The sequence below is a fragment of the Capricornis sumatraensis genome, chromosome 6 (genome assembly GCF_032405125.1).
Source record: "Capricornis sumatraensis isolate serow.1 chromosome 6, serow.2, whole genome shotgun sequence".
In the NCBI taxonomy this organism is placed as follows: domain Eukaryota; kingdom Metazoa; phylum Chordata; class Mammalia; order Artiodactyla; family Bovidae; genus Capricornis; species Capricornis sumatraensis.
Window position 1 is genome coordinate 6,856,521 of NC_091074.1, and position 139,499 is coordinate 6,996,019.

Genomic DNA, 139,499 nt, shown 5'->3' on the forward strand with positions numbered 1-139,499 from the left:
CCAAAAAGCTCGTGTGGAGTCAGGGCCGGAACCGAGGATTCCTCTCAGGGGCTGACATGGATCTTTGGGTACTTCTGGAGTCTCCCCAGGGGAGTCAGGCCTCGTCTCGAGTGGGCGCATGCACGTGCGCTTTCCTTCCAGGCTGTAGCAGCAATGTCACGCTTCCCGTCGCGTGGATCAAAGGATCTGTGGTTTTCCCTTGAGGCTTTCCCACAGGGCTGTCCCACGTGCCACCGTGGTGTGAGTCGATCCTCGGCGTGAAAGATGAGCCAGTGCAGGGCAAAGAGGTTCCTCTGGAATGGACTGAGAAATCTGGGGGACTCTTGGAATGGTGGTACGACCATGGAGTTCCTCTCGCCTTTCCTGTTGAGAGTGCCTCCTCTTGAGATGCGACGGGAACGCCGGGAATTCTTTCCCGTTGAAAGCAGGGAAAGGATCCCTCATCTTGATCTACGAGGGGGAAACGGGGCTCCTCTGGATGTGGGCGGGACCATCGTGCTTCCTCTCGAGTGGAGACGGGTATGGCGGTGAACTTCTTGAGTTGCAGCAAGGGTGTGAAAGACCCTTTCGAAGTTCCAGAGGTTAGCTGTCATTAGTCTCCAGACGCCTCATCGGAAATAGGCCTCATCTCGCCTGGAAGGGAGAACTTCCTGGATTTTCTCGAGTTGCGGCAGGTGTTCTCGAGTTACGACGGTGACCTCAGGGACCCGACCTGGTGGCCTCAGGAGAGGCCAGTCCCCATGCGAGGTGCTAGGGGACCTCTTGGGGTTCCTCTCCCGTTAATTCCGGGGCCAAAAACCTTGTGTGTAGTCAGGGCCGGAACCGAGGATTCCTCTCAGGGGCTGACATGGATCTTTGGGTACTTCTGGAGTCTCCCAAGGGGAGTCAGGCCTCGTCTCGAGTGGGGGCATGCACGTGCGCTTTCCTTCCAGGCTGTAGCAGCAATGTCACGCTTCCCGTCGCGTGGATTAAAGGATCTGTGGTTTTCCCTCGAGGCTTTCCCTCGAGGCTTTCCCACAAGCCTCTCCCACGTGCCACCGTGGTGTGAGTCGATCCTCGGCGTGAAAGATGAGCCAGTGCAGGGCAAAGAGGTTCCTCTGGAATGGACTGAGACATCTGGGAGACTCTTGGAATGGTGGTACGACCATGGAGTTCCTCTCGCCTTTCCTGTTGAGAGTGCCTCCTCTTGAGATGCGACGGGATCGCCGGGAATTCTTTCCCGTTGAAAGCAGGGAAAGGATCCCTCATCTCGAGCTACGAGGGGGAAACGGGGCTCCTCTGGATTTGGGAGGGACCTTCGTGCTTCCTCGCGAGTGGAGACGGGTATGGCGGTGAACTTCTTGAGTTGCAGCAAGGGTGTGAAAGACCCTTTCGAAGTTCCAGAGGTTAAGTGTCATTAGTCTCCAGACGCCTCATCGGAAATAGGCCTCATCTCGCCTGCAAGGGAGAATTTCCTGGATTGTCTCGAGTTGCAGCCGGTGTTCTCGAGTTATGATGGGGACCTCAGGGACCCGCCCTGGTGGCCTCAGGAGAGGCCAGTCCCCAGGCGAGTTGCTAGGGGGCCTCTCGGGATTCCTCTCCCTTCGATACCGGGGCCAAAAACCTTGTGTGGAGTCAGGGCCGGAACCGAGGATTCCTCTCAGGGGCTGACATGGATCTTTGGGTACTTGTGGAGTCTCCACAGGGGAGTCAGGCCTCGTCTCGAGTGGGGGCATGCACGTGTGCTTTCCTTCCAGGCTGTAGCAGTAATGTCACGCTTCCCGTGGCCTGGATCAAAGGATCTGTGGTTTTCCCTCGAGGCTTTCCCTCGAGGCATTCCCACAGGGCTGTCCCACGTGCCACCGTGGTGTGAGTCGATCCTCGGCGTGAAAGATGAGCCAGTGCAGGGCAAAGAGGTTCCTCTGGAATGGACTGAGACTTCTGGGGGACTCTTAGAATGGTGGTACGACCATGGAGTTCCTCTCGCCTTTCCTGTTGAGAGTGCCTCCTCTTGAGATGCGACGGGAACGCCGGGAATTCTTTCCCGTTGAAAGCAGGGAAAGGATCCCTCATCTCGAGCTACGAGGGGGAAACGGGGATCCTCTGGATGTGGGCGGGACCATCGTGCTTCCTCTCCAGTGGAGACGGGTATGGCGGTGAACTTCTTGAGTCGCAGCAAGGGTGTGAAAGACCCTTTCGAAGTTCCAGAGGTTAGGTGTCATTAGTCTCCAGACGCCTCATCGGAAATACGCCTCATCTCGCCTGGAAGGGAGAACTTCCTGGATTTTCTCGAGTTGTGGCAGGTGTTCTCGAGTTACGACGGGGACCTCAGGGACCCGCCCTGGTGGCCTCAGGAGTGGCCAGTCCCCATGCGAGGTGCTAGGGGGCCTCTCGGGATTCCTCTCCCGTCGATACCGGGGCCAAAAACCTTGTGTGGAGTCAGGGCCGGAACCGAGGATTCCTCTCAAGGGCTGACATGGATCTTTGGGTACTTGTGGAGTCTCCCCAGGGGAGTCAGGCCTCGTCTCGAGTGGGGGCATGCATGTGCGCATTCCTTCCAGGCTGTAGCAGCAATGTCACGCTTCCCGTGGCCTGGATCAAAGGATCTGTGGTTTTCCCTCGAGGCTTTCCCTCGAGGCTTTCCCTCAGGGCTGTTCCACGTGCCACCGTGATGTGAGTCGATTCTCGGCGTGAAAGATGAGCCAGTGCAGGGCAAAGAGGTTCCTCTGGAATGGACTGAGACATCTGGGGGACTCTTGGAATGGTGGTACGAACATGGAGTTCCTCTCGCCTTTCCTGTTGAGAGTGCCTCCTCTTGATATGCGACGGGAACGCCGGGAATTCGTTCCCGTTGAAAGCAGGGAAAGGATCCCTCATCTCGAGCTACGAGGTGGAAACGGGGCTCCTCTGGATGTGGGCGGGACCATCGTGCTTCCTCTCGAGTGGAGACGGGTATGGCGGTGAACTTCTTGAGTTGCAGCAAGGGTGTGAAAGACCCTTTCGAAGTTCCAGAGGTTAGGTGTCATTAGTCTCCAGACGCCTCATCGGAAATAGGCCTCATCTCGCCTGGAAGGGAGAACTTCCTGGATTTTCTCGAGTTGCGGCAGGTGATCTCGAGTTACGACGCGGACCTCAGGGACCCGCCCTGGTGGACTCAGGAGAGGCCAGTCCCCATGCGAGGTGCTAGGGGGCCTCTCGGGATTCCTCTCCCGTCGATACCGGGGCCAAAAACCTTGTGCGGAGTCTGGGCCAGAACCGAGGATTCCTCTCAGGGGCTGACATGGATCTTTGTGTACTTGTGGAGTCTCCCCAGGGGAGTCAGGCCTCGTCTCGAGTGGGGGCATGCATGTGCGCTTTCCTTCCAGGCTGTAGCAGCAATGTCACGCTTCCCGTCACGTGGATCAAAGGATCTGTGGTTTTCCCTCGAGGCTTTCCCACAGGGCTGTCCCACGTGCCACCGTGGTGTGAGTCGATCCTCGGCGTGAAAGATGAGCCAGTGCAGGGCAAAGAGGTTCCTCTGGAATGGACTGAGACATCTGGGGGACTCTTGGAATGGTGGTACGACCATGGAGTTCCTCTCGCCTTTCCTGTTGAGAGTGCCTCCTCTTGAGATGCGACGGGAACGCCGGGAATTCGTTCCCGTTGAAAGCAGGGAAAGGATCCCTCATCTCGAGCTACGAGGGGGAAACGGGGCTCCTCTGGATGTGGGCGGGACCATCGTGCTTCCTCTCGTGTGGAGACGGGTATGGCGGTGAACTTCTTGAGTTGCAGCAAGGGTGTGAAAGACCCTTTCGAAGTTCCAGAGGTTAGGTGTCATTAGTCTCCAGACGCCTCATCGGAAATAGGCCTCATCTCGCCTGGAAGGGAGAACTTCCTGGATTTTCTCGAGTTGCGGCAGGTGTTCTCGAGTTACGACGGGGACCTCAGGGACCCGCCCTGGTGGACTCAGGAGTGGCCAGTCCCCATGCGAGGTGCTAGGGGGCCTCTCGGGATTCCTCTCCTGTCGATACCGGGGCCATAAACCTTGTGCGGAGTCAGGGCCAGAACCGAGGATTCCTCTCAGGGGCTGACATGGATCTTTGTGTACTTGTGGAGTCTCCCCAGGGGAGTCAGGCCTCGTCTCGAGTGGGGGCATGCATGTGCGCTTTCCTTCCAGGCTGTAGCAGCAATGTCACGCTTCCCGACGCGTGGATCAAAGGATCTGTGGTTTTCCCTCGAGGCTTTCCCTCGAGGCTTTCCCACAGGGCTGTCCCACGTGCCACCGTGGTGTGAGTCGATCCTCGGCGTGAAAGATGAGCCAGTGCAGGGCAAAGAGTTTCCTCTGGAATGGACTGAGACATCTGGGGGACTCTTGGAATGGTGGTACGACCATGGAGTTCCTCTCGCCTTTCCTGTTGAGAGTGCCTCCTCTTGAGATGCGACGGGAACGCAGGGAATTCGTTCCCGTTGAAAGCAGGGAAAGGATCCCTCATCTCGAGCTACGAGGGGGAAACGGGGCTCCTCTGGATGTGGGCGGGACCATCGTGCTTCCTCTCGTGTGGAGACGGGTATGGCGGTGAACTTCTTGAGTTGCAGCAAGGGTGTGAATGACCCTTTCGAAGTTCCAGAGGTTAGGTGTCATTAGTCTCCAGACGCCTCATCGGAAATAGGCTTCATCTCGCCTGGAAGGGAGAACTTCCTGGATTTTCTCGAGTTGCGGCAGGTGTTCTCGAGTTACGACGCGGACCTCAGGGACCCGCCCTGGTGGCCTCAGGAGAGGCCAGTCCCCATGCGAGGTGCTAGGGGGCCTCTCGGGATTCCTCTCCCGTCGATACCGGGGCCAAAACCTTGTGCGGAGTCAGGGCCAGAACCGAGGATTCCACTCAGGGGCTGTCATGGATCTTTGTGTACTTGTGGAGTCTCCCCAGGGGAGTCAGGCCTCGTCTCGAGTGGGGGCATGCATGTGCGCTTTCCTTCCAGGCTGTAGCAGGAATGTCACGCTTCCCGTCGCGTGGATCAAAGGATCTGTGGTTTTCCCTCGAGGCTTTCCCTCGAGGCTTTCCCACAGGGCTGTCCCACGTGCCACCGTGGTGTGAGTCGATCCTTGGCGTGAAAGATGAGCCAGTGCAGGGCAAAGAGGTTCCTCTGGAATGGACTGAGACATCTGGGGGACTCTTGGAATGGTGGTACGACCATGGAGTTCCTCTCGCCTTTCCTGTTGAGAGTGCCTCCTCTTGAGATGCGACGTGAACGCCGGGAATTCTTTCCCGTTGAAAGCAGGGAAAGGATCCCTCATCTCGAGCTACGAGGGGGAAACGGGGCTCCTCTTAATGTGGGCGGGACAATCGTGCTTCCTCTCGAGTGGAGACGGGTATGGCAGTGAACTTCTTGAGTTGCAGCAAGGGTGTGAAAGACCCTTTCGAAGTTCCAGAGGTTAGGTGTCATTAGTCTCCAGACGCCTCATCGGAAATAGGCCTCATCTCGCCTGGAAGGGAGAACTTCCTGGATTTTCTCGAGTTGCGGCAGGTGTTCTCGAGTTACGACGGGGACCTCAGGGACCCGCCCTGGTGGCCTCAGGAGAGGCCAGTCCCCATGCGAGTTGCTAGGGGGCCTCTCGAGATTCCTCTCCCGTCGATACCGGGGCCAAAAACCTTGTGTGGAGTCAGGGCCGGAACCGAGGATTCCTCTCAGGGGCTGACATGTATCTTTGGGTACTTCTGGAGTCTCCCCAGGGAAGTCAGGCCTCGTCTCGAGTGGGGGCATGCACGTGCGCTTTCCTTCCAGGCTGTAGCAGCAATGTCACGCTTCCCGTCGCGTGGATCAAAGGATCAGTGGTTTTCCCTCGAGGCTTTCCCTCGAGGCTTTCCCACAGGGCTGTCCCACGTGCCACCGTGGTGTGAGTCGATCCTCGGCGTGAAAGATGAGCCAGTGCAGGGCAAAGAGGTTCCTCTGGAATGGACTGAGACTTCTGGGGGACTCTTAGAATGGTGGTACGACCATGGAGTTCCTCTCGCCTTTCCTGTTGAGAGTGCCTCCTCTTGAGATGCGACGGGAACGCCGGGAATTCTTTCCCGTTGAAAGCAGGGAAAGGATCCCTCATCTCGAGCTACGAGGGGGAAACGGGGATCCTCTGGATGTGGGCGGGACCATCGTGCTTCCTCTCGAGTGGAGACGGGTATGGCGGTGAACTTCTTGAGTCGCAGCAAGGGTGTGAAAGACCCTTTCGAAGTTCCAGAGGTTAGGTGTCATTAGTCTCCAGACGCCTCATCGGAAATACGCCTCATCTCGCCTGGAAGGGAGAACTTCCTGGATTTTCTCGAGTTGCGGCAGGTGCTCTCGAGTTACGACGGGAACCTCAGGGACCCGCTCTGGTGGCCGCAGGAGAGGCCAGTCCCCATGCGAGTTGCTAGGGGGCCTCTCGGGATTCCTCTCCCGTCGATACCGGGGCCAAAACTTTGTGTGGAGTCAGGGCCGGAAACGAGGATTCCTCTCAGGGGCTGACATGGATCTTTGGGTACTTCTGGAGTCTCCCCAGGGGAGTCAGGCCTCGTCTCGAGTGGGGGCATGCACGTGTGCTTTCCTTCCAGGCTGTAGCAGCAATGTCACGCTTCCCGACGCGTGGATCAAAGGATCTGTGGTTTTCCCTCGAGGCTTTCCCTCGAGGCTTTCCCACAGGGCTGTCCCACGTGCCACCGTGGTGTGAGTCGATCCTCGGCGTGAAAGATGAGCCAGTGCAGGGCAAAGAGGTTCCTCTGGAATGGACTGAGACATCTGGGGGACTCTTGGAATGGTGGTACGACCATGGAGTTCCTCTCGCCTTTCCTGTTGAGAGTGCCTCCTCTTGAGATGCGACGGGAACGCAGGGAATTCGTTCCCGTTGAAAGCAGGGAAAGGATCCCTCATCTCGAGCTACGAGGGGGAAACGGGGCTCCTCTGGATGTGGGCGGGACCATCGTGCTTCCTCTCGTGTGGAGACGGGTATGGCGGTGAACTTCTTGAGTTGCAGCAAGGGTGTGAATGACCCTTTCGAAGTTCCAGAGGTTAGGTGTCATTAGTCTCCAGACGCCTCATCGGAAATAGGCCTCATCTCGCCTGGAAGGGAGAACTTCCTGGATTTTCTCGAGTTGCGGCAGGTGTTCTCGAGTTACGACGCGGACCTCAGGGACCCGCCCTGGTGGCCTCAGGAGAGGCCAGTCCCCATGCGAGGTGCTAGGGGGCCTCTCGGGATTCCTCTCCCGTCGATACCGGGGCCAAAACCTTGTGCGGAGTCAGGGCCAGAACCGAGGATTCCACTCAGGGGCTGTCATGGATCTTTGTGTACTTGTGGAGTCTCCCCAGGGGAGTCAGGCCTCGTCTCGAGTGGGGGCATGCATGTGCGCTTTCCTTCCAGGCTGTAGCAGGAATGTCACGCTTCCCGTCGCGTGGATCAAAGGATCTGTGGTTTTCCCTCGAGGCTTTCCCTCGAGGCTTTCCCACAGGGCTGTCCCACGTGCCACCGTGGTGTGAGTCGATCCTTGGCGTGAAAGATGAGCCAGTGCAGGGCAAAGAGGTTCCTCTGGAATGGACTGAGACATCTGGGGGACTCTTGGAATGGTGGTACGACCATGGAGTTCCTCTCGCCTTTCCTGTTGAGAGTGCCTCCTCTTGAGATGCGACGTGAACGCCGGGAATTCTTTCCCGTTGAAAGCAGGGAAAGGATCCCTCATCTCGAGCTACGAGGGGGAAACGGGGCTCCTCTTAATGTGGGCGGGACAATCGTGCTTCCTCTCGAGTGGAGACGGGTATGGCAGTGAACTTCTTGAGTTGCAGCAAGGGTGTGAAAGACCCTTTCGAAGTTCCAGAGGTTAGGTGTCATTAGTCTCCAGACGCCTCATCGGAAATAGGCCTCATCTCGCCTGGAAGGGAGAACTTCCTTGATTTTCTCGAGTTGCGGCAGGTGTTCTCGAGTTACGACGGGGACCTCAGGGACCCGCCCTGGTGGCCTCAGGAGAGGCCAGTCCCCATGCGAGTTGCTAGGGGGCCTCTCGAGATTCCTCTCCCGTCGATACCGGGGCCAAAAACCTTGTGTGGAGTCAGGGCCGGAACCGAGGATTCCTCTCAGGGGCTGACATGTATCTTTGGGTACTTCTGGAGTCTCCCCAGGGAAGTCAGGCCTCGTCTCGAGTGGGGGCATGCACGTGCGCTTTCCTTCCAGGCTGTAGCAGCAATGTCACGCTTCCCGTCGCGTGGATCAAAGGATCAGTGGTTTTCCCTCGAGGCTTTCCCTCGAGGCTTTCCCACAGGGCTGTCCCACGTGCCACCGTGGTGTGAGTCGATCCTCGGCGTGAAAGATGAGCCAGTGCAGGGCAAAGAGGTTCCTCTGGAATGGACTGAGACTTCTGGGGGACTCTTAGAATGGTGGTACGACCATGGAGTTCCTCTCGCCTTTCCTTTTGAGAGTGCCTCCTCTTGAGATGCGACGGGAACGCCGGGAATTCTTTCCCGTTGAAAGCAGGGAAAGGATCCCTCATCTCGAGCTACGAGGGGGAAACGGGGATCCTCTGGATGTGGGCGGGACCATCGTGCTTCCTCTCGAGTGGAGACGGGTATGGCGGTGAACTTCTTGAGTCGCAGCAAGGGTGTGAAAGACCCTTTCGAAGTTCCAGAGGTTAGGTGTCATTAGTCTCCAGACGGCTCATCGGAAATACGCCTCATCTCGCCTGGAAGGGAGAACTTCCTGGATTTTCTCGAGTTGCGGCAGGTGCTCTCGAGTTACGACGGGAACCTCAGGGACCCGCTCTGGTGGCCGCAGGAGAGGCCAGTCCCCATGCGAGTTGCTAGGGGGCCTCTCGGGATTCCTCTCCCGTCGATACCGGGGCCAAAAACTTTGTGTGGAGTCAGGGCCGGAAACGAGGATTCCTCTCAGGGGCTGACATGGATCTTTGGGTACTTCTGGAGTCTCCCCAGGGGAGTCAGGCCTCGTCTCGAGTGGGGGCATGCACGTGTGCTTTCCTTCCAGGCTGTAGCAGCAATGTCACGCTTCCCGTCGCGTGGATCAAAGGATCTGCGGTATTCCCTCGAGGCTTTCCCTCGAGGCTTTCCCACAGGGCTGTCCCACGTGCCACCGTGGTGTGAGTCGATCCTCGGCATGAAAGATGAGCCAGTGCAGGGCAAAGAGGTTCCTCTGGAATGGACTGAGACATCTGGGGGACTCTTGGAATGGTGGTACGACCATGGAGTTCCTCTCGCCTTTCCTGTTGAGAATGCCTCCTCTTGAGATGCGACGGGAACGCCGGGAATTCTTTCCCGTTGAAAGCAGGGAAAGGATCCCTCATCTCGAGCTACGAGGGGGAAACGGGGATCCTCTGGATGTGGGCGGGACCATCGTGCTTCCTCTCGAGTGGAGACGGGTATGGCGGTGAACTTCTTGAGTTGCAGCAAGGGTGTGAAAGACCCTTTCGAAGTTCCAGAGGTTAGGTGTCATTAATCTCCAGACGCCTCATCGGAAATAGGCCTCATCTCGCCTGGAAAGGAGAACTTCCTGGATTTTCTCGAGTTGCGGCAGGTGTTCTCGAGTTACGACGGGGACCTCAGGGACCCGCCCTGGTGGCCTCAGGAGAGGCCAGTCCCCATGCGAGTTGCTAGGGGGCCTCTCGGGATTCCTCTCCCGTCGATACCGGGGCCAAAAACCTTGTGTGGAGTCAGGGCCGGAACCGAGGATTACTCTCAGGGGCTGACATGGATCTTTGGGTACTTCTGGAGTCTCCCCAGGGGAGTCAGGCCTCGTCTCGAGTGGGGGCATGCACGTGCGCTTTCCTTCCAGGCTGTAGCAGCAATGTCACGCTTCCCGTCGCGTGGATCAAAGGATCTGTGGTTTTCCCTCGAGGCTTTCCCACAGGGCTGTCCCACGTGCCACCGTGGTGTGAGTCGATCGCCAGTGCAGGGCAAAGAGGTTCCTCTGGAATGGACTGAGAAATCTGGGGGACTCTTGGAATGGTGGTACGACCATGGAGTTCCTCTCGCCTTTCCTGTTGAGAGTGCCTCCTCTTGAGATGCGACGTGAACGCCGGGAATTCTTTCCCGTTGAAAGCAGGGAAAGGATCCCTCATCTTGATCTACGAGGGGGAAACGGGGCTCCTCTGGATGTGGGCGGGACCATCGTGCTTCCTCTCGAGTGGAGACGGGTATGGCGGTGAACTTCTTGAGTTGCAGCAAGGGTGTGAAAGACACTTTCGAAGTTCCAGAGGTTAGGTGTCATTAGTCTCCAGACGCCTCATCGGAAATAGGCCTCATCTCGCCTGGAAGGGAGAACTTCCTGGATTTTCTCGAGTTGCGGCAGGTGTTCTCGAGTTACGACGGTGACCTCAGGGACCCGACCTGGTGGCCTCAGGAGAGGCCAGTCCCCATGCGAGGTGCTAGGGGACCTCTTGGGGTTCCTCTCCCGTCAATTCCGGGGCCAAAAACCTTGTGTGTAGTCAGGGCCGGAACCGAGGATTCCTCTCAGGGGCTGACATGGATCTTTGGGTACTTCTGGTGTCTCCCCAGGGGAGTCAGGCCTCGTCTCGAGTGGGGGCATGCACGTGCGCTTTCCTTCCAGGCTGTAGCAGCAATGTCACGCTTCCCATCGCGTGGATTAAAGGATCTGTGGTTTTCCCTCGAGGCTTTCCCTCGAGGCTTTCCCACAAGCCTCTCCCACGTGCCACCGTGGTGTGAGTCGATCCTCGGCGTGAAAGATGAGCCAGTGCAGGGCAAAGAGGTTCCTCTGGAATGGACTGAGACATCTGGGGGACTCTTGGAATGGTGGTACGACCATGGAGTTCCTCTCGCCTTTCCTTTTGAGAGTGCCTCCTCTTGAGATGCGACGGGAACGCCGGGAATTCTTTCCCGTTGAAAGCAGGGAAAGGATCCCTCATCTCGAGCTACGAGGGGGAAACGGGGCTCCTCTGGATTTGGGAGGGACCTTCGTGCTTCCTCTCGAGTGGAGACGGGTATGGCGGTGAACTTCTTGAGTTGCAGCAAGGGTGTGAAAGACCCTTTCGAAGTTCCAGAGGTTAAGTGTCATTAGTCTCCAGACGCCTCATCGGAAATAGGCCTCATCTAGCCTGCAAGGGAGAATTTCCTGGATTTTCTCGAGTTGCAGCCGGTGTTCTCGAGTTATGATGGGGACCTCAGGGACCCGCCCTGGTGGCCTCAGGAGAGGCCAGTCCCCAGGCGAGATGCTAGGGGGCCTCTCGGGATTCCTCTCCCTTCGATACCGGGGCCAAAAACCTTGTGTGGAGTCAGGGCCGGAACCGAGGATTCCTCTCAGGGGCTGACATGGATCTTTGGGTACTTGTGGAGTCTCCACAGGGGAGTCAGGCCTCGTCTCGAGTGGGGGCATGCACGTGTGCTTTCCTTCCAGGCTGTAGCAGTAATGTCACGCTTCCCGTGGCCTGGATCAAAGGATCTGTGGTTTTCCCTCGAGGCTTTCCCTCGAGGCATTCCCACAGGGCTGTCCCACGTGCCACCGTGGTGTGAGTCGATCCTCGGCGTGAAAGATGAGCAAGTGCAGGGCAAAGAGGTTCCTCTGGAATGGACTGAGACTTCTGGGGGACTCTTAGAATGGTGGTACGACCATGGAGTTCCTCTCGCCTTTCCTGTTGAGAGTGCCTCCTCTTGAGATGCGACGGGAACGCCGGGAATTCTTTCCCGTTGAAAGCAGGGAAAGGATCCCTCATCTCGAGCTACGAGGGGGAAACGGGGATCCTCTGGATGTGGGCGGGACCATCGTGCTTCCTCTCCAGTGGAGACGGGTATGGCGGTGAACTTCTTGAGTCGCAGCAAGGGTGTGAAAGACCCTTTCGAAGTTCCAGAGGTTAGGTGTCATTAGTCTCCAGACGCCTCATCGGAAATACGCCTCATCTCGCCTGGAAGGGAGAACTTCCTGGATTTTCTCGAGTTGCGGCAGGTGCTCTCGAGTTACGACGGGAACCTCAGGGACCCGCTCTGGTGGCCTCAGGAGAGGCCAGTCCCCATGCGAGTTGCTAGGGGGCCTCTCGGGATTCCTCTCCCGTCGATACCGGGGCCAAAAACCTTGTGTGGAGTAAGGGCCGGAACCGAGGATTCCTCTCAGGGGCTGACATGGATCTTTGGGTACTTCTGGAGTCTCCCCAGGGGAGTCAGGCCTCGTCTCGAGTGGGGGCATGCACGTGCGCTTTCCTTCCAGGCTGTAGCAGCAATGTCACGCTTCCCGTCGCGTGGATCAAAGGATCTGTGGTTTTCCCTCGAGGCTTTCCCACAGGGCTGTCCCACGTGCCACCGTGGTGTGAGTCGATCCTCGGCGTGAAAGATGAGCCAGTGCAGGGCAAAGAGGTTCCTCTGGAATGGACTGAGAAATCTGGGGGACTCTTGGAATGGTGGTACGACCATGGAGTTCCTCTCGCCTTTCCTGTTGAGAGTGCCTCCTCTTGAGATGCGACGGGAACGCCGGGAATTCTTTCCCGTTGAAAGCAGGGAAAGGATCCCTCATCTTGATCTACGAGGGGGAAACGGGGCTCCTCTGGATGTGGGCGGGACCATCGTGCTTCCTCTCGAGTGGAGACGGGTATGGCGGTGAACTTCTTGAGTTGCAGCAAGGGTGTGAAAGACCCTTTCGAAGTTCCAGAGGTTAGCTGTCATTAGTCTCCAGACGCCTCATCGGAAATAGGCCTCATCTCGCCTGGAAGGGAGAACTTCCTGGATTTTCTCGAGTTGCGGCAGGTGTTCTCGAGTTACGACGGTGACCTCAGGGACCCGACCTGGTGGCCTCAGGAGAGGCCAGTCCCCATGCGAGGTGCTAGGGGACCTCTTGGGGTTCCTCTCCCGTCAATTCCGGGGCCAAAAACCTTCTGTGTAGTCAGAGCCGGAACCGAGGATTCCTCTCAGGGGCTGACATGGATCTTTGGGTACTTCTGGAGTCTCCCCAGGGGAGTCAGGCCTCGTCTCGAGTGGGGGCATGCACGTGCGCTTTCCTTCCAGGCTGTAGCAGCAATGTCACGCTTCCCGTCGCGTGGATTAAAGGATCTGTGGTTTTCCCTCGAGGCTTTCCCTCGAGGCTTTCCCACAAGCCTCTCCCACGTGCCACCGTGGTGTGAGTCGATCCTCGGCGTGAAAGATGAGCCAGTGCAGGGCAAAGAGGTTCCTCTGGAATGGACTGAGACATCTGGGGGACTCTTGGAATGGTGGTACGACCATGGAGTTCCTCTCGCCTTTCCTGTTGAGAGTGCCTCCTCTTGAGATGCGACGGGAACGCCGGGAATTCTTTCCCGTTGAAAGCAGGGAAAGGATCCCTCATCTCGAGCTACGAGGGGGAAACGGGGCTCCTCTGGATTTGGGAGGGACCATCGTGCTTCCTCGCGAGTGGAGACGGGTATGGCGGTGAACTTCTTGAGTTGCAGCAAGGGTGTGAAAGACCCTTTCGAAGTTCCAGAGGTTAAGTGTCATTAGTCTCCAGACGCCTCATCGGAAATAGGCCTCATCTAGCCTGCAAGGGAGAATTTCCTGGATTTTCTCGAGTTGCAGCCGGTGTTCTCGAGTTACGATGGGGACCTCAGGGACCCGCCCTGGTGGCCTCAGGAGAGGCCAGTCCCCAGGCGAGTTGCTAGGGGGCCTCTCGGGATTCCTCTCCCTTCGATACCGGGGCCAAAAACCTTGTGTGGAGTCAGGGCCGGAACCGAGGATTCCTCTCAGGGGCTGACATGGATCTTTGGGTACTTGTGGAGTCTCCACAGGGGAGTCAGGCCTCGTCTCGAGTGGGGGCATGCACGTGTGCTTTCCTTCCAGGCTGTAGCAGTAATGTCACGCTTCCCGTGGCCTGGATCAAAGGATCTGTGGTTTTCCCTCGAGGCTTTCCCTCGAGGCATTCCCACAGGGCTGTTCCACGTGCCACCGTGGTGTGAGTCGATCCTCGGCGTGAAAGATGAGCCAGTGCAGGGCAAAGAGGTTCCTCTGGAATGGACTGAGACTTCTGGGGGACTCTTAGAATGGTGGTACGACCATGGAGTTCCTCTCGCCTTTCCTGTTGAGAGTGCCTCCTCTTGAGATGCGACGGGAACGCCGGGAATTCTTTCCCGTTGAAAGCAGGGAAAGGATCCCTCATCTCGAGCTACGAGGGGGAAACGGGGATCCTCTGGATGTGGGCGGGACCATCGTGCTTCCTCTCCAGTGGAGACGGGTATGGCGGTGAACTTCTTGAGTCGCAGCAAGGGTGTGAAAGACCCTTTCGAAGTTCCAGAGGTTAGGTGTCGTTAGTCTCCAGACGCCTCATCGGAAATACGCCTCATCTCGCCTGGAAGGGAGAACTTCCTGGATTTTCTCGAGTTGCGGAAGGTGCTCTCGAGTTACGACGGGAACCTCAGGGACCCGCTCTGGTGGCCTCAGGAGAGGCCAGTCCCCATGCGAGTTGCTAGGGGGCCTCTCGGGATTCCTCTCCCGTCGATACCGGGGCCAAAAACTTTGTGTGGAGTCAGGGCCGGAAACGAGGATTCCTCTCAGGGGCTGACATGGATCTTTGGGTACTTCTGGAGTCTCCCCAGGGGAGTCAGGCCTCGTCTCGAGTGGGGGCATGCACGTGCGCTTTCCTTCCAGGCTGTAGCAGCAATGTCACGCTTCCCATCGCGTGGATCAAAGGATCTGCGGTATTCCCTCGAGGCTTTCCCTCGAGGCTTTCCCACAGGGATGTCCCACGTGCCACCGTGCTGTGAGTCGATCCTCGGCGTGAAAGATGAGCCAGTGCAGGGCAAAGAGGTTCCTCTGGAATGGACTGAGACATCTGGGGGACTCTTGGAATGGTGGTACGACCATGGAGTTCCTCTCGCCTTTCCTGTTGAGAGTGCCTCCTCTTGAGATGCGACGGGAACACCGGGAATTCTTTCCCGTTGAAAGCAGGGAAAGGATCCCTCATCTCGAGCTGCGAGGGGGAAACGGGGCTCCTCTGGATGTGGGCGGGACCATCGTGCTTCCTCTCGAGTGGAGACGGGTATGGCGGTGAATTTCTTGAGATTCAGCAAGGGTGTGAAAGACCCTTTCGAAGTTCCAGAGGTTAGGTGTCATTAATCTCCAGACGCCTCATCGGAAATAGGCCTCATCTCGCCTGGAAAGGAGAACTTCCTGGATTTTCTCGAGTTGCGGCAGGTGTTCTCGAGTTACGACGGGGACCTCAGGGACCCGCCCTGGTGGCCTCAGGAGAGGCCAGTCCCCATGCGAGTTGCTAGGGGGCCTCTCGGGATTCCTCTCCCGTCGATACCGGGGCCAAAAACCTTGTGTGGAATCAGGGCCGGAACCGAGGATTCCTCTCAGGGGCTGACATGGATCTTTGGGTACTTCTGGAGTCTCCCCAGGGGAGTCAGGCCTCGTCTCGAGTGGGGGCATGCACGTGCGCTTTCCTTCCAGGCTGTAGCAGCAATGTCACGCTTCCCGTCGCGTGGATCAAAGGATCTGTGGTTTTCTCTCGAGGCTTTCCCACAGGGCTGTCCCACGTGCCACCGTGGTGTGAGTCGATCCTCGGCGTGAAAGATGAGCCAGTGCAGGGCAAAGAGGTTCCTCTGGAATGGACTGAGACATCTGGGGGACTCTTGGAATTGTGGTACGACCATGGAGTTGCTCTCGCCTTTCCTGTTGAGAGTGCCTCCTCTTGAGATGCGACGGGAACGCCGGCAATTCTTTCCCGTGGAAAGCAGGGAAAGGATCCCTCATCTCGAGCTACGAGGGGGACACGGGGCTCCTCTGGATCTGGGCGGGACCATCGTGCTTCCCTTCGAGTGGAGACGGGTATGGCGGTGAACTTCTTGAGTTGCAGCAAGGGTGTGAAAGACCCTTTCGAAGTTCCAGAGGTTAGGTGTCATTAGTCTCCAGACGCCTCATCGGAAATAGGCCTAATCTCGCCTGGAAGGGAGAACTTCCTGGATTTTCTCGAGTTGCGGCAGGTGTTCTCGAGTTACGACGGGGACCTCAGGGACCCGCCCTGGTGGCCTAAGGAGAGGCCAGTCCCCATGCGAGTTGCTAGGGGGCCTCTTGGGGTTCCTCTCCCGTCAATTCCGGGGCCATAAACCTTGTGTGTAGTCAGGGCCGGAACCGAGGATTCCTCTCAGGGGCTGACATGCATCTTTGGGTTCTTCTGGAGTCTCCCCAGGGGAGTCAGGCCTCGTCTCGAGTGGGCGCATGCACGTGCGCTTTCCTTCGAGGCTGTAGCAGCAATGTCACGCTTCTTGTGGCGTGGATCAAAGGATCTGTGGTTTTCCCTCGAGGCTTTCCCTCGAGGCTTTCCCACAGGGCTGTCCCACGTGCCACCGTGGTGTGAGTCGATCCTCGGCATGAAAGATGAGCCAGTGCAGGGCAAAGAGGTTCCTCTGGAATGGACTGAGATATCTGGGGGACTCTTGGAATGGTGGTACGACCATGGAGTTCCTCTCGCCTTTCCTGTTGAGAGTGCCTCCTCTTGAGATGCGACGGGAACGCCGGGAATTCTTTCCCGTTGAAAGCAGGGAAAGGATCCCTCATCTCGAGCTCCGAGGGGGAAACGGGGCTCCTCTGGATGTGGGCGAGACCATCGTGCTTCCTCTCGAGTGGAGACGGTTATGGCGGTGAACTTCTTGAGTTGCAGCAAGGGTGTGAAAGACCCTTTCGAAGTTCCAGAGGTTAGGTGTCATTAGTCTCCAGACGCCTCATCGGAAATAGGCCTCATCTCGCCTGGAAGGGAGAACTTCCTGGATTTTCTCGAGTTGCGGCAGGAGTTCTCGAGTTACGACGGGGACCTCAGGGACCCGCCCTGGTGGCCTAAGGAGAGGCCAGTCCCCATGCGAGTTGCTAGGGGGCCTCTTGGGGTTCCTCTCCCGTCAATTCCGGGGCCATAAACCTTGTGTGTAGTCAGGGCCGAAACCGAGGATTCCTCTCAGGGGCTGACATGGATCTTTGGGTACTTCTGGAGTCTCCCCAGGGGAGTCAGGCCTCGTCTCGAGTGGGCGCATGCACGTGCGCTTTCCTTCGAGGCTGTAGCAGCAATGTCACGCTTCTTGTGGCGTGGATCAAAGGATCTGTGGTTTTCCCTCGAGGCTTTCCCTCGAGGCTTTCCCACAGGGCTGTCCCACGTGCCACCGTGGTGTGAGTCGATCCTCGGCATGAAAGATGAGCCAGTGCAGGGCAAAGAGGTTCCTCTGGAATGGACTGAGATATCTGGGGGACTCTTGGAATGGTGGTACGACCATGGAGTTCCTCTCGCCTTTCCTGTTGAGAGTGCCTCCTCTTGAGATGCGACGGGAACGCCGGGAATTCTTTCCCGTTGAAAGCAGGGAAAGGATCCCTCATCTCGAGCTCCGAGGGGGAAACGGGGCTCCTCTGGATGTGGGCGAGACCATCTTGCTTCCTCTCGAGTGGAGACGGTTATGGCGGTGAACTTCTTGAGTTGCAGCAAGGGTGTGAAAGACCCTTTCGAAGTTCCAGAGGTTAGGTGTCATTAATCTCCAGACGCCTCATCGGAAATAGGCCTCATCTCGCCTGGAAAGGAGAACTTCCTGGATTTTCTCGAGTTGCGGCAGGTGTTCTCGAGTTACGACGGGGACCTCAGGGACCCGCCCTGGTGGCCTCAGGAGAGGCCAGTCCCCATGCGAGTTGCTAGGGGGCCTCTCGGGATTCCTCTCCCGTCGATACCGGGGCCAAAAACCTTGTGTGGAGTCAGGGCCGGAACCGAGGATTCCTCTCAGGGGCTGACATGGATCTTTGGGTACTTGTGGAGTCTCCCCAGGGGAGTCAGGCCTCGTCTCGAGTGGGGGCATGCACGTGCGCTTTCCTTCCAGGCTGTAGCAGCAATGTCACGCTTCCCGTCGCGTGGATCAAAGGATCTGTGATTTTCCCTCGAGGCTTTCCCTCGAGGCTTTCCCACAGGGCTGTCCCACGTGCCACCGTGGTGTGAGTCGATCCTCGGCGTGAAAGATGAGCCAGTGCAGGGCAAAGAGGTTCCTCTGGAATGGACTGAGACATCTGGGGGACTCTTGGAATGGTGGTACGACCATGGAGTTCCTCTCGCCTTTCCTGTTGAGAGTGCCTCCTCTTGAGATGCGACGGGAACACCGGGAATTCTTTCCCGTTGAAAGCAGGGAAAGGATCCCTCATCTCGAGCTACGAGGGGGAAACGGGGCTCCTCTGGATGTGGGCGGGACCATCGTGCTTCCTCTCGAGTGGAGACGGGTATGGCGGTGAATTTCTTGAGTTTCAGCAAGGGTGTGAAAGACCCTTTCGAAGTTCCAGAGGTTAGGTGTCATTAATCTCCAGACGCCTCATCGGAAATAGGCCTCATCTCGCCTGGAAAGGAGAACTTCCTGGATTTTCTCGAGTTGCGGCAGGTGTTCTCGAGTTACGACGGGGACCTCAGGGACCCGCCCTGGTGGCTTCAGGAGAGGCCAGTCCCCATGCGAGTTGCTAGGGGGCCTCTCGGGATTCCTCTCCCGTCGATACTGGGGCCAAAAACCTTGTGTGGAGTCAGGGCCGGAACCGAGGATTCCTTTCAGTGGCTGACATGGATCTTTGGGTACTTCTGGAGTCTCCCCAGGGGAGTCAGGCCTCGTCTCGAATGGGGGCATGCACGTGCGCTTTCCTTCCAGGCTGTAGCAGCAATGTCACGCTTCCCGTCGCGTGGATCAAAGGATCTGTGGTTTTCTCTCGAGGCTTTCCCACAGGGCTGTCCCACGTGCCACCGTAGTGTGAGTCGATCCTCGGCATGAAAGATGAGCCAGTGCAGGGCAAAGAGGTTCCTCTGGAATGGACTGAGATATCTGGGGGACTCTTGGAATGGTGGTACGACCATGGAGTTCCTCTCGCCTTTCCTGTTGAGAGTGCCTCCTCTTGAGATGCGACGGGAACGCCGGGAATTCTTTCCCGTTGAAAGCAGGGAAAGGATCCCTCATCTCGAGCTCCGAGGGGGAAACGGGGCTCCTCTGGATGTGGGCGAGACCATCGTGCTTCCTCTCGAGTGGAGACGGTTATGGCGGTGAACTTCTTGAGTTGCAGCAAGGGTGTGAAAGACCCTTTCGAAGTTCCAGAGGTTAGGTGTCATTAGTCTCCAGACGCCTCATCGGAAATAGGCCTCATCTCGCCTGGAAGGGAGAACTTCCTGGATTTTCTCGAGTTGCGGCAGGAGTTCTCGAGTTACGACGGGGACCTCAGGGACCCGCCCTGGTGGCCTCGGGAACGGCCAGTCCCAATGCGAGTTGCTAGGGGGCCTCTCGGGATTCCTCTCCCATCAATACTGGGGCCAAAAACATTGTGTGGAGTCAGGGCCGGAACCGAGGATTCCTCTCAGGGGCTGACATGGATCTTTGGGTACTTCTGGAGTCTCCCCAGGGGAGTCAGGCCTCGTCTCGAGTGGGGGCATGCACGTGCGCTTTCCTTCCTGGCTGTAGCAGCAATGTCACGCTTTCCGTGGCGTGGATCAAAAGATCTGTGGTTTTCCCTCGAGGCTTTCCCTCGAGGCTTTCCCACAGGGCTGTCCCACGTGCCACCGTGGTGTGAGTCGATCCTCGGCGTGAAAGATGAGCCAGTGCAGGGCAAAGAGGTTCCTCTGGAATGGACTGAGACATCTGGGGGACTCTTGGAATGGTGGTACGACCATGGTGTTCCTCTCGCCTTTCCTGTTGAGAGTGCCTCCTCTTGACATGCGACGGGAACGCCAGGAATTCTTTTCCGTTGAAAGCAGGGAAAGGATCCCTCATCTCGAGCTCCGAGGGGGAAACGGGGCTCCTCTGGATGTGGGCGGGACCATCGTGCTTCCTCCCGAGTGGAGACGGGTATGGCGGTGAACTTCTTGAGTTGCAGCAAGGGTGTGAAAGACCCTTTCGAAGTTCCAGAGGTTAGGTGTCATTAGTCTCCAGACGCCTCATCGGAAATAGGCCTCATCTCGCCTGGAAGGGAGAACTTCCTGGATTTTCTCGAGTTGGGGCAGGTGTTCTCGAGTTACGACGGGGACCTCAGGGACCCGCCCTGGTGGCCTCAGGAGAGGCCAGTCCCCATGCTAGTTGCTAGGGGGCCCCTCGGGATTCCTCTCCCGTCGATACCGGGGCCAAAAACCTTGTGTGGAGTCAGGGCCGGAACCGAGGATTCCTCTCAGGGGCTGACATGGATCTTTGGGTACTTCTGGAGTCTCCCCAGGGGAGTCAGGCCTCGTCTCGAGTGGGGGCATGCACGTGCGCTTTCCTTCCAGGCTCTAGCAGCAATGTCACGCTTCCCGTCGCGTGCATCAAAGGATCTGTGGTTTTCCCTCGAGGCTTTCCCTCGAGGCTTTCCCACAGGGCTGTCCCACGTGCCACCGTGGTGTGAGTCGATCCTCGGCATGAAAGATGAGCCAGTGCAGGGCAAAGAGGTTCCTCTGGAATGGACTGAGACATCTGGGGGACTCTTGGAATGGTGGTACGACCATGGAGTTCCTCTCGCCTTTCCTGTTGAGAGTGCCTCCTCTTGAGATGCGACGGGAACGCCGGGAATTCTTTCCCGTTGAAAGCAGGGAAAGGATCCCTCATCTCGAGCTACGAGGGGGAAACGGGGCTCCTCTGGATGTGGGCGGGACCATCGTGCTTCCTCTCGAGTGGAGACGGGTATGGCGGTGAACTTCTTGAGTTGCAGCAAGGGTGTGAAAGACCCTTTCGAAGTTCCAGAGGTTAGGTGTCATTAGTCTCCAGACGCCTCATCGGAAATAGGCCTCATCTCGCCTGGAAGGGAGAACTTCCTGGATTTTCTCGAGTTGCGGCAGGTGTTCTCGAGTTACGACGGGGACCTCAGGGACCCGCCCTGGTGGCCTCAGGAGAGGCCAGTCCCCATGCGAGTTGCTAGGCGGCCTCTCGGGATTCCTCTCCCGTCGATACCGGGGCCAAAAACCTTGTGTGGAGTCAGGGCCGGGACCGAGGATTCCTCTCAGGGGCTGACATGGATCTTTGGGTACTTCTGGAGTCTCCCCACGGGAGTCAGGCCTCGTTTCGAGTGGGGGCATGCACGTGCGCTTTCCTTCCAGGCTGTAGCAGCAATGTCACGATTCCCGTCGCATTTATCAAAGTATCTGTGGCTTTCCCTCGAGGCTTTCCCTCGAGGCTTTCCCACAGGGCTGTCCCACGTGCCACCGTGTTGTTAGTCGATCCTCGGCGTGAAAGATGAGCCAGTGCAGGGCAAAGAGTTTCCTCTGGAATGGACTGAGACATCTGGGGGAGTCTTGGAATGGTGGTACGACCATGGAGTTCCTCTCGCCTTTCCTGTTGAGAGTGCCTCCTCTTGAGATGCGACGGGAACGCCGGGAATTCTTTCCCGTTGAAAGCAGGGAAAGGATCCCTCATCTCGAGCTACGAGGGGGAAACGGGGCTCCTCTGGATGTGGGTGGGACCATCGTGCTTCCTCTCGAGTGGAGCCGGGTATGGCGGTGAACTTCTTGAGTTGCAGCAAGGGTGTGAAAGACCCTTTCAAAGTTCCAGAGGTTAGGTGTCATTAGACTCCAGACGCCTCATCGGAAATAGGCCTCATCTCGCCTGGAAGGGAGAACTTCCTGGATTTTCTCGAGTTGCGGCAGGTGTTCTCGAGTTACGACGGGGACGTCAGGGACCCGCCCTGGTGGCCTCAGGAGAGGCCACTCCCCGTGCGAGTTGCTAGGCGGCCTCTCGGGATTCCTCTCCCGTCGATACCGGGGCCAAAAACCTTGTGTGGAGTCAGGGCCGGAACCGAGGATTCCTCTCAGGGGCTGACATGGATCTTTGGGTACTTCTGGAGTCTCCCCAGGGGAGTCAGGCCTCGTCTCGAGTGGTGGCATGAACTAGCGCTTTCCTTCCAGGCTGTAGCAGCAATGTCATGCTTCCCGTCGGGTGGATCAAAGGATCTGTGGTTTTCCCTCGAGGCTTTCCCTCGAGGCTTTCCCACAGGGCTGGCCCACGTGCCACCGTGGTGTGAGTCGATCCTCGGCGTGAAAGATGAGCCAGTGCAGGGCAAAGAGGTTCCTCTGGAATGGACTGAGACATCTGGGGGACTCTTGGAATGGTGGTACGACCATGGAGTTCCTCTCGCCTTTCCTGTTGAGAGTGCCTCCTCTTGAGATGCGACGGGAACGCCGGGAATTCTTTCCCGTTGAAAGCAGGGAAGGGATCCCTCATCTCGAGCTACGAGGGGGAAACGGGGATCCTCTGGATGTGGGCGGGACCATCGTGCTTCCTCTCGAGTGGAGACGGGTATGGCGGTGAACTTCTTGAGTTGCAGCAAGGGTGTGAAAGACCCTTTCGAAGTTCCAGAGGTTAGGTGTCATTAGTCTCCAGACGCCTCATCGGAAATAGGCCTCATCTCGCCTGCAAGGGAGAACTTCCTGGATTTTCTCGAGTTGCGGCAGGTGTTCTCGAGTTACGACGGGGACCTCAGGGACCCGCCCTGGTGGCCTCAGGAGAGGCCAGTCCCCATGCTAGTTGCTAGGGGGCCCCTCGGGATTCCTCTCCCGTCGATACCGGGGCCAAAAACCTTGTGTGGAGTCAGGGCCGGAACCGAGGATTCCTCTCAGGGGCTGACATGGATCTTTGGGTACTTCTGGAGTCTCCCCAGGGGAGTTAGGCCTCGTCTCGAGTGGGGGCATGCACGTGCGCTTTCCTTCCAGGCTCTAGCAGCAATGTCACGCTTCCCGTCCCGTGGATCAAAGAATCTGTGGTTTTTCCTCGAGGCTTTCCCATGAGGCTTTCCCACAGGGCTGTCCCACGTGCCACCGTGGTGTGAGTCGATCCTCGGCGTGAAAGATGAGCCAGTGCAGGGCAAAGAGGTTCCTCTGGAATGGACTGAGACATCTGGGGGACTCTTGGAATGGTGGTACGACCATGGAGTTCCTCTCGCCTTTCCTGTTGAGAGTGCCTCCTCTTGAGATGCGACGGGAACGCTGGGAATTCTTTCCCGTTGAAAGCAGGGAAAGGATCCCTCATCGCGAGCTACGAGGGGGAAACGGGGCTCTTCTGGATGTGGGCGGGACCATCGTGCTTCCTCTCGAGTGGAGACGGGTATGGCGGTGAACTTCTTGAGTTGCAGCAATTGTGTGAAAGACCCTTTCGAAGTTCCAGAGGTTAGGTGTCATTAGTCTCCAGACGCCTCATCGGAAATAGGCCTCATCTCGCCTGGAAGGGAGAACTTCCTGGATTTTCTCGAGTTGCGGCAGGTGTTCTCGAGTTACGACGGGGACGTTAGGGACCCGCCCTGGTGGCCTCAGGAGAGGCCACTCCCCATGCGAGTTGCTAGGCGTCCTCTCGGGATTCCTCTCCCGTTGATACTGGGGCCAAAAACCTTGTGTGGAGTCAGGGCCGGAACCGAGGATTCCTCTCAGGGGCTGACATGGATTTTGGGTACTTCTGGAGTCTCCCCAGGGGAGTCAGGCCTCGTCTCGAGTGGTGGCATGCACTTGCGCTTTCCTTCCAGGCTGTAGCAGCAATGTCACGCTTCCCGTCGCGTGGATCAAAGGATATGTGGTTTTCCCTCGAGGCTTTCCCTTGAGGCTTTCCCACAGGGCTGTCCCACGTGCGACCGTGGTGTGAGTCGATCCTCGGCGTGAAAGATGAGCCAGTGCAGGGCAAAGAGGTTCCTCTGGAATGGACTGAGACATCTGGGGGACTCTTGGAATGGTGGTACGACCATGGAGTTCCTCTCGCCTTTCCTGTTGAGAGTGCCTCCTCTTGAGATGCGACGGGAACGCCGGGAACTCTTTCCCGTTGAAAGTAGGGAAAGGATCCCTCATCTCGAGCTACGAGGGGGAAACGGGGCTCCTCTGGATGTGGGCGGGACCATCGTGCTTCCTCTGGAGTTAAGACGGGTATGGCGGTGAACTTCTTTAGTTGCAGCTAGGGTGTGAAAGACCTTTTCGAAGTTCCAGAGGTTAGGTGTCATTAGTCTCCAGACGCCTCATCGGAAATAGGCCTCATCTCGCCTGGAAGGGAGAACTTCCTGGATTTTCTCGAGTTGCGGCAGGTGTTCTCGAGTTACGACGGGGACCTCAGGGACCCGCCCTGGTGGCCTCAGGAGAGGCCATTCCCCATGCGAGTTGCTAGGGTGCCTCTCGGGATTCCTCTCCTGTCGATACCGGGGCCAAAAAACTTGTGTGGAGTCAGGGCCGGAAGCGAAGATTCCTCTCAAGGGTGACATGGATCTTTGGGTACTTCTGAAGTCTCCCTAGGGGAGTCAGGCCTCGTCTCGAGTGGGGGCATGCACGTGCGCTTTCCTTTCAGGCTGTAGCAGCAATGTCACGCTTCCCGTCGCATTTATCAAAGGATCTGTGGCTTTCCCTCGAGGCTTTCCCTCGAGGCTTTCCCACAGGGCTGTCCCACGTGCCACCGTGGAGTGAGTCGATCCTCGGCGTGAAAAATGAGCCAGTGCAGGTCAAAGAGGTTCCTCTGGAATGGACTGAGACATCTAGGGGACTCTAGGAATGGTGGTACGACCATTGAGTTCCTCTCGCCTTTCCTGTTGAGAGTGCCTCCTTTTGAGATGCGACGGGAATGATGGGAATTTTTTCCCGTTGAAAGCAGGGAAACGATCCCTCATCTCGAGCTACGAGGGGGAAACGGGGTTCCTCTGGATGTTGTCGGGACCATCGTGCTTCCTCCCGAGTGGAGACGGGTATGGCGGTGAACTTCTTGAGTTGCAGCAAGGGTGTGAAAGACCCTTTCGAAGTTCCAGAGATTAGGTGTCATTAGACTCCAGACGCCTCATCGGAAATAGGCCTCATCTCGCCTGGAAGGGAGAACTTCCTGGATTTTCTCGAGTTGCGGCAGGTGTTCTCGAGTTACGACGGGGACCTCAGGGACCCGCCCTGGTGGCCTCAGGAGAGGCCAGTAACCATGCGAGTTGCTAGGGGGCTTCTCGGGATTCCTTTCCCGTCGATACCGGGGCAAAAAACCTTGTGTGGAGTCAGGGCCGGAACCGAGGATTCCTCTCAGGGGCTGACATGGATCTTTGGGTACTTCTGGAGTCTCCCCAGGGGAGTCAGGCCTCGTCTCGAGTGGGGGCATGCACGTGCGCTTTCCTTCCAGGCTGCAGCAGCAATGTCACGCTTCCCGTCGCGTGGATGAAAGCATCTGTGGTTTTCCCTCGAGGCTTTCCCTCGAGGCTTTCCCACAAGGCTTTCCCACGTGCCACCGTGGTGTGAGTCGATCCTCGGCGTGAAAGATGAGCCAGTGCAGGGCAAAAGGTTCCTCTGGAATGGACTGAGACATCTGGGGGACTCTTGGAATGGTGGTACGACCATGGAGTTCCTCTCGCCTTTCCTGTTGAGAGTGCCTCCTCTTGAGATGCGACGGGAACGCCGGGAATTCTTTCCCGTTGAAAGCAGGGAAAGGATCCCTCATCTCGAGCTACGAGGGGGAAACGGGGCTCCTCTGGATGTGGGCGGGACCATCGTGCTTCCTCTCCAGTGGAGACGGGTATGGCGGTGAACTTCTTGAGTTGCAGCAAGGGTGTGAAAGACCCTTTCGAAGTTCCAGAGGTTAGGTGTCATTAGACTCCAGACGCCTCATCGGAAATAGGCCTCATCTCGCCTGGAAGGGAGAACTTCCTGGATTTTCTCGAGTTGCGGCAGCTGTTCTCGAGTTACGACGGGGACGTCAGGAACCCGCCCTGGTGGCCTCAGGAGAGGCCACTCCCCGTGCGAGTTGCTAGGCGGCCTCTCGGGATTCCTCTCCCGTCGATACCGGGGCCAAAAACCTTGTGTGGAGTCAGGGCCGGAACCGAGGATTCCTCTCAGGGGCTGACATGGATCTTTGGGTACTTCTGGAGTCTCCCCACGGGAGTCAGGCCTCGTCTCGAGTGGGGGCATGCACGTGCGCTTTCCTTCCAGGCTGTAGCAGCAATGTCACGATTCCCGTCGCATTTATCAAAGTATCTGTGGCTTTCCCTCGAGGCTTTCCCTCGAGGCTTTCCCACAGGGCTGTCCCACGTGCCACCGTGTTGTTAGTCGATCCTCGGCGTGAAAGATGAGCCAGTGCAGGGCAAAGAGTTTCCTCTGGAATGGACTGAGACATCTGGGGGAGTCTTGGAATGGTGGTACGACCATGGAGTTCCTCTCGCCTTTCCTGTTGAGAGTGCCTCCTCTTGAGATGCGACGGGAACGCCGGGAATTCTTTCCCGTTGAAAGCAGGGAAAGGATCCCTCATCTCGAGCTACGAGGGGGAAACGGGGCTCCTCTGGATGTGGGTGGGACCATCGTGCTTCCTCTCGAGTGGAGCCGGGTATGGCGGTGAACTTCTTGAGTTGCAGCAAGGGTGTGAAAGACCCTTTCAAAGTTCCAGAGGTTAGGTGTCATTAGACTCCAGACGCCTCATCGGAAATAGGCCTCATCTCGCCTGGAAGGGAGAACTTCCTGGATTTTCTCGAGTTGCGGCAGGTGTTCTCGAGTTACGACGGGGACGTCAGGGACCCGCCCTGGTGGCCTCAGGAGAGGCCACTCCCCGTGCGAGTTGCTAGGCGGCCTCTCGGGATTCCTCTCCCGTCGATACCGGGGCCAAAAACCTTGTGTGGAGTCAGGGCCGGAACCGAGGATTCCTCTCAGGGGCTGACATGGATCTTTGGGTACTTCTGGAGTCTCCCCAGGGGAGTCAGGCCTCGTCTCGAGTGGTGGCATGAACTAGCGCTTTCCTTCCAGGCTGTAGCAGCAATGTCATGCTTCCCGTCGGGTGGATCAAAGGATCTGTGGTTTTCCCTCGAGGCTTTCCCTCGAGGCTTTCCCACAGGGCTGGCCCACGTGCCACCGTGGTGTGAGTCGATCCTCGGCGTGAAAGATGAGCCAGTGCAGGGCAAAGAGGTTCCTCTGGAATGGACTGAGACATCTGGGGGACTCTTGGAATGGTGGTACGACCATGGAGTTCCTCTCGCCTTTCCTGTTGAGAGTGCCTCCTCTTGAGATGCGACGGGAACGCCGGGAATTCTTTCCCGTTGAAAGCAGGGAAGGGATCCCTCATCTCGAGCTACGAGGGGGAAACGGGGATCCTCTGGATGTGGGCGGGACCATCGTGCTTCCTCTCGAGTGGAGACGGGTATGGCGGTGAACTTCTTGAGTTGCAGCAAGGGTGTGAAAGACCCTTTCGAAGTTCCAGAGGTTAGGTGTCATTAGTCTCCAGACGCCTCATCGGAAATAGGCCTCATCTCGCCTGCAAGGGAGAACTTCCTGGATTTTCTCGAGTTGCGGCAGGTGTTCTCGAGTTACGACGGGGACCTCAGGGACCCGCCCTGGTGGCCTCAGGAGAGGCCAGTCCCCATGCTAGTTGCTAGGGGGCCCCTCGGGATTCCTCTCCCATCGATACCGGGGCCAAAAACCTTGTGTGGAGTCAGGGCCGGAACCGAGGATTCCTCTCAGGGGCTGACATGGATCTTTGGGTACTTCTGGAGTCTCCCCAGGGGAGTTCGGCCTCGTCTCGAGTGGGGGCATGCACGTGCGCTTTCCTTCCAGGCTCTAGCAGCAATGTCACGCTTCCCGTCCCGTGGATCAAAGAATCTGTGGTTTTTCCTCGAGGCTTTCCCATGAGGCTTTCCCACAGGGCTGTCCCACGTGCCACCGTGGTGTGAGTCGATCCTCGGCGTGAAAGATGAGCCAGTGCAGGGCAAAGAGGTTCCTCTGGAATGGACTGAGACATCTGGGGGACTCTTGGAATGGTGGTACGACCATGGAGTTCCTCTCGCCTTTCCTGTTGAGAGTGCCTCCTCTTGAGATGCGACGGGAACGCTGGGAATTCTTTCCCGTTGAAAGCAGGGAAAGGATCCCTCATCGCGAGCTACGAGGGGGAAACGGGGCTCTTCTGGATGTGGGCGGGACCATCGTGCTTCCTCTCGAGTGGAGACGGGTATGGCGGTGAACTTCTTGAGTTGCAGCAATTGTGTGAAAGACCCTTTCGAAGTTCCAGAGGTTAGGTGTCATTAGTCTCCAGACGCCTCATCGGAAATAGGCCTCATCTCGCCTGGAAGGGAGAACTTCCTGGATTTTCTCGAGTTGCGGCAGGTGTTCTCGAGTTACGACGGGGACGTTAGGGACCCGCCCTGGTGGCCTCAGGAGAGGCCACTCCCCATGCGAGTTGCTAGGCGTCCTCTCGGGATTCCTCTCCCGTTGATACTGGGGCCAAAAACCTTGTGTGGAGTCAGGGCCGGAACCGAGGATTCCTCTCAGGGGCTGACATGGATTTTGGGTACTTCTGGAGTCTCCCCAGGGGAGTCAGGCCTCGTCTCGAGTGGTGGCATGCACTTGCGCTTTCCTTCCAGGCTGTAGCAGCAATGTCACGCTTCCCGTCGCGTGGATCAAAGGATATGTGGTTTTCCCTCGAGGCTTTCCCTCGAGGCTTTCCCACAGGGCTGTCCCACGTGCGACCGTGGTGTGAGTCGATCCTCGGCGTGAAAGATGAGCCAGTGCAGGGCAAAGAGGTTCCTCTGGAATGGACTGAGACATCTGGGGGACTCTTGGAATGGTGGTACGACCATGGAGTTCCTCTCGCCTTTCCTGTTGAGAGTGCCTCCTCTTGAGATGCGACGGGAACGCCGGGAACTCTTTCCCGTTGAAAGTAGGGAAAGGATCCCTCATCTCGAGCTACGAGGGGGAAACGGGGCTCCTCTGGATGTGGGCGGGACCATCGTGCTTCCTCTGGAGTTAAGACGGGTATGGCGGTGAACTTCTTTAGTTGCAGCTAGGGTGTGAAAGACCTTTTCGAAGTTCCAGAGGTTAGGTGTCATTAGTCTCCAGACGCCTCATCGGAAATAGGCCTCATCTCGCCTGGAAGGGAGAACTTCCTGGATTTTCTCGAGTTGCGGCAGGTGTTCTCGAGTTACGACGGGGACCTCAGGGACCCGCCCTGGTGGCCTCAGGAGAGGCCATTCCCCATGCGAGTTGCTAGGGTGCCTCTCGGGATTCCTCTCCTGTCGATACCGGGGCCAAAAAACTTGTGTGGAGTCAGGGCCGGAAGCGAAGATTCCTCTCAAGGGTGACATGGATCTTTGGGTACTTCTGAAGTCTCCCTAGGGGAGTCAGGCCTCGTCTCGAGTGGGGGCATGCACGTGCGCTTTCCTTTCAGGCTGTAGCAGCAATGTCACGCTTCCCGTCGCATTTATCAAAGGATCTGTGGCTTTCCCTCGAGGCTTTCCCTCGAGGCTTTCCCACAGGGCTGTCCCACGTGCCACCGTGGAGTGAGTCGATCCTCGGCGTGAAAAATGAGCCAGTGCAGATCAAAGAGGTTCCTCTGGAATGGACTGAGACATCTAGGGGACTCTAGGAATGGTGGTACGACCATTGAGTTCCTCTCGCCTTTCCTGTTGAGAGTGCCTCCTTTTGAGATGCGACGGGAATGATGGGAATTTTTTCCCGTTGAAAGCAGGGAAACGATCCCTCATCTCGAGCTACGAGGGGGAAACGGGGTTCCTCTGGATGTTGTCGGGACCATCGTGCTTCCTCCCGAGTGGAGACGGGTATGGCGGTGAACTTCTTGAGTTGCAGCAAGGGTGTGAAAGACCCTTTCGAAGTTCCAGAGATTAGGTGTCATTAGACTCCAGACGCCTCATCGGAAATAGGCCTCATCTCGCCTGGAAGGGAGAACTTCCTGGATTTTCTCGAGTTGCGGCAGGTGTTCTCGAGTTACGACGGGGACCTCAGGGACCCGCCCTGGTGGCCTCAGGAGAGGCCAGTAACCATGCGAGTTGCTAGGGGGCTTCTCGGGATTCCTTTCCCGTCGATACCGGGGCAAAAAACCTTGTGTGGAGTCAGGGCCGGAACCGAGGATTCCTCTCAGGGGCTGACATGGATCTTTGGGTACTTCTGGAGTCTCCCCAGGGGAGTCAGGCCTCGTCTCGAGTGGGGGCATGCACGTGCGCTTTCCTTCCAGGCTGTAGCAGCAATATCACGCTTCCCGTCGCGTGGATCAAAGGATCTGTGGTTTTCCCTCGAGGCTTTCCCTCGAGGCTTTCCCACAGGGCTGTCCCACGTGCCACCATGGTGTGAGTCGATCCTCGGCGTGAAAGATGAGCCAGTGCAGGGCAAAGAGGTTCCTCTGGAATGGACTGAGACATCTGGGGGACTCTTGGAATGGTGGTACGACCATGGAGTTCCTCTCGCCTTTCCTGTTGAGAGTGCCTCCTCTTGAGATGCGACGGGAACGCCGGGAATTCTTTCCCGTTGAAAGCAGGGAAAGGATCCCTCATCTCGAGCTACGAGGGGGAAACGGGGCTCCTCTGGATGTGGGCGGGACCATCATGCTTCCTCTCGAGTGGAGACGGGTATGGCGGTGAACTTCTTGAGTTGCAGCAAGGGTGTGAAAGACCCTTTCGAAGTTCCAGAGGTTAGGTGTCATTAGTCTCCAGACGCCTCATCGGAAATAGGCCTCATCTCGCCTGGAAGGGAGAACTTCCTGGATTTTCTCGAGTTGCGGCAGGTGTTCTCGAGTTACGACGGGGACCTCAGGGACCCGCCCTGGTGGCCTCAGGAGAGGCCAGTCCCCATGCGAGTTGCTAGGCGGCCTCTCGGGATTCCTCTCCCGTCGATACCGGGGCCAAAAACCTTGTGTGGAGTCAGGGCCGGAACCGAGGATTACTCTCAGGGGTGACATGTATCTTTGGGTACTTCTGGAGTCTCCCCAGGGGAGTCAGGACTCGTCTCGAGTGGGGGCATGCACGTGCGCCTTCCTTCCAGGCTGCAGCAGCAATGTCACGCTTCCCGTCGCGTGGATGAAAGGATCTGTGGTTTTCCCTCGAGGCTTTCCCTCGAGGCTTTCCCACAAGGCTTTCCCACGTGCCACCGTGGTGTGAGTCGATCCTCGGCGTGAAAGATGAGCCAGTGCAGGGCAAAAGGTTCCTCTGGAATGGACTGAGACATCTGGGGGACTCTTGGAATGGTGGTACGACCATGGAGTTCCTCTCGCCTTTCCTGTTGAGAGTGCCTCCTCTTGAGATGCGACGGGAACGCCGGGAATTCTTTCCCGTTGAAAGCAGGGAAAGGATCCCTCATCTCGAGCTACGAGGGGGAAACGGGGCTCCTCTGGATGTGGGCGGGACCATCGTGCTTCCTCTCCAGTGGAGACGGGTATGGCGGTGAACTTCTTGAGTTGCAGCAAGGGTGTGAAAGACCCTTTCGAAGTTCCAGAGGTTAGGTGTCATTAGACTCCAGACGCCTCATCGGAAATAGGCCTCATCTCGCCTGGAAGGGAGAACTTCCTGGATTTTCTCGAGTTGCGGCAGGTGTTCTCGAGTTACGACGGGGACGTCAGGAACCCGCCCTGGTGGCCTCAGGAGAGGCCACTCCCCGTGCGAGTTGCTAGGCGGCCTCTCGGGATTCCTCTCCCGTCGATACCGGGGCCAAAAACCTTGTGTGGAGTCAGGGCCGGAACCGAGGATTCCTCTCAGGGGCTGACATGGATCTTTGGGTACTTCTGGAGTCTCCCCAGGGGAGTCAGGCCTCGTCTCGAGTGGTGGCATGAACTTGCGCTTTCCTTCCAGGCTGTAGCAGCAATGTCACGCTTCCCGTCGGGTGGATCAAAGGATCTGTGGTTTTCCCTCGAGGCTTTCCCTCGAGGCTTTCCCACAGGGCTGGCCCACGTGCCACCGTGGTGTGAGTCGATCCTCGGCGTGAAAGATGAGCCAGTGCAGGGCAAAGAGGTTCCTCTGGAATGGACTGAGACATCTGGGGGACTCTTGGAATGGTGGTACGACCATGGAGTTCCTCTCGCCTTTCCTGTTGAGAGTGCCTCCTCTTGAGTTGCGACGGGAACCTCGGGAATTCTTTCCCGTTGAAAGCAGGGAAGGGATCCCTCATCTCGAGCTACGAGGGGGAAACGGGGCTCCTCTGGATGTGGGCGGGACCATCGTGCTTCCTCTCGAGTGGAGACGGGTATGGCGGTGAACTTCTTGAGTTGCAGCAAGGGTGTGAAAGACCCTTTTGAAGTTCCAGAGGTTAGGTGTCATTAGTCTCCAGACGCCTCATCGGAAATAGGCCTCATCTCGCCTGCAAGGGAGAACTTCCTGGATTTTCTCGAGTTGCGGCAGGTGTTCTCGAGTTACGACGGGGACCTCAGGGACCCGCCCTGGTGGCCTCAGGAGAGGCCAGTCCCCATGCGAGTTGATAGGGGGCCTCTCGGGATTCCTCTCCCGTCGATACCGGGGACAAAAACCTTGTGTGGAGTCAGGGCCGGAACCGAGGATTCCTCTCAGGGGTGACATGTATCTTTGGGTACTTCTGGAGTCTCCAAAGGGGAGTCAGGCCTCGTCTCGAGTGGGGGCATGCACGTGCGCTTTCCTTCCAGGCTGTAGCAGCAATGTCACGATTCCCGTCGCATTTATCAAAGGATCTGTGGCTTTCCCTCGAGTCTTTCCCTCGAGGCTTTCCCACAGGGCTGTCCCACGTGCCACCGTGGTGTGAATCGATCCTCAGCGTGAAAGATGAGCCAGTGCAGGTCAAAGAGGTTCCTCTGGAATGGACTGAGACATCTAGGGGACTCTAGGAATGGTGGTACGACCATTGAGTTCCTCTCGCCTTTCCTGTTGAGAGTGCCTCTTCTTGAGATGCGACAGGAACGCCGGGAATTCTTTCCCGTTGAAAGCAGGGAAAGGATCCCTCATCTCGAGCTACGAGGGGGAAACGGGGCTCCTCTGGATGTGGGCGGGACCATCGTGCTTCCTCTCGAGTGGAGACGGGTATGCCGGTGAACTTCTTGAGTTGCAGCAAGGGTGTGAAAGACCCTTTCGAAGTTCCAGAGGTTAGGTGTCATTAGTCTCCAGACGCCTCATCGGAAATAGGCCTCATCTCGCCTGGAAGGGAGAACTTCCTGGATTTTCTCGAGTTGCGGCAGGTGTTCTCGAGTTACGACGGGGACCTCAGGGACCCGCCCTGGTGGCCTCAGGAGAGGCCAGTCCCCATGCGAGTTGATAGGGGGCCTCTCGGGATTCCTCTCCCGTCGATACCGGGGACAAAAACCTTGTGTGGAGTCAGGGCCGGAACCGAGGATTCCTCTCAGGGGTGACATGTATCTTTGGGTACTTCTGGAGTCTCCCCAGGGGAGTCAGGCCTCGTCTCGAGTGGGGGCATGCACGTGCGCTTTCCTTCCAGGCTGTAGCAGCAATATCACGATTCCCGTCGCATTTATCAAAGGGTCTGTGGCTTTCCCTCGAGTCTTTCCCTCGAGGCTTTCCCACAGGGCTGTCCCACGTGCCACCGTGGTGTGAATCGATCCTCGGCGTGAAAGATGAGCCAGTGCAGGGCAAAGAGGTTCCTCTGGAATGGACTGAGACATCTGGGCAATCCTGGAATGGTGGTACGACCATGGAGTTCCTCTCGCCTTTCCTGTTGAGAATGCCTCCTCTTGAGATGCGACGGGAACACTGGGAATTCTTTCCCGTTGAAAGCAGGGAAAGGATCCCTCATCTCGAGCTACGAGGGGGAAACGGGGCTCCTCTGGATGTGGGCGGGACCATCGTGCTTCCTCTCGAGTGGAGACGGGTATGGCGGTGAACTTCTTGAGTTGCAGCAAGGGTGTGAAAGACCCTTTAGAAATTCCAGAGGTTAGGTGTCATTAGTCTCCAGACGCCTCATCGGAAATAGGCCACATATCGCCTGGAAGGGAGAACTTCCTGGATTTTCTCGAGTTGCGGCAGGTGTTCTCGAGTTACGACGGGGACCTCAGGGAACCGCCCTGGTGGCCTCAGGAGAGGCCAGTCCCCATGCGAGTTGATAGGGGGCCTCTCGGGATTCCTCTCCCGTCGATACCGGGGCCAAAAACCTTGTGTGGAGTCAGGCCCGGAACCGAGGATTCCTCTCAGGGGCTGACATGGATCTTTGGGTACTTCTGGAGTCTCCCCAGGGGAGTCAGGCCTCGTCTCGAGTGGGGGCATGCACTTGCGCTTTCCTTCCAGGCTGTAGCAGCAATGTCACGCTTCCCGTCGCGTGGATCAAAGGATCTGTGGTTTTCCCTCGAGGCTTTCCCTCGAGGCTTTCCCACAGGGCTGTCCCACGTGCCACCGTGGTGTGAGTCGATCCTCGGCGTGAAAGATGAGCCAGTGCAGGGCAAAGAGGTTCCTCTGGAATGGACTGAGACATCTGGGGGACTCTTGGAATGGTGGTACGACCATGGAGTTCCTCTCGCCTTTCCTGTTGAGAGTGCCTCCTCTTGAGATGCGACGGGAACGCCGGGAATTCTTTCCCGTTGAAAGCAGGGAAAGGATCCCTCATCTCGAGCTATGAGGGGGAAACGGGGCTCCTCTGGATGTGGGCGGGACCATCGTGCTTCCTCTCGAGTGGAGACGGGTATGGCGGTGAACTTCTTGAGTTGCAGCAAGGGTGTGAAAGACCCTTTCGAAGTTCCAGAGGTTAGGTGTCATTAGTCTCCAGACGCCTCATCGGAAATAGGCCTCATCTCGCCTGGAAGGGAGAACTTCCTGGATTTTCTCGAGTTGCGGCAGGTGTTCTCGAGTTACGACGGGGACGTCAGGGACCCGCCATGGTGGCCTCAGGAGAGGCCACTCCCCGTGCGAGTTGCTAGGCGGCCTCTCGGGATTCCTCTCCCGTCGATACCGGGGCCAAAAACCTTGTGTGGAGTCAGGGCCGGAACCGAGGATTCCTCTCAGGGGCTGACATGGATCTTTGGGTACTTCTGGAGTCTCCCCAGGGGAGTCAGGCCTCGTCTCGAGTGGTGGCATGAACTTGCGCTTTCCTTCCAGGCTGTAGCAGCAATGTCACGCTTCCCGTCGGGTGGATCAAAGGATCTGTGGTTTTCCCTCGAGGCTTTCCCTCGAGGCTTTCCCACAGGGCAGGCCCACGTGCCACCGTGGTGTGAGTCGATCCTCGGCGTGAAAGATGAGCCAGTGCAGGGCAAAGAGGTTCCTCTGGAATGGACTGAGACATCTGGGGGACTCTTGGAATGGTGGTACGACCATGGAGTTCCTCTCGCCTTTCCTGTTGAGAGTGCCTCCTCTTGAGATGCGACGGGAACGCCGGGAATTCTTTCCCGTTGAAAGCAGGGAAGGGATCCCTCATCTCGAGCTACGAGGGGGAAACGGGGCTCCTCTGGATGTGGGCGGGACCATCGTGCTTCCTCTCGAGTGGAGACGGCTATGGCGGTGAACTTCTTGAGTTGCAGCAAGGGTGTGAAAGACCCTTTCGAAGTTCCAGAGTTTAGGTGTCATTAGTCTCCAGACGCCTCATCGGAAATAGGCCTCATCTCGCCTGCAAGGGAGAACTTCCTGGATTTTCTCGAGTTGCGGCAGGTGTTCTCGAGTTACGACGGGGACCTAAGGGACCCGCCCTGGTTGCCTCAGGAGAGGCCAGTCCCCATGCGAGTTGATAGGGGGCCTCTCGGGATTCCTCTCCCGTCGATACCGGGGACAAAAACCTTGTGTGGAGTCAGGGCCGGAACCGAGGATTCCTCTCAGGGGTGACATGTATCTTTGGGTACTTCTGGAGTCTCCAAAGGGGAGTCAGGCCTCGTCTCGAGTGGGGGCATGCACGTGCGCTTTCCTTCCAGGCTGTAGCAGCAATGTCACGATTCCCGTCGCATTTATCAAAGGGTCTGTGGCTTTCCCTCGAGGCTTTCCCTCGAGGCTTTCCCTCGAGGCTTTCCCACAGGGCTGTCCCACGTGCCACCGTGGTGTGAATCGATCTTCGGCGTGAAAGATGAGCCAGTGCAGGTCAAAGAGGTTCCTCTGGAATGGATTGAGACATCTAGGGGACTCTAGGAATGGTGGAACGACCATGGAGTTCCTCTCGCCTTTCCTGTTGAGAGTGCCTCTTCTTGAGATGCGACAGGAACGCCGGGAATTCTTTCCCGTTGAAAGCAGGGAAAGGATCCCTCATCTCGAGCTACGAGGGGGAAACGGGGCTCCTCTGGATGTGGGCGGGACCATCGTGCTTCCTCTCGAGTGGAGACTGGTATGCCGGTGAACTTCTTGAGTTGCAGCAAGGGTGTGAAAGACCCTTTCGAAGTTCCAGAGGTTAGGTTTCATTAGTCTCCAGACGCCTCATCGGAAATAGGCCTCATCTCGCCTGCAAGGGAGAACTTCCTGGATTTTCTCGAGTTGCAGCAGGTGTTCTCGAGTTACGACGGGGACCTCAGGGACCCGCCCTGGTGGCCTCAGGAGAGGCCAGTCCCCATGCGAGTTGATAGGGGGCCTCTCGGGATTCCTCTCCCGTCGATACCGGGGACAAAAACCTTGTGTGGAGTCAGGGCCGGAACCGAGGATTCCTCTCAGGGGTGACATGTATCTTTGGGTACTTCTGGAGTCTCCAAAGGGGAGTCAGGCCTCGTCTCGAGTGGGGGCATGCACGTGCGCTTTCCTTCCAGGCTGTAGCAGCAATGTCACGATTCCCGTCGCATTTATCAAAGGGTCTGTGGCTTTCCCTCGAGTCTTTCCCTCGAGGCTTTCCCACAGGGCTGTCCCACGTGCCACCGTGGTGTGAATCGATCCTCGGCGTGAAAGATGAGCCAGTGCAGGTCAAAGAGGTTCCTCTGGAATGGACTGAGACATCTAGGGGACTCTAGGAATGGTGGTACGACCATGGAGTTCCTCTCGCCTTTCCTGTTGAGAGTGCCTCTTCTTGAGATGCGACAGGAATGCCGGGAATTCTTTCCCGTTGAAAGCAGGGAAAGGATCCCTCATCTCGAGCTACGAGGGGGAAACGGGGCTCCTCTGGATGTGGGCGGGACCATCGTGCTTCCTCTCGAGTGGAGACGGGTATGCCGGTGAACTTCTTGAGTTGCAGCAAGGGTGTGAAAGACCCTTTCGAAGTTCCAGAGGTTAGGTGTCATTAGTCTCCAGACGCCTCATCGGAAATAGGCCTCATCTCGCCTGCAAGGGAGAACTTCCTGGATTTTCTCGAGTTGTGGCAGGTGTTCTAGAGTTACGACGGGGACCTCAGGGACCCGCCCTGGTGGCCTCAGGAGAGGCCAGTCCCCATGCGAGTTGATAGGGGGCCTCTCGGGATTCCTCTCCCGTCGATACCGGGGACAAAAACCTTGTGTGGAGTCAGGGCCGGAACCGAGGATTCCTCTCAGGGGTGACATGTATCTTTGGGTACTTCTGGAGTCTCCAAAGGGGAGTCAGGCCTCGTCTCGAGTGGGGGCATGCACGTGCGCTTTCCTTCCAGGCTGTAGCAGCAATGTCACGCTTCCCGTCGCGTGGATCAAAGGATCTGTGGTTTTCCCTCGAGGCTTTCATTCAAGGCTTTCCCACAGGGCTGTCCCACGTGCCACCGTGGTGTGAGTCGATCCTCGGCGTGAAAGATGAGCCAGTGCAGGGCAAAGAGGTTCCTCTGGAATGGACTGAGACATCTGGGCAATCCTGGAATGGTGGTACGACCATGGAGTTCCTCTCGCCTTTCCTGTTGAGAATGCCTCCTCTTGAGATGCGACGGGAACACTGGGAATTCTTTCCCGTTGAAAGCAGGGAAAGGATCCCTCATCTCGAGCTACGAGGGGGAAACGGGGCTCCTCTGGATGTGGGCGGGACCATCGTGCTTCCTCTCGAGTGGAGACGGGTATGGCGGTGAACTTCTTGAGTTGCAGCAAGGGTGTGAAAGACCCTTTCGAAGTTCCAGAGGTTAGGTGTCATTAGTCTCCAGACGCCTCATCGGAAATAGGCCACATGTCGCCTGGAAGGGAGAACTTCCTGGATTTTCTCGAGTTGCGGCAGGTGTTCTCGAGTTACGACGGGGACCTCAGGGACCCGCCCTGGTGGCCTCAGGAGAGGCCACTCCCCGTGCGAGTTGCTAGGCGGCCTCTCGGGATTCCTCTCCCGTCGATACCGGGGCCAAAAACCTTGTGTGGAGTCAGGGCCGGAACCGAGGATTCCTCTCAGGGGCTGACATGGATCTTTGGGTACTTCTGGAGTCTCCCCAGGGGAGTCAGGCCTCGTCTCGAGTGGTGGCATGAACTTGCGCTTTCCTTCCAGGCTGTAGCAGCAATGTCATGCTTCCCGTTGGGTGGATCAAAGGATCTGTGGTTTTCCCTCGAGGCTTTCCCTCGAGGCTTTCCCACAGGGCTGGCCCACGTGCCACCGTGGTGTGAGTCGATCCTCGGCGTGAAAGATGAGCCAGTGCAGGGCAAAGAGGTTCCTCTGGAATGGACTGAGACATCTGGGGGACTCTTGGAATGGTGGTACGACCATGGAGTTCCTCTCGCCTTTCCTGTTGAGAGTGCCTCCTCTTGAGTTGCGACGGGAACGCCGGGAATTCTTTCCCGTTGAAAGCAGGGAAGGGATCCCTCATCTCGAGCTACGAGGGGGAAACGGGGCTCCTCTGGATGTGGGCGGGACCATCGTGCTTCCTCTCGAGTGGAGACGGGTATGGCGGTGAACTTCTTGAGTTGCAGCAAGGGTGTGAAAGACCCTTTCGAAGTTCCAGAGGTTAGGTGTCATTAGTCTCCAGACGCCTCATCGGAAATAGGCCTCATCTCGCCTGCAAGGGAGAACTTCCTGGATTTTCTCGAGTTGCGGCAGGTGTTCTCGAGTTACGACGGGGACCTCAGGGACCCGCCCTGGTGGCCTCAGGAGAGGCCAGTCCCCATGCGAGTTGATAGGGGGCCTCTCGGGATTCCTCTCCCGTCGATACCGGGGACAAAAACCTTGTGTGGATTCAGGGCCGGAACCGAGGATTCCTCTCAGGGGTGACATGTATCTTTGGGTACTTCTGGAGTCTCCAAAGGGGAGTCAGGCCTCGTCTCGAGTGGGGGCATGCACGTGCGCTTTCCTTCCAGGCTGTAGCAGCAATGTCACGATTCCCGTCGCATTTATCAAAGGATCTGTGGCTTTCCCTCGAGTCTTTCCCTCGAGGCTTTCCCACAGGGCTGTCCCACGTGCCACCGTGGTGTGAATCGATCCTCAGCGTGAAAGATGAGCCAGTGCAGGTCAAAGAGGTTCCTCTGGAATGGACTGAGACATCTAGGGGACTCTAGGAATGGTGGTACGACCATTGAGTTCCTCTCGCCTTTCCTGTTGAGAGTGCCTCTTCTTGAGATGCGACAGGAACGCCGGGAATTCTTTCCCGTTGAAAGCAGGGAAAGGATCCCTCATCTCGAGCTACGAGGGGGAAACGGGGCTCCTCTGGATGTGGGCGGGACCATCGTGCTTCCTCTCGAGTGGAGACGGGTATGCCGGTGAACTTCTTGAGTTGCAGCAAGGGTGTGAAAGACCCTTTCGAAGTTCCAGAGGTTAGGTGTCATTAGTCTCCAGACGCCTCATCGGAAATAGGCCTCATCTCGCCTGGAAGGGAGAACTTCCTGGATTTTCTCGAGTTGCGGCAGGTGTTCTCGAGTTACGACGGGGACCTCAGGGACCCGCCCTGGTGGCCTCAGGAGAGGCCAGTCCCCATGCGAGTTGATAGGGGGCCTCTCGGGATTCCTCTCCCGTCGATACCGGGGACAAAAACCTTGTGTGGAGTCAGGGCCGGAACCGAGGATTCCTCTCAGGGGTGACATGTATCTTTGGGTACTTCTGGAGTCTCCAAAGGGGAGTCAGGCCTCGTCTCGAGTGGGGGCATGCACGTGCGCTTTCCTTCCAGGCTGTAGCAGCAATGTCACGATTCCCGTCGCATTTATCAAAGGGTCTGTGGCTTTCCCTCGAGTCTTTCCCTCGAGGCTTTCCCACAGGGCTGTCCCACGTGCCACCGTGGTGTGAATCGATCCTCGGCGTGAAAGATGAGCCAGTGCAGGGCAAAGAGGTTCCTCTGGAATGGACTGAGACATCTGGGCAATCCTGGAATGGTGGTACGACCATGGAGTTCCTCTCGCCTTTCCTGTTGAGAGTGCCTCCTCTTGAGATGCGACGGGAACGCCGGGAATTCTTTCCCGTTGAAAGCAGGGAAGGGATCCCTCATCTCGAGCTACGAGGGGGAAACGGGGCTCCTCTGGATGTGGGCGGGACCATCGTGCTTCCTCTCGAGTGGAGACGGCTATGGCGGTGAACTTCTTGAGTTGCAGCAAGGGTGTGAAAGACCCTTTCGAAGTTCCAGAGTTTAGGTGTCATTAGTCTCCAGACGCCTCATCGGAAATAGGCCTCATCTCGCCTGCAAGGGAGAACTTCCTGGATTTTCTCGAGTTGCGGCAGGTGTTCTCGAGTTACGACGGGGACCTCAGGGACCCGCCCTGGTTGCCTCAGGAGAGGCCAGTCCCCATGCGAGTTGATAGGGGGCCTCTCGGGATTCCTCTCCCGTCGATACCGGGGACAAAAACCTTGTGTGGAGTCAGGGCCGGAACCGAGGATTCCTCTCAGGGGTGACATGTATCTTTGGGTACTTCTGGAGTCTCCAAAGGGGAGTCAGGCCTCGTCTCGAGTGGGGGCATGCACGTGCGCTTTCCTTCCAGGCTGTAGCAGCAATGTCACGATTCCCGTCGCATTTATCAAAGGGTCTGTGGCTTTCCCTCGAGGCTTTCCCTCGAGGCTTTCCCACAGGGCTGTCCCACGTGCCACCGTGGTGTGAATCGATCTTCGGCGTGAAAGATGAGCCAGTGCAGGGCAAAGAGGTTCCTCTGGAATGGACTGAGACATCTAGGGGACTCTAGGAATGGTGGTACGACCATGGAGTTCCTCTCGCCTTTCCTGTTGAGAGTGCCTCTTCTTGAGATGCGACAGGAACGCCGGGAATTCTTTCCCGTTGAAAGCAGGGAAAGGATCCCTCATCTCGAGCTACGAGGGGGAAACGGGGCTCCTCTGGATGTGGGCGGGACGATCGTGCTTCCTCTCGAGTGGAGACGGGTATGCCGGTGAACTTCTTGAGTTGCAGCAAGGGTGTGAAAGACCCTTTCGAAGTTCCAGAGGTTAGGTGTCATTAGTCTCCAGACGCCTCATCGCAAATAGGCCTCATCTCGCCTGCAATGGAGAACTTCCTGGATTTTCTCGAGTTGCGGCAGGTGTTCTCGAGTTACGACGGGGACCTCAGGGACCCGCCCTGGTGGCCTCAGGAGAGGCCAGTCCACATGCGAGTTGATAGGGGGCCTCTCGGGATTCCTCTCCCGTCGATACCGGGGACAAAAACCTTGTGTGGAGTCAGGGCCGGAACCGAGGATTCCTCTCAGGGGTGACATGTATCTTTGGGTACTTCTGGAGTCTCCAAAGGGGAGTCAGGCCTCGTCTCGAGTGGGGGCATGCACGTGCGCTTTCCTTCCAGGCTGTAGCAGCAATGTCACGATTCCCGTCGCATTTATCAAAGGGTCTGTGGCTTTCCCTCGAGTCTTTCCCTCGAGGCTTTCCCACAGGGCTGTCCCACGTGCCACCGTGGTGTGAATCGATCCTCGGCGTGAAAGATGAGCCAGTGCAGGTCAAAGAGGTTCCTCTGGAATGGACTGAGACATCTAGGGGACTCTAGGAATGGTGGTACGACCATGGAGTTCCTCTCGCCTTTCCTGTTGAGAGTGCCTCTTCTTGAGATGGGACAGGAACGCCGGGAATTCTTTCCCGTTGAAAGCAGGGAAAGGATCCCTCATCTCGAGCTAAGAGGGGGAAACGGGGCTCCTCTGGATGTGGGCGGGACCATCGTGCTTCCTCTCGAGTGGAGACGGGTATGCCGGTGAACTTCTTGAGTTGCAGCAAGGGTGTGAAAGACCCTTTCGAAGTTCCAGAGGTTAGGTGTCATTAGTCTCCAGACGCCTCATCGGAAATAGGCCTCATCTCGCCTGCAAGGGAGAACTTCCTGGATTTTCTCGAGTTGTGGCAGGTGTTCTAGAGTTACGACGGGGACCTCAGGGACCCGCCCTGGTGGCCTCAGGAGAGGCCAGTCCCCATGCGAGTTGATAGGGGGCCTCTCGGGATTCCTCTCCCGTCGATACCGGGGACAAAAACCTTGTGTGGAGTCAGGGCCGGAACCGAGGATTCCTCTCAGGGGTGACATGTATCTTTGGGTACTTCTGGAGTCTCCAAAGGGGAGTCAGGCCTCGTCTCGAGTGGGGGCATGCACGTGCGCTTTCCTTCCAGGCTGTAGCAGCAATGTCACGCTTCCCGTCGCGTGGATCAAAGGATCTGTGGTTTTCCCTCGAGGCTTTCATTCGAGGCTTTCCCACAGGGCTGTCCCACGTGCCACCGTGGTGTGAGTCGATCCTCGGCGTGAAAGATGAGCCAGTGCAGGGCAAAGAGGTTCCTCTGGAATGGACTGAGACATCTGGGCAATCCTGGAATGGTGGTACGACCATGGAGTTCCTCTCGCCTTTCCTGTTGAGAATGCCTCCTCTTGAGATGCGACGGGAACACTGGGAATTCTTTCCCGTTGAAAGCAGGGAAAGGATCCCTCATCTCGAGCTACTAGGGGGAAACGGGGCTCCTCTGGATGTGGGCGGGACCATCGTGCTTCCTCTCGAGTGGAGACGGGTATGGCGGTGAACTTCTTGAGTTGCAGCAAGGGTGTGAAAGACCCTTTCGAAGTTCCAGAGGTTAGGTGTCATTAGTCTCCAGACGCCTCATCGGAAATAGGCCACATGTCGCCTGGAAGGGAGAACTTCCTGGATTTTCTCGAGTTGCGGCAGGTGTTCTCGAGTTACGACGGGGACCTCAGGGAACCGCCCTGGTGTCCTCAGGAGAGGCCAGTCCCCATGTGAGTTGATAGGGGGCCTCTCGGGATTCCTCTCCCGTCGATACCGGGGCCAAAAACCTTGTGTGGAGTCAGGCCCGGAACCGAGGATTCCTCTCAGGGGCTGACATGGATCTTTGGGTACTTCTGGAGTCTCCCCAGGGGAGTCAGGCCTCGTCTCGAGTGGGGGCATGCACGTGCGCTTTCCTTCCAGGCTGTAGCAGCAATGTCACGCTTCCCGTCGCGTGGATCAAAGGATCTGTGGTTTTCCCTCGAGGCTTTCCCTCGAGGCTTTCCCACAGGGCTGTCCCACGTGCCACCGTGGTGTGAGTCGATCCTCGGCGTGAAAGATGAGCCAGTGCAGGGCAAAGAGGTTCCTCTGGAATGGACTGAGACATCTGGGGGACTCTTGGAATGGTGGTACGACCATGGAGTTCCTCTCGCCTTTCCTGTTGAGAGTGCCTCCTCTTGATATGCGACGGGAACGCCGGGAATTCTTTCCCGTTGAAAGCAGGGAAAGGATCCCTCATCTCGAGCTATGAGGGGGAAACGGGGCTCCTCTGGATGTGGGCGGGACCATCGTGCTTCCTCTCGAGTGGAGACGGGTATGGCGGTGAACTTCTTGAGTTGCAGCAAGGGTGTGAAAGACCCTTTCGAAGTTCCAGAGGTTAGGTGTCATTAGTCTCCAGACGCCTCATCGGAAATAGGCCTCATCTCGCCTGGAAGGGAGAACTTCCTGGATTTTCTCGAGTTGCGGCAGGTGTTCTCGAGTTACGACGGGGACGTCAGGGACCCGCCCTGGTGGCCTCAGGAGAGGCCACTCCCCGTGCGAGTTGCTAGGCGGCCTCTCGGGATTCCTCTCCCGTCGATACCGGGGCCAAAAACCTTGTGTGGAGTCAGGGCCGGAACCGAGGATTCCTCTCAGGGGCTGACATGGATCTTTGGGTACTTCTGGAGTCTCCCCAGGGGAGTCAGGCCTCGTCTCGAGTGGTGGCATGAACTTGCGCTTTCCTTCCAGGCTGTAGCAGCAATGTCACGCTTCCCGTCGGGTGGATCAAAGGATCTGTGGTTTTCCCTCGAGGCTTTCCCTCGAGGCTTTCCCACAGGGCAGGCCCACGTGCCACCGTGGTGTGAGTCGATCCTCGGCGTGAAAGATGAGCCAGTGCAGGGCAAAGAGGTTCCTCTGGAATGGACTGAGACATCTGGGGGACTCTTGGAATGGTGGTACGACCATGGAGTTCCTCTCGCCTTTCCTGTTGAGAGTGCCTCCTCTTGAGATGCGACGGGAACGCCGGGAATTCTTTCCCGTTGAAAGCAGGGAAGGGATCCCTCATCTCGAGCTACGAGGGGGAAACGGGGCTCCTCTGGATGTGGGCGGGACCATCGTGCTTCCTCTCGAGTGGAGACGGCTATGGCGGTGAACTTCTTGAGTTGCAGCAAGGGTGTGAAAGACCCTTTCGAAGTTCCAGAGGTTAGGTGTCATTAGTCTCCAGACGCCTCATCGGAAATAGGCCTCATCTCGCCTGCAAGGGAGAACTTCCTGGATTTTCTCGAGTTGCGGCAGGTGTTCTCGAGTTACGACGGGGACCTCAGGGACCCGCCCTGGTTGCCTCAGGAGAGGCCAGTCCCCATGCGAGTTGATAGGGGGCCTCTCGGGATTCCTCTCCCGTCGATACCGGGGACAAAAACCTTGTGTGGAGTCAGGGCCGGAACCGAGGATTCCTCTCAGGGGTGACATGTATCTTTGGGTACTTCTGGAGTCTCCAAAGGGGAGTCAGGCCTCGTCTCGAGTGGGGGCATGCACGTGCGCTTTCCTTCCAGGCTGTAGCAGCAATGTCACGATTCCCGTCGCATTTATCAAAGGGTCTGTGGCTTTCCCTCGAGTCTTTCCCTCGAGGCTTTCCCACAGGGCTGTCCCACGTGCCACCGTGGTGTGAATCGATCTTCGGCGTGAAAGATGAGCCAGTGCAGGTCAAAGAGGTTCCTCTGGAATGGACTGAGACATCTAGGGGACTCTAGGAATGGTGGTACGACCATGGAGTTCCTCTCGCCTTTCCTGTTGAGAGTGCCTCTTCTTGAGATGCGACAGGAACGCCGGGAATTCTTTCCCGTTGAAAGCAGGGAAAGGATCCCTCATCTCGAGCTACGAGGGGGAAACGGGGCTCCTCTGGATGTGGGCGGGACCATCGTGCTTCCTCTCGAGTGGAGACGGGTATGCCGGTGAACTTCTTGAGTTGCAGCAAGGGTGTGAAAGACCCTTTCGAAGTTCCAGAGGTTAGGTGTCATTAGTCTCCAGACGCCTCATCGGAAATAGGCCTCATCTCGCCTGGAAGGGAGAACTTCCTGGATTTTCTCGAGTTGCGGCAGGTGTTCTCGAGTTACGACGGGGACCTCAGGGACCCGCCCTGGTGGCCTCAGGAGAGGCCAGTCCCCATGCGAGTTGATAGGGGGCCTCTCGGGATTCCTCTCCCATCGATACCGGGGACAAAAACCTTGTGTGGAGTCAGGGCCGGAACCGAGGATTCCTCTCAGGGGTGACATGTATCTTTGGGTACTTCTGGAGTCTCCAAAGGGGAGTCAGGCCTCGTCTCGAGTGGGGCCATGCACGTGCGCTTTCCTTCCAGGCTATAGCAGCAATGTCACGATTCCCGTCGCATTTATCAAAGGGTCTGTGGCTTTCCCTCGAGTCTTTCCCTCGAGGCTTTCCCACAGGGCTGTCCCACGTGCCTCCTTGGTGTGAATCGATCCTCGGCGTGAAAGATGAGCCAGTGCAGGGCAAAGAGGTTCCTCTGGAATGGACTGAGACATCTAGGGGACTCTAGGAATGGTGGTACGACCATGGAGTTCCTCTCGCCTTTCCTGTTGAGAGTGCCTCTTCTTGAGATGCGACAGGAACGCCGGGAATTCTTTCCCGTTGAAAGCAGGGAAAGGATCCCTCATCTCGAGCTACGAGGGGGAAACGGGGCTCCTCTGGATGTGGGCGGGACCATCGTGCTTCCTCTCGAGTGGAGACGGGTATGCCGGTGAACTTCTTGAGTTGCAGCAAGGGTGTGAAAGACCCTTTCGAAGTTCCAGAGGTTAGTTGTCATTAGTCTCCAGACGCCTCATTGGAAATAGGCCTCATCTCGCCTGCAAGGGAGAACTTCCTGGATTTTCTCGAGTTGCGGCAGGTGTTCTCGAGTTACGACGGGGACCTCAGGGACCCGCCCTGGTGGCCTCAGGAGAGGCCAGTCCCCATGCGAGTTGATAGGGGGCCTCTCGGGATTCCTCTCCCGTCGATACCGGGGACAAAAACCTTGTGTGGAGTCAGGGCCGGAACCGAGGATTCCTCTCAGGGGTGACATGTATCTTTGGGTACTTCTGGAGTCTCCAAAGGGGAGTCAGGCCTCGTCTCGAGTGGGGGCATGCACGTGCGCTTTCCTTCCAGGCTGTAGCAGCAATGTCACGCTTCCCGTCGCGTGGATCAAAGGATCTGTGGTTTTCCCTCGAGGCTTTCTTTCGAGGCTTTCCCACAGGGCTGTCCCACGTGCCACCGTGGTGTGAGTCGATCCTCGGCGTGAAAGATGAGCCAGTGCAGGGCAAAGAGGTTCCTCTGGAATGGACTGAGACATCTGGGCAATACTGGAATGGTGGTACGACCATGGAGTTCCTCTCGCCTTTCCTGTTGAGAATGCCTCCTCTTGAGATGCGACGGGAACACTGGGAATTCTTTCCCGTTGAAAGCAGGGAAAGGATCCCTCATCTCGAGCTACGAGGGGGAAACGGGGCTCCTCTGGATGTGGGCGGGACCATCGTGCTTCCTCTCGAGTGGAGACGGGTATGGCGTTGAACTTCTTGAGTTGCAGCAAGGGTGTGAAAGACCCTTTCGAAGTTCCAGAGGTTAGGTGTCATTAGTCTCCAGACGCCTCATCGGAAATAGGCCACATGTCGCCTGGAAGGGAGAACTTCCTGGATTTTCTCGAGTTGCGGCAGGTGTTCTCGAGTTACGACGGGGATCTCAGGGAACCGCCCTGGTGGCCTCAGGAGAGGCCAGTCCCCATGCGAGTTGATAGGGGGCCTTTCGGGATTCCTCTCCCGTCGATACCGGGGCCAAAAACCTTGTGTGGAGTCAGGCCCGGAACCGAGGATTCCTCTCAGGGGCTGACATGGATCTTTGGGTACTTCTGGAGTCTCCCCAGGGGAGTCAGGCCTCGTCTCGAGTGGGGGCATGCACGTGCGCTTTCCTTCCAGGCTGTAGCAGCAATGTCACGCTTCCCGTCGCGTGGATCAAAGGATCTGTGGTTTTCCCTCGAGGCTTTCCCTCGAGGCTTTCCCACAGGGCTGTCCCACGTGCCACCGTGGTGTGAGTCGATCCTCGGCGTGAAAGATGAGCCAGTGCAGGGCAAAGAGGTTCCTCTGGAATGGACTGAGACATCTGGCGGACTCTTGGAATGGTGGTACGACCATGGAGTTCCTCTCGCCTTTCCTGTTGAGAGTGCCTCCTCTTGAGATGCGACGGGAACGCCGGGAATTCTTTCCCGTTGAAAGCAGGGAAAGGATCCCTCATCTCGAGCTATGAGGGGGAAACGGGGCTCCTCTGGATGTGGGCGGGACCATCGTGCTTCCTCTCGAGTGGAGACGGGTATGGCGGTGAACTTCTTGAGTTGCAGCAAGGGTGTGAAAGACCCTTTCGAAGTTCCAGAGGTTAGGTGTCATTAGTCTCCAGACGCCTCATCGGAAATAGGCCTCATCTCGCCTGGAAGGGAGAACTTCCTGGATTTTCTCGAGTTGCGGCAGGTGTTCTTGAGTTACGACGGGGACCTCAGGGAACCGCCCTGGTTGCCTCAGGAGAGGCCAGTCCCCATGCGAGTTGCTAGGGGGCCTCTCGGGATTCCTCTCCCGTCGATACCGGGGCCAAAAACCTTGTGTGGAGTCAGGGCCGGAACCGAGGATTACTCTCAGGGGTGACATGTATCTTTGGGTACTTCTGGAGTCTCCCCAGGGGAGTCAGGACTCGTCTCGAGTGGGGGCATGCACGTGCGCTTTCCTTCCAGGCTGCAGCAGCAATGTCACGCTTCCCGTCGCGTGGATCAAAGTATCTGTGGTTTTCCCTCGAGGCTTTCCCTCGAGGCTTTCCCACAAGGCTTTCCCACGTGCCACCGTGGTGTGAGTCGATCCTCGGCGTGAAAGATGAGCCAGTGCAGGGCAAAAGGTTCCTCTGGAATGGACTGAGACATCTGGGGGACTCTTGGAATGGTGGTACGCCCATGGAGTTCCTCTCGCCTTTCCTGTTGAGAGTGCCTCCTCTTGAGATGCGACGGGAACGCTGGGAATTCTTTCCCGTTGAAAGCAGGGAAAGGATCCCTCATCTCAAGCTACGAGGGGGAAACGGGGCTCCTCTGGATGTGGGCGGGACCATCGTGCTTCCTCTCGAGTGGAGACGGGTATGGCGGTGAACTTCTTGAGTTGCAGCAAGGGTGTGAAAGACCCTTTCGAGGTTCCAGAGTTTAGGTGTCATTAGTCTCCAGACGCCTCATCGGAAATAGGCCTCATCTCGCCTGGAAGGGAGAACTTCCTGGATTTTCTCGAGTTGCGGCAGGTGTTCTCGAGTTACGACGGGGACCTCAGGGACCCGCCCTGGTGGCCTCAGGAGAGGCCAGTCCCCATGCGAATTGCTAGGGGGCCTCTCGGGATTCCTCTCCCGTCGATACCGGGGCCAAAAACCTTGTGTGGAGTCAGGGCCGGGACCGAGGATTCCTCTCAGGGGCTGACATGGATCTTAGGGTACTTCTGGAGTCTCCCCACGGGAGTCAGGCCTCGTCTCGAGTGGGGGCATGCACGTGCGCTTTCCTTCCAGGCTGTAGCAGCAATGTCACGATACCCGTCGCATTCATCAAAGGATCTGTGGCTTTCCCTCGAGGCTTTCCCTCGAGGCTTTCCCACAGGGCTGTCCCACGTGCCACCGTGTTGTGAGTCGATCCTCGGCGTGAAAGATGAGCCAGTGCAGGGCAAAGAGGTTCCTCTGGAATGGACTGAGACATCTGGGGGAGTCTTGGAATGGTGTTACGACCATGGAGTTCCTCTCGCCTTTCCTGTTGAGAGTGCCTCCTCTTGAGATGCGACGGGAACGCCGGGAATTCTTTCCCGTTGAAAGCAGGGAAAGGATCCCTCATCTCGAGCTACGAGGGGGAAACGGGGCTCCTCTGGATGTGGGCGGGACCATCGTGCTTCCTCTCGAGTGGACACGGGTATGGCGGTGAACTTCTTGAGTTGCAGCAAGGGTGTGAAAGACCCTTTCGAAGTTCCAGAGGTTAGGTGTCATTAGACTCCAGACGCCTCATCGGAAATAGGCCTCATCTCGCCTGGAAGGGAGAACTTCCTGGATTTTCTCGAGTTGCGGCAGGTGTTCTCGAGTTACGACGGGGACGTCAGGGACCCGCCCTGGTGGCCTCAGGAGAGGCCACTCCCCGTGCGAGTTGCTAGGCGGCCTCTCGGGATTCCTCTCCCGTCGATATCGGGGCCAAAAACCTTGTGTGGAGTCAGGGCCGGAACCGAGGATTCCTCTCAGGGGCTGACATGGATCTTTGGGTACTTCTGGAGTCTCCCCAGGGGAGTCAGGCCTCGTCTCGAGTGGTGGCATGAACTTGCGCTTTCCTTCCAGGCTGTAGCAGCAATGTCACGCTTCCCGTCGGGTGGATCAAAGGATCTGTGGTTTTCCCTCGAGGCTTTCCCTCGAGGCTTTCCCACAGGGCTGGCCCACGTGCCACCGTGGTGTGAGTCGATCCTCGGCGTGAAAGATGAGCCAGTGCAGGGCAAAGAGGTTCCTCTGGAATGGACTGAGACATCTGGGGGACTCTTGGAATGGTGGTACGACCATGGAGTTCCTCTCGCCTTTCCTGTTGAGAGTGCCTCCTCTTGAGATGCGACGGGAACGCCGGGAATTCTTTCCCGTTGAAAGCAGGGAAGGGATCCCTCATCTCGAGCTACGAGGGGGAAACGGGGCTCCTCTGGATGTGGGCGGGACCATCGTGCTTCCTCTCGAGTGGAGACGGGTATGGCGGTGAACTTCTTGAGTTGCAGCAAGGGTGTGAAAGACCCTTTCGAAGTTCCAGAGGTTAGGTGTCATTAGTCTCCAGACGCCTCATCGGAAATAGGCCTCATCTCGCCTGGAAGGGAGAACTTCCTGGATTTTCTCGAGTTGCGGCAGGTGTTCTCGAGTTACGACGGGGACCTCAGGGACCCGCCCTGGTTGCCTCAGGAGAGGCCAGTCCCCATGCGAGTTGATAGGGGGCCTCTCGGTATTCCTCTCCCGTCGATACCGGGGACAAAAACCTTGTGTAGAGTCAGGGCCGGAACCGAGGATTCCTCTCAGGGGTGACATGTATCTTTGGGTACTTCTGGAGTCTCCAAAGGGGAGTCAGGCCTCGTCTCGAGTGGGGGCATGCACGTGCGCTTTCCTTCCAGGCTGTAGCAGCAATGTCACGATTCCCGTCGCATTTATCAAAGGGTCTGTGGCTTTCCCTCGAGTCTTTCCCTCGAGGCTTTCCCACAGGGCTGGCCCACGTGCCACCGTGGTGTGAGTCGATCCTCGGCGTGAAAGATGAGCCAGTGCAGGGCAAAGAGGTTCCTCTGGAATGGACTGAGACATCTGGGCAATCCTGGAATGGTGGTACGACCATGGAGTTCCTCTCGCCTTTCCTGTTGAGAATGCCTCCTCTTGAGATGCGACGGGAACACTGGGAATTCTTTCCCGTTGAAAGCAGGGAAAGGATCCCTCATCTCGAGCTACGAGGGGGAAACGGGGCTCCTCTGGATGTGGGCGGGACCATCGTGCTTCCTCTCGAGTGGAGACGGGTATGGCGGTGAACTTCTTGAGTTGCAGCAAGGGTGTGAAAGACCCTTTCGAAGTTCCAGAGTTTAGGTGTCATTAGTCTCCAGACGCCTCATCGGAAATAGGCCACATGTCGCCTGGAAGGGAGAACTTCCTGGATTTTCTCGAGTTGCGGCAGGTGTTCTCGAGTTACGACGGGGACCTCAGGGAACCGCCCTGGTGGCCTCAGGAGAGGCCAGTCCCCATGCAATTTGCTAGGGGGCCTCTCGGGATTCCTCTCCCGTCGATACCGGGGCCAAAAACCTTGTGTGGAGTCAGGCCCGGAACCGAGGATTCCTCTCAGGGGCTGACATGCATCTTTGGGTACTTCTGGAGTCTCCCCAGGGGAGTCAGGCCTCGTCTCGAGTGGGGGCATGCACGTGCGCTTTCCTTCCAGGCTGTAGCAGCAATGTCACGCTTCCCGTCGCGTGGATCAAAGGATCTGTGGTTTTCCCTCGAGGCTTTCCCACAGGGCTGTCCCACGTGCCACCGTGGTGTGAGTCGATCCTCGGCGTGAAAGATGAGCCAGTGCAGGGCAAAGAGGTTCCTCTGGAATGGACTGAGACATCTGGGGGACTCTTGGAATGGTGGTACAACCATGGAGTTCCTCTCGCCTTTCCTGTTGAGAGTGCCTCCTCTTGAGATGCGACGGGAAGGCCGAGAATTCTTTCCCGTTGAAAGCAGGGAAAGGATCCCTCATCTCGAGCTACGAGGGGGAAACGGGGCTTCTCTGGATGTGGGCGGGACCATCGTGCTTCCTCTCGAGTGGAGACGGGTATGGCGGTGAACTTCTTGAGTTGCAGCAAGGGTGTGAAAGACCCTTTCGAAGTTCCAGAGGTTAGGTGTCATTAGTCTCCAGACGCCTCATCGGAAATAGGCCTCATCTCGCCTGCAAGGTAGAACTTCCTGGATTTTCTCGAGTTGCGGCAGGTGTTCTCGAGTTACGACGGGGACCTCAGGGACCCGCCCTGGTTGCCTCAGGAGAGGCCAGTCCCCATGCGAGTTGCTAGGGGGCCTCTCGGGATTCCTCTCCCGTCGATACCGGGGCCAAAAACCTTGTGTGGAGTCAGGGCCGGAACCGAGGATTACTCTCAGGGGTGACATGTATCTTTGGGTACTTCTGGAGTCTCCCCAGGGGAGTCAGGACTCTTCTCGAGTGGGGGCATGCACGTGCGCTTTCCTTCCAGGCTGCAGCAGCAATGTCACGCTTCCCGTCGCGTGGATCAAAGGATCTGTGGTTTTCCCTCGAGGCTTTCCCTCGAGGCTTTCCCACAAGGCTTTCCCACGTGCCACCGTGGTGTGAGTCGATCCTCGGCGTGAAAGATGAGCCAGTGCAGGTCAAAAGGTTCCTCTGGAATGGACTGAGACATCTGGGGGACTCTTGGAATGGTGGTACGACCATGGAGTTCCTCTCGCCTTTCCTGTTGAGAGTGCCTCCTCTTGAGATGCGACGGGAACGCCGGGAATTCTTTCCCGTTGAAAGCAGGGAAAGGATCCCTCATCTCGAGCTACGAGGGGGAAACGGGGCTCCTCTGGATGTGGGCAGGACCATCGTGCTTCCTCTCGAGTGAAGACGGGTATGGCGGTGAACTTCTTGAGTTGCAGCAAGGGTGTGAAAGACCCTTTCGAAGTTCCAGAGGTTAGGTGTCATTAGTCTCCAGACGCCTCATCGGAAATAGGCCTCATCTCGCCTGGAAGGGAGAACTTCCTGGATTTTCTCGAGTTGCGGCAGGTGTTCTCGAGTTACGACGGGGACCTCAGGGACCCGCCCTGGTGGCCTCAGGAGAGGCCAGTCCCCATGCGAGTTGCTAGGGGGCCTCTCGGGATTCCTCTCCGGTCGATACCGGGGCCAAAAACCTTGTGTGGAGTCAGGGCCGGGACCGAGGATTCCTCTCAGGGGCTGACATGGATCTTTGGGTACTTCTGGAGTCTCCCCACGGGAGTCAGGCCTCGTCTCGAGTGGGGGCATGCACGTGCGCTTTCCTTCCAGGCTGTAGCAGCAATGTCACGATTCCCGTCGCATTTATCAAAGGATCTGTGGCTTTCCCTCGAGGCTTTCCCTCGAGGCTTTCCCACAGGGCTGTCCCACGTGCCACCGTGTTGTGAGTCGATCCTCGGCGTGAAAGATGAGCCAGTGCAGGGCAAAGAGTTTCCTCTGGAATGGACTGAGACATCTGGGGGAGTCTTGGAATGGTGGTACGACCATGGAGTTCCTCTCGCCTTTCCTGTTGAGAGTGCCTCCTCTTGAGATGCGACGGGAACGCCGGGAATTCTTTCCCGTTGAAAGCAGGGAAAGGATCCCTCATCTCGAGCTACGAGGGGGAAACGGGGCTCCTCTGGATGTGGGGGGACCATCGTGCTTCCTCTAGAGTGGAGACGGGTATGGCGAAGAACTTCTTGAGTTGCAGCAAGGGTGTGAAAGACCCTTTCGAAGTTCCAGAGGTTAGGTGTCATTAGACTCCAGACGCCTCATCGGAAATAGGCCTCATCTCGCCTGGAAGGGAGAACTTCCTGGATTTTCTCGAGTTGCGGCAGGTGTTCTCGAGTTACGACGGGGACGTCAGGGACCCGCCCTTCTGGCCTCAGGAGAGGCCACTCCCCGTGCGAGTTGCTAGGCGGCCTCTCGGGATTCCTCTTCCGTCGATACCGGGGCCAAAAACCTTGTGTGGAGTCAGGGCCGGAACCGAGGATTCCTCTCAGGGGTGACATGTATCTTTGGGTACTTCTGGAGTCTCCCCAGGGGAGTCAGGCCTCGTCTCGAGTGGGGGCATGCACGTGCGCTTTCCTTCCAGGCTGTAGCAGCAATGTCACGCTTCCCGTCGAGTGGATCAAAGGATCGGTGGTTTTCCCTCGAGGCTTTCCCTCGAGGCTTTCCCACAAGGCTGTCCCACGTGCCACCGTGGTGTGAGTCGATCCTCGGCGTGAAAGATGAGCCAGTGCAGGGCAAAGAGGTTCCTCTGGAATGGACTGAGACATCTGGGGGACTCTTGGAATGGTGGTACGACCATGGAGTTCCTCTCGCCTTTCCTGTTGAGAGTGCCTCCTCTTGAGATGCGACGGGAACGCTGGGAATTCTTTCCCGTTGAAAGCAGGGAAAGGATCCCTCATCTCGAGCTACGAGGGGGAAACGGGGCTCCTCTGGATGTGGGCGGGACCATCGTGCTTCCTCTCGAGTGGAGACGGGTATGGCGGTGTACTTCTTGAGTTGCAGCAAGGGTGTGAAAGACCCTTTAGAAATTCCAGAGGTTAGGTGTCATTAGTCTCCAGACGCCTCATCGGAAATAGGCCTCATCTCACCTGGAAGGGAGAACTTCCTGGATTTTCTCGAGTTGCGGCAGGTGTTCTCGAGTTACGACGGGGACCTCAGGGACCCGCCCTGGTGGCCTCAGGAGAGGCCAGTCCCCATGCGAGTTGCTAGGGGGCCTCTCGGGATTCCTCTCCCGTCGATACCGGGGCCAATAACCTTGTGTGGAGTCAGGGCCCGAACCGAGGATTCCTCTCAGGGGCTGACATGGATCTTTGAGTACTTCTGGAGTCTCCCCAGGGGAGTCAGGCCTCGTCTCGAGTGGGGGCATGCACGTGCGCTTTCCTTCCAGACTGTAGCAGCAATGTCACACTTCCCGTCGCGTGGATCAAAGGATCTGTGGTTTTCCCTCGAGGCTTTCCCTCGAGGCTTTCCCACAGGGCTGTCCCACGTGCCACCGTGGTGTGAGTCGATCCTCGGCGTGAAAGATGAGCCAGTGCAGGGCAAAGAGGTTCCTCTGGAATGGACTGAGACATCTGGGGGACTCTTGGAATGGTGGTACGAACATGGAGTTCCTCTCGCCTTTCCTGTTGAGAGTGCCTCCTCTTGAGATGCGACGGGAACGCCGGGAATTCTTTCCCGTTGAAAGCAGGGAAAGGATCCCGCATCTCGAGCTCCGAGGGGGAAACGGGGCTCCTCTGGATGTGGGCGGGACCATCGTGCTTCCTCTCGAGTGGAGACGGGTATGCCGGTGAACTTCTTGAGTTGCAGCAAGGGTGTGAAAGACCCTTTCGAAATTCCAGAGGTTAGGTGTCATTAGTCTCCAGACGCCTCATCGGAAATAGGCTTCATCTCGCCTGGAAGGGAGAACTTCCTGGATTTTCTCGAGTTACGGCAGGTGTTCTCGAGTTACGACGGGGACCTCAGGGACCCGCTCTGGTGGCCTCAGGAGAGGCCAGTCCCCATGCGAGTTGCTAGGGGGCCTCTCGGGATTCCTCTCCCGTCGATACCGGGGCCAAGAACCTTGTGTGGAGTCAGGGCCCGAACCGAGGATTCCTCTCAGGGGCTGACATGGATCTTTGGGTCCTTCTGGAGTCTCCCCAGGGGAGTCAGGCCTCGTCTCGAGTGGGGGCATGCACGTGTGCTTTCCTTCCAGGCTGTAGCAGCAATGTCATGCTTCCCGTCGCGTGGATCAAAGGATCTGTGGTTTTCCCTCGAGGCTTTCCCTCGAGGCTTTCCCACAGGGCTGGCCCACGTGCCACCGTGGTGTGAGTCGATCCTCGGCGTGAAAGATGAGCCAGTGCAGGGCAAAGAGGTTCCTCTGGAATGGACTGAGACATCTGGGGGCACTTGGAATGGTGGTACGACCATGGAGTTCCTCTCGCCTTTCCTGTTGAGAGTGCCTCCTCTTGAGATGCGACGGGAACGCCGGGAATTCTTTCCCGTTGAAAGCAGGGAAGGGATCCCTCATCTCGAGCTACGAGGGGGAAACGGGGCTCCTCTGGATGTGGGCGGGACCATCGTGCTTCCTCTCGAGTGGAGACGGGTATGGCGGTGAACTTCTTGAGTTGCAGCAAGGGTGTGAAAGACCCTTTCGAAGTTCCAGAGGTTAGGTGTCATTAGTCTCCAGACGCCTCATCGGAAATAGGCCTCATCTCGCCTGGAAGGGAGAACTTCCTGGATTTTCTCGAGTTGCGGCAGGTGTTCTCGAGTTACGACGGGGACCTCAGGGACCCGCCCTGGTTGCCTCAGGAGAGGCCAGTCCCAATGCGAGTTGATAGGGGGCCTCTCGGGATTCCTCTCCCGTCGATACCGGGGACAAAAACCTTGTGTGGAGTCAGGGCCGGAACCGAGGATTCCTCTCAGGGGTGACATGTATCTTTGGGTACTTCTGGAGTCTCCAAAGGGGAGTCAGGCCTCGTCTCGAGTGGGGGCATGCACGTGCGCTTTCCTTCCAGGCTGTAGCAGCAATGTCACGATTCCCGTCGCATTTATCAAAGGGTCTGTGGCTTTCCCTCGAGTCTTTCCCTCGAGGCTTTCCCACAGGGCTGTCCCACGTGCCACCGTGGTGTGAGTCGATCCTCGGCGTGAAAGATGAGCCAGTGCAGGGCAAAGAGGTTCCTCTGGAATGGACTGAGACATCTGGGCAATCCTGGAATGGTGGTACGACCATGGAGTTCCTCTCGCCTTTCCTGTTGAGAATGCCTCCTCTTGAGATGCGACGGGAACACTGGGAATTCTTTCCCGTTGAAAGCAGGGAAAGGATCCCTCATCTCGAGCTACGAGGGGGAAACGGGGCTCCTCTGGATGTGGGCGGGACCATCGTGCTTCCTCTCGAGTGGAGACGGGTATGGCGGTGAACTTTTAAGTTGCAGCAAGGGTGTGAAAGACCCTTTCGAAGTTCCAGAGTTTAGGTGTCATTAGTCTCCAGACGCCTCATCGGAAATAGGCCACATGTCGCCTGGAAGGGAGAACTTCCTGGATTTCCTCGAGTTGCGGCAGGTGTTCTCGAGTTACGACGGGGACCTCAGGGAACCGCCCTGGTGGCCTCAGGAGAGGCCAGTCCCCATGCAATTTGCTAGGGGGCCTCTCGGGATTCCTCTCCCGTCGATACCGGGGCCAAAAACCTTGTGTGGAGTCAGGCCCGGAACCGAGGATTCCTCTCAGGGGCTGACATGGATCTTTGGGTACTTCTGGAGTCTCCCCAGGAGAGTCAGGCCTCGTCTCGTGTGGGGGCATGCACGTGCGCTTTCCTTCCAGGCTGTAGCAGCAATGTCACGCTTCCCGTCGCGTGGATCAAAGGATCTGTGGTTTTCCCTCGAGGCTTTCCCACAGGGCTGTCCCACGTGCCACCGTGGTGTGAGTCGATCCTCGGCGTGAAAGATGAGCCAGTGCAGGGCAAAGAGGTTCCTCTGGAATGGACTGAGACATCTGGGGGACTCTTGGAATGGTGGTACGACCATGGAGTTCCTCTCGCCTTTCCTGTTGAGAGTGCCTCCTCTTGAGATGCGACGGGAACGCCGGGAATTCTTTCCCGTTGAAAGCAGGGAAAGGATCCCTCATCTCGAGCTACGAGGGGGAAACGGGGCTCCTCTGGATGTGGGCGGGACCATCGTGCTTCCTCTCGAGTGGAGACGGGTATGGCGGTGAACTTCTTGAGTTGCAGCAAGGGTGTGAAAGACCCTTTCGAAGTTCCAGAGGTTAGGTGTCATTAGTCTCCAGACGCCTCATCGGAAATAGGCCTCATCTCGCCTGCAAGGGAGAACTTCCTGGATTTTCTCGAGTTGCGGCAGGTGTTCTCGAGTTACGACGGGGACCTCAGGGACCCGCCCTGGTTGCCTCAGGAGAGGCCAGTCCCCATGCGAGTTGATAGGGGGCCTCTCGGGATTCCTCTCCCGTCGATACCGGGGCCAAAAACCTTGTGTGGAGTCAGGGCCAGAACCGAGGATTACTCTCAGGGGTGACATGTATCTTTGAGTACTTCTGGAGTCTCCCCAGGGGAGTCAGGACTCGTCTCGAGTGGGGGCATGCACGTGCGCTTTCCTTCTAGGCTGCAGCAGCAATGTCACGCTTCCCGTCGCGTGGATCAAAGGATCTGTGGTTTTCCCTCGAGGCTTTCCCTCGAGGCTTTCCCACAAGGCTTTCCCACGTGCCACCGTTGTGTGAGTCGATCCTCGGCGTGAAAGATGAGCCAGTGCAGGGCAAAAGGTTCCTCTGGAATGGACTGAGACATCTGGGGGACTCTTGGAATGGTGGTACGATCATGGAGTTCCTCTCGCCTTTCCTGTTGAGAGTGCCTCCTCTTGAGATGCGACGGGAACGCTGGGAATTCTTTCCCGTTGAAAGCAGGGAAAGGATCCCTCATCTCGAGCTACGAGGGGGAAACGGGGCTCCTCTGGATGTGGGCGGGACCATCGTGCTTCCTCTCGAGTGGAGACGGGTATGGCGGTGAACTTCTTGAGTTGCAGCAAGGGTGTGAAAGACCCTTTCGAAGTTCCAGAGGTTAGGTGTCATTAGTCTCCAGACGCCTCATCGGAAATAGGCCTCATCTCGCCTGGAAGGGAGAACTTCCTGGATTTTCTCGAGTTGAGGCAGGTGTTCTCGAGTTACGACGGGGACCTCAGGGACCCGCCCTGGTGGCCTCAGGAGAGGCCAGTCCCCATGCGAGTTGCTAGGGGGCCTCTCGGGATTCCTCTCCCGTCGATACCGGGGCCAAAACCTTGTGTGGAGTCAGGGCCGGGACCGAGGATTCCTCTCAGGGGCTGACATGGATCTTTGGGTACTTCTGGAGTCTCCCCACGGGAGTCAGGCCTCGTCTCGAGTGGGGGCATGCACGTGCGCTTTCCTTCCAGGCTGTAGCAGCAATGTCACGATTCCCGTCGCATTTATCAAAGGATCTGTGGTTTTCCCTCGAGGCTTTCCCTCGAGGCTTTCCCACAGGGCTGTCCCACGTGCCACCGTGGTGTGAGTCGATCCTCGGCGTGAAAGATGAGCCAGTGCAGGGCAAAGAGGTTCCTCTGGTATGGACTGAGACATCTGGGGGACTCTTGGAATGGTGGTACGACCATGGAGTTCCTCTCGCCTTTCCTGTTGAGAGTGCCTCCTCTTGAGATGCGACGGGAAGGCCGAGAATTCTTTCCCGTTGAAAGCACGGAAAGGATCCCTCATCTCGAGCTACGAGGGGGAAACGGGGCTTCTCTGGATGTGGGCGGGACCATCGTGCTTCCTCTCGAGTGGAGACGGGTATGGCGGTGAACTTCTTGAGTTGCAGCAAGGGTGTGAAAGACCCTTTCGAAGTTCCAGAGGTTAGGTGTCATTAGTCTCCAGACGCCTCATCGGAAATAGGCCTCATCTCGCCTGCAAGGTAGAACTTCCTGGATTTTCTCGAGTTGCGGCAGGTGTTCTCGAGTTACGACGGGGACCTCAGGGACCCGCCCTGGTTGCCTCAGGAGAGGCCAGTCCCCATGCGAGTTGCTAGGGGGCCTCTCGGGATTCCTCTCCCGTCGATACCGGGGCCAAAAACCTTGTGTGGAGTCAGGGCCGGAACCGAGGATTACTCTCAGGGGTGACATGTATCTTTGGGTACTTCTGGAGTCTCCCCAGGGGAGTCAGGACTCTTCTCGAGTGGGGGAATGCACGTGCGCTTTCCTTCCAGGCTGCAGCAGCAATGTCACGCTTCCCGTCGCGTGGATCAAAGGATCTGTGGTTTTCCCTCGAGGCTTTCCCTCGAGGCTTTCCCACAAGGCTTTCCCACGTGCCACCGTGGTGTGAGTCGATCCTCGGCGTGAAAGATGAGCCAGTGCAGGTCAAAAGGTTCCTCTGGAATGGACTGAGACATCTGGGGGACTCTTGGAATGGTGGTACGACCATGGAGTTCCTCTCGCCTTTCCTGTTGAGAGTGCCTCCTCTTGAGATGCGACGGGAACGCCGGGAATTCTTTCCCGTTGAAAGCAGGGAAAGGATCCCTCATCTCGAGCTACGAGGGGGAAACGGGGCTCCTCTGGATGTGGGGGGACCATCGTGCATCCTCTCGAGTGGAGACGGGTATGGCGAAGAACTTCTTGAGTTGCAGCAAGGGTGTGAAAGACCCTTTCGAAGTTCCAGAGGTTAGGTGTCATTAGACTCCAGACGCCTCATCGGAAATAGGCCTCATCTCGCCTGGAAGGGAGAACTTCCTGGATTTTCTCGAGTTGCGGCAGGTGTTCTCGAGTTACGACGGGGACGTCAGGGACCCGCCCTTCTGGCCTCAGGAGAGGGCACTCCCCGTGCGAGTTGCTAGGCGGCCTCTCGGGATTCCTCTTCCGTCGATACCGGGGCCAAAAACCTTGTGTGGAGTCAGGGCCGGAACCGAGGATTCCTCTCAGGGGTGAAATGTATCTTTGGGTACTTCTGGAGTCTCCCCAGGGGAGTCAGGCCTCGTCTCGAGTGGGGGCATGCACGTGCGCTTTCCTTCCAGGCTGTAGCAGCAATGTCACGCTTCCCGTCGAGTGGATCAAAGGATCTGTGGTTTTCCCTCGAGGCTTTCCCTCGAGGCTTTCCCACAAGGCTGTCCCACGTGCCACCGTGGTGTGAGTCGATCCTCGGCGTGAAAGATGAGCCAGTGCAGGGCAAAGAGGTTCCTCTGGAATGGACTGAGACATCTGGGGGACTCTTGGAATGGTGGTACGACCATGGAGTTCCTCTCGCCTTTCCTGTTGAGAGTGCCTCCTCTTGAGATGCGACGGGAACGCTGGGAATTCTTTCCCGTTGAAAGCAGGGAAAGGATCCCTCATCTCGAACTCCGAGGGGGAAACGGGGCTCCTCTGGATGTGGGCGGGACCATCGTGCTTCCTCTCGAGTGGAGACGGGTATGGCGGTGTACTTCTTGAGTTGCAGCAAGGGTGTGAAAGACCCTTTCGAAATTCCAGAGGTTAGGTGTCATTAGTCTCCAGACGCCTCATCGGAAATAGGCCTCATCTCACCTGGAAGGGAGAACTACCTGGATTTTCTCGAGTTGCGGCAGGTGTTCTCGAGTTACGACGGGGACCTCAGGGACCCGCCCTGGTGGCCTCAGGAGAGGCCAGTCCCCATGCGAGTTGCTAGGGGGCCTCTCGGGATTCCTCTCCCGTCGATACCGGGGCCAATAACCTTGTGTGGAGTCAGGGCCCGAACCGAGGATTCCTCTCAGGGGCTGACATGGATCTTTGAGTACTTCTGGAGTCTCCCCAGGGGAGTCAGGCCTCGTCTCGAGTGGGGGCATGCACGTGCGCTTTCCTTCCAGGCTGTAGCAGCAATGTCACACTTCCCGTCGCATGGATCAAAGGATCTGTGGTTTTCCCTCGAGGCTTTCCCTCGAGGCTTTCCCACAGGGCTGTCCCACGTGCCACCGTGGTGTGAGTCGATCCTCGGCGTGAAAGATGAGCCAGTGCAGGGCAAAGAGGTTCCTCTGGAATGGACTGAGACATCTGGGGGACTCTTGGAATGGTGGTACGACCATGGAGTTCCTCTCGCCTTTCCTGTTGAGAGTGCCTCCTCTTGAGATGCGACGGGAACGCCGGGAATTCTTTCCCGTTGAAAGCAGGGAAAGGATCCCTCATCTCGAGCTCCGAGGGGGAAACGGGGCTCCTCTGGATGTGGGCGGGACCATCGTGCTTCCTCTCGAGTGGAGACGGGTATGCCGGTGAACTTCTTGAGTTGCAGCAAGGGTGTGAAAGACCCTTTCGAAATTCCAGAGGTTAGGTGTCATTAGTCTCCAGACGCCTCATCGGAAATAGGCCTCATCTCGCCTGGAAGGGAGAACTTCCTGGATTTTCTCGAGTTACGGCAGGTGTTCTCGAGTTACGACGGGGACCTCAGGGACCCGCCCTGGTGGCCTCAGGAGAGGCCAGTCCCCATGCGAGTTGCTAGGGGGCCTCTCGGGATTCCTCTCCCGTCGATACCGGGGCCAAGAACCTTGTGTGGAGTCAGGGCCCGAACCGAGGATTCCTCTCAGGGGCTGACATGGATCTTTGGGTACTTCTGGAGTCTCCCCAGGGGAGTCAGGCCTCGTCTCGAGTGGGGGCATGCACGTGTGCTTTCCTTCCAGGCTGTAGCAGCAATGTCACGCTTCCCGTCGCGTGGATCAAAGGATCTGTGGTTTTCCCTCGAGGCTTTCCCTCGAGGCTTTCCCACAGGGCTGTCCCACGTGCCACCGTGGTGTGAGTCGATCCTCGGCGTGAAAAATGAGCCAGTGCAGGGCAAAGAGGTTCCTCTGGAATGGACTGAGACATCTGGGGGACTCTTGGAATGGTGGTACGACCATGGAGTTCCTCTCGCCTTTCCTGTTGAGAGTGCCTCCTCTTGAGATGCGACGGGAACGCCGGGAATTCTTTCCCGTTGAAAGCAGGGAAAGGATCCCTCATCTCGAGCTCCGAGGGGGAAACGGGGCTCCTCTGGATGTGGGCGGGACCATCGTGCTTCCTCTCGAGTGGAGACGGGTATAGCGGTGAACTTCTTGAGTTGCAGCAAGGGTGTGAAAGACCCTTTCGAAGTTCCAGAGGTTAGGTGTCATTAGTCTCCAGACGCCTCATCGGAAATAGGCCTCATCTCGCCTGGAAGGGAGAACTTCCTGGATTTTCTCGAGTTGCGGCAGGTGTTCTCGAGTTACGACGGGGACCTCAGGGACCCGCCCTGGTGGCCTCAGGAGAGGCCAGTCCCCATGCGAGTTGCTAGGGGGCCTCTCGGGATTCCTCTCCCGTCGATACCGGGGCCAAAAACCTTGTGTGTAGTCAGGGCCGGGACCGAGGATTCCTCTCAGGGGTGACATGGATCTTTGGGTACTTCTGGAGTCTCCCCAGGGGAGTCAGGCCTCCTCTCGAGTGGGGGCATGCACGTGCGCTTTCCTTCCAGGCTGTAGCAGCAATGTCACGCTTCCCGTCGCGTGGATCAAAGGATCTGTGGTTTTCCCTCGAGGCTTTCCCTCGAGGCTTTCCCACAGGGCTGTCCCACGTGCCACCGTGGTGTGAGTCGATCCTCGGCGTGAAAGATGAGCCAGTGCAGGGCAAAGAGGTTCCTCTGGAATGGACTGAGACATCTGGGGGAGTCTTGGAATGGTGATACGACCATGGAGTTCCTCTCGCCTTTCCTGTTGAGAGTGCCTCCTCTTGAGATGCGACGGGAACGCCGGGAATTCTTTCCCGTTGAAAGCAGGGAAAGGATCCCTCATCTCGAGCTACGAGGGGGAAACGGGGCTCCTCTGGATGTGGGCGGGACCATCGTACTTCCTCTCGAGTGGAGACGGGTATGGCGGTGAACTTCTTGAGTTGCAGCAAGGGTGTGAAAAACCCTTTCGAAGTTCCAGAGGTTAGGTGTCATTAGTCTCCAGACGCCTCATCGGAAATAGGCCTCATCTCGCCTGCAAGGGAGAACTTCCTGGATTTTCTCGAGTTGCGGCAGGTGTTCTCGAGTTACGACGGGGACCTCAGGGACCCGCCCGGGTGGCCTCAAGAGAGGCCAGTCCCCATGCGAGTTGCTAGGGGGCCTCTCTGGATTCCTCTCCCGTCGATACCGGGGCCAAAAACCTTGTGTGGTGTCAGGGCCGGGACCGAGGATTCCTCTCAGGTGTGACAAGGATCTTTGGGTACTTCTGGAGTCTCCCCAGGGGAGTCAGGCCTCCTCTCGAGTGGGGGCATGCACGTGCGCTTTCCTTCCAGGCTGTAGCAGCAATGTCACGCTTCCCGTCGCGTGGATCAAAGGATCTGTGGTTTTCCCTCGAGGCTTTCCCTCGAGGCTTTCCCACAGGGCTGTCCCACGTGCCACCGTGGTGTGAGTCGATCCTCGGCGTGAAAGATGAGCCAGTGCAGGGCAAAGAGGTTCCTCTGGAATGGACTGAGTCATCTGGGGGACTCTTGGAATGATGGTACGACCATGGAGTTCCTCTCGCCTTTCCTGTTGAGAGTGCCTCCTCTTGAGATGCGACGGGAACGCCGGGAATTCTTTCCCGTTGAAAGCAGGGAAAGGATCCCTCATCTCGAGCTACGAGGGGGAAACGGGGCTCCTCTGGATGTGGGCGGGACCATCGTGCTTCCTCTCGAGTGGAGACGGGTATGGCGGTGAACTTCTTGAGTTGCAGCAAGGGTGTGAAAGACCCTTTCGAAGTTCCAGAGGTTAGGTGTCATTAGTCTCCAGACGCCTCATCGGAAATAGGCCTCATCTCGCCTGCAAGGGAGAACTTCCTGGATTTTCTCGAGTTGCGGCAGGTGTTCTCGAGTTACGACGGGGACGTCAGGGACCCGCCCTTCTGGCCTCAGGAGAGGGCACTCCCCGTGCGAGTTGCTAGGCGGCCTCTCGGGATTCCTCTTCCGTCGATACCGGGGCCAAAAACCTTGTGTGGAGTCAGGGCCGGAACCGAGGATTCCTCTCAGGGGTGAAATGTATCTTTGGGTACTTCTGGAGTCTCCCCAGGGGAGTCAGGCCTCGTCTCGAGTGGGGGCATGCACGTGCGCTTTCCTTCCAGGCTGTAGCAGCAATGTCACGCTTCCCGTCGAGTGGATCAAAGGATCTGTGGTTTTCCCTCGAGGCTTTCCCTCGAGGCTTTCCCACAAGGCTGTCCCACGTGCCACCGTGGTGTGAGTCGATCCTCGGCGTGAAAGATGAGCCAGTGCAGGGCAAAGAGGTTCCTCTGGAATGGACTGAGACATCTGGGGGACTCTTGGAATGGTGGTACGACCATGGAGTTCCTCTCGCCTTTCCTGTTGAGAGTGCCTCCTCTTGAGATGCGACGGGAACGCTGGGAATTCTTTCCCGTTGAAAGCAGGGAAAGGATCCCTCATCTCGAACTCCGAGGGGGAAACGGGGCTCCTCTGGATGTGGGCGGGACCATCGTGCTTCCTCTCGAGTGGAGACGGGTATGGCGGTGTACTTCTTGAGTTGCAGCAAGGGTGTGAAAGACCCTTTCGAAATTCCAGAGGTTAGGTGTCATTAGTCTCCAGACGCCTCATCGGAAATAGGCCTCATCTCACCTGGAAGGGAGAACTACCTGGATTTTCTCGAGTTGCGGCAGGTGTTCTCGAGTTACGACGGGGACCTCAGGGACCCGCCCTGGTGGCCTCAGGAGAGGCCAGTCCCCATGCGAGTTGCTAGGGGGCCTCTCGGGATTCCTCTCCCGTCGATACCGGGGCCAATAACCTTGTGTGGAGTCAGGGCCCGAACCGAGGATTCCTCTCAGGGGCTGACATGGATCTTTGAGTACTTCTGGAGTCTCCCCAGGGGAGTCAGGCCTCGTCTCGAGTGGGGGCATGCACGTGCGCTTTCCTTCCAGGCTGTAGCAGCAATGTCACACTTCCCGTCGCATGGATCAAAGGATCTGTGGTTTTCCCTCGAGGCTTTCCCTCGAGGCTTTCCCACAGGGCTGTCCCACGTGCCACCGTGGTGTGAGTCGATCCTCGGCGTGAAAGATGAGCCAGTGCAGGGCAAAGAGGTTCCTCTGGAATGGACTGAGACATCTGGGGGACTCTTGGAATGGTGGTACGACCATGGAGTTCCTCTCGCCTTTCCTGTTGAGAGTGCCTCCTCTTGAGATGCGACGGGAACGCCGGGAATTCTTTCCCGTTGAAAGCAGGGAAAGGATCCCTCATCTCGAGCTCCGAGGGGGAAACGGGGCTCCTCTGGATGTGGGCGGGACCATCGTGCTTCCTCTCGAGTGGAGACGGGTATGCCGGTGAACTTCTTGAGTTGCAGCAAGGGTGTGAAAGACCCTTTCGAAATTCCAGAGGTTAGGTGTCATTAGTCTCCAGACGCCTCATCGGAAATAGGCCTCATCTCGCCTGGAAGGGAGAACTTCCTGGATTTTCTCGAGTTACGGCAGGTGTTCTCGAGTTACGACGGGGACCTCAGGGACCCGCCCTGGTGGCCTCAGGAGAGGCCAGTCCCCATGCGAGTTGCTAGGGGGCCTCTCGGGATTCCTCTCCCGTCGATACCGGGGCCAAGAACCTTGTGTGGAGTCAGGGCCCGAACCGAGGATTCCTCTCAGGGGCTGACATGGATCTTTGGGTACTTCTGGAGTCTCCCCAGGGGAGTCAGGCCTCGTCTCGAGTGGGGGCATGCACGTGTGCTTTCCTTCCAGGCTGTAGCAGCAATGTCACGCTTCCCGTCGCGTGGATCAAAGGATCTGTGGTTTTCCCTCGAGGCTTTCCCTCGAGGCTTTCCCACAGGGCTGTCCCACGTGCCACCGTGGTGTGAGTCGATCCTCGGCGTGAAAAATGAGCCAGTGCAGGGCAAAGAGGTTCCTCTGGAATGGACTGAGACATCTGGGGGACTCTTGGAATGGTGGTACGACCATGGAGTTCCTCTCGCCTTTCCTGTTGAGAGTGCCTCCTCTTGAGATGCGACGGGAACGCCGGGAATTCTTTCCCGTTGAAAGCAGGGAAAGGATCCCTCATCTCGAGCTCCGAGGGGGAAACGGGGCTCCTCTGGATGTGGGCGGGACCATCGTGCTTCCTCTCGAGTGGAGACGGGTATAGCGGTGAACTTCTTGAGTTGCAGCAAGGGTGTGAAAGACCCTTTCGAAGTTCCAGAGGTTAGGTGTCATTAGTCTCCAGACGCCTCATCGGAAATAGGCCTCATCTCGCCTGGAAGGGAGAACTTCCTGGATTTTCTCGAGTTGCGGCAGGTGTTCTCGAGTTACGACGGGGACCTCAGGGACCCGCCCTGGTGGCCTCAGGAGAGGCCAGTCCCCATGCGAGTTGCTAGGGGGCCTCTCGGGATTCCTCTCCCGTCGATACCGGGGCCAAAAACCTTGTGTGTAGTCAGGGCCGGGACCGAGGATTCCTCTCAGGGGTGACATGGATCTTTGGGTACTTCTGGAGTCTCCCCAGGGGAGTCAGGCCTCCTCTCGAGTGGGGGCATGCACGTGCGCTTTCCTTCCAGGCTGTAGCAGCAATGTCACGCTTCCCGTCGCGTGGATCAAAGGATCTGTGGTTTTCCCTCGAGGCTTTCCCTCGAGGCTTTCCCACAGGGCTGTCCCACGTGCCACCGTGGTGTGAGTCGATCCTCGGCGTGAAAGATGAGCCAGTGCAGGGCAAAGAGGTTCCTCTGGAATGGACTGAGACATCTGGGGGAGTCTTGGAATGGTGATACGACCATGGAGTTCCTCTCGCCTTTCCTGTTGAGAGTGCCTCCTCTTGAGATGCGACGGGAACGCCGGGAATTCTTTCCCGTTGAAAGCAGGGAAAGGATCCCTCATCTCGAGCTACGAGGGGGAAACGGGGCTCCTCTGGATGTGGGCGGGACCATCGTACTTCCTCTCGAGTGGAGACGGGTATGGCGGTGAACTTCTTGAGTTGCAGCAAGGGTGTGAAAAACCCTTTCGAAGTTCCAGAGGTTAGGTGTCATTAGTCTCCAGACGCCTCATCGGAAATAGGCCTCATCTCGCCTGCAAGGGAGAACTTCCTGGATTTTCTCGAGTTGCGGCAGGTGTTCTCGAGTTACGACGGGGACCTCAGGGACCCGCCCGGGTGGCCTCAAGAGAGGCCAGTCCCCATGCGAGTTGCTAGGGGGCCTCTCTGGATTCCTCTCCCGTCGATACCGGGGCCAAAAACCTTGTGTGGTGTCAGGGCCGGGACCGAGGATTCCTCTCAGGTGTGACAAGGATCTTTGGGTACTTCTGGAGTCTCCCCAGGGGAGTCAGGCCTCCTCTCGAGTGGGGGCATGCACGTGCGCTTTCCTTCCAGGCTGTAGCAGCAATGTCACGCTTCCCGTCGCGTGGATCAAAGGATCTGTGGTTTTCCCTCGAGGCTTTCCCTCGAGGCTTTCCCACAGGGCTGTCCCACGTGCCACCGTGGTGTGAGTCGATCCTCGGCGTGAAAGATGAGCCAGTGCAGGGCAAAGAGGTTCCTCTGGAATGGACTGAGTCATCTGGGGGACTCTTGGAATGATGGTACGACCATGGAGTTCCTCTCGCCTTTCCTGTTTAGAGTGCCTCCTCTTGAGATGCGACGGGAACGCCGGGAATTCTTTCCCGTTGAAAGCAGGGAAAGGATCCCTCATCTCGAGCTACGAGGGGGAAACGGGGCTCCTCTGGATGTGGGCGGGACCATCGTGCTTCCTCTCGAGTGGAGACGGGTATGGCGGTGAACTTCTTGAGTTGCAGCAAGGGTGTGAAAGACCCTTTCGAAGTTCCAGAGGTTAGGTGTCATTAGTCTCCAGACGCCTCATCGGAAATAGGCCTCATCTCGCCTGCAAGGGAGAACTTCCTGGATTTTCTCGAGTTGCGGCAGGTGTTCTCGAGTTACGACGGGGACCTCAGGGATCCGCCCTGGTTGCATCAGGAGAGGCCAGTCCCCATGCGAGTTGCTAGGGGGCCTCTCGGGATTCCTATCCCGTCGATACCGGGGCCAAAAACCTTGTGTGGAGTCAGGGCCGGAACCGAGGATTCCTCTCAGGGGTGACATGTATCTTTGGGTACTTCTGGAGTCTCCCCAGGGGAGTCAGGCCTCGTCTCGAGTGGGGGCATGCACGTGCGCTTTCCTTCCAGGCTGTAGCAGCAATGTCACGCTTCCCGTCGAGTGGATCAAAGGATCTGTGGTTTTCCCACGAGGCTTTCCCTCGAGGCTTTCCCACAAGGCTGTCCCACGTGCCACCGTGCTGTGAGTCGATCCTCGGCGTGAAAGATGAGCCAGTGCAGGGCAAAGAGGTTCCTCTGGAATGGACTGAGACATCTGCGGGACTCTTGGAATGGTGGTACGACCATGGAGTTCCTCTCGCCTTTCCTGTTGAGAGTGCCTCCTCTTGAGATGCGACGGGAACGCTGGGAATTCTTTCCCGTTGAAAGCAGGGAAAGGATCCCTCATCTCGAGCTACGAGGGGGAAACGGGGCTCCTCTGGATGTGGGCGGGACCATCGTGCTTCCTCTCGAGTGGAGACGGGTATGGCGTTGTACTTCTTGAGTTGCAGCAAGGGTGTGAAAGACCCTTTCGAAATTCCAGAGGTTAGGTGTCATTAGTCTCCAGATGCCTCATCGGAAATAGGCCTCATCTCGCCTGGAAGGGAGAACTTCCTGGATTTTCTCGAGTTGCGGCAGGTGTTCTCGAGTTACGACGGGGACCTCAGGGACCCGCCCTGGTGGCCTCAGGAGAGGCCAGTCCCCATGCGATTTGCTAGGGGGCCTCTCGGGATTCCTCTCCCGTCGATACCGGGGCCAAAAACCTTGTGTGGAGTCAGGGCCGGAACCGAGGATTCCTCTCAGGGGCTGACATGGATCTTTGGGTACTTCTGGAGTCTCCCCAGGGGAGTCAGGCCTCGTCTCGAGTGGGGGCATGCACGTGTGCTTTCCTTCCAGGCTGTAGCAGCAATGTCACGCTTCCGGTCGTGTGGATCAAAGGATCTGTGGTTTTCCCTCGAGGCTTTCCCTTGAGGCTTTCCCACAGGGCTGTCCCACGTGCCACCGTGGTGTGAGTCGATCCTCGGCGTGAAAGATGAGCCAGTGCAGGGCAAAGAGGTTCCTCTGGAATGGACTGAGACTTCTGGGGTACTCTTGGAATGGTGGTACGACCATGGAGTTCCTCTCACCTTTCCTGTTGAGAGTGCCTCCTCTTGAGATGCGACGGGAACGCCGGGAATTCTTTCCCGTTGAAAGCAGGGAAAGGATACCTCATCTCGAGCTACGAATGTGAAACGGGGGTCCTCTGGATGTGGGCGGGACCATCGTGCTTCCTCTCGAGTGGAGACGGGTATGGCGGTGAACTTCTTGAGTTGCAGCAAGGGTGTGAAAGACCCTTTCGAAGTTCCAGAGGTTAGGTGTCATTAGTCTCCAGACGCCTCATCGGAAATAGGCCTCATCTCGCCTGGAAGGGAGAACTTCCTGGATTTTCTCGAGTTGCGGCAGGTGTTCTCGAGTTACGACGGGGACCTCAGGGACCCGCCATGGTGGCCTCAGGAAAGGCCAGTCCCCATACGAGTTGCTAGGGGGCCTCTCAGGATTCCTCTCCCGTCGATACCGGGGCCAAAAACCTTGTGTGGAGTCAGGGTCGGAACCGAGGTTTCCTCTCAGTGGTGACATGGAACTTTGGGTATTTCTGGAGTCTCCCCAGGGGATCAGGCCTCGTCTCGAGTGGGGGCATGCACGTGCGCTTTCCTTCCAGGCTGTAGCAGCAATGTCACGCTTCCCGTCGCGTGGATCAAAGGATCTGTGGTTTTCCCTCGAGGCTTTCCCTCGAGGCTTTCCCACAGGGTTGTCCCACGTGCCACCGTGGTGTGAGTCGATCCTCGGCGTGAAAGATGAGCCAGTGCAGGGCAAAGAGGTTCCTCTGGAATGGACTGAGACATCTGGGGGACTATTGGAATGGTGGTACGACCATGGAGTTCCTCTCGCCTTTCCTGTTGAGAGTGCCTCCTCTTGAGATGCGACGGGAACGCCGGGAATTCTTTCCCGTTGAAAGCAGGGAAAGGATCCCTCATCTCGAGCTACGAGGGGGAAACGGGGCTCCTCTGGATGTGGGCGGGACCATCGTGCTTCCTCTCGAGTGGAGACGGGTATGGCGGTGAACTTCTTGAGTAGCAGCAAGGGTGTGAAAGACCCTTTCGAAGTTCCAGAGGTTAGGTGTCATTAGTCTCCAGACGCCTCATAGGAAATAGGCCTCATCTCGCCTGGAAGGGAGAACTTCCTGGATTTTCTCGAGTTGCGGCAGGTGTTCTCGAGTTACGACGGGGACCTCAGGGACCCGCCATGGTGGCCTCAGGAAAGGCCAGTCCCCATGCGAGTTGCTAGGGGGCCTCTCAGGATTCCTCTCCCGTCGATACCGGGGCCAAAAACCTTGTGTGGAGTAAGGGCCGGAACCGAGGTTTTCTCTCAGGGGTGACATGGAACTTTGGGTATTTCTGGAGTCTCCCCAGGGGAGTCAGGCCTCGTCTCGAGTGGGGGCATGCACGTGCGCTTTCCTTCCAGGCTGTAGCAGCAATGTCACGCTTCCCGTCGCGTGGATCAAAGGATCTGTGGTTTTCCCTCGAGGCTTTCCCACAGGGCTGTCCCACGTGCCACCGTGGTGTGAGTCGATCCTTGGCGTGAAAGATGAGCCAGTGCAGGGCAAAGAGGTTCCTCTGGAATGGACTGAGACATCTGGGGGACTCTTGGAATGGTGGTAGGACCATGGAGTTCCTCTCGCCTTTCCTGTTGAGAGTGCCTCCTCTTGAGATGCGACGGGAACACCGGGAATTCTTTCCCGTTGAAAGCAGGGAAAGGATCCTTCATCTCGAGCTACGAGGGGGAAACGGGGCTCCTCTGGATGTGGGCGGGACCATCGTGCTTCCTCTCGAGTGGAGACGGGTATCGCGGTGAACTTCTTGAGTTGCAGCAAGGGTGTGAATGACCCTTTCGAAGTTCCAGAGGTTAGGTGTCATTAGTCTCCAGACGCCTCATTGGAAGTAGGCCTCATCTCGCCTGGAAGGGAGAACTTCCTGGATTTTCTCGAGTTGCGGCAGGTGTTCTCGAGTTACGACGGGGACCTCAGGGACCCGCCATGGTGGCCTCAGGAAAGGCCAGTCCCCATGCGAGTTGCTAGGGGGCCTCTCAGGATTCCTCTCCCGTCGATACCGGGGCCAAAAACCTTCTGTGAAGTCAGGGCCGGACCCGGGGATTCCTCTCAGGGGCTGACATGGATCTTTGGGTACTTCTGGAGTCTCCCCAGGGGAGTGAGGCCTCGTCTCGAGTGGGGGCATGCACGTGCGCTTTCCTTCCAGGCTGTAGCAGCAATGTCACGCGTCTCGTCGCGTGGATCAAAGGATCTGTGGTTTTCCCTCGAGGCTTTCCCTCGAGGCTTTCCCACAGGGTTGTCCCACGTGCCGCCGTGGTGTGAGTCGATCCTCGGCGTGAAAGATTAGCCAGTGCAGGGCAAAGAGGTTCCTCTGGAATGGACTGAGACATCTGGGGGACTCTTGGAATGGTGGTACGACCATGGAGTTCCTCTCGCCTTTCCTGTTGAGAGTGCCTCCTCTTGAGATGCGACGGAAATGCAGGGAATTCTTTCCCGTTAAAAGCAGGGAAAGGATCCCTCATCTCGAGCTACGAGGGGAAACGGGGCTCCTCTGGATGTGGGCGGGACCATCGTGCTTCCTCTCGAGTGGAGACGGGTATGGCGGTGAACTTCTTGAGTAGCAGCAAGGGTGTGAAAGACCCTTTCGAAGTTCCAGAGGTTAGGTGTCATTAGTCTCCAGACGCCTCATAGGAAATAGGCCTCATCTCGCCTGGAAGGGAGAACTTCCTGGATTTTCTCGAGTTGCGGCAGGTGTTCTCGAGTTACGACGGGGACCTCAGGGACCCGCCATGGTGGCCTCAGGAAAGGCCAGTCCCCATGCGAGTTGCTAGGGGGCCTCTCAGGATTCCTCTCCCGTCGATACCGGGGCCAAAAACCTTGTGTGGAGTAAGGGCCGGAACCGAGGTTTTCTCTCAGGGGTGACATGGAACTTTGGGTATTTCTGGAGTCTCCCCAGGGGAGTCAGGCCTCGTCTCGAGTGGGGGCATGCACGTGCGCTTTCCTTCCAGGCTGTAGCAGCAATGTCACGCTTCCCGTCGCGTGGATCAAAGGATCTGTGGTTTTCCCTCGAGGCTTTCCCACAGGGCTGTCCCACGTGCCACCGTGGTGTGAGTCGATCCTTGGCGTGAAAGATGAGCCAGTGCAGGGCAAAGAGGTTCCTCTGGAATGGACTGAGACATCTGGGGGACTCTTGGAATGGTGGTACGACCATGGAGTTCCTCTCGCCTTTCCTGTTGAGAGTGCCTCCTCTTGAGATGCGACGGGAACGCCGGGAATTCTTTCCCGTTGAAAGCAGGGAAAGGATCCCTCATCTCGAGCTACGAGGGGGAAACGGGGCTCCTCTGGATGTGGGCGGGACCATCGTGCTTCCGCTCGAGTGGAGACGGGTATGGCGGTGAACTTCTTGAGTTGCAGCAAGGGTGTGAATGACCCTTTCGAAGTTCCAGAGGTTAGGTGTCATTAGTCTCCAGACGCCTCATTGGAAGTAGGCCTCATCTCGCCTGGAAGGGAGAACTTCCTGGATTTTCTCGAGTTGCGGCAGGTGTTCTCGAGTTACGACGGGGACCTCAGGGACACGCCATGGTGGCCTCAGGAAAGGCCAGTCCCCATGCGAGTTGCTAGGGGGCCTCTCAGGATTCCTCTCCCGTCGATACCGGGGCCAAAAACCTTCTGTGAAGTCAGGGCCGGACCCGGGGATTCCTCTCAGGGGCTGACATGGATCTTTGGGTACTTCTGGAGTCTCCCCAGGGGAGTGAGGCCTCGTCTCGAGTGGGGGCATGCACGTGCGCTTTCCTTCCAGGCTGTAGCAGCAATGTCACGCGTCTCGTCGCGTGGATCAAAGGATCTGTGGTTTTCCCTCGAGGCTTTCCCTCGAGGCTTTCCCACAGGGTTGTCCCACGTGCCGCCGTGGTGTGAGTCGATCCTCGGCGTGAAAGATTAGCCAGTGCAGGGCAAAGAGGTTCCTCTGGAATGGACTGAGACATCTGGGGGACTTTGGAATGGTGGTACGACCATGGAGTTCCTCTCGCCTTTCCTGTTGAGAGTGCCTCCTCTTGAGATGCGACGGAAATGCAGGGAATTCTTTCCCGTTAAAAGCAGGGAAAGGATCCCTCATCTCGAGCTACGAGGGGAAACGGGGCTCCTCTGGATGTGGGCGGGACCATCGTGCTTCCTCTCGAGTGGAGACGGGTATGGCGGTGAACTTCTTGTGTTGCAGCAAGGGTGTGAAAGACCCTTTCGAAGTTCCAGAGGTTAGGTGTCATTAGTCTCCAGACGCCTCATCGGAAATAGGCCTCATCTCGCCTGGAAGGGAGAACTTCATGGATTTTCTCGAGTTGCGGCAGGTGTTCTCGAATTACGACGGGGACCTCAGGGACCCGCCCTGGTGGCCCCAGGAGAGGCCAGTCCCCATTGGAGTTGCTACGGGGCCTCTCGGGATTCCTCTCCCGTCGATACCGGGGCCAAAAACCTTGTGTGGAGTCAGGGCCGGAACCGAGGATTCCTCTCAGGGGCTGACATGGATCTTTGGGTACTTCTGGAGTCTCCCCAGGGGAGTCAGGCCTCGTCTCGAGTGGGGGCATGCACGTGTGCTTTCCTTCCAGGCTGTAGCAGCAATGTCACGCTTCCCGTCGCGTGGATCAAAGGATCTGTGGTTTTCCCTCGAGGCTTTCCCTCGAGGCTTTCCCACAGGGCTGTCCCACGTGCCACCGTGGTGTGAGTCGATCCTCGGCATGAAAGATGAGCCAGTGCAGGGCAAAGAGGTTCCTCTGGAATGGACTGAGATATCTGGGGGACTCTTGGAATGGTGGTACGACCATGGAGTTCCTCTCGCCTTTCCTGTTGAGAGTGCCTCCTCTTGAGATGCGACAGGAACGCCGGGAATTCTTTCCCGTTGAAAGCAGGGAAAGGATCCCTCATCTCGAGCTCCGAGGGGGAAACGGGGCTCCTCTGGATGTGGGCGAGACCATCGTGCTTCCTCTCGAGTGGAGACGGTTATGGCGGTGAACTTCTTGAGTTGCAGCAAGGGTGTGAAAGACCCTTTCGAAGTTCCAGAGGTTAGGTGTCATTAGTCTCCAGACGCCTCATCGGAAATAGGCCTCATCTCGCCTGGAAGGGAGAACTTCCTGGATTTTCTCGAGTTGCGGCAGGAGTTCTCGAGTTACGACGGGGACCTCAGGGACCCGCCCTGGTGGCCTAAGGAGAGGCCAGTCCCCATGCGAGTTTCTAGGGGGCCTCTTGGGGTTCCTCTCCCGTCAATTCCGGGGCCATAAACCTTGTGTGTAGTCAGGGCCGGAACCGAGGATTCCTCTCAGGGGCTGACATGGATCTTTGGGTACTTCTGGAGTCTCCCCAGGGGAGTCAGGCCTCGTCTCGAGTGGGCGCATGCACGTGCGCTTTCCTTCGAGGCTGTAGCAGCAATGTCACGCTTCCCGTCGCGTGGATCAAAGGATCTGTGGTTTTCCCTCGAGGCTTTCCCTCGAGGCTTTCCCACAGGGCTGTCCCACTTGCCACCGTGGTGTGAGTCGATCCTCGGAGTGAAAGAAGAGCCAGTGCAGGGCAAAGAGGTTCCTCTGGAATGGACTGAGACATCTGGGGGACTCTTGGAATGGTGGTACGACCATGGAGTTCCTCTCGCCTTTCCTGTTGAGAGTGCCTCCTCTTGAGATGCGACGGGAACGCCGGGAATTCTTTCCCGTTGAAAGCAGGGAAAGGATCCCTCATCTCGAGCTACGAGGGGGAAACAGGGCTCCTCTGGATGTGGGCGGGACCATCGTGCTTCCTCTCGAGTGGAGACGGGTATGGCGGTGAACTTCTTGAGTAGCAGCAAGGGTGTGAAAGACCCTTTCGAAGTTCCAGAGGTTAGGTGTCATTAGTCTCCAGACGCCTCATAGGAAATAGGCCTCATCTCGCCTGGAAGGGAGAACTTCCTGGATTTTCTCGAGTTGCGGCTGGTGTTCTCGAGTTACGACGGGGACCTCAGGGACCCGCCATGGTGGCCTCAGGAAAGGCCAGTCCCCATGCGAGTTGCTAGGGGGCCTCTCAGGATTCCTCTCCCGTCGATACCGGGGCCAAAAACCTTGTGTGGAGTAAGGGCCGGAACCGAGGTTTTCTCTCAGGGGTGACATGGAACTTTGGGTATTTCTGGAGTCTCCCCAGGGGAGTCAGGCCTCGTCTCGAGTGGGGGCATGCACGTGCGCTTTCCTTCCAGGCTGTAGCAGCAATGTCACGCTTCCCGTCGCGTGGATCAAAGGATCTGTGGTTTTCCCTCGAGGCTTTCCCACAGGGCTGTCCCACGTGCCACCGTGCTGTGAGTCGATCCTCGGCGTGAAAGATGAGCCAGTGCAGGGCAAAGAGGTTCCTCTGGAATGGACTGAGACATCTGGGGGACTCTTGGAATGGTGGTACGACCATGGAGATCCTCTCGCCTTTCCTGTTGAGAGTGCCTCCTCTTGAGATGCGACGGGAACGCCGGGAATTCTTTCCCGTTGAAAGCAGGGAATGGATCCCTCATCTCGAGCTACGAGGGGGAAACGGGGCTCCTCTGGATGTGGGCGGGACCATCGTGCTTCCTCTCGAGTGGAGACGGGTATGGCGGTGAACTTCTTGAGTAGCAGCAAGGGTGTGAAAGACCCTTTCGAAGTTCCAGAGGTTAGGTGTCATTAGTCTCCAGACGCCTCATTGGAAATAGGCCTCATCTGACCTGGAAGGGAGAACTTCCTGGATTTTCTCGAGTTGCGGCAGGTGTTCTCGAGTTACGACGGGGACCTCAGGGACCCGCCCTGGTGGCCTCAGGAGAGGCCAGTCCCCATGCGAGTTGCTAGGGGGCCTCTCGGGATTCCTCTCCCGTCGATACCGGGGCCAAGAACCTTGTGTGGAGTCAGGGCCCGAACCGAGGATTCCTCTCAGGGGCTGACATGGATCTTTGGGTACTTCTGGAGTCTCCCCACTGGAGTCAGGCCTCGTGTCGAGTGGGGGCATGCACGAGCGCTTTTCTTCCAGGCTGTAGCAGCAATGTCACGCTTCCCGTTGCGTGGATCAAAGGATCTGTGGTTTTCCCTCGAGGCTTTCCCTCGAGGCTTTCCCACAGGGCTGTCCCACGTGCCACCGTGGTGTGAGTCGATCCTCGGCGTGAAAGATGAGCCAGTACAGGGCAAAGATCTTCCTCTGGAATGGACTGAGACATCTGGGGGACTCTTGGAATGGTGGTACGACCATGGAGTTCCTCTCGCCTTTCCTGTTGAGAGTGCCTCCTCTTGAGATGCGACGGGAACGCCGGGAATTCTTTCCCGTTGAAAGCAGGGAAAGGATCCCTCATCTCGAGCTACGTGGGGGAAACGGGGCTCCTCTGGATGTGGGCGGGACCATCGTGCTTCCTCTCGAGTGGAGACGGGTATGACGGTGAACTTCTTGAGTAGCAGCAAGGGTGTGAAAGACCCTTTCGAAGTTCCAGAGGTTAGGTGTCATTAGTCTCCAGACGCCTCATCGGAAATAGGCCTCATCTCGGCTGGAAGGGAGAACTTCCTGGATTTTCTCGAGTTGCGGCAGGTGTTCTGGAGTTACGACGGGGACCTCAGGGACCCGCCATGGTGGCCTCAGGAAAGGCCAGTCCCCATGTGAGTTGATAGGGGGCCTCTCAGGATTCCTCTCCCGTCGATACCGGGGCCAAAAACCTTGTGTGGAGTCAGGGCCGGAAACGAGGTTTCCTCTCAGGGGTGACATGGATCTTTGGGTACTTCTGGAGTCTCCCTAGGGGAGTCAGGACTCGTCTCGAGTGGGGGCATGCACGTGCGCTTTACTTCCAGGCTGTAGCAGCAATGTCACGCTTCCCGTCGCGTGGATCAAAGGATCTGTGGTTTTCCCTCGAGGCTTTCCGTCGAGGCTTTCCCACAGGGCTGTCCCACGTGCCACCGTGGTGTGAGTCAATCCTCGGCGTGAAAGATGAGCCAGTGCAGGACAAAGAGCTTCCTCTCGAATGGACTGAGACATCTGGGGGACTCTTGGAATGGTGGTACGACCATGGATTTCCTCTCGCCTTTCCTGTTGAGAGTGCCTCCTCTTGAGATGCGACGGGAACGCCGGGAATTCTTTCCCGTTGAAAGCAGGGAAAGGATCCCTCATCTCGAGCTACGAGGGGGAAACGGGGCTCCTCTGGATGTGGGTGGGACCATCGTGCTTCCTCTCGAGTGGAGACGGGTATGGCGGTGAACTTCTTGAGTAGCAGCAAGGGTGTGAAAGACCCTTTCAAAGTTCCAGAGGTTAGGTGTCATTAGTCTCCAGACGCCTCATCGGAAATAGGCCTCATCTCGCCTGGAAGGGAGAACTTCCTGGATTTTCTGGAGTTGCGGCAGGTGTTCTCGAGTTACGACGGGGACCTCAGGGACCCGCCCTGGTGGCCTCAGGAGAGGCCATTCCCCATGCGAGTTGCTAGGGGGCCTCTCAGTATTCCACTCCTGTCGATACCGGGGCCAAAAACCTTGTTTGGAGTCAGGGCCGGAACCGAGGATTCCTCTCAGGGGCTGACATGGATCTTTGGGTACTTCTGGAGTCTCCCCACTGGAGTCAGGCCTCGTTTCGAGTGGGGGCATGCACGAGCGCTTTTCTTCCAGGCTGTAGCAGCAATGTCACGCTTACCTCCGCGTGGATCAAAGGATCTGTGGTTTTCCCTCGAGGCTTTCCCTCGAGGCTTTGCCACAGGGCTGTCCCACGTGCCACAGTGGTGTGAATCGATCCTCGGCGTGAAAGATGAGCCAGTGCAGGGCAAAGAGGTTCCTCTGGAATGGACTGAGACATCTGGGGGACTCTTGGAATGGTGGTACGACCATGGAGTTCCTCTCGCTTTTCCTGTTGAGAGTGCCTCCTCTTGAGATGCTACGGGAACGCCGGGAATTCTTTCCCGTTGAAAGCAGGGAAAGGATCCCTCATCTCGAGCTACGAGGGGGAAACGGGGCTCCTCTGGATGTGGGCGGGACCATCGTGCTTCCTCTCGAGTGGAGACGGGTATGGCGGTGAACTTCTTGAGTAGCAGCAAGGGTGTGAAAGACCCTTTCGAAGTTCCAGAGGTTAGGTGTCATTAGTCTCCAGACGCCTCATCGGAAATAGGCCTCATCTCGGCTGGAAGGGTGAACTTCCTGGATATTCTCGAGTTGCGGCAGGTGTTCTGGAGTTACGACGGGGACCTCAGGGACCCGCCATGGTGGCCTCAGGAAAGGCCAGTCCCCATGCGAGTTGCTAGGGGGCCTCTCAGGATTCCTCTCCCGTCGATACCGGGGCCAAAAACCTTGTGTGGAGTCAGGGCCGGAAACGAGGTTTCCTCTCAGGGGTGACATGGATCTTTGGGTACTTCTGGAGTCTCCCTAGGGGAGTCAGGACTCGTCTCGAGTGGGGGCATGCACGTGTGCTTTACTTCCAGGCTGTAGCAGCAATGTCACGCTTCCCGTCGCGTGGATCAAAGGATCTGTGGTTTTCCCTCGAGGCTTTCCGTCGAGGCTTTCCCACAGGGCTGTCCCACGTGCCACCGTGGTGTGAGTCGATCCTCGGCGTGAAAGATGAGCCAGTGCAGGGCAAAGAGCTTCCTCTCCAATGGACTGAGACATCTGGGGGACTCTTGGAATTGTGGTACGACCATGGATTTCCTCTCGCCTTTCCTGTTGAGAGTGCCTCCTCTTGAGATGCGACGGGAACGCCGGGAATTCTTTCCCGTTGAAAGCAGGGAAAGGATCCCTCATCTCGAGCTACGAGGGGGAAACGGGGCTCCTCTGGATGTGGGCGGGACCATCGTGCTTCCTCTCGAGTGGAGACGGGTATGGCGGTGAACTTCTTGAGTAGCAGCAAGGGTGTGAAAGACCCTTTCGAAGTTCCAGAGGTTAGGTGTCATTAGTCTCCAGACGCCTCATCGGAAATAGGCCTCATCTCGGCTGGAAGGGAGAACTTCCTGGATTTTCTCGAGTTGCGGCAGGTGTTCTGGAGTTACGACGGGGACCTCAGGGACCCGCCATGGTGGCCTCAGGAAAGGCCAGTCCCCATGCGAGTTGCTAGGGGGCCTCTCAGGATTCCTCTCCCGTCGATACCGGGGCCAAAAACCTTGTGTGGAGTCAGGGCCGGAAACGAGGTTTCCTCTCAGGGGTGACATGGAACTTTGGGTATTTCTGGAGTCTCCCCAGGGGAGTCAGGCCTCGTCTCGAGTGGGGGCATGCACGTGCGCTTTCCTTCCAGGCTGTAGCAGCAATGTCACGCTTCCCGTCGCGTGGATCAAAGGATCTGTGGTTTTCCCTCGAGGCTTTCCCTCGAGGCTTTCCCACAGGGCTGTCCCACGTGCCACCGTGGTGTGAGTCGATCCTCGGCGTGAAAGATGAGCCAGTGCAGGCAAAGAGGTTCCTCTGGAAGGGACTGAGACATCTGAGGGACTCTTGGAATGGTGATACGACCATGGAGTTCCTATCGCCTTTTCTGTTGAGACTGCCTCCTCTTGAGATGCGACGGGAACGCCGGGAATTCTTTCCCGTTGAAAGCAGGGAAAGGATCCCTCATCTCGAGCTACGAGAGGGAAACGGGGCTCCTCTGGATGTGGGCGGGACCATCGTGGTTCCTCTCGAGTGGAGACGGGTATGGCGGTGAACTTCTTGAGTTGCAGCAAGGGTGTGAAAGACCCTTTCGAAGTTCCAGAGGTTAGGTGTCATTAGTTTCCAGACGCCTCATTGGAAATAGGTCTCATCTCGCCTGGAAGGGAGAACTTCCTGGATTTTCTCGAGTTGCGGCAGGTGTTCTCGAGTTACGACGGGGACCTCAGGGACCCGCCATGGTGGCCTCAGGAAAGGCCAGTCCCCATGCGAGTTGCTAGGGGGCCTCTCAGGATTCCTCTCCCGTCGATACCGGGGCCAAAAACCTTGTGTGGAGTCAGGGCCGGAACCGAGGTTTCCTCTCAGGGGTGACTTGGAACTTTGGGTATTTCTGGAGTCTCCCCTGGGGAGTCAGGCCTCGTCTCGAGTGGGGGCATGCACGTGCGCTTTCCTTCCAGGCTGTAGCAGCAATGTCACGCTTCCCGTCGCGTGGATCAAAGGATCTGTGGTTTTCCCTCGAGGCTTTCCCTCGAGGCTTTGCCACAGGGCTGTCCCACGTGCCACAGTGGTGTGAGTCGATCCTCGGCGTGAAAGATGTGCCAGTGCAGGCAAAGAGGTTCCTCTGGAATGGACTGAGACATCTGGGGGACTCTTGGAATGGTGGTACGACAATGGAGTTCCTATCGCCTTTTCTGTTGAGAGTGCCTCCTCTTGATATGCGACGGGAACGCCGGGAATTCTTTCCCGTTGAAAGCAGGGAAAGGATCCCTCATCTCGAGCTACGAGGGGGAAACGGGGCTCCTCTGGATGTGGGCGGGACCATCGTGCTTCCTCTCGAGTGGAGACGGGTATGGCGGTGAACTTCTTGAGTTGCAGCAAGGGTGTGAAAGACCCTTTCGAAGTTCCAGAGGTTAGGTGTCATTAGTCTCCAGACGCCTCATTGGAAATAGGCCTCATCTCGCCTGGAAGGGAGAACTTCCTGGATTTTCTCGGGTTGCGGCAGGTGTTCTCGAGTTACGACGGGGACCTCAGGGACCCGCCATGGTGGCCTCAGGAAAGGCCAGTCCCCATGCGAGTTGCTAGGGGGCCTCTCAGGATTCCTCTCCCGTCGATACCGGGGCCAAAAACCTTGTGTGGAGTCAGGGCCGGAACCGAGGTTTCCTCTCAGGGGTGACATGGAACTTTGGGTATTTCTGGAGTCTCCCCAGGGGAGTCAGGCCTCGTCTCGAGTGGGGGCATGCACGTGCGCTTTCCTTCCAGGCTGTAGCAGCAATGTCACGCTTCCCGTCGCGTGGATCAAAGGATCTGTGGTTTTCCCTCGAGGCTTTCCCACAGGGCTGTCCCACGTGCCACCGTGGTGTGAGTCGATCCTCGGCGTGAAAGATGAGCCAGTGCAGGGCAAAGAGGTTCCTCTGGAATGGACTGAGACATCTGGGGGACTCTTGGAATGGTGGTACGACCATGGAGTTCCTCTCGCCTTTCCTGTTGAGAGTGCCTCCTCTTGAGATGCGACGGGAACGCCGGGAATTCTTTCCCGTTGAAAGCAGGGAAAGGATCCCTCATCTCGAGCTACGAGGGGGAAACGGGGCTCCTCTGGATGTGGGCGGGACCATCGTGCTTCCTCTCGAGTGGAGACGGGTATGGAGGTGAACTTCTTGAGTTGCAGCAAGGGTGTGAAAGACCCTTTCCAAGTTCCAGAGGTTAGGTGTCATTAGTCTCCAGACGCCTCATCGGAAATAGGCCTCATCTCGCCTGGAAGGGAGAACTTCCTGGATTTTCTCGAGTTGCGGCAGGTGTTCTCGAGTTACGACGGGGACCTCAGGGACCCGCCCTGGTGGCCTCAGGAGAGGCCAGTCCCCATGCGAGTTGCTAGGGGGCCTCTCGGGATTCCTCTCCCGTCGATACCGGGGCCAAAAACCTTGTGTGGAGTCAGGGCCGGAACCGAGGATTCCTCTCAGGGGCTGACATGGATCTTTGGGTACTTCTGGAGTCTCCCCAGGGGAGTCAGGCCTCGTCTCGAGTGGGGGCATGCACGTGCGCTTTCCTTCCAGGCTGTAGCAGCAATGTCACGCTTCCCATGGCGTGGATCAAAGGATCTGTGGTTTTCCCTCGAGGCTTTCCCTCGAGGCTTTCCCACAGGGCTGTCCCACGTGCCACCGTGGTGTGAGTCGATCCTCGGCGTGAAAGATGAGCCAGTGCAGGGCAAAGAGGTTCCTCTGGAATGGACTGAGACATCTGGGGGACTCTTGGAATGGTGGTACGACCATGGAGTTCCTCTCGCCTTTCCTGTTGAGAGTGCCTATTCTTGAGATGCGACGGGAACGCCGGGAATTCTTTCCCGTTGAAAGCAGGGAAAGGATCCCTCATCTCGAGCTACGAGGGGGAAACGGGGCTCCTCTGGATGTGGGCGGGACCATCGTGCTTCCTCTCGAGTGGAGACGGGTATGGCGGTGAACTTCTTGAGTTGCAGCAAGGGTGTGAAAGACCCTTTCGAAGTTCCAGAGGTTAGGTGTCATTAGTCTCCAGACGCCTCATCGGAAATAGGCCTCATCTCGCCTGGAAGGGAGAGCTTCCTGGATTTTCTCGAGTTGCGGCAGGTGTTCTGGAGTTACGACAGGGACCTCAGGGACCCGCCCTGGTGGCCTCAGGAGAGGCCAGTCCCCATGCGAGTTGCTAGGGGGCCTCTCGGGATTCCTCTCCCATCGATACCGGGGCCAAAAACCTTGTGTGGAGTCAGGGCCGGAACCGAGGATTCCTCTCAGGGGCTGACATGGATCTTTGGGTACTTCTGGAGTCTCCCCAGGGGAGTCAGGCCTCGTCTCGAGTGGGGGCATGCACGTGCGCTTTCCTTCCAGGCTGTAGCAGCAATGTCACGCTTCCCGTGGCCTGGATCAAAGGATCTGTGGTTTTCCCTCGAGGCTTTCCCTCGAGGCTTTCCCACAGGGCTGTCCCATGTGCCACCCTGGTGTGAGTCGATCCTCGGCGTGAAAGATGAGCCAGTGCAGGGCAAAGAGGTTCCTCAGGAATGGACTGAGACATGTGGGGGACTCTTGGAATGGTGGTACGACCATGGAGTTCCTCTCGCCTTTCCTGTTGAGAGTGCCTCCTCTTGAGATGCGACGGGAACGCCGGGAATTCTTTCCCGTTGAAAGCAGGGAAAGGATCCCTCATCTCGAGCTACGAGGGGGAAACGGGGCTCCTCTGGATGTGGGCGGGACCATCGTGCTTCCTCTCGAGTGGAGACGGGTATGGCGGTGAACTTCTTGAGTTGCAGCAAGGGTGTGAAAGACCCTTTCGAAGTTCCAGAGGTTAGGTGTCATTAGTCTCCAGACGCCTCATCGGAAATAGGCCTCATCTCGCCTGGAAGGGAGAACTTCCTGGATTTTCTCGAGTTGCGGCAGGTGTTCTCGAGTTACGACGGGGACCTCAGGGACCCGCCCTGGTGGCCTCAGGAGAGGCCAGTCCCCATGCGAGGTGCTAGGGGGCCTCTCGGGATTCCTCTCCCGTCGATACCGGGGCCAAAAACCTTGTGTGGAGTCAGGGCCGGAACCGAGGATTCCTCTCAGGGGCTGACATGGATCTTTGGATACTTCTGGAGTCTCCCCAGGGGAGTCAGGCCTCGTCTCGAGTCGGGGCATGCACGTGCGCTTTCCTTCCAGGCTGTAGCAGCAATGTCACGCTTCCCGTGGCCTGAATCAAAGGATCTGTGGTTTTCCCTCGAGGCTTTCCCTCGAGGTTTTCCCACAGGGCTGTCCCACGTGCCACCGTGGTGTGAGTCGATCCTCGGCGTGAAAGATGAGCCAGTGCAGGGCAAAGAGGTTCCTCTGTAATGGACTGAGACATCTGGGGGACTCTTGGAATGGTGGTACGACCATGGAGTTCCTCTCGCCTTTCCTGTTGAGAGTGCCTCCTCTTGAGATGCGACGGGAACGCCGGGAATTCTTTCCCGTTGAAAGCAGGGAAAGGATCCCTCATCTCGAGCTACGAGGGGGAAACGGGGCTCCTCTGGATGTGGGCGGGACCATCGTGCTTCCTCTCGAGTGGAAACGGGTATGGCGGTGAACTTCTTGAGTTGCAGCAAGGGTGTGAAAGACCCTTTCGAAGTTCCAGAGGTTAGGTGTCATTAGTCTCCAGACGCCTCATCGGAAATAGGCCTCATCTCGCCTGGAAGGGAGAGCTTCCTGGATTTTCTCGAGTTGCGGCAGGTGTTCTGGAGTTACGACGGGGACCTCAGGGACCCGCCCTGGTGGCCTCAGGAGAGGCCAGTCCCCATGCGAGTTGCTAGGGGGCCTCTCGGGATTCCTCTCCCATCGATACCGGGGCCAAAAACCTTGTGTGGAGTCAGGGCCGGAACCGAGGATTCCTCTCAGGGGCTGACATGGATCTTTGGGTACTTCTGGAGTCTCCCCAGGGGAGTCAGGCCTCGTCTCGAGTGGGGGCATGCACGTGCGCTTTCCTTCCAGGCTGTAGCAGCAATGTCACGCTTCCCGTGGCCTGGATCAAAGGATCTGTGGTTTTCCCTCGAGGCTTTCCCTCGAGGCTTTCCCACAGGGCTGTCCCATGTGCCACCCTGGTGTGAGTCGATCCTCGGCGTGAAAGATGAGCCAGTGCAGGGCAAAGAGGTTCCTCAGGAATAGACTGAGACATGTGGGGGACTCTTGGAATGGTGGTACGACCATGGAGTTCCTCTCGCCTTTCCTGTTGAGAGTGCCTCCTCTTGAGATGCGACGGGAACGCCGGGAATTCTTTCCCGTTGAAAGCAGGGAAAGGATCCCTCATCTCGAGCTACGAGGGGGAAACGGGGCTCCTCTGGATGTGGGCGGGACCATCGTGCTTCCTCTCGAGTGGAGACGGGTATGGCGGTGAACTTCTTGAGTTGCAGCAAGGGTGTGAAAGACCCTTTCGAAGTTCCAGAGGTTAGGTGTCATTAGTCTCCAGACGCCTCATCGGAAATAGGCCTCATCTCGCCTGGAAGGGAGAACTTCCTGGATTTTCTCGAGTTGCGGCAGGTGTTCTCGAGTTACGACGGGGACCTCAGGGACCCGCCCTGGTGGCCTCAGGAGAGGCCAGTCCCCATGCGAGGTGCTAGGGGGCCTCTCGGGATTCCTCTCCCGTCGATACCGGGGCCAAAAACCTTGTGTGGAGTCAGGGCCGGAACCGAGGATTCCTCTCAGGGGCTGACATGGATCTTTGGATACTTCTGGAGTCTCCCCAGGGGAGTCAGGCCTCGTCTCGAGTCGGGGCATGCACGTGCGCTTTCCTTCCAGGCTGTAGCAGCAATGTCACGCTTCCCGTGGCCTGAATCAAAGGATCTGTGGTTTTCCCTCGAGGCTTTCCCTCGAGGTTTTCCCACAGGGCTGTCCCACGTGCCACCGTGGTGTGAGTCGATCCTCGGCGTGAAAGATGAGCCAGTGCAGGGCAAAGAGGTTCCTCTGTAATGGACTGAGACATCTGGGGGACTCTTGGAATGGTGGTACGACCATGGAGTTCCTCTCGCCTTTCCTGTTGAGAGTGCCTCCTCTTGAGATGCGACGGGAACGCCGGGAATTCTTTCCCGTTGAAAGCAGGGAAAGGATCCCTCATCTCGAGCTACGAGGGGGAAACGGGGCTCCTCTGGATGTGGGCGGGACCATCGTGCTTCCTCTCGAGTGGAGACGGGTATGGCGGTGAACTTCTTGAGTTGCAGCAAGGGTGTGAAAGACCCTTTCGAAGTTCCAGAGGTTAGGTGTCATTAGTCTCCAGACGCCTCATCGGAAATAGGCCTCATCTCGCCTGGAAGGGAGAACTTCCTGGATTTTCTCGAGTTGCAGCAGGTGTTCTCGAGTTACGACGGGGACCTCAGGGACCCGCCCTGGTGGCCTCAGGAGAGGCCAGTCCCCATGCGAGTTGCTAGGGGGCCTCTCGGAATTCCCCTCCCGTCGATACCGGGGCCAAAAACCTTGTGTGGAGTCAGGGCCGGAACCGAGGATTCCTCTCAGGGGCTGACATGGATCTTTGGGTACTTCTGGAGTCTCCCCAGGGGAGTCAGGCCTCGTCTCGAGTGGGGGCATGCACGTGCGCTTTCCTTCCAGGCTGTAGCAGCAATGTCACGCTTCCCGTGGCCTGGATCAAAGGATCTGTGGTTTTCCCTCGAGGCTTTCCCTCGAGTCTTACCCACAGGGCTGTCCCACGTGCCACCGTGGTGTGAGTCGATCCTCGGCGTGAAAGATGAGCCAGTGCAGGGCAAAGAGGTTGCTCTGGAATGGACTGAGATATCTGGAGGACTCTTTGAATGATGGTACGACCATGGAGTTCCTCTCGCCTTTCCTGTTGAGAGTGCCTCCTCTTGAGATGCGACGGGAACGCCGGGAATTCTTTCCCGTTGAAAGCAGGGAAAGGATCCCTCATCTCGAGCTACGAGGGGGAATCGGGGCTCCTCTGGATGTGGGCGGGACCATCGTGCTTCCTCTCGAGTGGAGATGGGTATGGCGGTGAACTTCTTGAGTTGCAGCAAGGGTGTGAAAGACCCTTTCGAAGTTCCAGAGGTTAGGTGTCATTAGTCTCCAGACGCCTCATCGGAAATAGGCCTCATCTCGCCTGGAAGGGAGAACTTCCTGGATTTTCTAGAGTTGCGGCAGGTGTTCTCGAGTTACGACGGGGACCTCAGGGACCCGCCCTGGTGGCCTCAGGAGAGGCCAGTCCCCATGCGAGTTGCTAGGGGGCCTCTCGGGATTCCTCTCCCGTCGATACCGGGGCCAAAAACCTTGTGTGGAGTCAGGGCCGGAACCGAGGATTCCTCTCAGGTGCTGACATGGATCTTTGGGTACTTCTGGAGTCTCCCCAGGGGAGTCAGGCCTCGTCTCGAGTGGGGGCATGCACGTGCGCTTTCCTTCCAGGCTGTAGCAGGAATGTCACGCTTCCCGTCTCGTGGATCAAAGGATCTGTGGTTTTTCCTCGAGGCTTTCCCTCGAGGCTTTCCCACAGGGCTGTCCCACGTGCCACCGTGGTGTGAGTCGATCCTCGGCGTGAAAGATGAGCCAGTGCAGGGCAAAGAGGTTCCTCTGGAATGGACTGAGACATCTGGGGGACTCTTGGAATGGTGGTATGACCATGGAGTTCCTCTCGCCTTTCCTGTTGAGAGTGCCTCCTCTTGAGATGCGACGGGAACGCCGGGAATTCTTTCCCGTTGAAAGCAGGGAAAGGATCCCTCATCTCGAGCTACGAGGGGGAAACGGGGCTCCTCTGGATGTGGGCGGGACCATCGTGCTTCCTCTCGAGTGGAGACGGGTATGGCGGTGAACTTCTTGAGTTGCAGCAAGGGTGTGAAAGACCCTTTCGAAGTTCCAGAGGTTAGGTGTCATTAGTCTCCAGACGCCTCATCGGAAATAGGCCTCATCTCGCCTGGAAGGGAGAACTTCCTGGATTTTCTCGAGTTGCGGCAGGTGTTCTCGAGTTACGACGGGGACCTCAGGGACCCGCCCTGGTGGCCTCAGGAGAGGCCAGTCCCCATGCGAGGTGCTAGGGGGCCTCTCGGGATTCCTCTCCCGTCGATACCGGGGCCAAAAACCTTGTGTGGAGTCAGGGCCGGAACCGAGGATTCCTCTCAGGTGCTGACATGGATCTTTGGGTACTTCTGGAGTCTCCCCAGGGGAGTCAGGCCTCGTCTCGAGTGGGGGCATGCACGTGCGCTTTCCTTCCAGGCTGTAGCAGGAATGTCACGCTTCCCGTCTCGTGGATCAAAGGATCTGTGGTTTTTCCTCGAGGCTTTCCCTCGAGGCTTTCCCACAGGGCTGTCCCACGTGCCACCGTGGTGTGAGTCGATCCTCGGCGTGAAAGATGAGCCAGTGCAGGGCAAAGAGGTTCCTCTGGAATGGACTGAGACATCTGGGGGACTCTTGGAATGGTGGTATGACCATGGAATTCCTCTCGCCTTTCCTGTTGAGAGTGCCTCCTCTTGAGATGCGACGGAAACGCCGGGAATTCTTTCCCGTTGAAAGCAGGGAAAGGATCCCTCATCTCGAGCTACGAGGGGGAAACGGGGCTCCTCTGGATGTGGGCGGGACCATCGTGCTTCCTCTCGAGTGGAGACGGGTATGGCGGTGAACTTCTTGAGTTGCAGCAAGGGTGTGAAAGACCCTTTCGAAGTTCCAGAGGTTAGGTGTCATTAGTCTCCAGACGCCTCATCGGAAATAGGCCTCATCTCGCCTGGAAGGGAGAACTTCCTGGATTTTCTCGAGTTGCGGCAGGTGTTCTCGAGTTACGACGGGGACCTCAGGGACCCGCCCTGGTGGCCTCAGGAGAGGCCAGTCCCCATGCGAGGTGCTAGGGGGCCTCTCGGGATTCCTCTCCCGTCGATACCGGGGCCAAAAACCTTGTGTGGAGTCAGGGCCGGAACCGAGGATTCCTCTCAGGTGCTGACATGGATCTTTGGGTACTTCTGGAGTCTCCCCAGGGGCGTCAGGCCTCGTCTCGAGTGGGGGAATGCACGTGCGCTTTCCTTCCAGGCTGTAGCAGGAATGTCACGCTTCCCGTCTCGTGGATCAAAGGATCTGTGGTTTTTCCTCGAGGCTTTCCCTCTAGGATTTCCCACAGGGCTGTCCCACGTGCCACCGTGGTGTGAGTCGATCCTCGGCGTGAAAGATGAGCCAGTGCAGGGCAAAGAGGTTCCTCTGGAATGGACTGAGACATCTGGGGGACTCTTGGAATGGTGGTATGACCATGGAGTTCCTCTCGCCTTTCCTGTTGAGAGTGCCTCCTCTTGAGATGCGACGGGAACGCCGGGAATTCTTTCCCGTTGAAAGCAGGGAAAGGATCCCTCATCTCGAGCTACGAGGGGGAAACGGGGCTCCTCTGGATGTGGGCGGGACCATCGTGCTTCCTCTCTAGTGGACACCGGTATGGCGCTGAACTTCTTGAGTTGCAGCAAGGGTGTGAAAGACCCTTTCGAAGTTCCAGAGGTTAGGTGTCATTAGTCTCCAGACGCCTCATCGGAAATAGGCCTCATCTCGCCTGGAAGGGAGAACTTCCTGGATTTTCTCGAGTTGCGGCAGGTGTTCTCGAGTTACGACGGGGACCTCAGGGACCCGCCCTGGTGGCCTCAGGAGAGGCCAGTCCCCATGCGAGTTGCTAGGGGGCCTCTCGGGATTCCTCTCCCGTCGATACCGGGGCCAAAAACCTTGTGTGGAGTCAGGGCCGGAACCGAGGATTCCTCTCAGGGGCTGACATGGATCTTTGGATACTTCTGGAGTCTCCCCAGGGGAGTCAGGCCTCGTCTCGAGTGGGGGCATGCACGTGCGCTTTCCTTCCAGGCTGTAGCAGCAATGTCACGCTTCCCGTGGCCTGAATCAAAGGATCTGTGGTTTTCCCTCGAGGCTTTCCCTCGAGGTTTTCCCACAGGGCTGTCCCACGTGCCACCGTGGTGTGAGTCGATCCTCGGCGTGAAAGATGAGCCAGTGCAGGGCAAAGAGGTTCCTCTGGAATGGACTGAGACATCTGGGGGACTCTTGGAATGGTGGTACGACCATGGAGTTCCTCTCGCCTTTCCTGTTGAGAGTGCCTCCTCTTGAGATGCGACGGGAACGCCGGGAATTCTTTCCCGTTGAAAGCAGGGAAAGGATCCCTCATCTCGAGCTACGAGGGGGAAACGGGGCTCCTCTGGATGTGGGCGGGACCATCGTGCTTCCTCTCGAGTGGAGACGGGTATGGCGGTGAACTTCTTGAGTTGCAGCAAGGGTGTGAAAGACCCTTTCGAAGTTCCAGAGGTTAGGTGTCATTAGTCTCCAGACGCCTCATCGGAAATAGGCCTCATCTCGCCTGGAAGGGAGAACTTCCTGGATTTTCTCGAGTTGCAGCAGGTGTTCTCGAGTTACGACGGGGACCTCAGGGACCCGCCCTGGTGGCCTCAGGAGAGGCCAGTCCCCATGCGAGTTGCTAGGGGGCCTCTCGGAATTCCCCTCCCGTCGATACCGGGGCCAAAAACCTTGTGTGGAGTCAGGGCCGGAACCGAGGATTCCTCTCAGGGGCTGACATGGATCTTTGGGTACTTCTGGAGTCTCCCCAGGGGAGTCAGGCCTCGTCTCGAGTGGGGGCATGCACGTGCGCTTTCCTTCCAGGCTGTAGCAGCAATGTCACGCTTCCCGTGGCCTGGATCAAAGGATCTGTGGTTTTCCCTCCAGGCTTTCCCTCGAGGCTTTCCCACAGGGCTGTCCCACGTGCCACCGTGGTGTGAGTCGATCCTCGGCGTGAAAGATGAGCCAGTGCAGGGCAAAGAGGTTGCTCTGGAATGGACTGAGATATCTGGAGGACTCTTTGAATGATGGTACGACCATGGAGTTCCTCTCGCCTTTCCTGTTGAGAGTGCCTCCTCTTGAGATGCGACGGGAACGCCGGGAATTCTTTCCCGTTGAAAGCAGGGAAAGGATCCCTCATCTCGAGCTACGAGGGGGAAACGGGGCTCCTCTGGATGTGGGCGGGACCATCGTGCTTCCTCTCGAGTGGAGATGGGTATGGCGGTGAACTTCTTGAGTTGCAGCAAGGGTGTGAAAGACCCTTTCGAAGTTCCAGAGGTTAGGTGTCATTAGTCTCCAGACGCCTCATCGGAAATAGGCCTCATCTCGCCTGGAAGGGAGAACTTCCTGGATTTTCTCGAGTTGCGGCAGGTGTTCTCGAGTTACGACGGGGACCTCAGGGACCCGCCCTGGTGGCCTCTGGAGAGGCCAGTCCCCATGCGAGTTGCTAGGGGGCCTCTCGGGATTCCTCTCCCGTCGATACCGGGGCCAAAAACCTTGTGTGGAGTCAGGGCCGGAACCGAGGATTCCTCTCAGGTGCTGACATGGATCTTTGGGTACTTCTGGAGTCTCCCCAGGGGAGTCAGGCCTCGTCTCGAGTGGGGGCATGCACGTGCGCTTTCCTTCCAGGCTGAGCAGGAATGTCACGCTTCCCGTCTCGTGGATCAAAGGATCTGTGGTTTTTCCTCGAGGCTTTCCCTCTAGGATTTCCCAGAGGGCTGTCCCACGTGCCACCGTGGTGTGAGTCGATCCTCGGCGTGAAAGATGAGCCAGTGCAGGGCAAAGAGGTTCCTCTGGAATGGACTGAGACATCTGGGGGACTCTTGGAATGGTGGTATGACCATGGAGTTCCTCTCGCCTTTCCTGTTGAGAGTGCCTCCTCTTGAGATGCGACGGGAACGCCGGGAATTCTTTCCCGTTGAAAGCAGGGAAAGGATCCCTCATCTCGAGCTACGAGGGGGAAACGGGGCTCCTCTGGATGTGGGCGGGACCATCGTGCTTCCTCTCGAGTGGAGACGGGTATGGCGGTGAACTTCTTGAGTTGCAGCAAGGGTGTGAAAGACCCTTTCGAAGTTCCAGAGGTTAGGTGTCATTAGTCTCCAGACGCCTCATCGGAAATAGGCCTCATCTCGCCTGGAAGGGAGAACTTCCTGGATTTTCTCGAGTTGCGGCAGGTGTTCTCGAGTTACGACGGGGACCTCAGGGACCCGCCCTGGTGGCCTCAGGAGAGGCCAGTCCCCATGCGAGTTGCTAGGGGGCCTCTGGGGATTCCTCTCCCGTCGATACCGGGGCCAAAAACCTTGTGTGGATTCAGGGCCGGAACCGAGGATTCCTCTCAGGGGCTGACATGGATCTTTGGGTACTTCTGGAGTCTCCCCAGGGGAGTCAGGCTTCGTCTCGAGTGGGGGCATGCACGTGCGCTTTCCTTCCAGGCTGTAGCAGCAATGTCACGCTTCCCGTGGCCTGGATCAAAGGATCTGTGGTTTTACCTCGAGGCTTTCCCTCGAGGTTTTCCCACAGGGCTGTCCCACGTGCCACCGTGGTGTGAGTCGATCCTCGGCGTGAAAGATGAGCCAGTGCAGGGCAAAGAGGTTCCTCTGGAATGGACTGAGACATCTGGGGGACTCTTGGAATGGTGGTATGACCATGGAGTTCCTCTCGCCTTTCCTGTTGAGAGTGCCTCCTCTTGAGATGCGACGGGAACGCCGGGAATTCTTTCCCGTTGAAAGCAGGGAAAGGATCCCTCATCTCGAGCTACGAGGGGGAAACGGGGCTCCTCTGGATGTGGGCGGGACCATCGTGCTTCCTCTCGAGTGGAGACGGGTATGGCGGTGAACTTCTTGAGTTGCAGCAAGGGTGTGAAAGACCCTTTCGAAGTTCCAGAGGTTAGGTGTCATTATTCTCCAGACGCCTCATCGGAAATAGGCCTCATCTCGCCTGGAAGGGAGAACTTCATGGATTTTCTCGAGTTGCAGCAGGTGTTCTCGAGTTACGACGGGGACCTCAGGGACCCGCCCTGGTGGCCTCAGGAGAGGCCAGTCCCCATGCGAGTTGCTAGGGGGCCTCTCGGGATTCCCCTCCCGTCGATACCGGGGCCAAAAACCTTGTGTGGAGTCAGGGCCGGAACCGAGGATTCCTCTCAGGGGCTGACATGGATCTTTGGGTACTTCTGGAGTCTCCCCAGGGGAGTCAGGCCTCGTCTCAAGTGGGGGCATGCACGTGCGCTTTCCTTCCAGGCTGTAGCAGCAATGTCACACTTCCCGTGGCCTGGATCAAAGGATCTGTGGTTTTCCCTCGAGGCTTTCCCTCGAGGCTTTCCCACAGGGCTGTCCCACGTGCCACCGTGGTGTGAGTCGATCCTCGGCGTGAAAGATGAGCCAGTGCAGGGCAAAGAGGTTCCTCTGGAATGGACTGAGACATCTGGGGGACTCTTGGAATGGTGGTATGACCATGGAGTTCCTCTCGCCTTTCCTGTTGAGAGTGCCTCCTCTTGAGATGCGACGGGAACGCCGGGAATTCTTTCCCGTTGAAAGCAGGGAAAGGATCCCTCATCTCGAGCTACGAGGGGGAAACGGGGCTCCTCTGGATGTGGGCGGGACCATCGTGCTTCCTCTCGAGTGGAGACGGGTATGGCGGTGAACTTCTTGAGTTGCAGCAAGGGTGTGAAAGACCCTTTCGAAGTTCCAGAGGTTAGGTGTCATTAGTCTCCAGACGCCTCATCGGAAATAGGCCTCATCTCGCCTGGAAGGGAGAACTTCCTGGATTTTCTCGAGTTGCGGCAGGTGTTCTCGAGTTACGACGGGGACCTCAGGGACCCGCCCTGGTGGCCTCAGGAGAGGCCAGTCCCCATGCGAGGTGCTAGGGGGCCTCTCGGGATTCCTCTCCCGTCGATACCGGGGCCAAAAACCTTGTGTGGAGTCAGGGCCGGAACCGAGGATTCCTCTCAGGGGCTGACATGGATCTTTGGATACTTCTGGAGTCTCCCCAGGGGAGTCAGGCCTCGTCTCGAGTGGGGGCATGCACGTGCGCTTTCCTTCCAGGCTGTAGCAGCAATGTCACGCTTCCCGTGGCCTGGATCAAAGGATCTGTGGTTTTCCCTCGAGGCTTTCCCTCGAGGCTTTCCCACAGGGCTGTCCCACGTGCCACCGTGGTGTGAGTCGATCCTCGGCGTGAAAGATGAGCCAGTGCAGGGCAAAGAGGTTGCTCTGGAATGGACTGAGACATCTGGGGGACTCTTTGAATGATGGTACGACCATGGAGTTCCTCTCGCCTTTCCTGTTGAGAGTGCCTCCTCTTGAGATGCGACGGGAACGCCGGGAATTCTTTCCCGTTGAAAGCAGGGAAAGGATCCCTCATCTCGAGCTACGAGGGGGAAACGGGGCTCCTCTGGATGTGGGCGGGACCATCGTGCTTCCTTTCGAGTGGAGACGGGTATGGCGGTGAACTTCTTGAGTTGCAGCAAGGGTGTGAAAGACCCTTTCGAAGTTCCAGAGGTTAGGTGTCATTAGTCTCCAGACGCCTCATCGGAAATAGGCCTCATCTCGCCTGGAAGGGAGAACTTCCTGGATTTTCTCGAGTTGCGGCAGGTGTTCTCGAGTTACGACGGGGACCTCAGGGACCCGCCCTGGTGGCCTCAGGAGAGGCCAGTCCCCATGCGAGTTGCTAGGGGGCCTCTGGGGATTCCCCTCCCGTCGATACCGGGGCCAAAAACCTTGTGTGGAGTCAGGGCCGGAACCGAGGATTCCTCTCAGGGGCTGACATGGATCTTTGGGTACTTCTGGAGTCTCCCCAGGGGAGTCAGGCCTCGTCTCGAGTGGGGGCATGCACGTGCGCTTTCCTTCCAGGCTGTAGCAGCAATGTCCCGCTTCCCGTGGCCTGGATCAAAGGATCTGTGGTTTTCCCTCGAGGCTTTCCCTCGAGGCTTTCCCACAGGGCTGTCCCACGTGCCACCGTGATGTGAGTCGATCCTCGGCGTGAAAGATGAGCCAGTGCAGGGCAAAGAGGTTGCTCTGGAATGGACTGAGACATCTGGGGGACTCTTTGAATGATGGTACGACCATGGAGTTCCTCTCGCCTTTCCTGTTGAGAGTGCCTCCTCTTGAGATGCGACGGGAACGCCGGGAATTCTTTCCCGTTGAAAGCAGGGAAAGGATCCCTCATCTCGAGCTACGAGGGGGAAACGGGGCTCCTCTGGATGTGGGCGGGACCATCGTGCTTCCTCTCGAGTGGAGACGGGTATGGCGGTGAACTTCTTGAGTTGCAGCAAGGGTGTGAAAGACCCTTTCGAAGTTCCAGAGGTTAGGTGTCATTAGTCTCCAGACGCCTCATTGGAAATAGGCCTCATCTCGCCTGGAAGGGAGAACTTCCTGGATTTTCTCGAGTTGCGGCAGGTGTTCTCGAGTTACGACGGGGACCTCAGGGACCCGCCCTGGTGGCCTCAGGAGAGGCCAGTCCCCATGCGAGGTGCTAGGGGGCCTCTCGGGATTCCTCTCCCGTCGATACCGGGGCCAAAAACCTTGTGTGGAGTCAGGGCCGGAACCGAGGATTCCTCTCAGGGGCTGACATGGATCTTTGGATACTTCTGGAGTCTCCCCAGGGGAGTCAGGCCTCGTCTCGAGTGGGGGCATGCACGTGCGCTTTCCTTCCAGGCTGTAGCAGCAATGTCACGCTTCCCGTGGCCTGGATCAAAGGGTCTGTGGTTTTCCCTCGAGGCTTTCCCTCGAGGTTTTCCCACAGGGCTGTCCCACGTGCCACCGTGGTGTGAGTCGATCCTCGGCGTGAAAGATGAGCCAGTGCAGGGCAAAGAGGTTCCTCTGTAATGGACTGAGACATCTGGGGGACTCTTGGAATGGTGGTACGACCATGGAGTTCCTCTCGCCTTTCCTGTTGAGAGTGCCTCCTCTTGAGATGCGACGGGAACGCCGGGAATTCTTTCCCGTTGAAAGCAGGGAAAGGATCCCTCATCTCGAGCTACGAGGGGGAAACGGGGCTCCTCTGGATGTGGGCGGGACCATCGTGCTTCCTCTCGAGTGGAGACGGGTATGGCGGTGAACTTCTTGAGTTGCAGCAAGGGTGTGAAAGACCCTTTCGAAGTTCCAGAGGTTAGGTGTCATTAGTCTCCAGACGCCTCATCGGAAATAGGCCTCATCTCGCCTGGAAGGGAGAACTTCCTGGATTTTCTCGAGTTGCGGCAGGTGTTCTCGAGTTACGACGGGGACCTCAGGGACCCGCCCTGGTGGCCTCAGGAGAGGCCAGTCCCCATGCGAGGTGCTAGGGGGCCTCTCGGGATTCCTCTCCCGTCGATACCGGGGCCAAAAACCTTGTGTGGAGTCAGGGCCGGAACCGAGGATTCCTCTCAGGGGCTGACATGGATCTTTGGATACTTCTGGAGTCTCCCCAGGGGAGTCAGGCCTCGTCTCGAGTGGGGGCATGCACGTGCGCTTTCCTTCCAGGCTGTAGCAGCAATGTCACGCTTCCCGTGGCCTGGATCAAAGGATCTGTGGTTTTCCCTCGAGGCTTTCCCTCGAGGCTTTCCCACAGGGCTGTCCCACGTGCCACCGTGGTGTGAGTCGATCCTCGGCGTGAAAGATGAGCCAGTGCAGGGCAAAGAGGTTGCTCTGGAATGGACTGAGACATCTGGGGGACTCTTTGAATGATGGTACGACCATGGAGTTCCTCTCGCCTTTCCTGTTGAGAGTGCCTCCTCTTGAGATGCGACGGGAACGCCGGGAATTCTTTCCCGTTGAAAGCAGGGAAAGGATCCCTCATCTCGAGCTACGAGGGGGAAACGGGGCTCCTCTGGATGTGGGCGGGACCATCGTGCTTCCTCTCGAGTGGAGACGGGTATGGCGGTGAACTTCTTGAGTTGCAGCAAGGGTGTGAAAGACCCTTTCGAAGTTCCAGAGGTTAGGTGTCATTAGTCTCCAGACGCCTCATCGGAAATAGGCCTCATCTCGCCTGGAAGGGGGAACTTCCTGGATTTTCTCGAGTTGCGGCAGGTGTTCTCGAGTTACGACGGGGACCTCAGGGACCCGCCCTGGTGGCCTCAGGAGAGGCCAGTCCCCATGCGAGTTGCTAGGGGGCCTCTGGGGATTCCTCTCCCGTCGATACCGGGGCCAAAAACCTTGTGTGGATTCAGGGCCGGAACCGAGGATTCCTCTCAGGGGCTGACATGGATCTTTGGGTACTTCTGGAGTCTCCCCAGGGGAGTCAGGCTTCGTCTCGAGTGGGGGCATGCACGTGCGCTTTCCTTCCAGGCTGTAGCAGCAATGTCACGCTTCCCGTGGCCTCTATCAAAGGATCTGTGGTTTTACCTCGAGGCTTTCCCTCGAGGTTTTCCCACAGGGCTGTCCCACGTGCCACTGTGGTGTGAGTCGATCCTCGGCGTGAAAGATGAGCCAGTGCAGGGCAATGAGGTTCCTCTGGAATGGACTGAGACATCTGGGGGACTCTTGGAATGGTGGTATGACCATGGAGTTCCTCTCGCCTTTCCTGTTGAGAGTGCCTCCTCTTGAGATGCGACGGGAACGCCGGGAATTCTTTCCCGTTGAAAGCAGGGAAAGGATCCCTCATCTCGAGCTACGAGGGGGAAACGGGGCTCCTCTGGATGTGGGCGGGACCATCGTGCTTCCTCTCGAGTGGAGACGGGTATGGCGGTGAACTTCTTGAGTTGCAGCAAGGGTGTGAAAGACCCTTTCGAAGTTCCAGAGGTTAGGTGTCATTATTCTCCAGACGCCTCATCGGAAATAGGCCTCATCTCGCCTGGAAGGGAGAACTTCATGGATTTTCTCGAGTTGCAGCAGGTGTTCTCGAGTTACGACGGGGACCTCAGGGACCCGCCCTGGTGGCCTCAGGAGAGGCCAGTCCCCATGCGAGTTGCTAGGGGGCCTCTCGGGATTCCCCTCCCGTGGATACCGGGGCCAAAAACCTTGTGTGGAGTCAGGGCCGGAACCGAGGATTCCTCTCAGGGGCTGACATGGATCTTTGGGTACTTCTGGAGTTTCCCCAGGGGAGTCAGGCCTCGTCTCGAGTGGGGGCATGCACGTGCGCTTTCCTTCCAGGCTGTAGCAGCAATGTCCCGCTTCCCGTGGCCTGGATCAAAGGATCTGTGGTTTTCCCTCGAGGCTTTCCCTCGAGGCTTTCCCACAGGGCTGTCCCACGTGCCACCGTGATGTGAGTCGATCCTCGGCGTGAAAGATGAGCCAGTGCAGGGCAAAGAGGTTGCTCTGGAATGGACTGAGACATCTGGGGGACTCTTTGAATGATGGTACGACCATGGAGTTCCTCTCGCCTTTCCTGTTGAGAGTGCCTCCTCTTGAGATGCGACGGGAACGCCGGGAATTCTTTCCCGTTGAAAGCAGGGAAAGGATCCCTCATCTCGAGCTACGAGGGGGAAACGGGGCTCCTCTGGATGTGGGCGGGACCATCGTGCTTCCTCTCGAGTGGAGACGGGTATGGCGGTGAACTTCTTGAGTTGCAGCAAGGGTGTGAAAGACCCTTTCGAAGTTCCAGAGGTTAGGTGTCATTAGTCTCCAGACGCCTCATTGGAAATAGGCCTCATCTCGCCTGGAAGGGAGAACTTCCTGGATTTTCTCGAGTTGCGGCAGGTGTTCTCGAGTTACGACGGGGACCTCAGGGACCCGCCCTGGTGGCCTCAGGAGAGGCCAGTCCCCATGCGAGGTGCTAGGGGGCCTCTCGGGATTCCTCTCCCGTCGATACCGGGGCCAAAAACCTTGTGTGGAGTCAGGGCCGGAACCGAGGATTCCTCTCAGGGGCTGACATGGATCTTTGGATACTTCTGGAGTCTCCCCAGGGGAGTCAGGCCTCGTCTCGAGTGGGGGCATGCACGTGCGCTTTCCTTCCAGGCTGTAGCAGCAATGTCACGCTTCCCGTGGCCTGGATCAAAGGGTCTGTGGTTTTCCCTCGAGGCTTTCCCTCGAGGTTTTCCCACAGGGCTGTCCCACGTGCCACCGTGGTGTGAGTCGATCCTCGGCGTGAAAGATGAGCCAGTGCAGGGCAAAGAGGTTCCTCTGTAATGGACTGAGACATCTGGGGGACTCTTGGAATGGTGGTACGACCATGGAGTTCCTCTCGCCTTTCCTGTTGAGAGTGCCTCCTCTTGAGATGCGACGGGAACGCCGGGAATTCTTTCCCGTTGAAAGCAGGGAAAGGATCCCTCATCTCGAGCTACGAGGGGGAAACGGGGCTCCTCTGGATGTGGGCGGGACCATCGTGCTTCCTCTCGAGTGGAGACGGGTATGGCGGTGAACTTCTTGAGTTGCAGCAAGGGTGTGAAAGACCCTTTCGAAGTTCCAGAGGTTAGGTGTCATTAGTCTCCAGACGCCTCATCGGAAATAGGCCTCATCTCGCCTGGAAGGGAGAACTTCCTGGATTTTCTCGAGTTGCGGCAGGTGTTCTCGAGTTACGACGGGGACCTCAGGGACCCGCCCTGGTGGCCTCAGGAGAGGCCAGTCCCCATGCGAGTTGCTAGGGGGCCTCTCGGGATTCCTCTCCCATCGATACCGGGGTAAAAACCTTGTGTGGAGTCAGGGCCGGAACCGAGGATTCCTCTCAGGGGCTGACATGGATCTTTGGGTACTTCTGGAGTCTCCCCAGGGGAGTCAGGCCTCGTCTCGAGTGGGGGCATGCACGTGCGCTTTCCTTCCAGGCTGTAGCAGCAATGTCACGCTTCCCGTCTCGTGGATCAAAGGATCTGTGGTTTTTCCTCGAGGCTTTCCCTCGAGGATTTCCCACAGGGCTGTCCCACGTGCCACCGTGGTGTGAGTCGATCCTCGGCGTGAAAGATGAGCCAGTGCAGGGCAAAGAGGTTCCTCTGGAATGGACTGAGACATCTGGGGGACTCTTGGAATGGTGGTATGACCATGGAGTTCCTCTCGCCTTTCCTGTTGAGAGTGCCTCCTCTTGAGATGCGACGGGAACGCCGGGAATTCTTTCCCGTTGAAAGCAGGGAAAGGATCCCTCATCTCGAGCTACGAGGGGGAAACGGGGCTCCTCTGGATGTGGGCGGGACCATCGTGCTTCCTCTCGAGTGGAGTCGGGTATGGCGGTGAACTTCTTGAGTTGCAGCAAGGGTGTGAAAGACCCTTTCCAAGTTCCAGAGGTTAGGTGTCATTAGTCTCCAGACGCCTCATCGGAAATAGGCCTCATCTCGCCTGGAAGGGAGAACTTCCTGGATTTTCTCGAGTTGCGGCAGGTGTTCTCGAGTTACGACGGGGACCTCAGGGACCCGCCCTGGTGGCCTCAGGAGAGGCCAGTCCCCATGCGAGTTGCTAGGGGGCCTCTCGGGATTCCCCTCCCGTCGATACCGGGGCCAAAAACCTTGTGTGGAGTCAGGGCCGGAACCGAGGATTCCTCTCAGGGGCTGACATGGATCTTTGGGTACTTCTGGAGTCTCCCCAGGGGAGTCAGGCCTCGTCTCGAGTGGGGGCATGCACGTGCGCTTTCCTTCCAGGCTGTAGCAACAATGTCACGCTTCCCGTGGCCTGGATCAAAGGATCTGTGGTTTTCCCTCGAGGCTTTCCCTCGAGGCTCTCCCACAGGGCTGTTCCACGTGCCACCGTGGTGTGAGTCGATCCTCGGCGTGAAAGATGAGCCAGTGCAGGGCAAAGAGGTTCCTCTGGAATGGACTGAGACATCTGGGGGACTCTTGGAATGGTGGTACGACCATGGAGTTCCTCTCGCCTTTCCTGTTGAGAGTGCCTCCTCTTGAGATGCGACGGGAACGCCGGGAATTCTTTCCCCTTGAAAGCAGGGAAAGGATCCCTCATCTCGAGCTACGAGGGGGAAACGGGGCTCCTCTGGATGTGGGCGGGACCATCGTGCTTCCTCTCGAGTGGAGTCGGGTATGGCGGTGAACTTCTTGAGTTGCAGCAAGGGTGTGAAAGACCCTTTCGAAGTTCCAGAGGTTAGGTGTCATTAGTCTCCAGACGCCTCATCGGAAATAGGCCTCATCTCGCCTGGAAGGGAGAACTTCCTGGATTTTCTCGAGTTGCAGCAGGTGTTCTCGAGTTACGACGGGGACCTCAGGGACCCGCCCTGGTGGCCTCAGGAGAGGCCAGTCCCCATGCGAGTTGCTAGGGGGCCTCTCGGGATTCCCCTCCCGTCGATACCGGGGCCAAAAACCTTGTGTGGAGTCAGGGCCGGAACCGAGGATTCCTCTCAGGGGCTGACATGGATCTTTGTGTACTTCTGGAGTCTCCCCAGGGGAGTCAGGCCTCGTCTCGAGTGGGGGCATGCACGTGCGCTTTCCTTCCAGGCTGTAGCAGCAATGTCACGCTTCCCGTGGCCTGGATCAAAGGGTCTGTGGTTTTCCCTCGAGGTTTTCCCTCGAGGCTCTCCCACAGGGCTGTCCCACGTGCCACCGTGGTGTGAGTCGATCCTCGGCGTGAAAGATGAGCCAGTGCAGGGCAAAGAGGTTCCTCTGGAATGGACTGAGACATCTGGGGGACTCTTGGAATGGTGGTACGACCATGGAGTTCCTCTCGCCTTTCCTGTTGAGAGTGCCTCCTCTTGAGATGCGACGGGAACGCCGGGAATTCTTTCCCCTTGAAAGCAGGGAAAGGATCCCTCATCTCGAGCTACGAGGGGGAAACGGGGCTCCTCTGGATGTGGGCGGGACCATCGTGCTTCCTCTCGAGTGGAGATGGGTATGGCGGTGAACTTCTTGAGTTGCAGCAAGGGTGTGAAAGACCCTTTCGAAGTTCCAGAGGTTAGGCGTCATTAGTCTCCAGACGCCTCATCGGAAATAGGCCTCATCTCGCCTGGAAGGGAGAACTTCCTGGATTTTCGCGAGTTGCGGCATGTGTTCTCGAGTTACGACGGGGACCTCAGGGACCCGCACTGGTGGCCTCAGGAACGGCTAATACCCATGCGAGTTGCTAGGGGGCCTCTCGGGATTCCTCTCCCGTCGATACCGGGGCCAATAACCTTGTGTGGAGTCAGGGCCGGAACCGAGGATTCCTCTCAGGGGCTGACATTGACCTTTGGGTACTTCTGGAGTCTCCCCAGGGGAGTCGGGCCTCGTCTCGAGTGGGGGCATGCACGTGCGCTTTCCTTCCAGGCTGTAGCAGCAATGTCACTCTTCCCGTGGCCTGGATCAAAGGATCTTTGGTTTCCCACGAGGCTTTCCCTCGAGGCTTTCCCACAGGTCTGTCCAACGTTCCACCGAGGTGTGAGTCGATCCTCGGCGTGAAAGATGAGCCAGTGCAGGGCAAAGAGGTTCCTCTGGAATGGACTGAGACATCTGGGGGACTCTTGGAATGGTGGTACGACCATGGAGTTCCTCTCGCCTTTCCTGTTGAGAGTGCCTCCTCTTGAGATGCGACGGGAACGCCGGGAATTCTTTCCCGTTGAAAGCAGGGAAAGGATCCCTCATCTCGAGCTACCAGGGTGAAACGGGGCTCCTTTGGATGTGGGCGGGACCATCGTGCTTCCTCTCGAGTGGAGACGGGTATGGCGGTGAACTTCTTGAGTTGCAGCAAGGGTGTGAAAGACCCTTTCGAAGTTCCAGAGGTTAGGTGTCATTAGTCTCCAGACGCCTCATCGGAAATAGGCCTCATCTCGCCTGGAAGGGAGAACTTCCTGGATTTTCTCGAGTTGCGGCAGGTGTTCTCGAGTTACGACGGGGACCTCAGGGACCCGCCCTGGTGGCCTCAGGAGAGGCCAGTCCCCATGCGAGTTGCTAGGGGGCCTCTCGGGATTCCTCTCCCGTCGATACCGGGGCCAAAAACCTTGTGTGGAGTCAGGGCCGGAACCGAGGATTCCTCTCAGGGGCTGACATGGATCTTTGGGTACTTGTGGAGTCTCCCCAGGGGAGTCAGGCCTCGTCTCGAGTGGGGGCATGCACGTGCGCTTTCCTTCCAGGCTGTAGCAGGAATGTCACGCTTCCCGTCGCGTGGATCAAAGGATCTGTGGTTTTCCCTCGAGGCTTTCCCTCGAGGCTTTCCCACAGGGCTGTCCCATGTGCCACCGTGGTGTGAGTCGATCCTCGGCATGAAAGATGAGCCAGTGCAGGGCAAAGAGGTTCCTCTGGAATGGACTGAGACATCTGGGGGACTCTTGGAATGGTGGTACGACCATGGAGTTCCTCTCGTCTTTCCTGTTGAGAGTGCCTCCTCTTGAGATGCGACGGGAACGCCGGGAATTCTTTCCCGTTGAAAGCAGGGAAAGGATCCCTCATCTCGAGCTACGAGGGGGAAACGGGGCTCCTCTGGATGTGGGCGGGACCATCGTGCTTCCTCTCGAGTGGAGACGGGTATGGCAGAGAACTTCTTGAGTTGCAGCAAGGGAGTGAAAGACCCTTTCGAAGTTCCAGAGGTTAGGTGTCATTAGTCTCCAGGCGCCTCATCGGAAATAGGCCTCATCTCGCCTGGAAGGGAGAACTTCCTGGATTTTCTCGAGTTGCGGCAGGTGTTCTCGAGTTATGACGGGGACCTCAAGGACCAGCCCTGGTGGCCTCAGGAGAGGCCAATCCCCATGTGAGTTGCGAGGGGGACTCTGGGATTCCTATCCCGTCGATACCGGGTCCAAAAACCTTGTGTGGAGTCAGGGCCGGAACCGAGGATTCCTCTCAGGGGCTGACATGGATCTTTGAGTACTTCTGGAGTCTCCCCAGGGGAGTCAGGCCTCGTCTCGAGTGGGGACAGGTACGTGCGCTTTCCTTCCAGGCTGTAGCAGCAATGTCACGCTTCCCGTGGCGTGGATCAAAGGATCTGTGGTTTTCCCACGAGTTTTTCCCTCGAGGCTTTCCCACAGGTCTGTCCCACGTGCCACCGTGGTGTGAGTTGATACTCGGCGTGAAAGATGAGCCAGTGCAGGGCAAAGAGGTTCCTCTGGAATGGACTGAGACATCTGGGGGACTCTTGGAATGGTGGTACCACCATGGAGTTCCTCTCGCCTTTCCTGTTGAGAGTGCCTCCTCTTGAGATGCGACGGGAACGCCGGGAATTCTTTCCCGTTGAAAGCAGGGAAAGGATCCCTCATCTCGAGCTACGAGGGGGAAACGGGGCTCCTCTGGATGTGGGCGGGACCATCGTGCTTCCTCGCGAATGGAGACGGGTATGGCGGTGAACTTCTTAAGTTGCAGCAAGGGTGTGAAAGACCCTTTCGAATTTCCAGAGTTTAGGTGTCATTAGTCTCCAAACGCCTCATCGGAAATAGGATTCTTCTCGCCTGGAAGGGAGAACTTCCTGGATTTTCTCGAGTTGCGACAGGTGTTCTCGAGTTACGACGGAGACCTCAGGGACCCGCCCTGGTGGCCTCAGGAGAGGCCAGTCCCCATGCGAGTTGCTAGGGGGCCTCTCGGGATTCCTCTCCCGTCGATACCGGGGCCAAAAACCTTGTGTGGAGTCAGGGCCGGAATCGAGGATTCCTCTCAGGGGCTGACATGGATCTTTGGGTACTTCTGGAGTCTCCCCAGGGCCGTCAGGCCTCGTCTCGTGTGGGGGCATGCACGTGCGCTTTCCTTCCAGGCTGTAGCAGCAATGTCACGCTTCCCGTCGCGTGGATCAAAGGATCTGTGGTTTTCCCTCGAGGCTTTGCCTCGAGGCTTTCCCACAGGGCTGTCCCACGTGCCACCGTGGTGTGAGTCGATCCTCGGCGTGAAAGATGAGCCAGTGCAGGGCAAAGAGGTTCCTCTGGAATGGACTGAGACATCTGGGGGACTCTTGGAATGGTGGTACGACCATGGAGTTCCTCTCGCCTTTCCTGTTGAGAGTGCCTCCTCTTGAGATGCGACAGGAAAGCCGGGAATTCTTTCCCGTTGAAAGCAGGGAAAGGATCCCTCATCTCGAGCTACGAGGGGGAAACGGGGCTCCTCTGGATGTGGGCGGGACCATCGTGCTTCCTCTCGAGTGGACACGGGTATGGCGGTGAACTTCTTGAGTTGCAGCAAGGGTGTGAAAGACCCTTTCGAAGTTCCAGAGGTTAGGTGTCGTTAGTCTCCAGACGCCTCATCGGAAATAGGCCTCATCTCGCCTGGAAGGGAGAACTTCCTGGATTTTCTCGAGGTGCGGCAGGTGTTCTCGAGTTACGACGGGTACCACAGGGACCCGCCCTGATGGCCTCAGGAGAGGCCAGTCCCCATGCGAGTTGATAGGGGGCCTCTCGGGATTCCTCTCCCGTCGATACTAGGGCCAAAAACCTTGTGTGGAGTCAGGGCCGGAACCGAGGATTCCTCACAGGGGTGACATGGATCTTTGAGTACTTGTGGAGTCTCCCCAGGGGAGTCAGGCCTCGTCTCGAGTGGGGGCATGCACGTGCGCTTTCCTTCCAGGCTGTAGCAGGAATGTCACGCTTCCCGTCGCGTGGATCAAAGGATCTGTGGTTTTCCCTCGAGGCTTTCCCTCGAGGCTTTCCCACAGGGCTGTCCCATGTGCCACCGTGGTGTGAGTCGATCCTCGGCATGAAAGATGAGCCAGTGCAGGGCAAAGAGGTTCCTCTGGAATGGACTGAGACATCTGGGGGACTCTTGGAATGGTGGTACGACCATGGAGTTCCTCTCGTCTTTCCTGTTGAGAGTGCCTCCTCTTGAGATGCGACGGGAACGCCGGGAATTCTTTCCCGTTGAAAGCAGGGAAAGGATCCCTCATCTCGAGCTACGAGGGGGAAACGGGGCTCCTCTGGATGTGGGCGGGACCATCGTGCTTCCTCTCGAGTGGAGACGGGTATGGCAGAGAACTTCTTGAGTTGCAGCAAGGGAGTGAAAGACCCTTTCGAAGTTCCAGAGGTTAGGTGTCATTAGTCTCCAGGCGCCTCATCGGAAATAGGCCTCATCTCGCCTGGAAGGGAGAACTTCCTGGATTTTCTCGAGTTGCGGCAGGTGTTCTCGAGTTATGACGGGGACCTCAAGGACCAGCCCTGGTGGCCTCAGGAGAGGCCAATCCCCATGTGAGTTGCGAGGGGGACTCTGGGATTCCTATCCCGTCGATACCGGGTCCAAAAACCTTGTGTGGAGTCAGGGCCGGAACCGAGGATTCCTCTCAGGGGCTGACATGGATCTTTGAGTACTTCTGGAGTCTCCCCAGGGGAGTCAGGCCTCGTCTCGAGTGGGGACAGGTACGTGCGCTTTCCTTCCAGGCTGTAGCAGCAATGTCACGCTTCCCGTGGCGTGGATCAAAGGATCTGTGGTTTTCCCACGAGTTTTTCCCTCGAGGCTTTCCCACAGGTCTGTCCCACGTGCCACCGTGGTGTGAGTTGATACTCGGCGTGAAAGATGAGCCAGTGCAGGGCAAAGAGGTTCCTCTGGAATGGACTGAGACATCTGGGGGACTCTTGGAATGGTGGTACCACCATGGAGTTCCTCTCGCCTTTCCTGTTGAGAGTGCCTCCTCTTGAGATGCGACGGGAACGCCGGGAATTCTTTCCCGTTGAAAGCAGGGAAAGGATCCCTCATCTCGAGCTACGAGGGGGAAACGGGGCTCCTCTGGATGTGGGCGGGACCATCGTGCTTCCTCGCGAATGGAGACGGGTATGGCGGTGAACTTCTTAAGTTGCAGCAAGGGTGTGAAAGACCCTTTCGAATTTCCAGAGTTTAGGTGTCATTAGTCTCCAAACGCCTCATCGGAAATAGGATTCTTCTCGCCTGGAAGGGAGAACTTCCTGGATTTTCTCGAGTTGCGACAGGTGTTCTCGAGTTACGACGGAGACCTCAGGGACCCGCCCTGGTGGCCTCAGGAGAGGCCAGTCCCCATGCGACTTGCTAGGGGGCCTCTCGGGATTCCTCTCCCGTCGATACCGGGGCCAAAAACCTTGTGTGGAGTCAGGGCCGGAATCGAGGATTCCTCTCAGGGGCTGACATGGATCTTTGGGTACTTCTGGAGTCTCCCCAGGGCCGTCAGGCCTCGTCTCGTGTGGGGGCATGCACGTGCGCTTTCCTTCCAGGCTGTAGCAGCAATGTCACGCTTCCCGTCGCGTGGATCAAAGGATCTGTGGTTTTCCCTCGAGGCTTTGCCTCGAGGCTTTCCCACAGGGCTGTCCCACGTGCCACCGTGGTGTGAGTCGATCCTCGGCGTGAAAGATGAGCCAGTGCAGGGCAAAGAGGTTCCTCTGGAATGGACTGAGACATCTGGGGGACTCTTGGAATGGTGGTACGACCATGGAGTTCCTCTCGCCTTTCCTGTTGAGAGTGCCTCCTCTTGAGATGCGACAGGAAAGCCGGGAATTCTTTCCCGTTGAAAGCAGGGAAAGGATCCCTCATCTCGAGCTACGAGGGGGAAACGGGGCTCCTCTGGATGTGGGCGGGACCATCGTGCTTCCTCTCGAGTGGACACGGGTATGGCGGTGAACTTCTTGAGTTGCAGCAAGGGTGTGAAAGACCCTTTCGAAGTTCCAGAGGTTAGGTGTCGTTAGTCTCCAGACGCCTCATCGGAAATAGGCCTCATCTCGCCTGGAAGGGAGAACTTCCTGGATTTTCTCGAGGTGCGGCAGGTGTTCTCGAGTTACGACGGGTACCACAGGGACCCGCCCTGATGGCCTCAGGAGAGGCCAGTGCCCATGCGAGTTGATAGGGGGCCTCTCGGGATTCCTCTCCCGTCCATACCGGGGCCAAAAACCTTGTGTGGAGTCAGGGCCAGAACCGAGGATTCCTCTCAGGGGCTGACATGGATCTTTGGGTACTTTTAGAGTCTCCCCAGGGGAGTCAGGCCTGGTCTCGAGTGGGGGCATGGACGTGCGCTTTCCTTCCAGGCTATAGCAACAATGTCACGCTTCCCGTCGCGTGGATCAAATGATCTGTGGTTTTCTCTCGAGGCTTTCCCACAGGGCTGTCCCACGTGCCACCGTGGTGTGAGTCGATCCTCGGCGTGAAAGATGAGCCAGTGCAGGGCAAAGAGGTTCCTCTGGAATGGACTGAGACATCTGGGGGACTCTTGGAATGGTGGTACGACCATGGAGTTCCTCTCGCCTTTCCTGTTGAGAGTGCCTCCTCTTGAGTTGTGACGGGAACGCCGGGAATTCTTTCCCGTTGAAAGCAGGGAAAGGATCCCTCATCTCGAGCTACGAGGGGGAAACGGGGCTCCTCGGGATGTGGGCGGGACCATCGTGCTTCCTCTCGAGTGGACACGGGTATGTCGGTGAACTTCTTGAGTTGCAGCAAGGGTGTGAAAGACCCTTTCGAAGTTCCAGAGGTTAGGTGTCATTAGTCTCCAGACGCCTCATCGGAAATAGGCCTCATCTAGCCTGGAAGGGAGAACTTCCTGGATTTTCTCGAGGTGCGGCAGGTGTTCTCGAGTTACGACGGGTACCACAGGGACCCGCCCTTATGGCCTCAGGAGAGGCCAGTCCCCATGCGAGTTTCTAGGGGGCCTCCCGGGATTCCTCTCCAGTCGATACCGGGGCCAAAAACCTTGTGTGGAGTCAGGGCCAGAACCGAGGATTCCTCTCAGGGGCTGACATGGATCTTTGGGTACTTCTGGAGTCTCCCCAGGGGAGTCAGGCCTCGTCTCGAGTGGGGGCATGCACGTGCGCTTTCCTTCCAGGCTGTAGCAGCAATGTCACGCTTCCCGTCGCGTGGATCAAAGTATCTGTGGTTTTCCCTCTAGGCTTTCCCTCGAGGCTTTCCCACAGGGCTGTCCCACGTGCCACCGTGGTGTGAGTCGATCCTCGGCGTGAAAGATGAGCCAGTGCAGGGCAAAGGGGTTCCTCTGGAATGGACTGAGACATCTGGGGGACTCTTGGAATGGTGGTACGACCATGGAGTTCCTCTCGCCTTTCCTGTTGAGAGTGCCTCCTCTTGAGATGCGACGGGAACGCCGGGAATTCTTTCCCGTTGAAAGCAGGGAAAGGATCCCTCATCTCGAGCTCCGAGGGGGAAACGGGGCTCCTCTGGATGTGGGCGGGACCATCGTGCTTCCTCCCGAGTGGACACGGGTATGGTGGTGAACTTCTTGAGTTGCAGCAAGGGTGTGAAAGACCCTTTCGAAGTTCCAGAGGTTAGGTGTCATTAGTCTCCAGAGGCCTCATCGGAAATAGGCCTCATCTCGCCTGGAAGGGAGAACTTCCTGGATTTTCTCGAGTTGCGGCAGGTGTTCTCGAGTTACGACGGGGACCTCAGGGACCCGCCCTGGTGGCCTCAGTAGAGGCCAGTCCCCATGCGAGTTGCTAGGGGGCCTCTCGGGATTCCTCTCCCGTCGTTACCGGGGCCAAAAGCCTTGTGTGGAGTCAGGGCCGGAACCGAGCATTCCTCTCAGGGGTTACATGGATCTTTGGGTACTTCTGGAGTCTCCCCAGGGGAGTCAGGCCTCGTCTCGAGTGGGGGCATGCACGTGCACTTTCCTTCCAGGCTGTAGCAGCAATGTCACGCTTCCCATCGCGAGGATTAAAGGATCTGTGGTTTTCCCTCGAGGCTTTCCCTCGAGGCTTTCCCACAGGGCTGTCCCACGTGCCACCGTGGTGTGAGTCGATCCTCGGCGTGAAAGATGAGCCAGTGCAGGGCAAAGAGGTTCCTCTGGAATGGACTGAGACATCTGGGGGACTCTTGGAATGGTGGTACGACCATGGAGTTCCTCTCGCCTTTCCTGTTGAGAGTGCCTCCTCTTGAGCTGCGACGGGAATGCCGGGAATTCTTTCCCGTTGGAAGCAGGGAAAGGATCCCTCATCTCGAGCTCCGAGGGGGAAACGTGGCTCCTCTGTATGTGGGCGGGACCATCGTGCTTTCTCTCGTGTGGAGACGGGTATGGCGGTAAACTTCTTGAGTTGCAGCAAGGGTGTGAAAGACCCTTTCGAAGTTCCAGAGGTTAGGTGTCATTAGTCTCCAGACGCCTCATCGGAAATAGGCCTCATCTCGCCTGGAAGGGAGAACTTCCTGGATTTTCTCGAGTTGCGGCAGGTGTTCTCGAGTTACGACGGGGACCTCAGGGACCCGCCCTGGTGGCCTCAGGAGAGGCCAGTCCCCATGCAAGTTGCTAGGGGGCCTCTCGGGATTCCTCTCCAGTAGATACTGGGGCCAAAAACCTTGTGTGGAGTCAGGGCCGGAACCGAGGATTCCTCTCAGGGGCTGAAATGGATCTTTGGGTACTTCTGGAGTCTCCCCAGGGGAGTCAGGCCTCGTCTCGAGTGGGGGCATGCACGTGTGCTTTCCTTCCAGGCTGTAGCAGCAATGTCACGCTTCCCGTCGCGTGGATCAAAGGATCTGTGGTTTTCCCTCGAGGCTTTCCCTCGAGGCTTTCCCACAGGGCTGTCCCACGTGCCACCGTGGTGTGAGTCGATCCTCAGCGTGAAAGATGAGCCAGTGCAGGGCAAAGAGCTTCCTCTCGAATGGACTGAGACATCTGGGGGACTCTTGGAATGGTGGTACGACCATGGAGTTCCTCTCGCCTTTCCTGTTGAGAGTGCCTCCTCTTGAGATGCGCCGGGAACGCCGGGAATTCTTTCCCGTTGAAAGCAGGGAAAGGATCCCTCTTCTCGAGCTACGAGGGCGAAACAGGGCTCCTCTGGATGTGGGCGGGACCATCGTGCTTCCTCTCGAGTGGAGACGGGTATGGCGGTGAACTTCTTGAGTTGCAGCAAGGGTGTGAAAGACCCTTTCGAAGTTCCAGAGGTTAGGTGTCATTAGTCTCCAGCCGCCTCATCGGAAATAGGCCTCATCTAGCCTGGAAGGGAGAACTTCCTGAATTTTGTCGAGGTGCGGCAGGTGTTCTCGAGTTACGACGGGTACCACAGGGACCCGCCCTGATGGCCTCAGGAACGGCCAGTCTCCATGCGAGTTGCTAGGGGGCCTCTCGTGATTCCTCTCCCGTCGATACCGGGGCCAAAAACCTTGTGTGGAGTCAGGGCTGGAACCGAGGATTCCTCTCAGGAGCTGACATGGATCTTTGGGTACTTCTGGAGTCCCACCAGGGGAGTCAGTCCTCTTCTCGATTAGGGGCATGCACGTGTGCTTTCCTTCCAGGCTGTAGCAGCAATGTCACGCTTCCCGTCGCGTGGATCAAAGGATCTGTGGTTTTCCCTCGAGGCTTTCCCACAGGGCTGTCCCACGTGCCACCGTGGTGTGAGTCGATCCTCGGCGTGAAAGATGAGCCAGTGCAGGGCAAAGAGGTTCCTCTGGAATGGACTGAGACATCTGGGGGACTCTTGGAATGGTGGTACGACCATGGAGTTCCTCTCGCCTTTCCTGTTGAGAGTGCCTCCTCTTGAGATGCGACGGGAACGCCGGGAATTCTTTCCCGTTGAAAGCAGGGAAAGGATCCCTCATCTCGAGCTCCGAGGGGGAAATGGGGCTCCTCTGGATGTGGGCGGGACCATCGTGCTTCCTCCCGAGTGGACACGGGTATGGCGGTGAACTTCTTGAGTTGCAGCAAGGGTGTGAAAGACCCTTTCGAAGTTCCAGAGTTTAGGTGTCATTAGTCTGCAGACGCCTCATCGGAAATAGGCCTCAACTCGCCTGGAAGGGAGAACTTCCTGGATTATCTCGAGTTGCGGCAGGTGTTCTCGAGTTACGACGGGGACCTCAGGGACCCGCCCTGGTGGCCTCAGGAGAGGCCAGTCCCCATGCGAGTTGCTAGGGGGCCTCTCGGGATTCCTCTCCCGTCGATACCGGGGCCAAAAGCCTTGTGTGGAGTCAGGGCCGGAACCGAGCATTCCTCTCAGGGGTGACATGGATCTTTGGGTACTTCTGGAGTCTCCCCAGGGGAGTCAGGCCTCGTCTCGAGTGGGGGCATGCACGTGCGCTTTCCTTCCAGGCTGTAGCAGCAATGTCACGCTTCCCGTGGCGTGCATCAAAGGATCTGTGGTTTTCCCTCGAGGCTTGCCCTCGAGGCTTTCCCACAGGGCTGTCCCACATGCCACCGTGGTGTGAGTCGATCCTCGTCGTGAAAGATGAGCCAGTGCAGGGCAAAGAGGTTCCTCTGGAATGGACTGAGACATCTGGGGGACTCTTGGAATGGTGGTACGACCATGGATTTCCTCTCGCCTTTCCTGTTGAGAGTGCCTCCTCTTTGGATGCGACGGGAACGCCGGGAATTCTTTCCCATTGAAAGCAGGGAAAGGATCCCTCATCTCGAGCTACGAGGGGGAAACGGGGCTCCTCTGGATGTGGGCGGGACCATCGTGCTTCCTCTCGAGTGGACACGGGTATGGCGGTGAACTTCTTGAGTGGCAGCAAGGGTGTGAAAGACCCTTTCGAAATTCCAGAGTTTAGGTGTCATTAGTCTCCAGACGCCTCATCGGAAATAGGCCTCATCTCGCCTGGAAGGGAGAACTTCCTGGATATTCTCGATTTGCGGCAGGTGTTCTCGAGTTATGACGGGGACCTCAGGGACCCGCCCTGGTGGCCTCAGGAGAGGCCAGTCCCCATGCGAGTTGCTAGGGGGCCTCTCGGGATTCCTCTCCCGTCGATACCGGGGCCAAAAACCTTGTGTGGAGTCAGGGCCGGAACCGAGGATTCCTCTCAGGGGTGACATGGATCTTTGGGCACTTCTGGAGTCTCCCCAGGGGAGTCAGGCCTCGTCTCGACTGGGGACATGCACGTGCGCTTTCCTTCCAGGCTGTAGCAGCAATGTCACGCTTCCCGTCGCGTGCATCAAAGGATCTGTGGTTTTCCCTCGAGGCTTTCCCTCGAGGCTTTCCCACAGGGCTGTCCCACGTGCCACCGTGGTGTGAGTCGATCCTCGGCGTGAAAGATGAGCCAGTGCAGGGCAAAGAGGTTCCTCTGGAATGGACTGAGACATCTGGGGGACTCTTGGAATGGTGGTACGACCATGGAGTTCCTCTCGCCTTTCCTGTTGAGAGTGCCTCCACTTGAGATGCGACGGGAACGCCGGGAATTCTTTCCCGTTGAAAGCAGGGAAAGGATCCCTCATCTCGAGCTCCGAGGGGGAAACGGGGCTCCTCTGGATGTGGGCGGGACCATCGTGCTTCCTCTCGAGTGGAGACGGGTATGGCGGTGAACTTCTTGAGTTGCAGCAAGGGTGTGAAAGACCCTTTCGACGTTCCAGAGGTTAGGTGTCATTAGTCTCCAGACGCCTCATCGGAAATAGGCCTCATCTCGCCTGGAAGGGAGAACTTCCTGGATTTTCTCGAGTTGCGGCAGGTGTTCTCGAGTTACGACGGGGACCTCAGGGACCCGCCCTGGTGGCCTCAGGAGAGGCCAGTCCCCATGCGAGTTGCTAGGGGGCCTCTCGGGATTCCTCTCCCGTCGATACCGGGGCCAAAAACCTTGTGTGGAGTCAGGGCTGGAACCGAGGATTCCTCTCAGGGGCTGACATGGATCTTTGGGTACTTCTGGAGTCTCCCCAGGGGAGTCAGGCCTCGTCTCGAGTGGGGGCATGCACGTGCGCTTTCCTTCCAGGCTGTAGCAGCAATGTCACGCTTCCCGTCGCGTGCATCAAAGGATCTGTGGTTTTCCCTCGAGGCTTTCCCTCGAGGCTTTCCAGCAGGGCTGTCCCACGTGCCACCGTGGTGTGAGTCGATCCTCGGCGTGAAAGATGAGCCAGTGCAGGGCAAAGACGTTCCTCTGAAATGGACTGAGACATCTGGGCGACTCTTGGAATGGTGGTACGACCATGGAGTTCCTCTCGCCTTTCCTGTTGAGAGTGCCTCCTCTTGAGATGCGACGGGAACGCCGGGAATTCTTTCCCGTTGAAAGCAGGGAAAGGATCCCTCATCTCGAGCTACGAGGGTGAAACGGGGCTCCTCTGGATGTGGGCGGGACCATCGTGCTTCCTCTCGAGTGGAAACGGGTATGGCGCTGAACTTCTTGAGTTGCAGCAAGGGTGTGAAAGACCCTTTCGAAATTCCAGAGGTTAGGTGTCATTAGTCTCCAGACGCCTCATCGGAAATAGGCCTAATCTCGCCTGGAAGGGAGAACTTCCTGGATTTTCTCGATTTGCGGCAGGTGTTCTCGAGTTACGACGGGGACCTCAGGGACCCGCCCTGGTGGCCTCAGGAGAGGCCAGTCCCCATGCGAGTTGCTAGGGTGCCTCTCGGGATTCCTCTCCCGTCGATACCGGGGCCAAAAACCTTGTGTGGAGTCAAGGCCGGAACCGAGGATTCCTCTCAGGGGCTGACATGGATCTTTGGGTACTTCTGGAGTCTCCCCAGGGGAGTCAGGCCTCGTCTCCAGTGGGGGCATGCACGTGCGCTTTCCTTCCAGGCTGTAGCAGCAATGTCACACTTCCCGTCGCGTGGATCAAAGGATCTGTGGTTTTCCCTCGAGGCTTTCCCTCGAGGCTTTCCCACAGGGCTGTCCCACGTGCCACCGTGGTGTGAGTCGATCCTCGGCGTGGAAGATGAGCCAGTGCAGGGCAAAGAGGTTCCTCTGGAATGGACTGAGACATCTGGGGGACTCTTGGAATGGTGGTACGACCCTGGAGTTCCTCTCGCCTTTCCTGTTGAGAGTGCCTACACTTGAGATGCGACGGGAACGCCTGGAATTCTTTCCCGTTGAAAGCAGGGAAAGGATCCCTCATCTCGAGCTCCGAGGGGGAAACGGGGCTCCTCTGGATGTGGGCGGGACCATCGTGCTTCCTCTCGAGTGGAGACGGGTATGGCGGTGAACTTCTTGAGTTGCAGCAAGGGTGTGAAAGACCCTTTCGAAGTTCCAGAGGTTAGGTGTCATTAGTCTCCAGACGCCTCATCGGAAATAGGCCTCATCTCGCCTGGAAGGGAGAACTTCCTGGATATTCTCGATTTGCGGCAGGTGTTCTCGAGTTATGACGGGGACCTCAGGGACCCGCCCTGGTGGCCTCAGGAGAGGCCAGTCCCCATGCGAGTTGCTAGGGGGCCTCTCGGGATTCCTCTCCCGTCGATACCGGGGCCAAAAACCTTGTGTGGAGTCAGGGCCGGAACCGAGGATTCCTCTCAGGGGTGACATGGATCTTTGGGCACTTCTGGAGTCTCCCCAGGGGAGTCAGGCCTCGTCTCGACTGGGGACATGCACGTGCGCTTTCCTTCCAGGCTGTAGCAGCAATGTCACGCTTCCCGTCGCGTGCATCAAAGGATCTGTGGTTTTCCCTCGAGGCTTTCCCTCGAGGCTTTCCCACAGGGCTGTCCCACGTGCCACCGTGGTGTGAGTCGATCCTCGGCGTGAAAGATGAGCCAGTGCAGGGCAAAGAGGTTCCTCTGGAATGGACTGAGACATCTGGGGGACTCTTGGAATGGTGGTACGACCATGGAGTTCCTCTCGCCTTTCCTGTTGAGAGTGCCTCCACTTGAGATGCGACGGGAACGCCGGGAATTCTTTCCCGTTGAAAGCAGGGAAAGGATCCCTCATCTCGAGCTCCGAGGGGGAAACGGGGCTCCTCTGGATGTGGGCGGGACCATCGTGCTTCCTCTCGAGTGGAGACGGGTATGGCGGTGAACTTCTTGAGTTGCAGCAAGGGTGTGAAAGACCCTTTCGACGTTCCAGAGGTTAGGTGTCATTAGTCTCCAGACGCCTCATCGGAAATAGGCCTCATCTCGCCTGGAAGGGAGAACTTCCTGGATTTTCTCGAGTTGCGGCAGGTGTTCTCGAGTTACGACGGGGACCTCAGGGACCCGCCCTGGTGGCCTCAGGAGAGGCCAGTCCCCATGCGAGTTGCTAGGGGGCCTCTCGGGATTCCTCTCCCGTCGATACCGGGGCCAAAAACCTTGTGTGGAGTCAGGGCTGGAACCGAGGATTCCTCTCAGGGGCTGACATGGATCTTTGGGTACTTCTGGAGTCTCCCCAGGGGAGTCAGGCCTCGTCTCGAGTGGGGGCATGCACGTGCGCTTTCCTTCCAGGCTGTAGCAGCAATGTCACGCTTCCCGTCGCGTGCATCAAAGGATCTGTGGTTTTCCCTCGAGGCTTTCCCTCGAGGCTTTCCAGCAGGGCTGTCCCACGTGCCACCGTGGTGTAAGTCGATCCTCGGCGTGAAAGATGAGCCAGTGCAGGGCAAAGACGTTCCTCTGAAATGGACTGAGACATCTGGGCGACTCTTGGAATGGTGGTACGACCATGGAGTTCCTCTCGCCTTTCCTGTTGAGAGTGCCTCCTCTTGAGATGCGACGGGAACGCCGGGAATTCTTTCCCGTTGAAAGCAGGGAAAGGATCCCTCATCTCGAGCTACGAGGGTGAAACGGGGCTCCTCTGGATGTGGGCGGGACCATCGTGCTTCCTCTCGAGTGGACACGGGTATGGCGCTGAACTTCTTGAGTTGCAGCAAGGGTGTGAAAGACCCTTTCGAAATTCCAGAGGTTAGGTGTCATTAGTCTCCAGACGCCTCATCGGAAATAGGCCTCATCTCGCCTGGAAGGGAGAACTTCCTGGATTTTCTCGATTTGCGGCAGGTGTTCTCGAGTTACGACGGGGACCTCAGGGACCCGCCCTGGTGGCCTCAGGAGAGGCCAGTCCCCATGCGAGTTGCTAGGGTGCCTCTCGGGATTCCTCTCCCGTCGATACCGGGGCCAAAAACCTTGTGTGGAGTCAAGGCCGGAACCGAGGATTCCTCTCAGGGGCTGACATGGATCTTTGGGTACTTCTGGAGTCTCCCCAGGGGAGTCAGGCCTCGTCTCCAGTGGGGGCATGCACGTGCGCTTTCCTTCCAGGCTGTAGCAGCAATGTCACACTTCCCGTCGCGTGGATCAAAGGATCTGTGGTTTTCCCTCGAGGCTTTCCCTCGAGGCTTTCCCACAGGGCTGTCCCACGTGCCACCGTGGTGTGAGTCGATCCTCGGCGTGGAAGATGAGCCAGTGCAGGGCAAAGAGGTTCCTCTGGAATGGACTGAGACATCTGGGGGACTCTTGGAATGGTGGTACGACCCTGGAGTTCCTCTCGCCTTTCCTGTTGAGAGTGCCTACACTTGAGATGCGACGGGAACGCCTGGAATTCTTTCCCGTTGAAAGCAGGGAAAGGATCCCTCATCTCGAGCTCCGAGGGGGAAACGGGGCTCCTCTGGTTGTGGGCGGGACCATCGTGCTTCCTCTCGAGTGGAGACGGGTATGGCGGTGAACTTCTTGAGTTGCAGCAAGGGTGTGAAAGACCCTTTCGAAGTTCCAGAGGTTAGGTGTCATTAGTCTCCAGACGCCTCATCGGAAATAGGCCTCATCTCGCCTGGAAGGGAGAACTTCCTGGATTTTCTCGAGGTGCGGCAGGTGTTCTCGAGTTACGACGGGTACCACAGGGACCCGCCCTGATGGCCTCAGGAGAGGCCAGTCCCCATGCGAGTTGCTAGGGGGCCTCTCGGGATTCCTCTCCCGTCGATACTAGGGCCAAAAACCTTGTGTGGAGTCAGGGCCGGAACCGAGGATTCCTCACAGGGGTGACATGGATCTTTGGGTACTTCTGGAGTCTCCCCAGGGGAGTCAGGCCTCGTCTCGAGTGGGGGCATGCACGTGCGCTTTCCTTCCAGGCTGTAGCAGCAATGTCACGCTTCCCGTCGCGTGCATCAAAGTATCTGTGGTTTTCCCTCGAGGCTTTCCCTCGAGGCTTTCCCGCAGGGCTGTCCCACGTGCCACCGTGGTGTGAGTCGATCCACGGCGTCAAAGATGAGCCAGTGCTGGGCAAAGAGGTTCCTCTGGAATGGACTGAGACATCTGGGGGACTCTTGGAATGGTGGTACGACCATGGAGTTCCTCTCGCCTTTCCTGTTGAGAGTGCCTCCACTTGAGATGCGATGGGAACGCCGGGAATTCTTTCCCGTTGAAAGCAGGGAAAGGATCCCTCATCTCGAGCTCCGAGGGGGAAACGGGGCTCCTCTGGATGTGGGCGGGACCATCGTGCTTCCTCTCGAGTGGAGACGGGTATGGCGGTGAACTTCTTGAGTTGCAGCAAGGGTGTGAAAGACCCTTTCGAAGTTCCAGAGGTTAGGTGTCATTAGTCTCCTGACGCCTCATCGGAAATAGGCCTCATCTCGCCTGGAAGGGAGAACTTCCTGGATTTTCTCGAGTTGCGGCAGGTGTTCTCGAGTTACGACGGGGACCTCAGGGACCCGCCCTGGTGGCCTCAAGAACAGCCAGTCCCCATGCGAGTTGCTAGGGGGCCTCTCGGGATTCCTCTCCCGTCGATACCGGGGCCAAAAACCTTGTGTGGAGTCAGGGCCGGAACCGAGGATTCCTCTCAGGGGCTGACATGGATCTTTGGGTACTTCTGGAGTCTCCCCAGGGGAGTCAGGCCTCGTCTCGAGTGGGGGCATGCACGTGTGCTTTCCTTCCAGGCTGTAGCAGCAATGTCACGCTTCCCGTCGCGTCCATCAAAGGATCTGTGGTTTTCCCTCGAGGCTTTCCCTCGAGGCTTTCCCACAGGGCTGTCCCCCGTGCCACCGTGGTGTGAGTCGATCCTCGGCATGAAAGATGAGCCAGTGCAGGGCAAAGAGGTTCCTCTGGAATGGACTCAGACATCTGGGGGACTCTTGGAATGGTGGTACGACCATGGAGTTCCTCTCGCCTTTCCTGTTGAGAGTGCCTCCTCTTGAGATGCGACAGGAATGCTGGGAATTCTTTCCCGTTGAAAGCAGGGAAAGGATCCCTCATCTCTAGCTACTAGGGGGAAACGGGGCTCCTCTGGATGTGGGCGGGACCATCGTGCTTCCTCTCGAGTGGAGACGGGCAAGGAGGTGAACTTCTTGAGTAGCAGCAAGGGTGTGAAAGACCCTTTCGAAGTTCCAGAGGTTGGGTGTCATTAGTCTCCAGACGCCTCATCGGAAATAGGCCTCATCTCGCCTGGAAGGGAGAACTTCCTGGATTTTTTCGAGTGGCGGCAGGTGTTCTCGAGTTACGACGGGGACCTCAGGGACCCGCCCTGGTGGCCTCAGGAGAGGCCAGTCCCCATGCGAGGTGCTAGGGGGCCTCTCGGGATTCCTCTCCCGTCGATACCGGGGCCAAAAACCTTGTGTGCAGTCAGTGCCGGAAACGAGGATTCCTCTCAGGGGCTGACATGGATCTTTGGGTACTTCTGGAGTCTCCCCAGGGGATTCAGGCCTCGTCTCGAGTGGGGGCATGCACGTGCGCTTTCCTTCCATGCTGTAGCAGCAATGTCACTCTTCCCGTCGCGTGGATCAAAGGATCTGTGGTTTTCCCTCGAGGCTTTCCCTCGAGGCTTTCCCACATGGCTGTGCCACGTGCCACCGTGGTGTGAGTCGATCCTCGGCGTGAAAGATGAGCCAGTGCAGGGCAAAGAGGTTCCTCTGGAATGGACTGAGACATCTGGCGGACTCTTGGAATGGTGGTACGACCATGGAGTTCCTCTCGCCTTTCCTGTTGAGAGTGCCTCCTCTTGAGATGCGACGGGACTGACGGGAATACTTTCCCGTTGAAAGCAGGGAAAGGATCCCTCATCTCGAGCTACGAGGGGGAAACGGGGCTCCTCTGGATGTGGGCGGGACCATCGTGCTTCTTCTCGAGTGGAGACGGGTATGGCGGTGAACTTCTTGAGTTGCAGTAAGTGTGTGAAAGACCCTTTCGAAGTTCCAGAGGTTAGGTGTCATTAGTCTCCAGACGCCTCATCGGAAATAGGCCTCATCTCGCCTGCAAGGGAGAACTTCCTTGATTTTCTCGAGTTGCGGTAGGTGTTCTCGAGTTACGACGGGGACCTCAGGGACCCGCCCTGGTTGCCTCAAGAGGCCAGTCCCCATGCGATTTGCTACGGGGCCTCTCGGGATTCCTCTCCCGTCGATACCGGGGCCAAAAACCTTGTGTGGAGTCAGGGCCGTAACCGAGGATTCCTCTCAGGGGCTGACATGGATCTTTGGGTACTTCTGGAGTCTCCCCAGGGGAGTCAGGCCTCGTCTCGAGTGGGGGCATGCACGTGCGCTTTCCTTCCAGGCTGTAGCAGCAATGTCACGCTTCCCGTCGCGTGGATCAAAGGATCTGTGGTTTTCCCTCGAGGCTTTCCCACAGGGCTGTCCCACGTGCCACCGTGGTGTGAGTCGATCCTCGGCGTGAAAGATGAGCCAGTGCAGGGCAAAGAGGTTCCTCTGGAATGGACTGAGACATCTGGGGGACTCTTGGAATGGTGGTACGACCATGGAGTTCCTCTCGCCTTTCCTGTTGAGAGTGCCTCCTCTTGAGATGCGACGGGAACGCCGGGAATTCTTTCCCGTTGAAAGCAGGGAAAGGATCCCTCATCTCGAGCTACGAGGGGGAAACGGGGCTCCTCTGGATGTGGGTAGGACCATCGTGCTTCCTCTCGAGTGGAGACGGGTATGGCGGTGAACTTCTTGAGTTGCAGCAAGGGTGTGAAAGACCCTTTCGAAGTTCCAGAGGTTACGTGTCAGTCTCCAGATGCCTCATCGGAAATAGACCTCATCTCGCCTGGAAGGGAGAACTTCCTGGATTTTCTTGAGGTGCGGCAGGTGTTCTCGAGTTACGATGGGTACCACAGGGACCCGCCCTGATGGCCTCAGGAGAGGCCAGTCCCCATGCGAGTTGCTAGGGGGCCTCTCGGGATTCCTCTCCCGTCGATACTAGGGCCAAAAACCTTGTGTGGAGTCAGGGCCGGAACCGAGGATTCCTCTCAGGGGTGACATGGATCTTTGGGTACTTCTGGAGTCTCCCCAGGGGAGTCAGGCCTCGTCTCGAGTGGGGGCATGCACGTGCGCTTTCCTTCCAGGCTGTAGCAGCAATGTCACGCTTCCCGTCGCGTGCATCAAAGGATCTGTGGTTTTCCCTCGAGGCTTTCCCTCGAGGCTTTCCCGCAGGGCTGTCCCACGTGCCACCGTGGTGTGAGTCGATCCTCGGCGTCAAAGATGAGCCAGTGCAGGGCAAAGAGGTTCCTCTGGAATGGACTGAGACATCTGGGGGACTCTTGGAATGGTGGTACGACCATGGAGTTCCTCTCGCCTTTCCTGTTGAGAGTGCCTCCTCTTGAGATGCGACGGGAATGCCGGGAATTCTTTCCCGTTGAAAGCAGGGAAAGGATCCCTCATCTCGAGCTACGAGGGGGAAACGGGGCTCCTCTGGATGTGGGTAGGACCATCGTGCTTCCTCTCGAGTGGAGACGGGTATGGCGGTGAACTTCTTGAGTTGCAGCAAGGGTGTGAAAGACCCTTTCGAAGTTCCAGAGGTTACGTGTCAGTCTCCAGATGCCTCATCGGAAATAGACCTCATCTCGCCTGGAAGGGAGAACTTCCTGGATTTTCTTGAGGTGCGGCAGGTGTTCTCGAGTTACGATGGGTACCACAGGGACCCGCCCTGGTGGCCTCAGGAGAGGCCAGTCCCCATGCGAGTTGCTAGGGGGCCTCTCGGGATTCCTCTCCCGTCGATACTAGGGCCAAAAACCTTGTGTGGAGTCAGGGCCGGAACCGAGGATTCCTCTCAGGGGTGACATGGATCTTTGGGTACTTCTGGAGTCTCCCCAGGGGAGTCAGGCCTCGTCTCGAGTGGGGGCATGCACGTGCGCTTTCCTTCCAGGCTGTAGCAGCAATGTCACGCTTCCCGTCGCGTGCATCAAAGGATCTGTGGTTTTCCCTCGAGGCTTTCCCTCGAGGCTTTCCCGCAGGGCTGTCCCACGTGCCACCGTGGTGTGAGTCGATCCTCGGCGTCAAAGATGAGCCAGTGCAGGGCAAAGAGGTTCCTCTGGAATGGACTGAGACATCTGGGGGACTCTTGGAATGGTGGTACGACCATGGAGTTCCTCTCGCCTTTCCTGTTGAGAGTGCCTCCTCTTGAGATGCGACGGGAACGCCGGGAATTCTTTCCCGTTGAAAGCAGGGAAAGGATCCCTCATCTCGAGCTACGAGGGGGAAACGGGGCTCCTCTGGATGTGGGCGGGACCATCGTGCTTCCTCTCGAGTGGACACGGGTATGGCGGTGAACTTCTTGAGTTGCAGCAAGGTTGTGAAAGACCCTTTCGAAGTTCTAGAGGTTAGGTGTCATTAGTCTCCAGACGCCTCATCGGAAATAGGCCTCATCTCGCCTGGAAGGGAGAACTTCCTGGATTTTCTCGAGTTGCGGCAGGTGTTCTCGAGTTACGACGGGGACCTCAGGGACCCGCTCTGGTGGCCTCAGGAGAGGCCAGTCCCCATGCGAGTTGCTAGGGGGCCTATCGGGATTCCTCTCCCGTCGATACCGGGGCCAAAAACCTTGTGTGCAGTCAGGGCCGGAACCGAGGATTCCTCTCAGGGGCTGACATGGATCTTTGGGTACTTCTGGAGTCTCCCCAGGGGAGTCAGGCCTCGTCTCGAGTGGGGGCATGCACGTGCGCTTTCCTTCCAGGCTGTAGCAGCAATGTCACGCTTCCCGTCGCGTGGATCAAAGGATCTGTGGTTTTCCCTCGAGGCTTTCCCACAGGGCTGTCCCACGTGCCACCGTGGTGTGAGTCGATCCTCGGCGTGAAAGATGAGCCAGTGCAGGGCAAAGAGGTTCCTCTGGAATGGACTGAGACATCTGGGGGACTCTTGGAATGGTGGTACGACCATGGAGTTCCTCTCGCCTTTCCTGTTGAGAGTGCCTCCTCTTGAGATGCGACGGGAACGCCGGGAATTCTTTCCCGTTGAAAGCAGGGAAAGGATCCCTCATCTCGAGCTACGAGGGGGAAACGGGGCTCCTCTGGATGTGGGCGGGACCATTGTGCTTCCTCTCGAGTGGAGACGCATATGGCGGTGAACTTCTTGAGTTGCAGCAAGGGTGTGAAAGACCCTTTCGAAGTTCCAGAGTTTAGGTGTCATTAGTCTCCAGACGCCTCATCGGAAATAGGCCTCATCTCGCCTGGAAGGGAGAACTTCCTGGATTTTCTCGAGTTGCGGCAGGTGTTCTCGAGTTACGACGGGGACCTCAGGGACCCGCCCTGGTGGCCTCAGGAGAGGCCAGTCCCCATGGGCGTTGCTAGGGGGCCTCTCGGGATTCCTCTCCCGTCGATACCGGGGCCAAAAACCTTGTGTGGAGTCAGGGCCGGAACCGAGGATTCCTCTCAGGGGCTGACATGGATCTTTGGGTAAGTCTGGAGTCTCCCCAAGGGAGTCAGGGCTCGTCTCGAGTTGGGGCATGCACGTGCGCTTTCCTTCCAGGCTGTAGCAGCAATGTCACGCTTCCCGTCGCATGGATCAAAGGATCTGTGGTTTTCCCTCGAGGCTTTCCCTCGAGGCTTTCCCACAGGGCTGTCCCACGTGCCACCGTGGTGTGAGTCGATCCTCGGCGTGAAAGATGAGCCAGTGCAGGGCAAAGAGGTTCCTCTGGAATGGACTGAGACATCTGGGGGACTCTTGGAATGGTGGTACGACCATGGAGTTCCTCTCGCCTTTCCTGTTGAGAGTGCCTCCTCTTGAGATGCGACGGGAACGCCGGGAATTCTTTCCCGTTGAAAGCAGGGAAAGGATCCCTCATCTCGAGCTACGAGGGGGAAACGGGGCTCCTCTGGATGTGGGTAGGACCATCGTGCTTCCTCTCGAGTGGAGACGGGTATGGCGGTGAACTTCTTGAGTTGCAGCAAGGGTGTGAAAGACCCTTTCGAAGTTCCAGAGGTTACGTGTCAGTCTCCAGATGCCTCATCGGAAATAGACCTCATCTCGCCTGGAAGGGAGAACTTCCTGGATTTTCTTGAGGTGCGGCAGGTGTTCTCGAGTTACGATGGGTACCACAGGGACCCGCCCTGGTGGCCTCAGGAGAGGCCAGTCCCCATGCGAGTTGCTAGGGGGCCTCTCGGGATTCCTCTCCCGTCGATACTAGGGCCAAAAACCTTGTGTGGAGTCAGGGCCGGAACCGAGGATTCCTCTCAGGGGTGACATGGATCTTTGGGTACTTCTGGAGTCTCCCCAGGGGAGTCAGGCCTCGTCTCGAGTGGGGGCATGCACGTGCGCTTTCCTTCCAGGCTGTAGCAGCAATGTCACGCTTCCCGTCGCGTGCATCAAAGGATCTGTGGTTTTCCCTCGAGGCTTTCCCTCGAGGCTTTCCCGCAGGGCTGTCCCACGTGCCACCGTGGTGTGAGTCGATCCTCGGCGTCAAAGATGAGCCAGTGCAGGGCAAAGAGGTTCCTCTGGAATGGACTGAGACATCTGGGGGACTCTTGGAATGGTGGTACGATAATGGAGTTCCTCTCGCCTTTCCTGTTGAGAGTGCCTCCTCTTGAGATGCGACGGGAACGCCGGGAATTCTTTCCCGTTGAAAGCAGGGAAAGGATCCCTCATCTCGAGCTCCGAGGGGGAAACGGGGCTCCTCTGGATGTGGGCGGGACCATCGTGCTTCCTCTCGAGTGGAGACGGGTATGGCGGTGAACTTCTTGAGTTGCAGCAAGGGTGTGAAAGACCCTTTCGAAGTTCCAGAGGTTAGGTGTCATTAGTCTCCAGACGCCTCATCGGAAATAGGCCTCATCTCGCCTGGAAGGGAGAACTTCCTGGATTTTCTCGAGTTGCGGCAGGTGTTCTCGAGTTACGACGGGGACCTCAGGGACCCGCCCTGGTGGCCTCAAGAACAGCCAGTCCCCATGCGAGTTGCTAGGGGGCCTCTCGGGATTCCTCTCCCGTCGATACCGGGGCCAAAAACCTTGTGTGGAGTCAGGGCCGGAACCGAGGATTCCTCTCAGGGGCTGACATGGATCTTTGGGTACTTCTGGAGTCTCCCCAGGGGAGTCAGGCCTCGTCTCGAGTGGGGGCATGCACGTGTGCTTTCCTTCCAGGCTGTAGCAGCAATGTCACGCTTCCCGTCGCGTGGATCAAAGGATCTGTGGTTTTCCCTCGAGGCTTTCCCTCGAGGCTTTCCCACAGGGCTGTCCCACGTGCCACCGTGGTGTGAGTCGATCCTCGGCATGAAAGATGAGCCAGTGCAGGGCAAAGAGGTTCCTCTGGAATGGACTGAGACATCTGGGGGACTCTTGGAATGGTGGTACGACCATGGAGTTCCTCTCGCCTTTCCTGTTGAGAGTGCCTCCTCTTGAGATGCGACGGGAACGCCGGGAATACTTTCCCGTTGAAAGCAGGGAAAGGATCCCTCATCTCGAGCTCCGAGGGGAAAACGGGGCTCCTCTGGATGTGGGCGGGACCATCGTGCTTCCTCTCGAGTGGAGACGGGTATGGCGGTGAACTTCTTGAGTTGCAGCAAGGGTGTGAAAGACCCTTTCGAAGTTCCAGAGGTTAGGTGTCATTAGTCTCCAGACGCCTCATCGGAAATAGGCCTCATCTCGCCTGGAAGGGAGAACTTCCTGGATTTTCTCGAGTTGCGGCAGGTGTTCTCGAGTTACGACGGGGACCTCAGGGACCCGCCCTGGTGGCCTCAAGAACAGCCAGTCCCCATGCGAGTTGCTAGGGGGCCTCTCGGGATTCCTCTCCCGTCGATACCGGGGCCAAAAACCTTGTGTGGAGTCAGGGCCGGAACCGAGGATTCCTCTCAGGGGCTGACATGGATCTTTGGGTACTTCTGGAGTCTCCCCAGGGGAGTCAGGCCTCGTCTCGAGTGGGGGCATGCACGTGTGCTTTCCTTCCAGGCTGTAGCAGCAATGTCACGCTTCCCGTCGCGTGGATCAAAGGATCTGTGGTTTTCCCTCGAGGCTTTCCCTCGAGGCTTTCCCACAGGGCTGTCCCACGTGCCACCGTGGTGTGAGTCGATCCTCGGCATGAAAGATGAGCCAGTGCAGGGCAAAGAGGTTCCTCTGGAATGGACTGAGACATCTGGGGGACTCTTGGAATGGTGGTACGACCATGGAGTTCCTCTCGCCTTTCCTGTTGAGAGTGCCTCCTCTTGAGATGCGACGGGAATGCCGGGAATTCTTTCCCGTTGAAAGCAGGGAAAGGATCCCTCATCTCTAGCTACGAGGGGGAAACGGGGCTCCTCTGGATGTGGGCGGGACCATCGTGCTTCCTCTCGAGTGGAGACGGGCAAGGAGGTGAACTTCCTGAGTAGCAGCAAGGGTGTGAAAGACCCTTTCGAAGTTCCAGAGGTTGGGTGTCATTAGTCTCCAGACGCCTCATCGGAAATAGGCCTCATCTCGCCTGGAAGGGAGAACTTCCTGGATTTTCTCGAGTTGCGGCAGGTGTTCTCGAGTTACGACGGGGACCTCAGGGACCCGCCCTGGTGGCCTCAGGAGAGGCCAGTCCCCATGCGAGGTGCTAGGGGGCCTCTCGTGATTCCTCTTCCGTCGATACCGGGGCCAAAAACCTTGTGTGCAGTCAGGGCCGGAAACGAGGATTCCTCTCAGGGGCTGACATGGATCTTTGGGTACTTCTGGAGTCTCCCCAGGGGATTCAGGCCTCGTCTCGAGTGGGGGCATGCACGTGCGCTTTCCTTCCAGGCTGTAGCAGCAATGTCACGCTTCCCGTGGCGTGGATCAAAGGATCTGTGGTTTTCCCTCGAGGCTTTCCCACAGGGCTGTCCCACGTGCCACCGTGGTGTGAGTCGATCCTCGGCGTGAAAGATGAGCCAGTGCAGGGCAAAGAGGTTCCTCTGGAATGGACTGAGACATCTGGGGGACTCTTGGAATGGTGGTACGACCATGGAGTTCCTCTCGCCTTTCCTGTTGAGAGTGCCTCCTCTTGAGATGCGACGGGAACGCCGGGAATTCTTTCCCGTTGAAAGCAGGGAAAGGATCCCTAATCTCGAGCTACGAGGGGGAAACGGGGCTCCTCTGGATGTGGGCGGGACCATCGTGCTTCCTCTCGAGTGGAGACGGGTATGGCGGTGAACTTCTTGAGTTGCAGCAAGGGTGTGAAAGACCCTTTCGAATTTCCAGAGGTTAGGTGTCATTAGTCTCCAGACGACTCATCGGAAATAGGCCTCATCTCGCCTGGAAGGGAGAACTTCCTGGATTTTCTCGAGTTGCGGCAGGTGTTCTCGAGTTACGACGGGGACCTCAGGGACCCGCCCTGGTGGCCTCAGGAGAGGCCAGTCCCCATGCGAGGTGCTAGGGGGCCTCTCGGGATTCCTCTTCCGTCGATACCGGGGCCAAAAACCTTTTGTGCAGTCAGGGCCGGAACCGAGGATTCCTCTCAGGGGCTTATATGGATCTTTGGGTACTTCTGGAGTATCCCCACGGGAGTCAGGCCTCGTCTCGAGTGGGGGCATGCACGTGCGCTTTCCTTCCAGGCTGTAGCAGCAATGTCACGCTTCCCGTCGCGTGGATCAAAGGATCTGTGGTTTTCCCTCGAGGCTTTCCCTCGAGGCTTTCCCACAGGGCTGTCCCACGTGCCTCCGTGGTGTGAGTCGATCATCGGCGTGAAAGATGAGCCAGTGCAGGGCAAAGAGGTTCCTCTGGAATGGACTGAGACATCTGGGGGACTCTAGGAATGGTGGTACGACCATGGAGTTCCTCTCGCCTTTCCTGTTGAGAGTGCCTCCTCTTGAGATGCGACGGGAACGCCGGGAATTCCTTCCCGTTGAAAGCAGGAAAGGATCCCTCATCTCGAGCTCCGAGAGGGAAACGGGGCTCCTCTGGATGTGGGCGGGACCTTCGTGCTTCCTCTCGAGTGGAGACGGGTATGGCGGTGAACTTCTTGAGTTGCAGCAAGGGTGTGAAAGACCCTTTCGAAGTTCCAGAGGTTAGGTGTCATTAGTCTCCAGACGCCTCATCGGAAATAGGCCTCATCTCGCCTGGAAGGGAGAACTTCCTGGAGTTTCTCGAGTTGCGGCAGGTGTTCTCGAGTTAAGACGGGGACCTCAGGGACCCGCCCTGGTGGCCTCAGGAGAGGCCAGTCCCCATGCGAGGTGCTAGGGGGCCTCTCGGGATTCCTCTCCCGTCGATACCGGGGCCAAAAAGCTTGTGTGGAGTCAGGGCCGGAACCGAGGATTCCTCTCAGGGGCTGACATGGATCTTTGGGTACTTCTGGAGTCTCCCCAGGGGAGTCAGGCCTCGACTCGAGTGGGGGCATGCACGTGAGCTTTCCTTCCAGGCTGTAGCAGCAATGTCACGCTTCCCGTGGCGTGTATCAAAGGATCTGTGGTTTTCCCTCGAGACTTTCCCACAGGGCTGTCCCACGTGCCACCGTGGTGTGAGTCGATCCTCGGCGTGAAAGATGAGCCAGTGCAGGGCAAAGAGGTTCCTCTGGAATGGACTGAGACATCTGGGGGACTCTTGGAATGGTGGTACGACCATGGAGTTCCTCTCGCCTTTCCTGTTGAGAGTGCCTCCTCTTGAGATGCGACGGGAACGCCGGGAATTCTTTCCCGTTGAAAGCAGGGAAAGGATCCCTCATCTCGAGCTACGAGGGGGAAACGGGGCTCCTCTGGATGTGGGCGGGACCATCGTGCTTCCTCTCGAGTGGACACGGGTATGGCGGTGAACTTCTTGAGTTGCAGCAAGGGTGTGAAAGACCCTTTCGAAGTTCCAGAGGTTAGGTGTCATTAGTCACCAGACGCCTCATCGGAAATAGGCCTCATCTCGCCTGGAAGGGAGAACTTCCTGGATTTTCTCGAGTTGCGGCAGGTGTTCTCGAGTTACGACGGGGACCTCAGGGACCCGCCCTGGTGGCCTCAGGAGAGGCCAGTCCCCATGCGAGGTGCTAGGGGGCCTCTCGGGATTCCTCTCCCGTCGATACCGGGGCCAAAAACCTTGTGTGCAGTCAGTGCCGGAAACGAGGATACCTCTCAGGGGCTGACATGGATCTTTGGGTACTTCTGGAGTCTCCCCAGGGGATTCAGGCCTCGTCTCGAGTGGGGGCATGCACGTGCGCTTTCCTTCCAGGCTGTAGCAGCAATGTCACGCTTCCCGTCGCGTGGATCAAAGGATCTGTGGTTTTCCCTCGAGGCTTTCCCTCGAGGCTTTCCCACATGGCTGTGCCACGTGCCACCGTGGTGTGAGTCGATCCTCGGCGTGAAAGATGAGCCAGTGCAGGGCAAAGAGGTTCCTCTGGAATGGACTGAGACATCTGGCGGACTCTTGGAATGGTGGTACGACCATGGAGTTCCTCTCGCCTTTCCTGTTGAGAGTGCCTCCTCTTGAGATGCGACGGGAATGACGGGAATACTTTCCCGTTGAAAGCAGGGAAAGGATCCCTCATCTCGAGCTACGAGGGGGAAACGGGGCTCCTCTGGATGTGGGCGGGACCATCGTGCTTCCTCTCGAGTGGAGACGGGTATGGCGGTGAACTTCTTGAGTTGCAGCAAGTGTGTGAAAGACCCTTTCGAAGTTCCAGAGGTTAGGTGTCATTAGTCTCCAGACGCCTCATCGGAAATAGGCCTCATCTCGCCTGCAAGGGAGAACTTCCTTGATTTTCTCGAGTTGCGGTAGGTGTTCTCGAGTTACGACGGGGACCTCAGAGACCCGCCCTGGTTGCCTCAAGAGGCCAGTCCCCATGCGATTTGCTACGGGGCCTCTCGGGATTCCTCTCCCGTCGATACCGGGGCCAAAAACCTTGTGTGGAGTCAGGGCCGTAACCGAGGATTCCTCTCAGGGGCTGACATGGATCTTTGGGTACTTCTGGAGTCTCCCCAGGGGAGTCAGGCCTCGTCTCGAGTGGGGGCATGCACGTGCGCTTTCCTTCCAGGCTATAGCAGCAATGTCACGCTTCCCGTGGCGTGGATCAAAGGATCTGTGGTTTTCCCTCGAGGCTTTCCCACAGGGCTGTCCCACGTGCCACCGTGGTGTGAGTCGATGCTCGGCGTGAAAGATGAGCCAGTGCAGGGCAAAGAGGTTCCTCTGGAATGGACTGAGACATCTGGGGGACTCTTGGAATGGTGGTACGACCATGGAGTTCCTCTCGCCTTTCCTGTTGAGAGTGCCTCCTCTTGAGATGCGACGGGAACGCCGGGAATTCTTTCCCGTTGAAAGCAGGGAAAGGATCCCTCATCTCGAGCTACGAGGGGGAAACGGGGCTCCTCTGGATGTGGGCGGGACCATCGTGCTTCCTCTCGAGTGGACACGGGTATGGCCGTGAACTTCTTGAGTTGCAGCAAGGTTGTGAAAGACCCTTTCGAAGTTCCAGAGGTTAGGTGTCATTAGTCTCCAGACGCCTCATCGGAAATAGGCCTCATCTCGCCTGGAAGGGAGAACTTCCCGGATTTTCTCGAGGTGCGGCAGGTGTTCTCGAGTTACGACGGGTACCACAGGGACCCGCCCTGATGGCCTCAGGAGAGGCCAGTCCCCATGCGAGTTGCTAGGGGGCCTCTCGGGATTCCTCTCCCGTCGATACTAGGGCCAAAAACCTTGTGTGGAGTCAGGGCCGGAACCGAGGATTCCTCACAGGGGTGACATGGATCTTTGGGTACTTCTGGAGTCTCCCCAGGGGAGTCAGGCCTCGTCTCGAGTGGGGGCATGCACGTGCGCTTTCCTTCCAGGCTGTAGCAGCAATGTCACGCTTCCCGTCGCATGCATCAAAGGATCTGTGGTTTTCCCTCGAGGCTTTCCCTCGAGGCTTTCCCGCAGGGCTGTCCCACGTGCCACCGTGGTGTGAGTCGATCCACGGCGTCAAAGATGAGCCAGTGCTGGGCAAATAGGTTCCTCTGGAATGGACTGAGACATCTGGGGGACTCTTGGAATGGTGGTACGACCATGGAGTTCCTCTCGCCTTTCCTGTTGAGAGTGCCTCCTCTTGAGATGCGACGGGAACGCTGGGAATTCTTTCCCGTTGAAAGCAGGGAAAGGATCCCTCATCTCGAGCTCCGAGGGGGAAACGGGGCTCCTCTGGATGTGGGCGGGACCATCGTGCTTCCTCTCGAGTGGAGACGGGTATGGCGGTGAACTTCTTGAGTTGCAGCAAGGGTGTGAAAGACCCTTTCGAAGTTCCAGAGGTTAGGTGTCATTAGTCTCCAGACGCCTCATCGGAAATAAGCCTCATCTCGCCTGGAAGGGAGAACTTCCTGGATTTTCTCGAGTTGCGGCAGGTGTTCTCGAGTTACGACGGGTACCTCAGGGACCCGCCCTGGTGTCCTCAAGAACAGCCAGTCCCCATGCGAGTTGCTAGGGGGCCTCTCGGGATTCCTCTCCCGTCGATACCGGGGCCAAAAACCTTGTGTGGAGTCAGGGCCGGAACCGAGGATTCCTCTCAGGGGCTGACATGGATCTTTGGGTACTTCTGGAGTCTCCCCAGGGGAGTCAGGCCTCGTCTCGAGTGGGGGCATGAACGTGTGCTTTCCTTCCAGGCTGTAGCAGCAATGTCACGCTTCCCGTCGCGTGGATCAAAGGATCTGTGGTTTTCCCTCGAGGCTTTCCCTCGAGGCTTTCCCACAGGGCTGTCCCACGTGCCACCGTGGTGTGAGTCGATCCTCGGCATGAAAGATGAGCCAGTGCAGGGCAAAGAGGTTCCTCTGGAATGGACTCAGACATCTGGGGGACTCTTGGAATGGTGGTACGACCATGGAGTTCCTCTCGCCTTTCCTGTTGAGAGTGCCTCCTCTTGAGATGCGACGGGAATGCCGGGAATTCTTTCCCGTTGAAAGCAGGGAAAGGATCCCTCATCTCTAGCTACGAGGGGGAAACGGGGCTCCTCTGGATGTGGGCGGGACCATCGTGCTTCCTCTCGAGTGGAGACGGGCAAGGAGGTGAACTTCCTGAGTAGCAGCAAGGGTGTGAAAGACCCTTTCGAAGTTCCAGAGGTTGGGTGTCATTAGTCTCCAGACGCCTCATCGGAAATAGGCCTCATCTCGCCTGGAAGGGAGAACTTCCTGGATTTTCTCGAGTTGCGGCAGGTGTTCTCGAGTTACGACGGGGACCTCAGGGACCCGCCCTGGTGGCCTCAGGAGAGGCCAGTCCCCATGCGAGGTGCTAGGGGGCCTCTCGGGATTCCTCTCCCGTCGATACCGGGGCCAAAAACCTTGTGTGCAGTCAGGGCCGGAAACGAGGATTCCTCTCAGGGGCTGACATGGATCTTTGGGTACTTCTGGAGTCTCCCCAGGGGATTCAGGCCTCGTCTCGAGTGGGGGCATGCACGTGCGCTTTCCTTCCAGGCTGTAGCAGCAATGTCACGCTTCCCGTCGCGTGGATCAAAGGATCTGTGGTTTTCCCTCGAGGCTTTCCCTCGAGGCTTTCCCACATGGCTGTGCCACGTGCCACCGTGGTGTGAGTCGATCCTCGGCGTGAAAGATGAGCCAGTGCAGGGCAAAGAGGTTCCTCTGGAATGGACTGAGACATCTGGGGGACTCTTGGAATGGTGGTACGACCATGGAGTTCCTCTCGCCTTTCCTGTTGAGAGTGCCTCCTCTTGAGATGCGACGGTAATGACGGGAATACTTTCCCGTTGAAAGCAGGGAAAGGATCCCTCATCTCGAGCTACGAGGGGGAAACGGGGCTCCTCTGGATGTGGGCGGGACCATCGTGCTTCCTCTCGAGTGGAGACGGGTATGGCGGTGAACTTCTTGAGTTGCAGCAAGTGTGTGAAAGACCCTTTCGAAGTTCCAGAGGTTAGGTGTCATTAGTCTTCAGACGCCTCATCGGAAATAGGCCTCATCTCGCCTGCAAGGGAGAACTTCCTTGATTTTCTCGAGTTGCGGTAGGTGTTCTCGAGTTACGACGGGGACCTCAGGGACCCGCCCTGGTTGCCTCAAGAGGCCAGTCCCCATGCGATTTGCTACGGGGCCTCTCGGGATTCCTCTCCCGTCGATACCGGGCCCAAAAACCTAGTGTGGAGTCAGGGCCGTAACCGAGGATTCCTCTCAGGGGCTGACATGGATCTTTGGGTACTTCTGGAGTCTCCCCAGGGGAGTCAGGCCTCGTCTCGAGTGGGGGCATGCACGTGCGCTTTCCTTCCAGGCTGTAGTTGCAATGTCACGCTTCCCGTGGCGTGGATCAAAGGATCTGTGGTTTTCCCTCGAGGCTTTCCCACAGGGCTGTCCCACGTGCCACCGTGGTGTGAGTCGATCCTCGGCGTGAAAGATGAGCCAGTGCAGGGCAAAGAGGTTCCTCTGGAATGGACTGAGACATCTGGGGGACTCTTGGAATGGTGGTACGACCATGGAGTTCCTCTCGCCTTTCCTGTTGAGAGTGCCTCCTCTTGAGATGCGACGGGAACGCCGGGAATTCTTTCCCGTTGAAAGCAGGGAAAGGATCCCTCATCTCGAGCTACGAGGGGGAAACGGGGCTCCTCTGGATGTGGGCGGGACCATCGTGCTTCCTCTCGAGTGGACACGGGTATGGCGGTGAACTTCTTGAGTTGCAGCAAGGGTGTGAAAGACCCTTTCGAAGTTCCAGAGGTTAGGTGTCATTAGTCTCCAGACGCCTCATCGGAAATAGGCCTCATCTCGCCTGGAAGGGAGAACTTCCTGGATTTTCTCGAGTTGCGGCAGGTGTTCTCGAGTTACGACGGGGACCTCAGGGACCCGCTCTGGTGGCCTCAGGAGAGGCCAGTCCCCATGCGAGGTGCTAGGGGGCCTATCGGGATTCCTCTCCCGTCGATACCAGGGCCAAAAACCTTGTGTGCAGTCAGGGCCGGAACCGAGGATTCCTCTCAGGGGCTGACATGGATCTTTGGGTACTTCTGGAGTCTCTCCAGGGGAGTCAGGCCTCGTCTCGAGTGGGGGCATGCACGTGCGCTTTCCTTCCAGGCTGTAGCAGCAATGTCACGCTTCCCGTGGCGTGGATCAAAGGATCTGTGGTTTTCCCTCGAGGCTTTCCCACAGGGCTGTCCCACGTGCCACCGTGGTGTGAGTCGATCCTCGGCGTGAAAGATGAGCCAGTGCAGGGCAAAGAGGTTCCTCTGGAATGGACTGAGACATCTGGGGGACTCTTGGAATGGTGGTACGACCATGGAGTTCCTCTCGCCTTTCCTGTTGAGAGTGCCTCCTCTTGGGATGCGACGGGAACGCCGGGAATTCTTTCCCGTTGAAAGCAGGGAAAGGATCCCTCATCTCGAGCTACGAGGGGGAAACGGGGCTCCTCTGGATGTGGGCGGGACCATCGTGCTTCCTCTCGAGTGGAGACGGGTATGGCGGTGAACTTCTTGAGTTGCAGCAAGGGTGTGAAAGACCCTTTCGAATTTCCAGGGTTAGGTGTCATTAGTCTCCAGACGCCTGATCGGAAATAGGCCTCATCTCGCCTGGAAGGGAGAACTTCCTGGATTTTCTCGAGTTGCGGCAGGTGTTCTCGAGTTACGACGGGGACCTCAGGGACCCGCCCTGGTGGCCTCAGGAGAGGCCAGTCCCCATGCGAGGTGCTAGGGGGCCTCTCGGGATTCCTATCCCGTCGATACCGGGGCCAAAAACCTTGTGTGGAGTCAGGGCCGGAACCGAGGATTCCTCTCAGGGGCTGACATGGATCTTTGGGTACTTCTGGAGTCTCCCCAGGGGAGTCAGGCCTCGTCTCGAGTGGGGGCATGCACGTGTGCTTTCCTTACAGGCTGTAGCAGCAATGTCACGCTTCCCGTGGCGTGGATCACAGGATCTGTGGTTTTCCCTCGAGGCTTTCCCACAGGGCTCTCCCACGTGCCACCGTGGTGTGAGTCGATCCTCGGCGTGAAAGATGAGCCAGTGCAGGGCAAAGAGGTTCCTCTGGAATGGACTGAGACATCTGGGGGACTCTTGGAATGGTGGTACAACCATGGAGTTCCTCTCGCCTTTCCTGTTGAGAGTGCCTCCTCTTGAGATGCGACGGGAACGCCGGGAATTCTTTCCCGTTGAAAGCAGGGAAAGGATCCCTCATCTTGAGCTACGAGGGGGAAACGGGGCTCCTCTGGATGTGGGCGGGACCATCGTGCTTCCTCTCGAGTGGAGACGGGTATGGCGGTGAACTTCTTGAGTTGCAGCAAGGGTGTGAAAGACCCTTTCGAAGTTCGAGAGGTTAGGTGTCATTAGTCTCCAGACGCCTCATCGGAAATAGGCCTCATCTCGCCTGGAAGGGAGAACTTCCTGGATTTTCTCGAGTTGCGGCAGGTGTTCTCGAGTTACGACGGGGACCTCAGGGACCCGCCCTGGTGGCCTCAGGAGAGGCCAGTCCCCATGCGAGGTGCTAGGGTGCCTCTCGGGATTCCTCTTCCGTCGATACCGGGGCCAAAAACCTTTTGTGCAGTCAGGGCCGGAACCGAGGATTCCTCTCAGGGGCTTATATGGATCTTTGGGTACTTCTGGAGTCTCCCCACGGGAGTCAGGCCTCGTCTCGAGTGGGGGCATGCACGTGCGCTTTCCTTCCAGGCTGTAGCAGCAATGTCACGCTTCCCGTCGCGTGGATCAAAGGATCTGTGGTTTTCCCTCGAGGCTTTCCCTCGAGGCTTTCCCACAGGGCTGTCCCACGTGCCTCCGTGGTGTGAGTCGATCCTCGGCGTGAAAGATGAGCCAGTGCAGGGCAAAGAGGTTCCTCTGGAATGGACTGAGACATCTGGGGGACTCTAGGAATGGTGGTACGACCATGGAGTTCCTCTCGCCTTTCCTGTTGAGAGTGCCTCCTCTTGAGATGCGACGGGAACGCCGGGAATTCCTTCCCGTTGAAAGCAGGAAAGGATCCCTCATCTCGAGCTCCGAGAGGGAAACGGGGCTCCTCTGGATGTGGGCGGGACCATCGTGCTTCCTCTCGAGTGGAGACGGGTATGGCGGTGAACTTCTTGAGTTGCAGCAAGGGTGTGAAAGACCCTTTCGAAGTTCCAGAGGTTAGGTGTCATTAGTCTCCAGACGCCTCATCGGAAATAGGCCTCATCTCGCCTGGAAGGGAGAACTTCCTGGAGTTTCTCGAGTTGCGGCAGGTGTTCTCGAGTTAAGACGGGGACCTCAGGGACCCGCCCTGGTGGCCTCAGGAGAGGCCAGTCCCCATGCGAGGTGCTAGGGGGCCTCTCGGGATTCCTCTCCCGTCGATACCGGGGCCAAAAAGCTTGTGTGGAGTCAGGGCCGGAACCGAGGATTCCTCTCAGGGGCTGACATGGATCTTTGGGTACTTCTGGAGTCTCCCCAGGGGAGTCAGGCCTCGACTCGAGTGGGGGCATGCACGTGAGCTTTCCTTCCAGGCTGTAGCAGCAATGTCACGCTTCCCGTGGCGTTTATCAAAGGATCTGTGGTTTTCCCTCGAGACTTTCCCACAGGGCTGTCCCACGTGCCACCGTGGTGTGAGTCGATCCTCGGCGTGAAAGATGAGCCAGTGCAGGGCAAAGAGGTTCCTCTGGAATGGACTGAGACATCTGAGGGACTCTTGGAATGGTGGTACGACCATGGAGTTCCTCTCGCCTTTCCTGTTGAGAGTGCCTCCTCTTGAGATGCGACGGGAACGCCGGGAATTCTTTCCCGTTGAAAGCAGGGAAAGGATCCCTCATCTCGAGCTACGAGGGGGAAACGGGGCTCCTCTGGATGTGGGCGGGACCATCGTGCTTCCTCTCGAGTGGACACGGGTATGGCGGTGAACTTCTTGAGTTGCAGCAAGGGTGTGAAAGACCCTTTCGAAGTTCCAGAGGTTAGGTGTCATTAGTCTCCAGACGCCTCATCGGAAATAGGCCTCATCTCGCCTGGAAGGGAGAACTTCCTGGATTTTCTCGAGTTGCGGCAGGTGTTCTCGAGTTACGACGGGGACCTCAGGGACCCGCCCTGGTGGCCTCAGGAGAGGCCAGTCCCCATGCGAGGTGCTAGGGGGCCTCTCGGGATTCCTCTCCCGTCGATACCGGGGCCAAAAACCTTGTGTGCAGTCAGTGCCGGAAACGAGGATTCCTCTCAGGGGCTGACATGGATCTTTGGGTAATTCTGGAGTCTCCCCAGGGGATTCAGGCCTCGTCTCGAGTGGGGGCATGCACGTGCGCTTTCCTTCCAGGCTGTAGCAGCAATGTCACGCTTCCCGTCGCGTGGATCAAAGGATCTGTGGTTTTCCCTCGAGGCTTTCCCTCGAGGCTTTCCCACATGGCTGTGCCACGTGCCACCGTGGTGTGAGTCGATCCTCGGCGTGAAAGATGAGCCAGTGCAGGGCAAAGAGGTTCCTCTGGAATGGACTGAGACATCTGGCGGACTCTTGGAATGGTGGTACGACCATGGAGTTCCTCTCGCCTTTCCTGTTGAGAGTGCCTCCTCTTGAGATGCGACGGGAATGACGGGAATACTTTCCCGTTGAAAGCAGGGAAAGGATCCCTCATCTCGAGCTACGAGGGGGAAACGGGGCTCCTCTGGATGTGGGCGGGACCATCGTTCTTCCTCTCGAGTGGAGACGGGTATGGCGGTGAACTTCTTGAGTTGCAGCAAGTGTGTGAAAGACCCTTTCGAAGTTCCAGAGGTTAGGTGTCATTAGTCTCCAGACGCCTCATCGGAAATAGGCCTCATCTCGCCTGCAAGGGAGAACTTCCTTGATTTTCTCGAGTTGCGGTAGGTGTTCTCGAGTTACGACGGGGACCTCAGAGACCCGCCCTGGTTGCCTCAAGAGGCCAGTCCCCATGCGATTTGCTACGGGGCCTCTCGGGATTCCTCTCCCGTCGATACCGGGGCCAAAAACCTTGTGTGGAGTCAGGGCCGTAACCGAGGATTCCTCTCAGGGCCTGACATGGATCTTTGGGTACTTCTGGAGTCTCCCCAGGGGAGTCAGGCCTCGTCTCGAGTGGGGGCATGCACGTGCGCTTTCCTTCCAGGCTATAGCAGCAATGTCACGCTTCCCGTGGCGTGGATCAAAGGATCTGTGGTTTTCCCTCGAGGCTTTCCCACAGGGCTGTCCCACGTGCCACCGTGGTGTGAGTCGATCCTCGGCGTGAAAGATGAGCCAGTGCAGGGCAAAGAGGTTCCTCTGGAATGGACTGAGACATCTGGGGGACTCTTGGAATGGTGGTACGACCATGGAGTTCCTCTCGCCTTTCCTGTTGAGAGTGCCTCCTCTTGAGATGCGACGGGAACGCCGGGAATTCTTTCCCGTTGAAAGCAGGGAAAGGATCCCTCATCTCGAGCTACGAGGGGGAAACGGGGCTCCTCTGGATGTGGGCGGGACCATCGTGCTTCCTCTCGAGTGGACACGGGTATGGCGGTGAACTTCTTGAGTTGCAGCAAGGTTGTGAAAGACCCTTTCGAAGTTCCAGAGGTTAGGTGTCATTAGTCTCCAGACGCCTCATCGGAAATAGGCCTCATCTCGCCTGGAAGGGAGAACTTCCCGGATTTTCTCGAGGTGCGGCAGGTGTTCTCGAGTTACGACGGGTACCACAGGGACCCGCCCTGATGGCCTCAGGAGAGGCCAGTCCCCATGCGAGTTGCTAGGGGGCCTCTCGGGATTCCTCTCCCGTCGATACTAGGGCCAAAAACCTTGTGTGGAGTCAGGGCCGGAACCGAGGATTCCTCACAGGGGTGACATGGATCTTTGGGTACTTCTGGAGTCTCCCCAGGGGAGTCAGGCCTCGTCTCGAGTGGGGGCATGCACGTGCGCTTTCCTTCCAGGCTGTAGCAGCAATGTCACGCTTCCCGTCGCGTGCATCAAAGGATCTGTGGTTTTCCCTCGAGGCTTTCCCTCGAGGCTTTCCCGCAGGGCTGTCCCACGTGCCACCGTGGTGTGAGTCGATCCACGGCGTCAAAGATGAGCCAGTGCTGGGCAAATAGGTTCCTCTGGAATGGACTGAGACATCTGGGGGACTCTTGGAATGGTGGTACGACCATGGAGTTCCTCTCGCCTTTCCTGTTGAGAGTGCCTCCTCTTGAGATGCGACGGGAACGCTGGGAATTCTTTCCCGTTGAAAGCAGGGAAAGGATCCCTCATCTCGAGCTCCGAGGGGGAAACGGGGCTCCTCTGGATGTGGGCGGGACCATCGTGCTTCCTCTCGAGTGGAGACGGGTATGGCGGTGAACTTCTTGAGTTGCAGCAAGGGTGTGAAAGACCCTTTCGAAGTTCCAGAGGTTAGGTGTCATTAGTCTCCAGACGCCTCATCGGAAATAGGCCTCATCTCGCCTGGAAGGGAGAACTTCCTGGATTTTCTCGAGTTGCGGCAGGTGTTCTCGAGTTACGACGGGTACCTCAGGGACCCGCCCTGGTGTCCTCAAGAACAGCCAGTCCCCATGCGAGTTGCTAGGGGGCCTCTCGGGATTCCTCTCCCGTCGATACCGGGGCCAAAAACCTTGTGTGGAGTCAGGGCCGGAACCGAGGATTCCTCTCAGGGGCTGACATGGATCTTTGGGTACTTCTGGAGTCTCCCCAGGGGAGTCAGGCCTCGTCTCGAGTGGGGGCATGCACGTGTGCTTTCCTTCCAGGCTGTAGCAGCAATGTCACGCTTCCCGTCGCGTGGATCAAAGGATCTGTGGTTTTCCCTCGAGGCTTTCCCTCGAGGCTTTCCCACAGGGCTGTCCCACGTGCCACCGTGGTGTGAGTCGATCCTCGGCATGAAAGATGAGCCAGTGCAGGGCAAAGAGGTTCCTCTGGAATGGACTCAGACATCTGGGGGACTCTTGGAATGGTGGTACGACCATGGAGTTCCTCTCGCCTTTCCTGTTGAGAGTGCCTCCTCTTGAGATGCGACGGGAATGCCGGGAATTCTTTCCCGTTGAAAGCAGGGAAAGGATCCCTCATCTCTAGCTACGAGGGGGAAACGGGGCTCCTCTGGATGTGGGCGGGACCATCGTGCTTCCTCTCGAGTGGAGACGGGCAAGGAGGTGAACTTCTTGAGTAGCAGCAAGGGTGTGAAAGACCCTTTCGAAGTTCCAGAGGTTGGGTGTCATTAGTCTCCAGACGCCTCATCGGAAATAGGCCTCATCTCGCCTGGAAGGGAGAACTTCCTGGATTTTCTCGAGTTGCGGCAGGTGTTCTCGAGTTACGACGGGGACCTCAGGGACCCGCCCTGGTGGCCTCAGGAGAGGCCAGTCCCCATGCGAGGTGCTAGGGGGCCTCTCGGGAATCCTCTCGCGTCGATACCGGGGCCAAAAACCTTGTGTGCAGTCAGGGCCGGAAACGAGGATTCCTCTCAGGGGCTGACATGGATCTTTGGGTACTTCTGGAGTCTCCCCAGGGGATTCAGGCCTCGTCTCGAGTGGGGGCATGCACGTGCGCTTTCCTTCCAGGCTGTAGCAGCAATGTCACGCTTCCCATCGCGTGGATCAAAGGATCTGTGGTTTTCCCTCGAGGCTTTCCCTCGAGGCTTTCCCACATGGCTGTGCCACGTGCCACCGTGGTGTGAGTCGATCCTCGGCGTGAAAGATGAGCCAGTGCAGGGCAAAGAGGTTCCTCTGGAATGGACTGAGACATCTGGGGGACTCTTGGAATGGTGGTACGACCATGGAGTTCCTCTCGCCTTTCCTGTTGAGAGTGCCTCCTCTTGAGATGCGACGGGAATGACGGGAATACTTTCCCGTTGAAAGCAGGGAAAGGATCCCTCATCTCGAGCTACGAGGGGGAAACGGGGCTCCTCTGGATGTGGGCGGGACCATCGTGCTTCCTCTCGAGTGGAGACGGGTATGGCGGTGAACTTCTTGAGTTGCAGCAAGTGTGTGAAAGACCCTTTCGAAGTTCCAGAGGTTAGGTGTCATTAGTCTCCAGACGCCTCATCGGAAATAGGCCTCATCTCGCCTGCAAGGGAGAACTTCCTTGATTTTCTCGAGTTGCGGTAGGTGTTCTCGAGTTACGACGGGGACCTCAGGGACCCGCCCTGGTTGCCTCAAGAGGCCAGTCCCCATGCGATTTGCTACGGGGCCTCTCGGGATTCCTCTCCCGTCGATACCGGGGCCAAAAACCTTGTGTGGAGTCAGGGCCGTAACCGAGGATTCCTCTCAGGGGCTGACATGGATCTTTGGGTACTTCTGGAGTCTCCCCAGGGGAGTCAGGCCTCGTCTCGAGTGGGGGCATGCACGTGCGCTTTCCTTCCAGGCTGTAGCAGCAATGTCACGCTTCCCGTGGCGTGGATCAAAGGATCTGTGGTTTTCCCTCGAGGCTTTCCCACAGGGCTGTCCCACGTGCCACCGTGGTGTGAGTCGATCCTCGGCGTGAAAGATGAGCCAGTGCAGGGCAAAGAGGTTCCTCTGGAATGGACTGAGACATCTGGGGGACTCTTGGAATGGTGGTACGACCATGGAGTTCCTCTCGCCTTTCCTGTTGAGAGTGCCTCCTCTTGAGATGCGACGGGAACGCCGGGAATTCTTTCCCGTTGAAAGCAGGGAAAGGATCCCTCATCTCGAGCTACGAGGGGGAAACGGGGCTCCTCTGGATGTGGGCGGGACCATCGTGCTTCCTCTCGAGTGGACACGGGTATGGCGGTGAACTTCTTGAGTTGCAGCAAGGTTGTGAAAGACCCTTTCGAAGTTCCAGAGGTTAGGTGTCATTAGTCTCCAGACGCCTCATCGGAAATAGGCCTCATCTCGCCTGGAAGGGAGAACTTCCCGGATTTTCTCGAGGTGCGGCAGGTGTTCTCGAGTTACGACGGGTACCACAGGGACCCGCCCTGATGGCCTCAGGAGAGGCCAGTCCCCATGCGAGTTGCTAGGGGGCCTCTCGGGATTCCTCTCCCGTCGATACTAGGGCCAAAAACCTTGTGTGGAGTCAGGGCCGGAACCGAGGA